Below are 133,763 nucleotides of genomic sequence, written 5' to 3'. Positions count from 1 at the left end.
TTCATACCACAAGCAAGTCAAATTTGAGGAAAAAAAAGCTCACACCAAGTCTAAAAAGTGCTGACTCTGCAGGTGTAGGAACTAGAACAGTAAGAGGCTGGTTTTCTTCTATGGCAAACAAATAAATAAATAAATAAACAAATGAACCCTATAGACTGAGCCAAAACACAGGTTTCTCTGTTTTCTTGCCAAAACTAAATGCAAAAATATTTCAGTTTTTAGAGAAAGTGAGTGTTAAAGATTTCACCAAGTTTGCATATCGTTTAAGTCAATCCACAGCAATTTAGAAGTGGCTCCTACAGCAAGGAAAGTGGCTTTATGTAACCCAAACAAAAGCGGCCAAAAAGAGGAGTTCAGCCCGCCCGACCTGGTGTTTATCTGTGCCACATTAACACCAATTTAATCCCAGTGTCCCTGTACCCATGCTGCTGGTAGGAACTTCTTAGCATCCCAGCTACTTTTGAGAAACTTTGTCGGTGGCAACCATCTGTCATTGGGAAAACACGAGAAGGGGCATTAGTAACAGCCTGGCAGGGAAGACTGGAAAACTGGCAACATATTTTACTGAGGACAGATGTAAACACAATGAGGATATTGTTTGAAATTAAAGGAAGAGGAAAAAATTTCTCAATGTTCTCCTGAGGTTTTGATTTTTTTCTTCCCTTGACCCACTGGTGAAAAAGACAAAAAAAAAAAAAAAAGAAAGCTGACAAGCAAGAAAACTAATTATAGGGCATAAATCTACCATTTGGGGGATCTCCCCTGGGGTCTGCTCCTCCTCTGTTGCTGCTTGTTTGCCACCATCACTGTATGTGAGTTGCGTGTATCTGCTGCTGATAAATGCCACAGACGCATCTCTATTATCCTTGGAACCATAAACTGTGTTTTCTAACAGTCAATTGTCCAGTTCAGAAACAAATCTAATGAGTTCATTCTGTCTTATTTGTTGGAATCTAAAACCATTTCTGCTGGGACTAAGACAAAAAAGAAAGAGTGCAGAAACCTCTTGGAAAAGCTAATTGGGGAATTTAATTCAGTAATTTTGCTTCCCAAATTAAAGGGAAAAATGTTGCACAGATGAGAAGATTTTCAAAGCATCTCAATCCCAATGAGAGTTTTCTGTTTAAAGTGCTGATGGTCAAAATATCTTCAAGGCCACGTTCATCGCAGAAGGGGAAAATATTCAGAAAACTGCCAGAAATGTCATCCAGGGAGGGAACCTCTCCCCAGATCTTGTCTGCACTAATAAGAGTTTGCTGGCACTTTTGAAGGGAAATGTATCTTCTGCTGGCAAAAGCCTTTCCCGTTCCCACATTGAAAGAAGACACACTCTTCAGCTAGTGTAAATCCATATGCTGCTGCTCCTGTTAGCATCAAGATGTCATTAAAATTGCAGCCCAAGAGGCATTCCTGTGGCAAAAGTTTCCAGTGCACAGTAGGCTTTGACTGGGGGCTGCTGCTCAGGAAGGGGTCTGTGCCACTGCCAAGGCAGACATAGGGACCAGCAATTCCTCCAGAGCAGGGGGAAAAGCATGAAGCCTCGTTAACCAGCTGAACTGCAATTAGTAGGATAATGTTAGGCAAAGAATATGATCCACAGAAGAGGTGGCTGGCTCGGATCACTCCTGTCCCTCTCTGCTCTCCTCATTGGGTCTACTGGGGATAAGCCTGAAGATAACTGAAGTGATGGAAACACTTTGGTGGACTTTGGATCTGGCTTTTCACAGCATTTTACCTCTGGTACTCCTCCAAAAGGCCCTACATGGTGACCACGCAACTGAGATTTTCAAGTCTACTCCCATCACTTTTAACAGAGACTTTTCTTCCACCTGCTGAGACAACCCTCAGCCATGCACATTAAAAATTAAATAAGAGCTGAGCACCAGGGGAGGGGAAGTGACAAAGCTGCCAAACTTCTTCCGAGATATTTTGACAATCCACAGCCTGAAAAGATTGTAAATGAGGGTCTGGCCCCTCATTACACTCCCACTCTCTCCTGTGTGTCTTTAAACATCACATGGATTACGCATCATCCATCCCAGAGATGTATTTTGATGTCATAACAATAGTTCCGATGCCTGAGTACACAACACTGAGCTGCAGGCACCATGATTAACAACCACTTTTACCACTGGACCTTCCGGATTCCCATCAAAGTAAAATTTGTCCCAATTAATCAAATCCAAGTGTTCTTTGCTGCAACGCTCGTCTGTATTGAGGAGATCTCAAACGTTCATCTCAGATGCTGTGCGCGGCTGCTAACCTTTCAGGGGAGTCCACTGGGAGCTGCTACTCATTTGTACACAAAGCGTGGTGGATAAAAGAGCAACTAAACATAATTTACCTGGAAATGAGGTTAAAAGTGGTTTACCAGCTTGATGGTGTTTGGCTTGAGAAACAAGACATTAATTAACACCTACTCATTGATTAATATTGACCAGCTTTTTTGCCTTCTGGAAGTTTTAAGCAGGCAATTTTAAAATTTATTTTTAGATAAATTTTCCACTTACCAAGAATATCCTGACAAAACTTTGGCCAAACATAAGCCTGCTTCTAGTCTGGCTGCCTGATACAGAGAAGACCTGAACCTCCGCTGAGGACTGCAAATGCTGCTGCTCTGAGGGGTTCTCCTGCCCTCGGTGGGAAGGTGCCTCAGGACACCCTGATCCAGCACCACTGACATTAATGAGCCTTGTCACTGCCTCCAAAGAGCTTGAGTTCAAACATGGGCAAATCCTGCTGCCCACAAGGCTGGGACTCACTGACATGCTGTTCTTGCCTTGGAAGCCATGTGCCTAATTTTGTGGTAGGCATGTTAGAGAAACCCAGCATAAAGACCTAAATCCTTAATTTCTTTGAAAGACGTTGTATTTCTCTTGCAGTAGAATCCTCCTGGTGTCACTGCAGCTGTGACACAGTGTCTTTGTATGCCCTGAACACCCCAAGTGTCCCACTGATCCCACAGACAAAAGTCAGGCTGTTTCACCCCAAATAAGAGTGAAAACCCATCCCACACTTTGCTGCTGTCCTGGTATGCTTGTGACATGGGTGAAAACGTCCCTATTGCCACAGTGCTCCTTGTGGAACAGGAACACAGTCTCAATTCATCCTCTGAAAGTGCTGCTTTTATCACTTCTTGCTCATCTACGGCACTTTGGATTTGGCAACACTGGTAGATACAAGCAAAGTTAAAGCCAGTTATTCTTCTGTCTGGGACAGGAGGAAGCCTGGGTTCCTGCAGTTAACAGATGCTGTGGGCAGGGAAACTGGTTTTCACATTAATTTTTCAAAAAATGGCAGCACGAGTCCCTAAACTTTTCCTGGGATTTTTTTTTCCTAATGGCTCTTTTACTAGTCTTTATCAAAAAGTGATCACTTTTGAAACTTAAAAGCTCTCTTTCCAAATTGCCATGATTTTTATAATGCTCCTAAAATCTCTGTTTTCTTCTTGAATTGATTTTTCCATAAATAAAAGAACCTCTGCAACCTTAAAAGCTACTTTCATTCAAAGTTTTAATAAACAATATTTGAGGCATCTTATGGTCCTCACCTGGAAGGGAGAATGGTTGGTTGGTTGTTGGCAGAGTGGAAAATGCTGACAGTAATGGTAGCTTCAGAAAAAAAAAAATATTTTTGGGGTAATGAGCTTTTATATTTTGTCCTGGAAATTCCAAAGTCTTGTACAGAGGGATCTATACCTTTAACTATAGAAATAATAAAGCATGAGTTTGTTTAAATTTAAACTATTGAAAGATTTCAGTGCACTGAAGCATCAGCCTCTTCATTTTCTGTTCTCACCTCTCATTTCAAAATGAGATGACTTTGTACTCCGAAGCAACGCTTTTCATTTCAAAGTTGACCTGACTTTTATAAGACAGGTGAAACAATTCCAACTGCAATGTGATTTTAATCAAACCAAACATTCTGAAAACATTTCAAATACTTCAAATCACTAAAAGACAAAAAAGCACATTTCAGTTTGATTGAAGCCAAATTTCCTGTTGGCTTGCTTAACAAACAAGAAAATAAAATTATTTGCCTAAATCTAACTATCAACAGAAGATGCATAGAGGAGCTTGCTGTTGAAAGACCACCATAACATGCCTCAAATCCCAGGGACCCTCCTGGTGTAGCCACTGCTGATGGGCACCATTTTACAAGTTTGGTTTTGTTTCATTCATTGGGTTGCTGGGTTGTTTTTAAGAATAGACCAAAATAATATATCTTGCCCATCACAGAACAGTAACCCAACGTAGTCTTGGCCCACATCCTAGCCTCCTGCCTCCCAACCACTAAACTAGATCAAGCATTCGAGGAGTCTGAAATCAGCCCTGGCCCAAGAAATATGCAGAATACAAAGGTCTTGTTCTGGGCCGCTTTGTAGAAGAGCGTTTTACCCTCTGTACTCAGATTTCCCAGAAAGCATTATTAAAATCATTCCTCCAAGTATTCTGCAGCTTAGCCCTGAATGCTGACCACAAACAAGGCAGCCTCAGCCTTTAGGAGCTGCTTCATGGCTTGAGGTATCCCAGCACCCCCATTATCTGCCAAAGACTTGGAATTTGCTCACTTTTATGGCCATGCCCTAGGAACAGCTAGTCTTCTAGTGCTCAGATGAGAGATGAGGAGCATCCCTAATATCTACAGGTAAATAGAAGGAAGAAAATTGTTTAGATCTGCTGTTAAATGGGAAGAAGTTATTTCCTTGCAATTGAAGCCATCTCCCCAAAAACAAGCGAAGGCTGAATTTGCTGCATCCCTTTCAGACCAGCTCTGTGTGCATCAGGCTGCAGCCACTACTTGACTGACACAGAGATTTGGAAACTCTGTGAGTCACACCCCTACAGCAGCCTCATGAAAAACAAAACAAAACCAAAACCAAACAAGCAAAAAATCATGAACAAATTTTAGCTCTCCAGTGCTCATAATGCAGCCAAATCAGTCCCAGTTTCCACAGGAGCTCCCCAGTTGTGCTCATCAAGGAGACCCATTCCCCTGTCAGGATTCATTTGCCTACTCTCAGGTGCTTCATCTGTGCAGATGTTAAACAAACAAACAAACAAAAATTGCAATGACTGTTTGCTACAGGAAAAATGATAATTTTTGCACTCTTTCATTGCAGAATGAGCCGGCCAGGTCGACTCGCAATCCCTCACAGATTCTCTCCAGCTATCTCAGCCCCACCCACATAAAAAAATTAAATTAAAAAGCCAGAGGTCAGCTAGCCCTTTCGTCTAGAGAGGCCAAAGTTTGAAATCAATGCTCTGAAAGGCAAATACAAAAAGCCTCTTCAATCACCAAGAGACCTGGACACCTCTTTAATTATCCAGGCTGAACCCCCCAGCAGCCTCACCTCATCTGTGCGCACAGCCAGGGCTGGGTGTCCAAATGCCTTCTTGAGCCCCACTCCCAGGTGCCCTTGGAGGACACCTGCCAAGACTGAGCAGCTTCAGCCCCTGCCAAAAATCTCACTTTTCAATCACTTTTTTTTTTCATGTACTTCTACAAGCTGCCAAGAAAGAGATTTTCTTACATAGAGAATCAACTAAGACAGCAGGAAGAAAAATGCCCCTTCTTCCCCCACTTTCTCATTCATCATGAAATTAATGAGAAACACTTGCAAAGGACACAGGCGACCCAGCCCATGCTGCACGCCGGGTTTCCCACTCCCAGAGGCCCCACAGGTGGGCAGCATCACCGAGGACTGGCTTTGTGACAAAAGGTGCCCACCATGGCCAGAGCTACAAGTCTTTAAGAACTGCTCTTCAATTAAATTAAAAACATTTCTTGCAATAGTGTAATTCAGAGCCTGGGGCTTAAGGGAGGATTTCTGAATGCCAAATAATCCATTTATTTAAAATAAAAAAAAAACCACCCTTGCTTTATCACCTGCTATTCTGAGGTGAGAGACTTATACCAAACCTCTGCAGAAGGCAACTATATTGACTACAAATGGGATTACTCACAGGAGCTTTTCATTTGTAAGCTTTTTGTACAGCTTGAAGGTCACACATTAAAAAGGGCTACAACCTCCTTCAAAAAACAGCAAGGGAGAATGCATTACCTTTGCTGCTGCTTATGCAAGGAAACAATAAGTACCTTTCTGAAATGGCATAGATTGAGCTGTGCTGATGTTTCACGAAGCCACAAATTGCTTATCTTATTTAAGTGTCAGGTTGTTTGCTCCTGGATGAGATCTATGCTGCTCTGCCATGACAGAAAAGATGAACTCAACAGCTCTGAAGTGGGAAGGGCCAGCTCAGGGTGCCCAGCACTGCTCACCTAGACAGTTAAAGGACATCCGCAGGGGAAAGTCACTCCATCACACACATGCATTACTTTACCATTTATAGCTCAATATATGAGTCTCTGGAGGTTGAGCTTTGTAGTGATCAAGCCAGGAGAATCACAGAATGGTTGGGGTTGGAAGGGACCTCTGGAGATCATCCAGTCCAAGCCACTTGCTAAAGCAGGAACACCCAGAGCAGATCACACAGGAATGTGTCCAGGCAGGTTTTGAATGTCTCCAGAGAAGGAGACTCTACAACCACTTTGGACAGTCTGTTCCAGGGCTCTGGCACCCTCAAAGCAAAGAAGTTTCTCCTCATGTTTGAATGAAACCTCCTGTGTTTCAGTCTGTGCCCATTGTCCCTCATCCTGCTACTAGTCACCACTGAAAAGAGCCTGGTCCCACCCCCTTGACACCCACCCTTGGGATAATTATAACCCTTGGTCCCTTCAAGGATCCCCCTCAAGACCCTGAGGTCTGGAGAACCCACCACATGCTTGCTGTGCCCAACTGAAGCAAGGCAAGGTGGGCAGACACATCTTCTTGCCAGTCCCAGCCCTCCCAGACCCTGCTCAAGAGCTGCAGGAAGTCTCATGGAGGTGGCATGGATATCAGCTGTCCACCTTGTTCCTGCTGGCAACAGCCCCAAACCTCTCACAGGCATGTGAGTGCTGCAAAGCCGACTGCTTTCCTGGCTTCTTTCCCCAACCTCAGGCAGCACTGGTGATGAGCACCACGTGCCAGTGGTCTCCTTGCTCTCATCAGGGACATGGTGAAGCTCGTTTAGGAGAAAAATGAACTCACCTCGGTCTTGCCTCTGGTCTCTGCAGTAATTAGTTGTAGCTCAGAGGACTCCTGAGCCAAAAATGACACACCTGAAGAGACCCTTTTATTTTGAATTAATTTTCAGATTTTTTAATTGTCTCCTTCAGCACATTTCAGTGACATCTATCTTTCAAAAAATGTCTTAATTAAATGCCAGATTTTCAGAACTTTGAAGGATAGCAGCGGACGTGTCACAGGGCAGATGTATAGACTCTTACTCCACCAGACACCAGGGGGTCTGATGATCTTTTTAAGAAAATGAATTGAAATATCTGGTCCTTAAAATGTCTGCTTATACTAATTTTTGAAACCCATTACTTGTACTCCTCTCTGACCTCAAATCTTCCTCTGCTGGGGCAAACCTGGCCTCCTCCTGGCCCCAGCAGGTTTTATAAGCCTGGACCATTGAATACTGCCATTTGCAATTCCAGTTTTACCTGCATTAAGTACCTGCTAGTGTTATAACTCCCTGTCCCCCTGGCATCCAGTTTGTCTCTCCTGCTCACTTAAACAGAATGCAGAGCAAATTTTTCTTAGGACCAGCTGTAACTAACTCTCGTTTTGTCATGTTCTTTTTTCATTATTTCTGACATTTTGGCACATTAGCATTGTTCTGGACTACAGCATCTCCAGCTCTCAGCTGTGGGAAAGAAAGGCTGGGTGGATGGGAAGTCTTCTTGAGAGATCACAGACAAAACTTAATGGTACAGGGGCAGCAGCATAGCTGGGCTCTTCTACAGCAGTTGGGCTGCTCATCTGGACAGTACCAGAGTCCCAAAATGGATTTGGAACAAGGACATGCAGTTCATGGTGGTGCCCTCTGTGTATTGAAGACCTCAGACAGGCTGTCCAGAATAGCCAGTGATGAGCCTCCCAGACCCAGCCTCTAGAGAAGCACCCAACATTAGGAGAAAACTTGGTCTTGGCTGGCCAAACTAACCCGTGTTAGTCAGGGGAAGGCTGATGACTTCCCAGGACTCCCCCAGACTTGGCACTGGTGTGGTCCTGTAGAGCAGCTGGCTGTCCTTCATGGCTCCAAGGCATGGGTCATCTCTGTTTCTTGGCATCTTCATCGAGTATCACATAGTGACATGGATTCTAGATACTAAATAAATCATGTCTTTCATAAGCATTTATTGCTCATTAGTTTGGACACAAAGCTAATGAATGACTCATTTGTCTTCTAAGTCCCTAATGACCATTAATTACAGAATTTACCCAGCCTGCTTAGAAATGGAAATAAGAAATCAACTGTCAACAGCTTACAGACATATGCAAAAAATCATCACAATTTTTAAGATTCTAGGATGCTTTTTCAGGGAAGTGCAATCACTCACCAAAGTGTTGTGCTTTAATTTCCAGTTGGAAAGCTATGAAGCATTTCTCCTGGCAATTGTTAAGTGGCTGAATGATTGCTCCCCATTGACAAATGAGGGGCTGGCAGGTCACGGGTGGTTATATGAATTCATATAAAGCAGCACAATGCAAGTCAGTGCTGCTTAGACGTGTGTGTCACCTCTTCATATTAGCAATGAAAAATACCATGAAAGGTTTCAAGTGTTTTGCTTATTAAGCAGTTGACTGATTACTCCAGACTGGCAAGTGACACCATGCAAGGTACCAGGTGCTGCTGCTTTCTGGTGTGCTTGAGCTGCTGAACTTCTTCTTGGGCTAACAAATTAGTCAGTGGTAGAGTAAGAATATGGAGTTTTTGGTGGATTAAATTTTTTAAAGTATCCTTTATGTGATGTGTTCTTGTCAACCGAACACTGCTCCTGTTATAGATGAAGCAGCTCTTTCTATTTGCCCTGAAAATAACAAAACAAACAAACAAAAATACTTGGCTGACCACTTGAGACACAAAAGTATCCATGGAGGCAGGTGAGGGCTTGGCATAATTTCATGTCAGGTGAGGAAGCATTTTCTTGTGTTTGCTTTAAACATGCTGCTGAAAAACATCACTGGTGGCCTTTGTACTTGTGTTCAACAGCATGGTGAATAATACTCTGGCCACTCCATCCATCACCTTCAAGACATCACAACTTCTAGCTCATCTTCCTTGCAGTCATTTCTTTCCCAAGAAGAGAAGTCCCAGTCTGTGTAGCATTTGGCATACAGATTGCATGTCCTGGATCATCCCTCTTACTTTTCTCCGTATCTCTCCTGATAGATGGATAATGCTGTTGGTTTCCCTGGAATTAGGACAAGCTTGAAGCTGAGCTTTTAGTTAAGAATTTGATGGTTTTGTGCATGGGTTTTAATTTCTTCAAAGGTCACATGCACTCACATAATTTCAGTGACTCTGGGTTGGATGGGAAAAAGTGTTGGCTGGATCACCATGTGTCCAGTGCACAAGCTACAAAAGCACAGCCTTTGCAAGGACACAGTTATCTGGATCAATCAGCACCTAGCAAGACCTTAGTGTTAGATGATGCAATAGCCAATACATGCCGTTGAACTTCACAACAGTAATTTAATGTATACCCTGTAATTTACATATTCAAGTGTTGGCTGTATACATCTGCTGATAGGTAGAAATGAGACCTCATATTGCCAAAACAAAGCATTAAAATTCACGTTAGACACCATCCTGCCTCCAGAAAACACGTACAGGCAGAATTTTCTTCTGGGAGGGACTTTTTTAAACTGTGATTTCTGAACCTGTGTGGTCTGCTGAGCTCATGTTTCCAGGCTTCCTGGATTAGCCACTCTCTGCACTGATATCTTGGTATCCCATGGTGATTCAATCTATGATAAGGGGTTTGCTGCAGCTTCTTCCCTCCTGTCACTTCCCCTGTGTCCACCTCAGCCTTGCACACACTCTCTCACAGGACGCACAGGCAAACAGCATGGCAGGGCGTGTTTTGTGACGTCCAAGGTGAGATTTTCACCAAAAAAATTTTAAAAAACACCCCACAAATGCAAATGAAACCACTTTTGTAACCTCCCCTGTTTATGCCCCTGCAGAACAGGGCAACGCTCAAGATCGCAGTATCTTTGACAGAGTGGAAAAAAAATTTCCCAACTAGCTCTGCCTAATTATAGCCTCATTAACTGAGTGTACTGAGCCTCTGGTAAAAACTAGGTTGCCACAAGGGAAAAACTCGGAGACACCATGGGTGGATTTCGTGACCTGTACCACTGGAGACAGGCAGCATCTATGGTACGACTCACAAAGAACCAGTCCAGATATTGCAAGTGTGTGTATACAAATACACCTGAACATATATTTCTATTTTTTCACAGGTGTGATAACTGACCGTAGGTGATGTCACTTCTAACCATCCCCATCCAGTGCTCATACTCAGGGCTCCATCCACTCCCCACTTTGCCAGCAAGCGCAGCCCATGGCGCACAGACGCACCTTTTCTGCCTTGGTGCCAGCTCCAGCAGCTCTCAGCTGACAAGCCAGGACAAAGCAATCATCATGAAACTAGCCTCAAATAAAATCACAAGGTTAGGTATTTCAAAACAACACTGCCAACTAGTAAATCCCCTGGTCTCGTTGCTCTGAGTTCGCAGTTTCTTGGCGAGAGGTGCAAAATGAAGCTAGAAAACACAAGCTGGGGTGTATACAAAATACACACCTGATTAAAAGCAGGCTGGGCTCACCTGGCCTGCCACAGCTGCCCGCCAGCCTGGCTGCCTTGGCACCCCACATGGCAGGGGGACTGCTCACTGGGGTGCTGCCATGACCCCCCCTTTTCCCAGGGGGTTTGCTGCACCTCTGCCTACCCTCACATCTTCCATGCTTCAGTGGCCACTGCAGATAGGAGCCCTTTAAATTTTTTTTAAAAATCAGTGGGTAAGTAGGAAGAAAGGTTTGGGGCATGGGTTTGGCTTTTAATTGATTAATTTATTAATTTATTTAATTAATCGCTTTTTTTTGCACAGCCATCTCCCATCCTCCCAGGCATGTACTGGTGCAACTCAGGCTGCCTGCAGAAGCAAGACAAGAGCAAACACCAGCAGCGAAGGTGGGTGGTTGACAGCAGAGCTGGGGGTAGTGGCTGGGAAGAGCTGGGCGCCTGCTCCACCTTCATCACCGCTGGGACGACAGCAAGGAGCCAGAAAGTTTCATCATGTCCGAAAGAAAAGAGCAGGGTAATGAAAGACTGCTCAGACAGTGCTGCAGGGTGCCAAGGGTAATAAATCAACCAGAAGGAAAGTCAAAACAAACAGGAGGGAAAACCCATTTTTGTGCTGAATTTCAAGCTTGCTTTGTTTAAATTTGGAAGCATTTGGTGAGGGCAACTCCTCATTTTTATACAAAACATTCACAATATAATTCCATTTTCTCTCCAGACTTTTTGTTTAAATCAAGAATGATTTTTTTTTTTTTAAACTAAGAATGATCCTTCCACAAAGGATTATGTTAAGTAGTACATCTGCAGAAATAATATTTTAAATAGGATTACTTTTTGTCCAAATTGCTTTTTTAAGGTAAAAACTCATGTTTATTTAAATGTGCAATGTGAAAAAACACTGACTAAAATCCTCTTAGCAGAAACCTTGGCCACAGTGTAATGAAGGGGATTTTTGTTCTTGATTACAATGAAGACCAAGATTAATCATGAGATGATTTTGAGAAACAGCTGGATTTTTGGCTAGAGGGGAGAGAGTTTGAAAATAAAGTTGGCATAGAGATGAAAAAAAAAAAAAGTTAGACTTATATTTAGCTAATTATCTAATTATTCTGTCCTAGCAATTCTTCTGTCTGCACAAATGAAAATAACCTTAAACAAGCGTCAAACTCCTGCAAATTTCCAAAACATATTTTGGAAGCTGGTTTGCCCTTTGATTCCTTCCCTGAATTTCTCTTCTCTCCTCAACCCAGTCAGTGATGGATTAAATCCCCTCCCTTCATGTATGGACCTGCCACAGTGGAGCTTCCTAAGCATCAGAGCAAGCCTGGCGGCTGTCGGGAAGCCCATACTGGTGCACAGTGGTTTCTCTTCTGCACTCACGCAATTTGAATTGAAGCAAGGTTAATAAGGGTTATTTTAGCCCCTTTTCACCTCTTGGGAAACATGCAGACCAACCCTTTGCTTTTAGGGCAGAGGATGGATATTTTTGCATTTGTAATCAAAGCTGTAATTTAATGTGTTAGGTTTTGCTCAAGAAATGAGGAGCATCCCATGCCAGACCCTTAGCAAATACAGACTAAAAAGTCATTTCCAGTTTAAGACCATAGACAGCTACAGACAACCAGGTCAAGGCCAAGGGCTCTCTGTGTGGACTTCAAGGCACCAAAAAGTGACAATTTTGGGGTGGGACTATCTGAAGAAGCAACTGCCAAAGAGCACTAAGGTACAGGAAAAGACAGCCAATGACAATCCAAAGAGGGATCTTCATGGTAGCGCTCCACAAGCCCATCAAGCTGCATTTGTCAGGCGAGAAAGAAAGGTGGGTGCAGGCAAGGCCAGAGGAAAGATGTAGCTGTGAAGGGTGATGAATAAGTGGTAGCTTGGAGCTGTTGTACAGAAATATCATGTAGGACATAGGCATAGCCTGGATGCAAAGGGCTTGAGATAGTGACCAGACATCCACTAGGATATGTCAAAAAGACAAGCTGGGACTGTGATCTGGGAGAGCGACGGTGGTCAGTGAGTCACCAGCATGGGCTGAACTGAAGTTTGCAGATGAGGAAACCTGAAGAGAAATAGAGGGAGAGGAGAAAGGGCCCAAGGATGGGCCAAGAAAGGGCCAAGCCATGTGGAGCTCTGACATAAAGCTGGAATGACAGCAAGGGTGGTCCAGAGGTGATACTCATAGCCTGGTGTGCCACCACTCCTTCACCACCAGTCCTTGGGGAGCAGTGTCCTTCCCTAGCAAAGGGACAGGAGGAGCAGCTGGATCTGCCCCGCTAGTGGGACCCAGGTGGGAGAGGAGCCAGGGCTGCGGGGACACTGGGCACTTGGCCATTGACAAGGCTTGGAGGAGCTCAGCTGACCTCCTTGGACCTAAGCCCACTCATTGCAATATTTCAGAGAAAGGGAAAGATCCTCAGAGAAAGACATAAAAAGACTCTGAACTTGAGGCTTATAGATATTAAATACCAGAGTTAGTCCAATAAGCTCAGGCACACTGTCACGGTTGTGGCGATCATGTTCCCTTCAGAGATCTGCTATGCTCAGGAGCTTTGCAGGGAATCATCCAGCACCGCTGCAGCCCTGCAACAGGGCAGTCAGACCCACACATCAGCTTGGACATGAGTCAGGAGAGACCAAACCATGCCCCCATCTGATGCCCTCAGAACCAAAGAAGCCTCCAGACAAATGCAAAGCAGGGAGCAATACCCTGGGAGCAGCAATTAAGTCAGTTTGATTTGTTTTAATGTCACCAACAACATATTGGCCAGCCCTCCCTTCTTGCCTGTGGTCCCCCAGCAGCTGGGCGCTCTGCTCAACAGTGGGTGCCAGGACACCACTCTGCTGGAATGTGCCTCTAGCTAGCATGGAGGCCAGCAATCTCCTGAGCTAGCAGGACCAAGAGGGGGTGGGATGATGCAGCATGGACCTGCCAGGCAGCCCTCATCCCAGTTGTGTCCTTGCAGAAGACACAGTAATAAAAATTTTTCCTGGTATTGGGAGGCATGGTGCTTCACCAGCCATCCCTAACATAACAATGGGGATAAATGTAGTAACCTGTTACTTCCACCACTGACACAAAAAGCATTCAAGAGAAGGGTGGCAGCTCCCTGGTCTGAAGGCTTTTTGTTTTATTTTTGCCGCCTTCTCCCTCCAGCTGCAAGTCTGTACCAACTCCCACGTCCTCCTCTACCAGGACGGCTGGTTTTGTCTGCTTCTGTACAAAATGTCAGCAGGTATCACTGTGTACTTCCTGCCTATAATTTGGGGATTTCAGAGCTTGCAGCCTGCCTTGGCCAGAAGCACGTCATTTTGACAACACTGTTCCCAGCCTCCTGTACTGAGAGCTGCATGGATTAGCACGTCATGTCAAAATGAATATATCATGCAAACACCTTCATCCCACAGCTCAAGTTTTCCCTGCCTGGTAAAAGTGAGTTTGATGAGTATGATGCCTTGGTTGGTTGTAATAACTACTGGTAAAGTGATCTCAGAAGAGTAAAATTAAGAGGGCAGAGCTAACTGCAGCACAGTAGGATATTATCACCAACAACCATGTGCATCTGCCAAAGGTGTGTCTGAAGCAGGCAGCAAAAAACAGAGTGTGCCCAAGCAGCAGGGTTAGGCTCTTGTGATCATGTTGCCCAATGTGAAGCCGATGAGAAGAGGCATCCCATCACCTGAGCTGTGCTGGCTGAAGCAGGACACATCTCTGCCCATTGCCAGCAGGAAGGAGAGAAGCTGGGGACAATAGTTTCTCCTCCCTGTACTGCTGAGCCTCTGGTCTTTTCATTGACCAGCACGCTTCTGGTCAACCATACCAATAAATGAATACCTACTGATTTTGTGAGGCAAATTCCTCCCACCTAGCCTGCCATACACATACTCAAAGAGTTGTAATAGTTTCCTTAAAACTGTCGTTCACTCAAGTCCAGAATAAAACACATCCTGTCCTTCCCTGCAATGTTTCAGTCCTCAGTGATGTGTACGTAACTTCTTTAAATATATCTTTTCCTGTAATGTTTCTTAGAAATGCTCTTCAAAATGAGTCTTCTTGCTCTGATTTCTCACTGCACTTCTATTTTCAGCATCCCTGTTCAGAGCTTTGGTTTGCGTGTGGTTGCTGAGCCCAGGAGCACTTTAATCTCTGGATGGCCAGCAGACCTGGTAGTACCCCACGCAGTTTCAACATCATTGGCTCAGGTGCAAACAGAATTTTGTAAGAGTTTTACAAGTTTGACAGCACATTGCTGAGGTGGGGAGGAGATAGGCAATTCATTAGCTGCAGAGAGTTTCCAAGCCATAAAATATTGCTATTTCCGTGCCTAGTATGGATTACTATGTTAGTGCTCCATAAAAGAGGCTGAGCAACTTTGTCTTGAGAGGCTTTTCACCCCATATTCATGGCGTGATCTCAGTTATTTGTTGTTGAACTACAGTGTCTTTGCTAAAAAATATCCCTGATGGGTCCCCAAAACGTCCCAAACCTCCACATGCTGCTGTTATATGTAAGCAGATTTTACTGTTATTGTATGAAACAAGACACTTGTAACTAATAGGCAATTTATTTGATTCTGTCGGCTTCCTGATTATCCACCTCAGAGACATTGCCTAAGAACATGTGAATAAAACGTATGGGTCAGATCCTCATCTCTGCAAATCTGTCTCATTAACTCCATTGGTGCAAGGGAGTTTTTTTACAATCTGACACTTAACTCATATGAAGGACCAATGTCAGACACTGGGAAAGAAGCACTTCATCAAAAACAGAAGGTGCGTGTCACGGTTTAACCCGAGCTAGCAATATAACCATGACAACCACTCACTCACCCTCCTCCCCACCCCCCCAAATAGGGGAAAGTATTGAAAGGGAAGGGACAAACTTGGATTGAGATAAGCACAGTTTAATAAAATAACAAAATACTAATACATTACTAGTAAATATCTATAAAAATATAAATAGAATATAAAATAAAATATACTCAAGGCAATTCCTCACAAACTTCATCCACACTGAGCAGTCAGTCCCAGGAAGCAGCACCTGGTCCTGAACAGTCGATCCCAGAGAGAGAAGAGAGAAAGAGGCAGAAAGGCCCAGAGGCATCTGCAAAACAGCTGGATGGCAAAAAGGCCCAACTAAATGCCCTGAACAGAACTCGCCCAAACAGGTCTCTGGGAGCAAAGATAAAAGCCAGAGAGAGAGAGACCTGAAGATCCTCATTCTCCTTAAATATGAAGCATGATGCTAATGGGATGGAATACTCTTATTGACCAGTCTGGACACCATTCAAGCTCTGCCCCATTCATGCCCCCCTTCTCAGCTGACTCACACCTATGGGCAGAGTGCTCAGAGTGTCCTTGGCTCTCAGACCGAGCAATTAAAAACATTAACTCTGTGCTGGGTGTTACCTCTTGTTCTCCAACTAAGTCCAAATAACAACCATGCTAGCTAGGAAAAAAGAAAGGTTTCTAACCGCATGAAGTAAATTAACTCATTTACAGTTAAACCAGCACAGTATGCCATAAAAAACTTAGTGTACAAGGGGGGAGTTAAGCATAGAGACAAAAGAGCCCAGGAACGATAAAGTATTAAGCTCAGTTTCCCACCCATTTTGAAGATGGCTCTCCCTTGAGTAGCGCTTAGTGTAAGAGCATGTCTAGGTTAGAGCTCAGTGCTTGAGTGGCTTTTGACATGTGTCATGTTGGGATCTTATCAAACACAGGTGAGGGAAAAGTTGAGCATTCAGATGACCCATGCTTGCGCAGGTCTTCCCAAACTGATGCCGGCCTGTCATGGAAGCAGGGCAGGGCAGAGTTTTACACCAAGGGTCACAAGATATTTTCAGTCTCTTAGACACCTATGTGCTTGGAGGTCCCTCAGAGCAGGAGATTTGGTAGCCTGCTCTCACCCAAAATCATACAGTGACAAAACACAGTCAACATTAGCAGCCATCCACCACAATAACAAGGTATCTAATGTGTCCAAGAGTAAGATGGATGTTGGAAGGAGCAGCCCCTGGAACCAGGCTCTGACCCTGGCCACCACAAGGGCTGCTTTGCCACCATTTTCCTGCGGCTAGTGTGGGAAGATGACCTTATGGACAAGCTAGGAGTTCACCTCACTTTTTCATACCCATCACCAATGCTTCATTACATCATGCCCCAAAACATTTTGCTTGTAAATCTCTTTGCAGGGGTCCAAGGAACTTTCACGGTACTCCATCAGAGTGCTGGTTTTCAGGGAGATTTTTTTTCTGAGCTTCCCTCATTTGCATTCCTGGTGATAAGGGCTGGCGCATTGCATAAAGACAATTTCATACCTGTTCATTATGAGGAAGGACACATGCATCTGTAGCTGATTTGACAGGAAACAGCATGACAGCTGCTTTACAGGATTCTCCATTGAAATAGCAAATGAGAGGCTTGCTAGCATGTATGGGACATATTTATATGCTAAACAAAAGGGCAATAACATACACAGTGACAAGCCTTGTTTGTACACAGCTTTCAGCAAGTTTGTGCCAAGCGCTGGCTCCCAGCCAGGCTCACGGCTGGTACAATCTGGCACAGCCCCGCCGACTCCGAGGCAGCTGCATCAATTTACACCAAGGAAGAAATGAGGTGTAATTTTCTCAGTTACACACCAGCACACCAGAATTCCGAGAGAAGGGGGAAAGAAAAAACAAAACAAACAAAAAAACCCCACACCAAACTACAATGATTTCCAGGAAGGTTGGGGACAGGCAGCAACTCAGTCCACTGTGTGTTGGAGGGGGATGCTTCTGAGGGTGTTCCCAAGGCTGGGCAGTTGGATTTGTGTGTGTTGTGGGGGCCAGCAGTAAAGATACAACCATTTTACAAGCTATCTACAGCTGCCTGCATCCAGCATGGCAAGCAGCATTTAATACAGCAGCCCACTTGTTTTCAACCTGTTTAAATGGGAGAGAGGTACAGATGGAAAAGCTGAACCTCCGTGGGTGCTTCCACCCTGGAAAATGGGGGTAGGGTTCTCCTGCACCTCAGAGTCTCTGATCAACCTGCAAACAGCAACTTTCTCACCCAGGCAAAAGAGATACGAAAGTAATCTCCAGCCCTCCCTTAGTCCCAGCCACCTGTGTAACACCAAAGGATGCTGCAGAGAAGAAGCTGGTGGCAGCAGTAGGTGGAAGCTGAAGCAGGACATTCCTTATCATACCACCAAGCTGAATTTTGGCTGAAACTATCGAACTTAACAATCTTTGCCATATCATCAGCAGCTTTTTTCACCAGCATGCTGTCAGGAGCACGTAGGGTGTCAATGCCATTTCCAGGCACTAGTTCAACATGCTTTATAGAGGTCTCCTCCTTAAGTCTATTTTAAATCGATTTTTATATTTCAATGCCCAAATTAAAAAACTATGTGGTCACTTAGTCTGGCTGTCTAGAAAAGCCATTTCTTCTTCGTGGGTGTCTGCACAGCACCTCACACCATCAGGCTGTTGTCTTAACTTAGACATTTGCACATTGAATCAGCAGGAAGAGAAAGAAGGAGTCACTGTTATTGTTTATAATGATTAATAACAGCACTAACAAATGTTGCTGTGCCTATACACTTTCTTACAGTATAATTATACTCTGTCACACCCAGCCCTGCCCAGAACTGCTATTGAGTATAAGGGATTTCTTGCATTTCCAGACAAAACCCTTGTATCATTTTCTCACATATAGCCAGCAAGCTGGCAAAAAAAAACCATCATGATAACACAGGAAAACAGGTAGAACATAAATCCCAGCAAGAAGTTCCTGTAGATCTACATTCATGCCTATATTACAAGTTTTATGACGATCATCTTGAAGTTAGCTTGTTAAGTCAAAGGTAGATATGTTAAAAGAAAGGTCTGTTGTTTGGAGGTTTTTTTTTGTTTTAATTTCCATTAATACAGGAGCAGACATCCCATTAGCTTGAATTTTAGCTTTCTAATACTAAAAGCAAGTTTCTTGTCAGAAAATTGAGATAATTTTGCCTCCAAAGCAACAATAATATGGGTATCATATGCTAAAAACCTCAGGAACAAAGGCAAAACAAGAAGCCAGTGTAAGCAAATGGATGAGGCAACAAAAACTGAATGAGACATTTTCAAACATTTAATGATTACACGTCAAAGCACAATTTAAATGTCACACTGCCTTGTGTGTTCATGAAGAGGAAAACAAAATGACTGAGAACTCCTGGCTAAAACAGTCTTGTTCCTGGCACTGATTGATATTCTTGAATGGAGGACTTGATGGATTATGATTTTTGCAAGAGAATCATTACACGCCAGGTGCACAAATAGAGAAGTACAGCTTGTTGACACCTCTGTGCAAAATAAAGCCATTCTAGGAATTTTGATTCATTATATCTCTATTAGGAATCAATGCACCTGACCTAAATTTTGCATCATAAATCAGATTAAGAAACTCGGCTGGGTCTCAGCAAAGGCTTCATGTCCTTGGTTTAAAATCACTCCAGTATATCCAGCACACCACTATTATTCTAAATGCAATAATCTATACTGTATAATTTAGGTCAGCTTGATTTCAGAGTAGACAAGAGCATTTCTGCCCACTCACCTGCATAGGAATTTAATCATTTTAGGGATGTTATTTGTCTTTTTGTATATGGGTTGGTTTTGTTTGTTTGATTATTTTTTATTTTCATAATCACTGTTCAAGATGTAAGAGAAAAAAAATCAACAACAACATGCATAAAATACTGCAGGAAGATCATAAAGCAACTTCGGAGGTCCTTGAAGTAGAGCCATATCATTTTCTTACATGGGTAATTATCGTAAATGGGATTTGCACAGCTAAGTAGGGAGGCATTGATTTTTGCTGGCTGGCCACAGCACTTAGCAGAAGCCAGGTAGTTTTGTGATGCTGCCTAGAAGGCTTTGACAACTGAAAATCTCCCCCCCAAAAAAAGTATATAGGAGCATTCAGGTCTGGCTGAAAGTCAAAGGGATTTGCATCCAAGTCTGAAGTACTTTTGAAACTATCCCCACTGGTATCAACCTGGAATTTAGAGTGAGTTTTAAAAGGAAAGATGGCAGCATTTTCTGCATAAAATTAGACAAGTTCATTAACCATGAGGATTTTTTGTTTAACTTTGAGGAGCTGTGTCGCTCACTCCTCTTTGAGCTGCACAAGCAAACCCAGGGGTACGGCACCAGTCTTTGGCGATGAAAGAGCTACGAGCAGAAACAAAATGGGCTTTTGAAAGCTTCAAGCCCATGACAGCTGCGAGAGAGCAATAATTTAGGAAATGTCTTGGGTAAAATCAACTCGAATGACTTGATGCTTTGTTTTATCATTATGAACATAAAGGAATTTCTTTTAGTTATCAACCGCAAATCTCAGGGGGCTCCCCACAAGATTTGATAATAACATGTCTTGAATAGAAATGGTGGCAAATGGCAGCAGATCAGCTATACAAAAGGGACATTTTATCCACAAGTGTCGGTTCTGTCACTAAAACATGAGACTCTCTCGCCTGACACCTACACCCTGTTCCCAGTGCTGCCTCCAACCGCAGCAGAGCAAGTCTCCACCCTTCAATGTACTCACCCACAAAAGAGGGATGTCAAAGCCAGATATTCTTTCTACAGAAAGCTCCTGGGAAAACTCCAAGTGAGGCAATTGGTTGCTACAGCCCCACATTTTTTTGGTGGTCATTTACACCCATGCACACAGGCTGGGGAATAAAATATGCTGTTAGCGTTGGATAGTTTTCCAGACACTTTGCCAAAGGGTAAGCACCGAGGCAGTGGGGCTCAGCCCTACAGAACATCCCCACGTCTAGGGAAGCCGGTCCCCAACCCCACACCACGCTGCCCTCAGGCAGAGTCAAACCAAAAAGCATTTTTCTAACAGCATTTCCACACTGAGTTTGCACAGACTCATTTCCAGATGAAATGGTCCTTTTCCTGAAGTATTTACACACACCATGTGCTTATTTTGTTTTAACCCATAAGCCTTTTCGTGCCTTTAAAGTTTCCCCATCACAGGCATATCTCTGAGCCTGGGACAGAACCAGCCTCCACGGCCACAGATGGACAATACTCTGCTCTTACCTGTGCAGAATCGCTGGCAGAATCCCCCCAGCCTGGAGACAGCTCAGCACAAGCACAGGAGAGCACAGCACTGGGGAAGATACCAAACATGGTGATTATCAGCTGTGCCAGCTGATGCCATTTACACCTGCAGTGGAAACAGGCTTTTAAGGGAAATTAAAGGTACTTGGCTCCTTCCTCAACCTTTCTTTTACACAGTAAAGTGGTGTGAAGAGACTAAGTAAACACTAAAAATCTTACCCGTTCTGTATTCTGCACAATAAGACCCTGCCAACTTTCTTTTTATCTTTTTTGACAGAAGACAATGAATTCTCTTAAGACTTTTCTGACTTTTTCTAAGTCCTCATATATACTTTCTTAGCAAAAAAGTAAGTTAAGCCTTTCTTCTAGAATATTTGGACAAATAACAAGATCGGATAACAGGTCGTCCATATCCCTTAAGTATACATGTATTTGCTGACTATCTATGAGGAAGATTATAAAGGCTTTAAAAAGTTATAAACAGAAACAATAACATTTTTGCTGTAAGAAGGCTTGTGACAAACATTGTGTGGGGAATGTTACTTATATGTCATCAATTACCCATGCGATTTAGTAGCATTTTTGATCTAAATGGTTAATGCTGGAGAAGCACAACTGCCAGTGTCACATTCCTTAAGAGACTTTGAAACAGCCTGGCCAAAAAGCATGTCTCCTGAGCTCAGTTGCATTGTTGCCACATCCCAGAGCACTGGGTTTAACTTTTTTAATATGTTCCCAAACTACACTGAGTACTGGCAGCATCGACGTGCGATGAGGGGTGGTCTGAAGATGCTCCGGGAGCACTATGTTCTGTTGCTTAATTCCCCTATCAACCCCTGCAAAGTCCCATTGCCCCATGTCCCTATCACTGGCAATAGCAATGTCATTTTCACAGAAAATAAAGACTTTCTGATAGACACAATTTAAATAACACATTCTTGGCTTTTTAAAGGGAAAGAAACAAACCATTCATATGTGGGATGATTTCTTTCTCAGAATATTTCAAAGTCACATCAGTCTATTACCCAAGACAAATTACTTTGACAGCACTATCTACTCTTGACATCTGAGTTGTCTCTCTAGCCTATTACATTTTAGCACAGGCATAAAATATTGTTCAGACAGTATGGTTAGTCTAAAAGAGTAAATCTAACTGCTTTGAAATGGCCTATTAGGAGACGAACTCTCAGTTTAGCTGCAGGCAGAGAATTAATCCAGTGCTTTTCTTAGTTCCTCAATGGCAATCTTTTCTTCCCCGCTAACTAAAGTCTCTTTATTCGGAGGGATGTAAAAAGGGAGTAATCTTCAGAAGGAGAGAGGGCAAATTAAACAGAAATCAGAGGGGAAAACATCATTAAGAAATTCTGACACATGACATCATTAGAGGACATGTGTCTGGGCTATCCTGTCATGGCAGAAATAGAGACAGGGTTAAATTTTCTACTCCAGTGCTGAGAACAATTATATACACAATTTATTCAGGCTCCTGAATGCCTTCAAATGCGACACCTGTCTCTGCTCTCTGCCTTGGTATATTGCGAATATTCAGTTATAAGAAGTGGGGGACCCAGGACAGAGCTGCACTGGGGGATCCCACCCCAATCCCATCCGTGTCGGCTCCAGGGGGTTCAGCAGGGAAACGTGCTGCTGCTCAGCTCACAGGGGCTGCTGACCATCTTACAGCTTAACCTTCAGCCAGGGGAGCGGTGTGAGCTTGTGTTTGGCCACAACACTCTCTCATGTGCATATTTTTCTGGTTTTTTAATTAAAAAATGATCTTAGCTGCTTCAGAGGAAGAAATTTCAATTCCTCCCCAGAGGTGCTCCTCTCTTTAGTATCTGCCTTTTCAGTGCTTGTCTTTACATTGCAAGTTTAACATTTGTCTATTTAATGTCTGCTATTCCAGCAGATACTTCTCTGACCACTGATGCATCATTTGGCAGATTCTGCAGGAGAGGACTTGAAGTTAGAGCCACACACATATTTAGAAGGCCCAATTAAACATTTCCCAGTAGCTTGCTGCCCACCAAGTGTATGACAGGATTTTTGTAGAGGTTATCCTACGTGAGCAGCAGATCTTGACTCTTACTGTAGATACATCACAACAAAGCAGATTTCCCCCCAAGCCTGGCTGATGTACATCAGCGGCCCAGCAGTGGCACCCCAGGGAAGATGAGCATCAGCAGAGTGGGCACTGAGACACAGAAACATGGCTGGGGACATGACCAAGAGCCACCCCAAGGTGCAGCAAGGGGCAGAAACACTCTGTGATGCTGAAAGCGTGCCAAGCTGGAGGGGCCAACCCTAGCCAGCAGCATCTCCTGCCCTTGGTGCCCCATGTCCCTGTCCCCACAGGCTGTACCTGGAGGCCATGTCTGAGCCCCCAGCAGCACTGGGTGCCCAGGGACCCTCTGACCGGGGACTTCAGCTGCTCCCCAGGAGGACGTGTGTTGCAGCAGCAGCAGGACTCGGCTTCTGTAGCTGAAGGCAGGCATTGCCACCCTGTGGAGAGAGAAGGGGAGCAGTGAGCTTGGCTGGCGAAAGCTCTCGACACCATCTGGCACTGCCACCTCCTCAGAACCCCACCCCTGAAGCCCTGAGCCACCTCAAAGTGCCAGCATGGAGGAGGCTTACAGGCCTCCATCACAGGTGGGTCAGGGTCCTGCATGACAGGTCTCTCCCTCCATTGCTGGCCATGCAGGAGAGCACATTTAAACAGCTGGCTGCTCCTACCAAAATGTGCCTCGCATCCAGCTCACTCTTGAGCTCATTGAGCCTCTGCATCCCCTGGTTCAGCTCATGTCCCAGTGGAGATGGGCTCAAAGGGATGCCCACCAAGGTTCCCCAGAGAGCTGAGGAAGAGTGCAGGGTGAAGCATGGGGTCCCAATGACTCCCCAGGACATGAGCATCCCATGTTTCCCTTCGCAGCTGCCCTGGAACAGGTCTATTCAATAACTCCAGAAGCTGCCAGGGCCAGTGATAACTCTGAAAAACCAAACTGCAGATCAAACACCTGTGAATCCACCACCTACAGCAGCCCCAGCACTTGCTGAAGCAGTGTCTAGAGCCTCTATATATCCCATGACAAATCCCTGCACCAATTACCATGTGGCAAATCCACCTTCATCCCCCTCATCCCTGGATGATGGTGAGGCTTAAATTCTTCTGTGCTTCCCACACCACAAGGTCACTTCTTGCTAAAATACATTTATTGCCATGACGGCTTTGCTTTGTGAAATTATCTGTTTATCAGCCACCAGCCTACTCTTACTAACATGCTCACCTCTCTTCTTTTTTATTTGTTGTGCCTGATTAGTCTTGAAGATAGATGATATCAGGTTAAATGACCTTCCTGAGCCAATCAATCAGCTCTGGAGATGGCACCTCGTGTTGCTCAATGAAATTCCCTGTTTTCCCTACCTGTGTGAGGTGATTACCTCTCTCTTCTCCTGGGACCTCAGCAAAAGGATCCAGGAGGCATCTGGCTTGCTTTTTTTAATGTAAAGGTGAAAACTCTTCTAATTAATGATCCAACTACAGGGCCTCATTGTGTCATTAGTCCTTATTGATGGAAAAGGAATAACAGCCATTGGATAAATGAGGGCAGGCATGTTAGAACCACCATGGTGCTCCTAAATTGCATGTATTGTCTTGTGAAGGACCGACCATGAAGGGATTCATTAAGAGTGGCTTGATGATAGAAAGGGACACCCAGGATTACTGTCCTCTGCTATTACATGTGTTTGAGATACGCACTCTGGTGGCAAGCCAGGAGGGCTTTGTGTCCTTCCTCATGTCCTCTCAGGACACATTCCAGAAGCTCTTCTGCTGGTAGGTAGAAAATGTTGACCCCCTCATTCTTCATAGTTATAGTTACATGAAGTTATATTCACTTTTTTTCTTACCCAGCATTGTCCTCTAACTCAGGTGGTTCCTTCTTCACCTCCATGACTTTATCAGAGGGAGCACCCAAAGACAAGCACTCCTGTCCCTGCTCACCAAGCACGCAGCCTCCTCTGTAAGATAAGCTCTCCCCTCCACTCTGTTTCTATCAGTCTTTCTCAGAAGCCACACTGGGATGAATTCATCTTTCTTGAGCATGTGTGACCCAAATATGTAATATTCCAGGTAAGGGCTCATACAGACCTTGTATGTTGTTAATAATATCTCATTTCTCTGTATCTGGGGAAAGCCCATGCCTTTCTAAGGTTACAGTTGACTGTTTAATACCTGGAGCAAACAGCTATCTCCCAGCCCCTAGCATGCACCACAAGCTCCCAGCACTGTCTCCAATGCCCAAATGCAGGACTTTGCACTTCTCACAACATTTCATTCAATTTCTCCTGGTTCTTGAACAAAATCCTGTGATTCCACACTCCACGGACCAGATCTACTGAATGTGTCTCAGTGGTTAAAGCAATAAATACAATTTCGGCTTTTGGGGACATTAAGGAAAAGTCATTAAAAAAAAATCTGTCCCATGACTTGCCATTGAGAAAAGTCTTTGTTAAGCTCCTTGCTTGCCGTTGTTCACCTGTAAGTTAATTCATTATCAAACTTATTTGTTCATCTTTGAGAACCAACTTTTCTAGTTTCACCCAGGACTTCTTGTAAAGTACTTTCTCAAGGGTATGTTTCCAGGGAGGAGGTTTATTGCCTTTGTTTTGAGGGTGTTTGTTAACTTAGCCAAGGAGAGAAAGTCAAGTTAATCTGGCATGAACTTTCTGGCAACACCTCTCAGGATTTTGCCTTGCCAACCTTCCTTCTATACCATTTGGGGCTCTGATCCTTTTTCTACAGAAACCAAATCTTCCGTTCTTACTGTTTCAATAGTCCTTGGATCAAATCTTCCTTTTGTCAGCAGCTTCTGAAGTGTCAAACTAACTTGTCATGTTCAAACCTTTCCCAGATCTCTGCCCTGTATGGTGCTACCTCCCACCTCGTCCTTGTTCTCCCCTAAAGATGGTGAGGACACTCAACCAGTCTGAGGATGAGATGAAGAGACAAGGAAATGACACCTGCCTTTCAAAAGAAAAAGTATTTGAAGGGAAACTTTCTCCAGTTGCATGAAATCCACCTTCATGCAGAAAACTGGAGAGTTTAAAGACTTATGCAGACACTCCCACTGGAATATCTACTCACCCGTCCCTGCTCAGTGCATACACTGGACAAACACCTCTGTAGATGTCATCTACTGTCTGCTTATACTGTACTGGTGGACTGGAGCACAAACAATAATCATGAAGCTGTCTTCAGGGCACATGAGTTGTATGTGCACACACACAGCTATTTAAGTGCATTATAAAATGTCTCGCCTTCTGAACCGCTCCAAACCAGCCACAGGGATTCTGCAAGCCAAGCAATTGTAGGGGAGGAAGATCCAGGAAAGACTGGCATTTTTATATAGGCAATAAATCTTACTTCATGAAGAAACATGTTGAGCTAAAATTGCCAGTGGCTGTTTTAATAAGTATTTATGATACATAAAGGGATTTGATTCATAAACGCAGTAATTATGTCTTTACTACAAAGCAGTACAAATATAAAGCCTCCTACCTATTACACTGAAACTGTAATTGTATCTCATTAAAGAATATAAGCAAATCAAAATTAAAAACTTGAGCAGGAGGGAGCAAAGTGCTACTCAAAATCTTGGTGTTTAAGCATTACGGGCTTTGTGCTGTGCCGTTCAATCAGTCTAAATACCTTGTAAAATGGAGTGAAGCCCTGAAGAGCTGGGTGGTGTTCCTGCAGCCCAGAAGGCTTAGCTCACCTAGGACTGAAGTTTCCAAAGAAAACAGTCCACTTAAAAGGCACAAAATGTACCTTGGCTTTAACCTCAGGTAGGTGGGAATTCCACCACTGCCTCCACACAGCCACGATTGCATCATTCCAGCCATGACAGAGCCACAGAGGAAGGTTAAAAACTTTCCCCTCCAAACACGGCTGAGTGATAGGGAGAAATAAGCATTTTTTAATCCTATGTAGGTATACACACCTGAAGACAGAGTCTTCCGTGCTGTGGCACCAGAGAAGTGTAACATTGCTGTATTCCCCTGCTGCAGGCAACAGGTGGCTAGAGGGTAAATTAACATCACACAGAGAAGTATGAGCGTGGGGGCTCAGGCACTGGTCACAGAGGTGGACGAGCCCAGTGAAGTCCCTGATGGTTTCATCCCTCTCCAGCCTAACCCCATCCCACACAGCCTTTGCCAGGGCTCCTATGGGCTCCTCACTGGGTCTTCCTTCAGCATCTCCAGAGTTTCAACTCTTTTCCCTCTGCTACGTTCACTTAGTTGGTGTGATTTTCGGGTGAGGGGCTCTCCCTCCTCCCAGCTCCACCTCATTCCTGGCCAGTTCAGGTCTCTGAAGGCATCAGGCTCTACACACTGTCTTCAAGACAAGCTCCTTGTGTTCCACTACGTCTCTCGTTGCCCCAGGTCACCTCAGCCCCAAGGCCTGCCCACCCCAGTGGCCAGCCTTGCTACCAGAGCACCTTCATGACATGCTGGAGCAGTGCTGGAGTTATTGATGCAACTTTCCTACCAAATGTTCTTTGGTCTAATCGCCTTCTTAAACTACACAAACACAATCTCTGCACCACAATCAATTATTTAACAGAAAATGATGCATTGAGTTAGAAACTAAATACCATTTAATATGCTCCAGGAATTCTAATTGAGAGGTTTCACTGTATTGCTAATGAAAACCTTAACTTTGCGGTGTTTTTAAATCTTCCTTGAATGTAGATAAGCCAATATCTATATACTTTCTTTTAATGTCTGGAATTATTTTACCATTTTAATGTAATCAGTCTTTCTATTTTGAAGAGGGTGCCCTTGTAGGCTATTTGTTTTCCCTCTGTTTTGCAAATTGTTCCCTTTTCAAGATTGTTTATTTAGTGTCAAGAGGTTATTAAACAAACCAAGCACAGTCCTTAAACTAATCAGCTAGAAGTGACAATAGAGATCAGGAATAATTCAATATTAAAGAGGTTACTTTTAAAATTGATCTGAAAATGTAACGTATTGGGGGGGAAGGGGAAGCACATGGACATCTCCTATTCATGTTGAAAAGATGAGCTGGAGGGACCAGATGCCCGAAGAGCAGAAACCAGGACCCCCCTTGATGGGAGAGTTGAGCTCCAACACACCACAGCTGCGTTCCATTCATACATGTTTTTCCTACCAGAATGACTCAAACAAAACCCCCTGGGGGCCTTGCAAGGAATCAAGGGCTGGTTTCCACCAGTGTTTGCTTTCAATCATTATCAGTCTTTGGGGTTTTTCCCCAAGTACTTCATGTGCTACCACAGCTCAGGGTGGACCCTGACTCATGAGCTCGATGCTACAACTGGCCTTTCTATGCAGTGAAGACTGAGTGGTCTGTAAGTCTGTCTCCCTCCAACAGGCTGCTCAGTTAGCTCATTAACACAAGTCACTGTGAGTATCTGCCTATGTCTTCTAGAGTGCAACTTTTCACATACTTTTCTCAACACCCCCTCTGAAGTACTGGTAGGTGCCTTGCCTTGGGCATGGTGGCATTCCCTGGGGTTCACCCATTTTCTCATCTCTCCTTCCACTTGCTCACAGCTGGTCAAAACACAGAAGGGAAAGAAAACTATCCACTAAGGGACTTTCTGAAACACTTCTAGTCATTTCAGCTGGATGCTAAGCCTTATGTAGCAAAGACCACACCTATGTCAAGGACCCAAAACACTCCTGGCACTATAAGTAGCATTTTCCATCCCAAGGGCTTTACATCCCCTCCACTGACTTCTGCCCAGGGAAGACACTGCTGGCACAGGACCTGCTCTGGCCAAGTGTTCTCCCACAGAAGCGTCTCTCAGACCAGCGGCAGGTCGCTTCAACTGCCAACCTGGTCTACAAAGCCCGGAAAACCCCAGGCAGGAGCTGGGTTTGTCAGCAGTTACAGTTGGAGTCAGGCTGTTGCTGAGCACATTCAAACCCCCAGCTTGTAGGTCATCCTGGACCTTTCCTGCTGGGACATCTCTGTAGTCCTATTTGGCATCTCATCAGAAGGTCACTGCCCTCATGGTGCCAAAGCAGTGTTCCTCATCCCGGCTGTGTCCCCACCATGCTGAGCACAGCCTCTCCTCATGCAAGTGGCCCTCAACACAGACAAGAATTTTGTGAAGCACCTAGGAGCTACCTGTCCAATGCTGCCCAGACCAAGAGCCTTCGTGCCCACCAGCCAGCTACAAACAACCCTTGTGTCACCAGATGTTCAGCTTGATCAGCTTAGTGCTCCTGACCGAGGCAGAGCTTTGGGGCCCTTGGTTTCAAACACAGCTTGTAGAAAATCTGACATGTTGAATTAACATAAAATCACCCTCCCGTCATCGTTTTGGGCAAAAGATCCTCCAGCCAGGCTATTTATACCGGAGATAAGCAACGCAGAACATGGCATGAGTCCTCTGGTGCTGCTCGCTCCTGGTGCTAATTGTTCGGGAAGTGTCACCAGGATCATCACTCTACTCATGTTGTGACTGATTTTGGGGAAATTAATTTAAAGGGAGCAGCTGGTAACAGTCCTGTGCTCTCAGAGGTGGCAGCACCATGCCTTACAGTGCGTAAGAATGCAACAAGCAGAGGCAGAGAGTCCATGTGTGTGGGACTGACTTTTTGCATCTTTAATAAAGAGTAAACACCTAAATTCTCACCTCTGTAGTTCAGAAGATGCCTAGAAATCCTTCCCCGCTCCCTCCATGGGCTGGTCAGCAAGGGGAACAGCAAACAGCCCCCAGCAAAGCTGCTGCTGCAGGAATTGCTGGCTGGGCACTTTCATGATGCTGTAAGTGGGGTTTAGAGATCTGAAGGGTGTTTTTTTGCTTCTTCTTGATGTCACTTGAAATCAGATTTAAGCTGAAGTGAACAAAATAAGCCGTTCATAGGTGGAGATTTAGTAAATGTAATAGTCTCGTAACTTAAAACTTCCCTGTTTATTTAAAGCAACTGAGGGGAAGGAAAGAAGGGTGGAAGAGCAAAATCTGGCAAGAAGGCTGCTGTGGTAAGCCTGGGTGGTGAGTGCTGCTCTGTTTATCACAGAGAGGGGCTCTTAAAAGCAGAAATGATATAACCACTGAGCCAGCCATCAACTAAGTGCCACTTTCCTTTTTTAAGCTATTCTGGTTACACTTGTCTTCAGAAAAAGGAAATAAGATGCATTAGGAAAGGCCCACAATCACAAATGAGGAATAGGACACTGCAAAGAGGATGAACACCACAATCTAAGTCACTTTCTTTGTTACAATCCTGTGATAAACAAAGCTGCTTAATAAATATTGATATTGTTTGTACATCCTGTCTTTGGAAATGAATAGTCAAGTGATGCTCTAGCCCCTTTCCCTCTCTGGAGAGACATTAAGCTCAACACAGGTGTGTGTCTATGCACCCTAAACTATTTTTCAGAGAAAGCTGGTAGACAAGTCCACAGCACCATAAGGGGTTTCGGAAGTGTTTGGCTGGCACCACCCTTTACTCTCCTGTCTGCATAATGCCAAAGCAAATTAAGCTTTCCCAGCACAGAATAATCACAACTACTCTTATGCTGGGACAAAGTGTTTTCCCAAGGAGTTAATGCAAAGTGGCTCCAAGAGTCCCCCTTAGATAATCCCCTCTGGCAGAACAGGGCTGCTCCTGGTCAGGATACCCTTTTGTATCCCCAAAACCTCCTTGGCAGACCTGAAGCCAGTTCGGTTTCTGTCTCAAACTGGTCTTTCCTTTCCTTGGGACATCTCTAAGAAAGCCTCCCAAGCTGGGTCTTGGCTTCATGTTTCAAGCTAGTACCACAGATCATACCTTTTTTTCTGTCTCCTACCTCTGCCCTGTGTAAAAGCTCGTTCATTGCTATAGACCCTGCTTCTTTTCAAACCTCTGTCCTCCCAAAAGAGCTCTGCACCCAAGAGCCAATCCCCCACTTTGTCTCTAATAAAGGACACGATGACATTCCCTAAGCAGTGTTTGGTCTCGCTTGTTCCAGCTGAAGCTTTATAAACATGTATCAATGTTTATGCAAATATTGAAGCAAAGCTCCAAGGCAGGGAAGCCAAGTGCATTCCCTGCAGTCACAGAGCTGGGATGCAATGAGCTCTCGCTGACCAGACCTTCCCACCTGGCATCCTAACACAGTGTTCCTCAATTCACAGCATGACCAGGAGCACACGGAAACAATCCCAGTGAATGGCAAAGGCACAGTTAAATCACCTCCAGGCTCCCCTCCTGCTACCATCAAGAGCTGTCAAACCAGTCCTAACTCCAGCCGGCATCTCCAGCACAGCCCTTGGGAACAGTGGCTTTTTTCCCTCCTGTCTCCACAGGCAAGGACGATGCTCCCCCAGCACCAAGGGTACCACTGCCACGTCAAGTAGCTGACTGCTGGTTGGACTCTGCATTTCCGCCCATCTTGCCTTCTGCAGAACCCCTGCAGTAGAAACCTGCAAAACAAGAAGACAGGAAACATTCTCTGGTGTCCCCTGACATCACCTGGCCTCTTGTTTTGCAGATTTCTACTACAGGGGCTCTGCAGAAGATAGGATGGGGAAAAAAATCCTCATTCCTACAGAGGAACTGCTCATCCTTTAAAGGATTTTAAAATAATGACCATAACCCTGCCAAAGTCTATTGTCTCAAATAGTGAGGAAGTGCTGGGTTTGAGGAGGTCCCAGTAGGTCAGCACCAATACAGCACCCCAGTAGCACACAGGCAATGTTCACCAACAGGACTGGTGTCCTCTTCCTCACTGGAGTGAATGAGGAGGCTTCAGTGGGTTTAGAGTAGGCTGCTATTACCCCCACAAGAGGTTTAGCCATTTTGAGTCTCATCAGGAGCTTAAGGCACCAGAACTGAACTTTACTCACTTTGGTTTTGGCTTGAGGTTGAATTCCAGAGCCTTGTGCACATTGCATCACATACTCTCCTTGGAAATGCTTGGGCAGTTCCCCATGACTGAGCTGGAGCAATTTAACAGCTTGCCAGGCTGGGCATGAGGGCAACTGCTCCTTCAGCTGTAAGTTTCCTCTTCACATCGGATTGGTGGTAACCATGTGCAAATTCTGTTCTTGCTATAAAAACTCAAACAGCCCAGCTTCACCTGGCTTCAGTGGCTCAAGTCTTAAGGAAACCATCTTCCTAGAGGTTCAAGCTAACAGACATTTAACTTTTCAACTAAAATAACACTGGCCATGAAGGAGGATCTCCCAGATGAAGGGGCAGTTGCTTCCTAGATCAGCCTGGTTCAGCTGCTTACAATCACCAAACCATACCCTGACCTCCATCAAGCAGCTAAACCTCAGCCATTATCAAGAGCATCCATGACATGATGGGCTCAGTGACAGCAGCTGTATGTCTGGGGCTTTGGCTGCTCTTTGTTAAGCACTGACCCTCATCAGGGAAAAAACATGGCTGGTGAGTGAAGGGGCTCAGGATCACAACACCAGCTACCTCCAGTCACCCTGCTCTGATGGAGGGAGAGCAGAGGGTGACTTACACCCACCAGGACAGGAAGGAAAGCAGAAAGTATCCCCTCAAAACATGCTGACATCCTTGCACAAACCCCAAACACACAGCCAATGTACCCTCCACGGTCATCATGCAAATGGCAGTGCTGGAAAGTGGAAGCGTTAGACAGGAATTAATTGTTAAGCCATGAATAAATTCAGTGGCACGCACCCACCCCTGCCAAGGGTGCTGCAGACACTGGCAGTCCCTGTCCCCTCCCCACTAGGGTAGGACCAAAGATCAATTTGTGAGGCTACATTGTTCTCCCTCCGTATCATTTTTTAGCGTGTGCCACATCTGTTTGTTTTCTCTGCTAGTCAGATGATGACATGAACCACTAAAAACTATCTTCTAAATGTGCACATCTCATTTAAACTATCTGGGGGTGTTTAATTATGGCTTAACTCTAGCACACCCTGCTGCTATTGCAGCATCTTATTTTATATAAGTGCCTGGGTGAACCCCAAGGCTCTGTGCCCTTCCCTGCTCTACATCATTGCGATTACATAGGAATGTACGTAAAGGTTATTTACAGTGCCCTCTGCCTCCCTCTGCGTTACTTAGCACCATTTATTCTGTATTTTTTTTACCATCACCTTACCAGCTTCTCTGGTGGTGGAGAAGTAATTTGCATTTAGCAGCATCCCTTGAAGATAATGCAATAACTAACATTCAGGTGTAGGTAGTACATAATATAACATAACTACCTGATCTCATGCTGACCATGCATCATCCCTCCCCAAGTTTTTGTCTGCAAAGCCTCGGCAGAGGCAGCGTGCAGATTTCCTCTGAAACCTCATTGAGCCCAGTCAGCGTGTGCACAAACTGCTACCCAAGCAAGCCCAGTGAGCATCTGCATTAGCAGGTAACTCATGATGCACCCTTCTCCCCCGTCGCCATCCATACTCTTCAGCACTCCTTACACACAGAGCATTATTTGCTTTACACGCCAATTTTTTGTTGGTCACAGACCTCACTGCTCTGATCTGTCCAGATCATGCTGGTTTGTCTCCATCTTGATGTGTTTGTTTATCCCTTTAATTTTGAGGTGAGATCAAGGATGAAATTACACCTGTGATACCTACCATGAAGTATAACCACTGTATAAAGGGGTGTGTTTTGTTTTTTGTTGGGTTTTTTTTGTAGTTCAGTTTAGTTGGACAAAAGCCTGTGGGGAATATTTTATAAAAAGCTTAACCTTGAGGTTTGCTATTAGCAGATGTTTACCAACCGTGCACCAAAAGTTGAGAAGTAGACAGTGAAAAGAAGAGTATTGAATCCTTGCTTTTCCTCCCTGCCCCACGCAATGAGGAACAGGCTAACGTTGGTTTGAATTAAAATCATTTTAATCAACAGATTACAGACCCCTTTTGAAGTAGGTGGGAGTTTTGCCAGGGTTTCACCTGCTCTGTTGGAAGCACAGCCTCAACTCCTCACCCTTTGGCTACAGGGACTCCCACTTCCCGCACAAGCTAAAATAAACCCGTCCCATGGAGATCACACCCCTGTGGCTGCTCCCACATGGCCGAGACTGCACCAAAAAAATGCAAATTTGCAGTGTGGTTATTCAGAGCTGAAGATGCTTTGACTTCTCTGTTCCAGATTTGCTCTTTTTATAGGCGTTGTAGTACCTGTAAGGGCAGGGCTCGGCTGCTTGCTCCAAAATGTGGGGTGTAGCAGAGGGATCCCCAAAGACAAAGCAAGGTGACTTGTGTTGTTCTAAACTTACAGAGCCCCTTTCCTCCATGGGAGCTGAAGGGGGAGAGCATGAGAAAGCTGGGGAAACCCAGAGGTTAGGAGGCTGTGTCTCACCATACAGGAGTGGAGCAGCGAATGAAGCAATGGGGGTGGCAGCTCGAATGAAGAGAAAGAGGAATTGTCATGCACAGCAGATATCAAATCTGGGGAACTCATCACTGCAGGACAATGGTGTGGACATCAACACCACATGTGGTTTGGGAAGCAGATGAATTCGTGGAGGAAACTGAATACAAAGTCACCACCTCAGGCTCATGCATGCTGTTATCACTGAAATAAAAGTAGTCCCTGTCAGCCAGGAGCAGGTAGGAGGTGACACCCCAGCAAGAGGCTTCCAGGGGAGGCTGGAGGAGGAAACCCCTGATGGGCAGAAAAGGCAGGAACCACAGGAGATTGCCTCTATACTTGCACCCCACTAGTATATTGCAAGTCAATCAGCCTTGAGCTATTATCCAAGCTACACAGCTAATGCCAGATTTTAATCAGTGTCACTGTTGGGCCATACGAACTGGCTGCCAGTGGGTCAGTACAGCCGGCACCACAAGTGACACCAGACCCAGGATGTGCAGGAGAAGCAGGAAAACCTGATAAGCTATTTTTCTGCACTGAGCCTCGCTCCATCTTTCTGTTGATCGCTTTACTGACACAACTAATAAGTTCACAAATCCAATCAAACACCAGGGAAGAGCCAAATATTGCTAAGCCACCAGATGAGGAACCAAGAAGAGGAAAACAAAACCTTTTTTTTTTTTTAATTTAAGCCCATAGTCAATCTGAGAGAGATATGTAATAAATGTATTAACCAGCTGTATAGTGAGCCCAGCAATGGTCTGCTAGTTCAGCAGTACCTCTGCCAGCTTTATCTGACATGATTCTCTAATGCAATTGAATCCTGATTTCACTTCCCAATGATCTCGTTTCAGTCACTGTCATGCATCCCACCGCCGCCCCATCGCATGAAGCCGATGATGCCAGCTCAGCCGAATGTCAAGCCAGAGGTGGCTGATAAGGCGACATCCTCCTGCGTTGGGCTTAGCCCTGCAGGGCGCTGGGCTCTGCCTGTCTCAGCTGCGGGGACCGCAGGTCCTGGCGGTGGCTGGTGCATCACAGGAGTCACTGTTTGCCACTCTTAATGAAGAGTGAGTCAGCACCACCACTGTAAACTGTGTCCTGCAGAGGCTCAATATGGAAACTCCAGCCCAGGATAGAAACAAGGATTATCAGGCTGTTGTGAACGCAGTAGAAACAAACTCAAGCTGAGACTTGAAAAATGTGAACATTTTTACAGTGGAGTTTTTTTTTCTTTCTAACCAAGTTATCATTTTTTCCCTTTTGTGATCTCAGCTGTTAGAAGGAAAAACCAAAAAAATCCACAAGCAGGATACGCTAACTATGCCATGTTCTCCCCTTTCTTTTTATATTTCAAAGCTTTTCTTTCAATGAACACTATATTTTCCATTCTTAGAATTGGCACATCTGAATAACACTAGGATGTGAAGAGGAGATCTCAGAAAGTCCCCCCAAAACCACAGGTGTGGGGCAAAGGGGCTACAGGAATGGTGAAATTAAGTGACAGGGATCCAGGGAGACGAAGCTTTGAGATAAACTTCTGCATCACTCACACACAACCACTAATGGTGAATTACATGGGAAAAAGTCTTGGGGTTGTGTTGGTTGGGTTTTAACAGATAACCTGCAGATTATATAAATAAAAAGTGCAGTAAAAACTTGTGAGGCATCCTCGCTTTGAGGGGGCACTACAGTGAAAACAGCGAGTGTTCAGCCCCCTCGGGCTCAGCCCCACAGTGCTCTGATGCACCAGGCACACACAGACAGGGCTCCTGGAGCTCAGAGGTGTAGAAGTTTCTCACATCCATGAATTTCAAAGGGATCCAAGTGCTAGATGCCTTTGGAAACCTGAACAGCAGGTCCAGGTTTCCATCTTCTTATGGTAGATGCAAAAATAATGTGCTCAGACAGAATTGTAGAGGTAATGATGGAAGGGCATCCAGTGTGGTGACACCTCTGCATGGTCAGTCCACAGGACTGAAGGGGGGATCCTGGGCAGCACAAGCTACAGCAGCCTGGAGCTATGAACACAGGGATGGTGCAGGGCTCAGCTTCAGGGGATCAATCCTGGCAAGAGCCCTTCCCTCAGCATCCCTCTGCACCCACCCCATCACCCCATGCACATCCACCTCCTCCTCACCCCAAAACCCCTGACCCTCAGAGCCTGGGAGGGATGTGACTTGCTGCTTGTCATTACTGTGACATTGAAGCAGGCAGCCAAGCAGTGTAAAGCACCAGCAGCGTGCTGTCCCATTTGGAGGCAAGCAGGGAAGACCCTCAAAGGAACCTTTAACCCCTGCAAAACAGACTAAACAGAGATGCAGCCACTCTGGTGTATGGAGACAGCATGGCCTGGGGCACGGACACACCAAACTTCATTTTCAGAGGGTTATATCACAGGCAGGCAGATGGGTGTATATATCTCTGCAGATACACAGAGAAAGAAAGGGTGATGGAAAAATCAATAGTATATATGATCTCGATGAGTCATCTGGCTTGGCTCCTCATCCCAACACAGCTGTGCCACAGCCAAATCTGATGGATGACCAATGTACTCTTAGACACCTTCTGTGCTGGAGACCCATAGCCTTCTCATGCAACCTGCTCCCACACCTCACCATCCAAAAGCTTCTCTTTCAGTTCAGCCTTGCTATTGCATATCAAGGCTCTCTTCCTTCATATTTAAAATGAGCACACAGAACATATTTCACTTCCTTTCTTGTTCTTAAGGATGATCCCTTTGTGCCACCTACAGCCACTTCTACTAACTGAGCAGCCAAACCCATCTCTCTTTCCTCTCAGGTTGCACTTTCCAGGTTGCCAGACTGGAAATTCAGTTGTGTCCTGAACCATCCCCACCCATCTCACAGCTTTCTGGTTGCATGGTCCCCACAAGTAGAGACTGCTCCAGGTGAGACCATCCCAGAGCCGGGGACAGTGGGATTACTTTGTATCATTTGGAGGCTTTGCTCCAGCTCCAGCTCCAGCACAGCTCAATATGTGCACATTTCAATATGTACCCTGGCCTTTTCCACACCATACACAGTCACCTCATGTTTAGTCAGTGGTCCTCCATGTCCTCTCTGAGAAGCAGCTCCCTGGCTATTATTCCCAGCCAACCCCTCTGCTCCTCTGGCTTCCCAGCACATGTTCATGCCATGGACTGCCTCTGGGTAGAGGTAACACACACCTTTTTAACTCTCTCCTGGTTTTTTACATCCCTTTCCTCTGCTTTGTCAAGGTCAGTTTGAATTTAATCCTGTTTTCTGCCTTCATGTCATCTGCAGATTCAGCAGACAGGTCTTCTACTTCATCATTCGCAGCACTGATGATGGCACTGAATAGAGCAGAGCACAGGACAGACTCTGGCACCATCCCTGGCAATGCATCATCCATAACTGGTCTCACAGTATGTTACCCAATGGGCTTAGAAATCACTGGATAGGAGAGTCATCTAAGTCACATGACCAGCATTTGTAATATTCACACAGCGGTTTTTAATGTAATTTGCTACAGTTGTGTATCATTTTCTTATTTTTCAGCAACAACAGAGAGAAGGAGAGAAAGGAAGAAGACCGTTTCACATCCGTTAAATCCACGGTTTTCTCCTCATTACCTGATGCCGACTCTGGTGCCTGCCCAAGGAATTGCCACCAATGGAGAAGCCCACGAGCAAGCACATGGGAAATCACCATGTCACTCTGCCCCTAGAAACTTGTGTTCGTACCTTGGAGATAAGGTGAGTTTAAAACTGACCTCAGTTTGCAGATAGGGATGATTGCTCAGCCTTACCCCAAAACCCCCTGTGAACCACGGGGTGAGGAAAAACACCACCAGTCTGTGCTAACTAAGACAAATTTTTAAAAACTCAGCTCTGCCTTTGTCCACACTTCCATTTGACAGCACAGTTCATGAATTTTGCAGGCCAGAGGGGACCATTATAATCACCTTGTTTGACCTTTGTAAACAATCCAGGCTCTCATATTTCACTCGGAGATTTCCAGGAGTGAATCAAGTGATAAACACTTACAGATATCTCAAAATTTCACTATTGCAGTGAATCCCTGCCTACCTGACAAGTTTGCTTTTCTATTCCTTGGAGAAAGTAGTTCAAGAAATATCATATGAGAAGCAAGCTCCATTTTTCAATTTAAATTCTGCTGGAATATGGAGGTTTCCTGTAGCTACAAGGTAGCCTAAATTTATCCTCCAGGCATCATGCTTCCATGGAGCAACCACTTCCCATTTAAGACCCACCTAAGAAAGTAAAACTTGGCAGTCCTATTAGTCCGCTAATAGAAAAGAAAAAGGACAGTTTGTGGTTAGCTGTAGGTAGTGGATGCACTAACTCAAAAGAAAATTGGACAAGCTATCAAGAATTCTGCCTTGACATTGTGCCTGAAATCAAAGATAGGATCTCTGAAATCAGAGATAGCATCTTATATACTGTTCGTTTTCCATTCAGTTTGCTTTTCTCTAAAACCATCATACGGGCTCTGCATACATGAGGATCACACTCATCTACAATTGCTTCAGTTTTACCTTGCTGGCTCTTCTTTTTCTCTTTGGAAGGATGGTAGTGGGAAATGGAAAGGGAAATGTGAATTGTAGTTCTCAGAAAACACCAAACACAAGTTAATTCAACAGCTGTGTATTTGATTTGTGCTATTCTGAAGTAAAAGCACATCCATCCCATGCTGTGCTCCACAGTCTTCAAAGACTGTACATATCAATACAGAGGCTTATTGATTATGCCAAGTCCAAATCAAATAACTTCATGAGAATGGAGAACAGTAACAAAAAGCACAAGCACCACAAAATCCCAGCCAAAGATCAAACCTAACCTCGATTCTGCCCAATTAAAGCCACTAATCACCAGCTTTGATAGGGATCAGACCAAGCTCACAGAGAACATCTAGCCCACCAGCCACATGCCTTTTCTTGAGCCCTTCAACCCAGACACCAGAGCTGTTACAGATCTGGGGAGGCTAACAAGTGCAAATGTAAGGAAAAACAGGCAACACAATCTTATGTAGATGGCCTTGTCAATTAAGCATTTTGAGACTAAGAGCCAATTATTCCTTACAGTGTCCCCCTGGTATTGCTGCCATAGGAAAAGATGCTGGAGAAGATTTGAGCAAAACTTATTTTGATGCTGCAAAAGTCAATTTTAGGCAGAGAGAAATGGCATGGTTCAGTGATCGTGGACACTTGTCCTATCTTAGGTTGCATAAACAATGTCCTCCTGGAAGAGAGAAAACATTGTGTCTCTGAGACACCCTTCCTGTCCCATCTCCCTTCTTTTAGCTTTGAACAAATTTTGTTTGAGGAACAATTATTCAGATCGCCAATCAGATGTGAATTCAAACTCAGAGTGTTTTAAACACCTGCTTTGCTTTGATCCAAATACATATTTCCTTTACAATCAGTTTCTCTTCACATCAGTTTGAGCTCTTTTTTTTAGGAGCAGCTGGAATACCTTTCCTCTCTTCCACCTTAATTCTGAAAGCTATATAAAGTGCAAACAGCCTTTGAGACACAGCATATGCTCAGCAGAGACACATTTCCTTGTGGTCTTCCTACCCCACACCGACAACTGAGGCTTTGGTAGAACCTTATGCAGCACCATGACTCACCCAGCTTGTAATGGTTTAACTGGGATCACAACAGTATTTTTCACTATGCACACCAATGTCTTTTGGAGACTTCAGAGTGTACACCATCAATATATAATAACACTATGCATTGTGAATTATGGAGTTGCTGGAATCAATACAATTTTGCATGTTAGTTGCAAACACACCCAAAAAGACAAAGGAATTTATTGGCTTAATTAATGCTCAGCTCTAATAATGTTCAGGCTTCATTCTCACATGAATTGAGAAATAGCAGCAGTGTTACTCCTTGAGAACACTTTACCTTTTGAGAGAGGATGCTGCAGTTTATGATCCAAGCTCTTTTAGCTGCAGGGGCTTGGAGGAGCTCAGCTTCAAAGAGATTTGCCACCTCTCTTTCCTAAGCAGGTTGCTAAATTGCAGGTTCCAATCCCTAACATTCTGTGATTTTGTGAAAAGAAGCTACTCTATCCTCCCTGCAGATGCTAATAGTGCTTTCCCTGAAAGTTGTTTGCATAGTGACACTTACTGGGCAGGACACAAAAAGGGCCTGGACCATTTCCATCTCTAGGGTACAAAGATTGAGATTCATCCCCAAAGACTACATAACCTGTTGCCACACTGGCAATCTGAGGCGAGCTACAAGTAATGTATTTAAGGCTTGACTGTGACTCCACAGATGCTGGGGAAAACTAAGCTTGAGAAGAATTAGATCTGTATACCTGGAAGCAGACTTCAGCCCTTGGGCTGCCAGCTCCCAGGAAGGACAGCTCCATGAAAAATGAAGTGCCAGGAGAAGGAAAAGCAAACATCAAGAATTCAACAGTATGCCAAAACAAAACAGAGAGAAACCCACCTGGATCTGATCTCCATCACCTCAAGCATTCACGTGCTGCAGCACAGCATGGCAGACGTGAAGTTTTAGGAACAACATTACAATAATGAGGGATGAGCAAGACACTACCTGAAAAGCAGCTACCTCCCCAAGGAGATAAAACATTTTCTGCATTGCCATACCATCAAAATTGCATCTTAAATCTAAGTTCGTATGAAGAAAAAAAGCTTGCGCTCACGTCTTCAAACAAGTCATTCTCCTGGGCATGCTCCCCCTCCATTCTCAGCAGCAGATCTCTCCTCTTTAGGATGGGGATCACATCACAACACTTAAAGAATAAGCAATTTGTTGACAAAGAGAAATGGCATCAAGAAAACATTTCAGCTGCATTCACAATTGAGGTTGGATACTTTTGTTTCATTTTCTAGATATGATCTGGCAGCTGTAAGCAAAAAGAAGAGCCAGGATCATGTGAATGTCCCCTTGCTGGGAGGAGTGCAGCCAAAGGCTGCAGGCAAGCCATGCTCTCCATGTCACCATGCTCACAGCACACTGGAGGAAATAATCCTGCATTAATAGGGCAGCAGATCACAGGGACCAAACAGGCCTTTTCTGTTTCTACCTTAGCTCATGCCAAAGGCAAATAAATAAAAAAAAAAAAAACAAAACAGAAGCAAATGCAACAGAAAGATATGCCATCAGCCCCCTGTGAAGAAAATCTACTCTCATTTATTACAATGTAGAGCTGTGCCACACGGGGTAATGGTTAATTCAGGCTATTTTATATTTGGAAGAACCCAAAGAATATGGGCATTTATGGCTTTCTGTACAAGGAAACAGGGCCATAATTCACAGCTCCTGTAGAATTACACTCTGCAAAAGCTTGAGAGCAAGATCCCACAGAGCACACTGCGGTGGGGGCCAGGATGCTGCAGTGGCTCAGCACCTTTCAAGCTGTGACCTGAAACCACCAGTTCTCAGGGCTTCAGCCTGAAACACAGGGGGAAAGAGGGGGAATTCCGATACATGTTCAAGCCTAAGACATCAAATGATACCGCGGCCTCAGCTTCTTGCCTCCCCGGGAGGTGATGCCTCTTTCCCACAGGCTATTTCCAGGAAACCAGCATTGCCCTCTACTGGCCTCTCATCGATAAGCCCAGTAACAAACTGATCCTAAACCAAGAGGAGTCAGCAGCTCAGCCGCCTGCTTTAATCCCCCACGCAGCCTTCAAAAACGAAGCTCACTCAAGTACAAGTGGGCTGAAGAAATAGTGAAGCGTCTCCCCAACTTCTGTTGTGGCATCTGCTACGTGACCAAGGTATTAACTTCTGATCCTGCACAGGCTTGGCCTAGAGAAATGAGGCCCCATTTGCATGTTAGCCACAGCTTATAATCAAGCTGAACCTCTTTATGCCATTAGATGTGAAACCAGCTGAGAGCAAGCTCTCACTCGTAAGTGCCAGGGTGTCCACATGGTAACAGTTTACCTCTCCTGTCTGTAATTAATCTTCCAAGACTCTGCATGATGCAGACATTCACTGTAAAAAGGACCAAACTCCTTGCAGTCTCAAAGTCAGTGAAGACTCAGTTAGTCTTTATTTTATTCTGACAGGCTCCTTTATCCCAGAGACAATACCAAGATACAGTATCTTTGCAGGAATTTTTCCCAGAGTTCAGTACAATCACAATAAAGGGGGGGGGGGGGGGGGGGGTGAAGGGGGAAAATGCAAAAAAAAATGGTATTAAACACAAACATTTCAATTTAAGATAGAATTATATACCATTTTGCCTCTATCTGCCACAGACCTCTTTAATATAATAAGTCTGTGGCATAAACAGAAAAAGATCACATGAGCATCCACCAAATCCATGCTCTCTACTTTGTGAGTTCACAGATTAAACATGTCCAGGCCTCTGAAGGAGCCAAGCAAGGAGATAAGCAAGCACTAAATCACTGAGAAAGATGCCCAGAGTGAGTTTCAAAAGCAGTAAGCCCAAGACCAAAGCTTGGTTCAATGCACGTGTGTAAAGCCATAAGGCACAAAAAGCAGCACTTCAGTTTTCTAACAGCAACTGGGAAAGAAGAGAAGCCAGACGTGAGGCTGTCCTGCCCTGCTGGGAGCCAGTGTGGCCCCATCAACCCAGGCATCACTCCACAAAAGGATGAGCATGAAGGAGAAAATCTGCAAGCCCAGATCCTAGAAAATACAGAGGCAGTCAATTTTGCATGGGACACCAGACACCTGTTCTTGCAGCACAGGTATCCTCAGAAAACTCCTTCTGTGCACTGGCTGGTGAAAACTTAGCCCCAGTAGCCAACCTGCTTCACTCAAGCCAAAGCAGAATTTCCTCACCCATCTCCCTAGAGACTGGCGAATAGCTCCCCAAACCAACGCAGGTCAAAACAGAAGACAGCAAGTACCCAGCCAAAAACCCACTGGCTTGTGAGAGAGCAGAGTAACCTGAACACCTTTCTCCAGGGAACGGCCGCAGATGAGGGGTGGCTGACATCTCTCTTGGGGGTCTCAGCAGTATCCCCATTTCCCCTTTCATGGTATTTTGTGTGCTTGGATGTCTCCCTGCTCCCGTCTTTTCCAGGGATCCCTTCCACAGCCGGTGCTGCCCAGGCATAGTACAAGAGCCAAGGATTCACATCAGTAGCACAAAGATCAGGGATTTGTTACCACAGTAGCCAAGTTGCTTTGTGAGCATGAACATGTCTATTTTTTGGTCTTAACTTTTTATTATTATTTTATTATTTTACTTATTATATTTACTTATTATATTTACTTTATTTATTATTTATTTTACTCTTCAAGTAAAATAACAGAGGAAGTCAGACATCTAGAACAGACACTGGCTAATGGCTGCTTGAGATGCCGCTATCATTTGGGAAAGCCAGTCTCAGAGAAAGCTGAAGCCGGCCTCTGAAGGCACATTAATTCTCCTTCTCCAATCCAAACCAGAGGACCAGGGTATCCCCATTATAAACAGCCCCTTCTTTTTGTGCAGTGCAAAATATATATAAGCCATGGACTACAACTAAGGAGAGGAGGACCCAGTTGAAGCCCAGAGGGTGAGATGCCACCGCAGGCTGCTTGCTGGGCTGTGCATGACCCTGCAGCCACCCACAGCACAGGGACTGCCATCCCCCTCGCAACCCTGCCTCTGCCTTTCTGCACAGCTGCACCACCCAGCACTGAAGTTTCTCATCTCTCAATTGCCCGTGTTACTTAAAAAAAAAAAACCAAAACACCACCAAACTCGCACACTGAGCTACTACCAGGATGACTGGGCTGCAGGAGCCTGTCCAAGCACCACCACCACATCTGCTGGGTAAGAGCCATCAACCCCCCACAGAGGCAATCTTGGCGGTCCCTGCAATGAGGAGAGGAAACAACAAAGCCTGCGAGCAGCCGAGGGAGACGTTCATTCTATCGATTGTGTAAACTGTCAGTGGAGTGGCAATGAGCATTTTTTTTTTTTGTTTCTATCCTGGGGAATAATCCAGCCTGATAATTAGTACATAAGAGATAAGTGGAAAATGAGACATCTAGTGAGGGTGGTTCAAGCCCCCTCATGACATTGATAATGTGCAGATACATAGATCACTGTCGGGGCAAACCGCCACTGTGAGCCTGTGTCTTCCCATTGCCTCATCAATCCATCATCCGCTTAGCTACTGACACCTTGGCAGGCACACACGGCCAGCCCTGCATTTGAATTGCGAGGAGCAGGCTCCACCAGGGAATACAGATTTAAAAATCTAAGATTCAAATTTGTTTAAGTATTGTGAACAGCAATTCCCTTGCAAGGCATCTTCATTGCCCTTTTGCCAAGGGGGAACAGTTGGGTCTTTGTTAGAAGTACAAATTGCTTCTTAATGCAAAGGATAAAGCAGAGCCCAGGCACCTCCTTAGAATTCCTCCTGGCTCCTGCTAATGCTGCTGCATGTCAATTTTAATTTTTTGAAATTTAAACCGAGAGCTTTGTGTCTAAGCTCCATTTCATCGGAGGGGAGGGGAGGAATAGTCAAAAAGGATTACGGATCCGGGGGGAACTGAGGATCCACAGCAATTATACTTCATTTGGGTCTCAGACACCAGTTTAAATCATATTCTAAATAGTACGAATCGACAAGACATTAGAGATTGATAAGTGTCTAACATATGTACCTGGTTATGAACTCTGCTCCCCTCAGGTGGGGGATGAAGGACAGGATGAAGGGAAGAATTGCTTTCTTTCTCTGGCCCTCCTCTTCTAGCCCACAAGAAGACAATACCCACCAAGGACTAGATAGGAGACAGGAAATACTGTGAGAACTCGATTGTCACTGGGCTATCCCAGAGCGGGGCTGGAACAAGTTCATCCCAGCTGTGGTTCCCTTTCCTTCTGCAATGTCAGGGCAGCAGCAAAGCTCCAGCCTCAGCAGAGCCTTTGCACTGTGGGTCCTGTCTCTCATACCTGGGAAACTGCACTTATGCTACAAAGGGCAGTAAGCTGATAGGAAGGTAAGACCTTCAGGAGGGAAAAATTAAATGACAAGACAATAAAATTAAAGTACGAGCTTTTATAAATCAAGTTAGCTCTTTCAGCTTCAGCAGAGCAACCCCAGTTTACCCAAACTGAGGAGGTTACCTACTGCAGTGATGACGAAAAATGCACCTCGTCCACCAAAGGCTCAGAACCACTCCTGCCCTTTTAAAAAGATCCAGGGTGGCTGGGATTTACTGAGAACCAGCAGGATAAAACCTTTCCAAATGGCCTGAATCTGCCGGTCTTCAGAAAGCTTTCTCTCCCAGCCCATCTCAGGGATCCTGCAGGTCAGGTGTGGTTTCTAACCAATATACACACTGCAGGTGTGGGAGTTTAGACAGACTCCCTCCCATGCTGCCTTCTTACATTTGTTAAGCATGTTACAGAAACATGAGTTTCCCTAATCACTGATTTAACCACTTTTCTTGTACTTCACTAACCTCAGGATCAGGCTCATATCCAGTAAATCCATTTAGGAGATCTGCTTCACATCCCCACTCTCACCTCTTGATGACTGTGTGCTGCCTTTTTACAAAAATGCATTAAGGTGCATTTTCCTCTCCCTCTGCTTCTTCCCAGCCCCCCTGAACAATAATCAAGACCAAGCCAAGGTGCTCCATCCAAACTTTAAATGTTGCTGTGAACCTAAAGGACAGAAGCGACCTCCACTTTTACTTCCCACCCTCCCATGGCACCACCACAGCGCTCCTTTACAGCACTGGAAGAGACAGACACCAAGAAGGTATTGTCTAAAAACATAATTTAATGTGATATTTTGGTGATTGTGGTCAACGACTGAATTCTTTTGCAGACAGAAACAGGTTTGACGTTAATGACATCATCATTCACACGAGCATTGCATTGCACAGAAAAGTTAAGTTTACACTTGACCCCATACAAACAAAGCAGCAGAGGAAAAAACAGTTACGGTTCAATCCCACTTCAAGAACAGTTGATCTGAAAACTCATCACCATAATTAATACCCATTGACAAAAAAACATGACTGGTTCCAATTCCTTGTGTGGCACAGTCCGAACTCAGGGCTCTCTTATGGCCCCCAGGAACCCACTCAAGAGCTTCAAGCTGCCAAGTTCCTCGTGTGACACACAAAACACTGAGACTGACAAAGGGAGGGGAGGGTTCAGAGCAAATGAGGGAGAGTAAGGATCGCTTTGTTTCACTTCTATTTCATTTCCCCTGGGGTAAAAAAAATTAAAAAAATTAAAAAAGCAAACAAACATACAAACTGATAATGAAGCTAAAGTGACCTGCGGAGACAGCGGACACCAGCAGGAACAGTGGCATGATGGGGTACAGAAATGCCAAACAGCCCCACACGCATCGATGGTGGGGTCAGTTGTGTCACGTCGCTCGTTTTGTGTTAATCGGGGTATAAAAGAAAGCCAGAGAAAGTGCTGTACTTATTGTTGTTGCCTCCGTGCGCTTTGCCTCCGTCCAGCTTGACATACACCTCATCGCCGGAGTCCAGGTGCAGCACCACGCTGTTGCTGGCATAGTCGTAGTTCTGGTCCGCGTCTTGTGCGATGGCGCTGGCCCGTACCTGCCAACACAGCCACGGGGCACATCAGCCCCCCCAGCCCCTCTTCCTCAGCCTCTCCACTACTCTCGTGCCCTATCTACCGCCCTCCTCCTCGGTTCTCCTTTCCCCCAGCCTGACAGGAATGTTTGCAAGCCGAGAGTTTAGAGTCTGCCGCGGCTTTAAAGCTGTTCCCCGCTGTGCACCCCCGCCCCGACGGCGCGGAGGATGCTCCGGTTGCTTCTTTCCCCGGGAGCGGCGGCGGCGGCCAGTGCCCGCAGGAGGCACCGGGGTCGGGAAGGGGGACCCGGCGCGGAGAGGACGACTAGGGGAGGGGCGGGGACCCACCTGCCCGTTCTTGCAGAGGTCGGCCCACATGCTGGTGCCGTCGCCGCCGCGCATGAGGATGTGGTAGGTGAAGAAGTAGATGCCGCGCACCTGGCAGGTGAACTTGCCGCTGGCCGGGTCGTAGTGGTTGCCCAGGTTGGTCACCACGTCGTCGAACTTGAGGACCTCGTAGCCCTCGTGAGGGCTCTTCAGCCCCACGTAGAAGGCGATGCGCGGCCCGCTGAAGGCGGCGCTCAGCCCGCCCGCCGCCTCGCCGCCCGCCGCCGCCCCGCCGCCGCTACCGCCGCCGCCCGCGCCCGCCAGCGCCAGCCCGGGCAGCCCCGGCTTCCCCGCGTCCCCCCGCTCCCCCGGTGGGCCCCGCGGACCCGGCGGACCCGGCTCCCCAGGGGGTCCGCGGGGTCCCGGCTTGCCCGGCCGGCCCGGCTCCCCCTTGGGTCCCTGGACGAAAGGCGGCGGGGGGTTGGCGCCCAGGTCCTGCAGAGCCTCCACGGTGGCGGTGCTCCCGGGGCCGGGCGGCCGGCCGCCGCTGTACGGGTCACAGATCATGCGGCAGGTGCCCATCATCTCGTAGTGGGCGCCGCTCTCGGCGGGCGCCTGCAGCAGCAGCAGGGGCACGGCGACGAGCAGGGCGACGGCCATGGCCAGGGCGAGCCCGGCGGCGGCCAGAAGCCGCCTCCTCCGCTGCCACAGCCGGGCGGCGACGGCGAGCAGGTCCTCCTTGCCGTGCGAGGCAATGGTGGCGCGGGGGGCCGGCCGCTCCCTGCGGGGGACGGCAAGAGAAGGCGGTGAGCCCCCCGCCGCCGGCACCTCCCCGCCCGGCCCCCGCCTCAGCCCGCCCGCCGGCCCGCCGCTCGCCCCGCCATGCCGCCGCCGAGAGCAGCCGCCGCCGCCCCGCTCTGCTCCGAGGGGACGCGGCGCCCCGTCCGCCCGGCGGGGCTGGGCCGGCGCGGGGGCGTCGCCGAGCAGAGCGGGCAACCGGCTCTGCCCCTCGCCCCCGCTGGGGGGACGGTCTCGCCCGCCCCTGTCACCGCCCCGACGTGGGGGGCGCGGAGCGGGGCGGGCGCGGGGCAGGTGGACCCACCTGCGGGGCCGGGTGCGGGGCGCGGAGTCCGGGGGGGAGCTGCCTTGGGGGGACTCGGGGCTCCGCCGCCGCCGCGTCCCGCGATGCGCCCGTCTGCCGGCACCGGCCCGCCTGCTGCAGGGATCGCCGGTGGCGGCGCGGCCCCCCGGGCGAGGCGGGCGGTGGGGAGGAGATCAGCGGCGGTGCGTCCCGCACACCCCTGAGCTCTCCGGCCCCACGACGCCCGGCGCTGGTGTGGAGGGCACCCCGCCCGCCATATCGGCGAGTCCGTGAGAGCACCGCCTAAACTGCTCCCCTCTGAAAGCGGGACGGTCGGGCACGCATCACATTTCCCCGTTCACCTGCCGCCCGAAGCTGCTTCCTGCATTCTCCCATCCCTCTAGTTTACCATCCCTATGTGCCTTCTTGCTCTCGGCGGGACGGCCCCTGCGTGACTCCCCGGGGGGCGCACGGACCCCCGGTCCCGCTGGGTGGGCTCCCTGCCGCCGTCGAGCAGCACCGCTTGCTGCGGGAGTGGGTGGGGAAAGCACCGCACAGGCAACAAGTTGCCCTGGCGTGTTCTCCGTGGCTTTCTCAGCCTGGCCCCGTCCGGCCTCGGCGGCACAAAGACGAGTGGGACAATATCGCGGGTGGATCTTGCGCCGCAAGACATCCAAGTGTAATTCAAGTTCGTTACAGCCATTGCGATTTCCCGAACCCAGGCAGGGCTCGCCAAGTGGAAGGGGAGCCCTGGGAAGAAGTACCTTTAGCAGAGTTTATGCTGGGTTACAGCACGGCATTTTGTAGGTTTCTCTGTCTAATGATGGGTCCAAATCAAGGTATTTTTTTCCCCCAATAGAGAAATTGTCATTAATTGATTTTGATTTTCTGAGTACATGGTGGTAGTACAGCGGGAGTTCTTGCATCGTTAACTGCCTAAAGGAATTTCCCCTCTGGAGATAATGTTGTGATGTTACCCACGAATTTCACAGCGGTGGGTTAAGCAGCCGTCCTGAAAAGAAAGAAGAGAGTGGTAGAGTGATTACACAGATTTCCTAAGGGCAACATTTCGGTGTCCCCCGCTTCCTTGGTGCATAAGAAGGGTGAACTTCCAGCGGGTTCACCCGGGTTGCAGGCAGCCTGTTTTGTCTTAAAACAGACAAAGCTGTGGGTCGAAGGCAGCGAGCCGCTCAGCCTGATCCGACGCTTGTTGAAGCTGATGGCCTGGAGGCATCATATGCAAATGTCGACACACGGCTTCTTTCGAGAGCTGTAGAAATGCCCTAAAAGGACTTGGGACTCTTTTGTTAGCTTTCCTTGAAATTTAAGAAGGGGACATAAAGGCTTCCCCACCTGGGATGCACACACTTCAGGACCTGATCTCACTTCAGCTGCATCGCTGTGTGCGTCCAGCATTTTTCCCTGGAGTTATTCAGGCTTTGCTCTGCTGCTGCTGAGATCAGGATTCATCCCTGGCCCTTCAGGTCTCCCTGATTATTTTTTTTTCCCATATCTATGTATTTGAAGCTGGAAGGGAAATTAATCTTGTAAATGAAAACCTTTCCTTGAGAATTGTATAGACAGTCGTATTAGAGTAACGATGTCTGTTACTTAGCAAAATGCAGCTAAATATTTTAAGATACGAGATCGTGAAAGAGATGTAAATCCTTTTCCTCTCCCCTGAATTACCAGATGCATCCCACAGTGGTGTTGTAAGCCCCTACACCAGTCTAAAGCCTTGTAAAATTATTCCTGATTGTTGTTTCTGTTATAGCCCAAGTATAATTTTCCATATATTAACAGTGCTAAATACAAATAAATTCACAAATAAATGACGGTGCTTTGCCGATCATCCCTACTTGAGCTTCTGTTAATTTCCCTTTTGTTCAGGTATTTGTCACTAGCTCAGCTCTCCCTATGTATGTGAATCCTTGCTGTTCTCCCTGAGCTCTGCAAACCCCACTAAAGCTGCTTTTTAATCTCCTGTTTTCCAAAGGCAGCAGCCACACTGTAGTTTTTCTAAACCTTTTCGGAATAATTAAATTCTTGTATCATTTGGGCTCTGTTGCAACTTCCCTATTTGCATTAACTCACTTTTATAATGAGGTGACCGATACTGGGAACTATAGTCCAAATAGAGGCTCATCAGCCCCTTCTGCAAAGCCAGAATAATTTTCTGTGACAGGGTCTGTTATTCCCACGGATCAACAAGGACAGATGAAAACGAAGAAACATATTCTAACTTTCACCAGGACACAGTTCTTAATAAGGACAGTTGAGCACTTGGAACAAGCCAGCAGAGAAGATTACAGAGACATCAACAGCTAGGTTGTGTCAAATTCTTGCAATTTTGTTTGGGAAGAATTTAATTACTCGTCCGTGATACCATGAGATGGACTCACGACCTTCTTAATCCCTCCATCAGATTGCTTTAAGGTAAACACAGTGTGACTTCAACACATATAATAACACACCATCTCCAGTAGGATTTACATTCTATGGTCCTGTAGACCTGGTGTCAAAGGCTGACTGATACAATGTGTCTTGTGTCCCAAAAAGAAGCACTGTGATCAGTGAGGCAGCTGATGCCTCCTACTGATCTTGTGCTAGTAAGTATGTAAGAATATAGTCATAGAAAGGTACATGACAACACTCACCTTACAATTTTGATACAGGCTGTGCACCCTGTTAGGTGCCTGCTTTCTGTACACAATGGGGTGCACCACAGCAGTACAAGGAGCAGAAAATTACCAGATTAGCAATCAGTCGATGTCTGAGGTACCACCTGCCCTGCAAAGAGGTGCCTTTCTTAATTTTAGGTCACAAGTACCAAAGCCTCTCTTAGAGTAAGGCACTTCACATCTTTCAAAAAGTGAGTCAGGTTGGTGCTCCATTGCAGACTACTCAGGGCTGGCAAGACTCGAGTGTCTTGCAGTGTGCCCAGAGAGATAAAGGCATCCACAGAGCATCTCTGGTAAAACACAAAGGGTGTCTGGACCTTGGCATCAGATGGTGGCTGAGCGGAAGCTTTGGTGATTGCTGTTGTTGGCCAAAGCAATAGCTAAGCACCTAAAAGGTTGCATGAATCTAACCTGAAACTCCATTTTCAGATGTGATGTAAGGACTCAGGAACCTGACTGCTCAGGGAAGTGTTTGACAGGTCAGGCACAATTCCCAAATTTAGACAGTCAAGAACCCAGACACTTCACATTGAAGCTTCAAAATTCCAGGGGCGCATGGATTTCCATGAGTTACCTCCTCCTTAATTTCTGCTTCAAGGCACAGACACCTAGCTCGGGATGCTAGTAACTCTTGAAAGATGTTTCTGCTCCACCAAATTCATCAGATCTATCTGCTCCATCAGATCCATCTCCTGCAGGCATTTCCAGTGTGTTTCTGCTGGATCAGGTTTCTCACTCGTATCACATGCATTTGACTTCACATACAAGGTGGTGGTGAGGACACCAACCTGGGATTTTGGGGACTTGTTCCAGTCTTTCACCCCTGACTGGATTTGGAGCAGGTTTTTGAAACTAGCTTTCCAGTCTTCCAGGAGAATTGTTTCAGCCTTCCAGCTGCAGTGTGTTGTGAGTTGGATTTCTTCAGATTGTTCACTAAGATTTATTCTGCTGCAAAAATAGTGACATGTTCACAGGGCAGATGAAAGAAGAATAATTCCATGGGCTGGTTAGGGCTCCCTCCTGAGACACAGGGAAAGTAAGCAGATGACTGAAGGAGCTCACGGCTGAGCTTTCAAACCACACCTGCCCCCAAGGCTGAGCCACCTTACCTGGTATGACCAGAGTCTGCTGGTCCAGGACATTCATTCAGGCTGTGGCTGGTAATCTGTATTTCACAAGGATGTTGTCAGCAGGGTGACAAGGAGATCTGGGTTCAGCTCCATTCACTGCCTGAGAAATCCCAACCTGTGTTTCCTGGGCAGCTGCCACACTCCTCTGGTGTGCAGGATACCTGGGGGAGATGGGAAGAGCAGGGAGGAGCGCACCGTGTGCCCTTATGTTTAATCTGCTCCTCTTTGCATAAAAAGAATTAAAGATTCATTGAGCTAGGAGGAGAGGAAGACTAAAGGTGAGTATAATTTTTACTCTAGTGGTGAGGGCACTTACCTGATCTGGAGTTTCAGTCTTCCTACAAGAGCTGCTTGTGAATTCCAGACAGGAAGGTGAGGTACAGCTGCAATGAGAATGAGAGCAGGTGGCTCTGGCATGCACAATTCCCCTTCCTGAAGCACCATCCTAACTAAAGACTCTTCTTCACTGTCTCACTTTTCTCTCAAGTTTGGTTTTTCTCCCCTTCTCAGCTACACATCCCCAGCACAAACTTAGCTCTTGAACTGAAACCTGTGGTTTCTTCCACAGCCAACAAGAGCTGGACCATCCCCTGACCCAATATGTAACCTTAATAGGACCCAGCAGGACTCAGAGTCACTGAGGTGGTGGGGCTCCTGGGCACATGTAAAAGTTGACCTCTGTATATCTTGAGGTTCTTAGAGACTGGGTTTCTCCCCAGTTAGGTGCCTCTAGGCTTAGACAGGACCTGAAGGAACATTTTTGTTTCAAATGTAGGTGCTTAAGTTCTGCTTTGGATCCTTTTTGGATTTGGCCCTTAACTTAAAAATGTAAGAAGAGACAGGCCAGCTCAAACCTCTTATTTAACAAAAATGTCAAGATTAAAGTAAGTCTATGGTGATACTTTGCTGGTATTTTCTCTCAACCTCCAGCAATCCATGGTTTAAGGAATTCTTGAGCCATAGTAAAATGCTTTTAAGAAGCTGAAATCAAGATTACTGTGAGTAAAAGTGCAGAACTTGGGTCAGTACCCTCACCCATCTCAGTGAGTAGTGGTTTTTTGCTATCTTTTGTTGCGATTGATGGAAGTTATGGATAACATTACCCTTTGAAGTGCTTCATTCTTTGCCTTTCTCATGTCACAAGGCTCACAGATATTTCTCATTGCCAGAATTAACTATCTGGAACTCTGTGTATTCAACATCTAGTAAAACATAATATATATATAGTCCTTATGCTAAAATGTTCACATTTCTTGCTGAAAGCAAATTTGCATCTGTTAATGTTCAGAATGTGTATAATATTATTTCCATTCACAAAATATAAAAGATAATTATACTGATTATTTTTGCTTAATGGAGGCAAAAGTTTAGAAATTGTTAGGCTTATTGTGTTAACTGCCATCATTCTCCTCAAATACTGTGCAGTTCTTTTTGATCTAAGCTGAGATTTCCAACAGGACTTGTCTTAACAGCACAATGCTGAATTTCCTTCCACCACATGGATCCAGTGGGCACATGGGGTCCTGCACAGCAGAAACACCATTTCATTACATAGAACAAGGATGTTCAACAGGAGCTGGCTTTTGCCTCATAGCCAAAGAAGCTTGCCTTGCTGTAGCAACACACAAAATTCGGTCCATATGGGCAGGATCAGCCCCTCTATACTGAAACAGTACCTGTTACAGATTCTGCACAAGCAGAAGTTTGGGTACAACCCAAACAGAAACTGCAGGTGGAGGGGTGTTATTGTAGGTATTGATTACTGTGAACTGCTGCTGTTTGCACTTTACCATATCCACTTGCTGTGCGTGGAAGACAAAATCTGCTGTCTTTCTCTTTGCAAGGGAGTGTTTCAGTAAATATGTTTAGCTCTTTACAAGAGAGCAGTTCACAAACCCCAGACCTGCCTTCAGGGCACTGCTTGGAGAAATACCAAATGGTCTGGAGAGAATCAGTGAAAGCCAAATGCCTTTGCATCCCTCAAACAGCTGCCATTCACCAAACTCAGGAGAACTCAATCTGTATTTTCTGGAAAAGATCAATCAGAGCAACTGATCCCTGCTTCCTGCTTTTGACCCAGTGGGACTTTGCCTTTGCCTTCTGTCAGAGCAAGGTCATGCCCTGAAGTTAATTCATCAAAGCTTAATAAATTCTATGGGAACAGAGAAACCTGGCACAATGACTGAAGCTGGTGCTGAAGGTGCCTGGTCCAAATGCACGTAGCTGCTCATGTTTCCAAGGAACTGTTGGGAACTGTTCGGGAGCAGCAGCTGACACCTGGCCCAAGCAGCCAGGGTGATGGAGGAAAAGTTACAGGAGCTCAAGGCTGGTTGGGAGCTCCCCATTGCCAGAGCAGTCTTCAGCTGGAGCTAAAGTAGATTTGGAGAAAATCAAAACTGTCCTTAACAAAAGGCAGGATCCAAGAAACATCACCCATCAAACTATCAGGTTTGAACGATGTCTTGCTTAAAAACAGTAAATTAAAATGAAGTGAGAGGCCGAGTTTACTTGCCCTTAACCAGCTGAAGTCTGGAATTTGGGTCACAGTGAGAGCAAATTCAACTCTCCTTTCCTAATTCTCTGCTTCTCGGTATGTGTTTACAAACCGCTTGAGGAGAAACAGATTGGCCCCAGATTTGTCTTGTTCAATTTGTCTCCTTAGATAACTAATGCTTTTCCAGTGTGACTGCTGGAATAACTCTGCACTATCTGTACAACAAAGCATCTGCTTTTTTTAATTGAGCTAGGGCCTTCTGTACAAAAAAAAAAAAAAAAGATACTGAAATAATAATTAAGCACATCTATAGTAAACACAAGAGTAAACCAAATTTGGAGGTCTAGTAGAGGAAAGAGATCCTCCCCTTGCTTTCTGAACATAACACATGTGCACTTAGCCAAGCTGCTCAGCAAGGTGTGTGTGTGTGTATAAAACCAAACCCCTGGCAGGTTCCAGCTGAAAGTCACTCATCTACCTTTTGAACCCTCTGAAATGCCCAGCAGGACTCAACTCTCAAGCCTTTGCAACTCTGGAAGAGGGAAGGGGGAGGCTGGAAGGTCCAAGTACTAAAATCAGTCCCTTTATGCAGATTCCTTGTCTTCGCAAAATTTTGACAACCAACTACAGGCTGACTATTTCTATTTTGTGAAGGGAAAAAATGCTGCAGGGAATTGATGTGCATGGGCAGCTGGTTTCACCAGGATAAAAGACACACATTAAAAATGCTTTTGAAGTGCATTTGGGCTTCCCTCTGGGAGTTTACTAAACCTGCAGTCAGGTACCAGAAAGAATTTGTTCCCAGAAGGCAAAGACAAGAATAAAATTAGTAAGAATAGCCAAACCCACAGGTGTGACAGATGGCATTGAATGGACATCTATTGGAATAACATTCAGTTACCATGATAAGCTTTTACTCTGTGACCCCAGAATTAAACCTGTTCCTTTGTTAATCACGTAGCATGAAGAGGAAGATGTGAGGATTGGAGACCTAAAGCTAAGGATGTCAGGAATTGGCTTTGCACCTCTGTTGGGTGTAGGAAACACACAGTGAGGAGGGTGTAAAAGCCGGGGGAAGGCATATGGACGAGGTGGGGCAGATGGTCCAGCTCCATGATGCTTTGCTGTGGTTTACTGGTGTCCAGTGGAGACAAGTTGTTCTGCTGAGCAGAGGCAGCTGTAAGGTTTGTGCAGAGACAAGTTGCTTGTTATGTTCAGACAAACAGCTACAGATGAAGAGGCTTGACAGACGCTTCTGGAGTAAGGGCAGTTCAGGGTGGTGCTGGAGAGGAGACAGAGAACTGGAGACAAAGGTCAAGGAGAATCGGTCCCAGCGCAGTGGCATGGATCAGCCAGACAAGGTCACGTACCTCTGGGGTACTCAGGTACTAACAGTGACAAATGGTTTTGAAAAATCCTGGTTAAGATGAGAGAAAGAGTAACTGCTAATAAACCCCACAGATTTCTGCAAAAATAAAGCTTTAAATAAGCACCAAACCAAAGTTGGCAATATGGCTTTGTGAGGTTAAAAAAAAAAAAAAAAAAGTTTGATTAAATTATGGTGAAATTATCCCAAAATACGTAGCCATCTATGATGAAACTTCAATATAAACTCAAATTAAAAGCATGACAATGGGTTTTATTTAGAAACATCCCGACCTTTCTCGTATGACTCTTGTCCTGCATTCTCGTTACTTGTCATTCTCAGTCACTGTAACTTGCTTAGATGAAAAGTGTAAGCTCTGCAGGGCATAGGACTGCATCTCTTTTTTGTTGTTTATATCTGCTCTGTACAACAATGCACGCAGCAGGGAGACTTTAAAAACTGTTAAACAAAACAAATAGAACATTTAGTTTTGGATTTTGCAACTTTACTGAATTTATTTGTGAAGAAGAAAAAAGAACACCACCTTGAGTGTGGATATTAGTCAGAAGTTATTTGCTCACATAAGTAAAAGTTAGGCTAAATAATAATCACAGAAAAGCAGTACTCCCTTGGTGAGGAGGTTTATTAAATGGCAGAACGGTTCCTGGGTGGGAGCAGCGGAAACCAATTGCTTGGGATTTTGAGAGCAAGGTTGGGCAAAGCCAGAGCCCGCACTGCAGGGCTCGGTACCCCGCTGGCAGGAAGACGAATGAGAAGCCCAACCAGTCTTCTCTATTTTGTTCTTCTATGATCCCTATAAGAGAGATTGATGCTGACAGCATCCAGGTGGCGCGTCCGTGACTCAGCTGTCACGTCACTGCTTACGGCTTAAAGCCAGTGAGTCAAGGAAAAGAAAACAGGTGGAAGGAGGAGGAGAGCCCTCCTGAAGTGCTCACCTCCAGCCATCTCTTGCTAAGCGAGCGGGGCCAAGTGCAGACTACAGGGACACAGAAGAAGGAGAGGCGATGACAGAAGGAGCGGCGGGTCTCTTTCCTCCAAGGGCAGCAGGGTTGCAAGCCATTCTCCACGCCATACTTGGTGTGGAAGAAAAGCCTGGTGTGAGTTAATGGACTTCTGTGAGCCAGAAGTGTCCACCCTATGTGGCAGGTCTGAGGCCCGCTGACTCTGGTAACTATGCTCCATAGGCAAAGCTGTAGACAAAACAGATATTAAATCCATCTAGTTTAGTTCATGCTAAGCAGAAAAGGTAACATCACAGATGTCTGGCCACGTATTTTCACCAACACAAAGTTTACTATTATGGCTCTTATTTCAAGCAACACCCTACATCCTGTTCCGGGAATGAGTCCTCAACATGCCAGTGACTGAGACAACAGAGACTTTCTCTGAAAAGCCAAAAGTTCTATAAGATAGAAACAAGACTCCTTGAAGGCAGACGCCCAGGTTCAGGTGGCTTCTGAGACACTGCTCTCTGTCTGGGAAGGTTCACGAAATGCATCTGTTGTACCTGAAATCTAAACTTGAATCTAATTTTTTTGACACTGCCTTGATTGCAAGGTCAGCCTCTTGTAATTCACAGTAGCAGAAGGTCAATGGCGTCTGTAGAAAACAGGTACTCCACTGCTGTCTCTGCCTTTGGGCATGATCAGTGTCTAACACATGGAAATCTCTACAGGGATGGAAACTTCATAACCTCCCCAAGAAACCTGCTGCAATGCTTCATAATCTCTACCATTCACAAAAACATTTTCCAGCATCTGATCTCAATTTCTCTCCTGCAATTTAAACCTTTAATGCCTCACCTTATTCATCACAGACAGAGACAGGAGGTGATTCCCTCCATTTTGGTGGGTGCCTTTCACATACTTGACAACTGCTACCTTGCATCCCTGGGCAGTCTGTTCTTTGGAAGTTTAGTCCATTTCACCTTTCTCCATCACTATTTTTTTCTAGAGCTCTGGCCATTCCCACGGTGACCCCTGGACTTTCTCCCATGGTCTGCATGTTGTCTTTACTAGTGATATAAATAGTACCAGACCCCTAAGAGAGTCCCATCTTCCCTTTTGGCAATGACCAGCTGATACCTTCTCTGTTCAGCTCAGTTTTGTAGCCATCCTACAATGTTTTGGATGTTTCTTCAATTTTAGCAACAATTTTCCCTACTTCTCTCACAAGAATACCACACTCAACAGTGTTAAAAGCTTTTTAAAAGCCAAGATATACAGTACTTACTGCTTTGCTACACAGACAAAGACGAAAATTATGTTGGTGTGACACAACAAATTCTTGCCAAAAAGAAAAGTGTGCTGGCTATTGTTTATCCCTTTATTATACAAGTATCACACATTTTGGTAGCTGCCAGGAAGCTTGTTGTGCTTTGGCACCCTCTTGTGCAAAGTGCTATGCAAACTCAGAACCAAAAGATGGATCCTGTATCAAGAAATTCACAATGTAATTAATCTTAATTTTTTCCTAAAAAGAAAATACCATCTTTTTTTCTTATCAGATGTCACATTGAAATGTTAAGGAAAAGGAGAGTATTCATTCTGCAAAGCTATTTTATCACTTCTTTCTGAGGAGTCCCAAACAAGTAGTTATTACTGGCATCATCAAGAGCCATGTCAAAGTCTTGATTTTAACTGCATTAAGCCTTGCTTAAGGCTAAAAGACATCATCTGTCTGCATCCCCCTCACTGTCTGCTCACTCACTGTCTGCTCCACCTAGGATGCAAGTCAGGCAGTTCTTCGGTTTTCAAACCTGACTGCCTCCAGTATGAGTGACACATCTTATGGTGACACAACTGCTGCAGGGTCTGCAGGAATTGTCTGAAAGCCAAGAGCTCTCTTCAAAGGAAGGAAAAATGGCAAGGATGTAGTTATGTGAAGTGAATGAGTAAAACGCATTAACCCAAAGACTGCAAGGCACAGTAGCTGAAAACGTGGCATTTTGCACTGTTCCTGCCATGCAAAGTAAACCCATTTTAAGAAGTGCTAAATCATTGGCTGTGGTGAGCAATGAAACTTTATCTTATTTTATGGAGTTTTGATCTTCACAGACACAAGGAAGACTGTTATCAGTTTGAAGTATTCCAGCTAGACAATCTCTGTATGTTTGCAGAGCACCTGTGGCAGCAAAGTGTGGGCTGTGCTTTTGCTTCTGGAACCAAAGAGTTAGTAACAACTAATATTGTTTATACATCCAAAGCATTTGGATTTAATCACAGTTTTGTGCTCTATTTAAGTGTATTCTTAATTACTTTTGATTAGGATAAAGAAGACCATTTTCTTTTACCACTTCTCAGGATATTCAGAACAGCAGGACACTAAAAGAATTGTTTGCAGGTCAGTTTATTAATATAAACTTCAACATTTCCACAGAAAATGCTCCATGAGTGCAGAACAGCTGAGGCATCTGGCATGACATGGGTGATCTGGGACCTTGGTGCCATGGACATGCAAACCTTTCACTGCAGTAGATAGACATGACCTCTTGCTCATCTATGTATGTTTGCTCAGTTTCTAGGTGTTTAGAGGCCAGAGTGCCAAAAAGCCCAAATTGGAAATACTTATTCTACCCATCCATCTTGCCTTCTCCCATGCAGCATCTTTCTGAGATGAAGAGCTCACGAGCCTGCCGCCAGCCCTGACTGGTACCAGGAGGGAATGGGGTCTGTACTGGCTCAGCGTAGCAGGTGTCTGTACGATGCAGCTTGCTCTCCATCTGCCTCACAAATCTATTAAATTGTGTCTTTAAAGGCTGCCATTCAGGGCCCTCTGCTTGTTTTGGTGGGGATTTTGCTGAGGTGAACCCCAGCCTGCCTGAAGATGGAGCTCACTGTTTTAGCAGCTGCCAAAGCCCAGCTCCAGAAGAGGCAGAGTTATCAGCCCAAAAAGTGGTCAGTGTGGGTGACCTCACAGCACCTCACCCCACTTTGTGACATCCACAGCTCTAAAACCTCTCCTATAGCCGGACCATCGTGGCTCATGAAGCACACACTTCCATAAATAGCATTAAAACAATTCCAAAAGGAGAGGAGAGGAAGAGGAGAGGAAGAGGAGAGGAAGAGGGAAGGGGAGGGGACAGGCGGGGAGGGAAGGGGGAAGGGGGAAGGGGGAAGGGGGAAGGGGGAAGGGGGAAGGGGGAAGGGGGAAGGGAGAAGGGGGAAGGGGGAAGGGGGAAGGGGGAAGGGGGAAGAGGAGAGGAGAGGAGAGGAGAGGAGAGGAGAGGAGAGGAGAGGAGAGGAGAGGAGAGGAGAGGAGAGGAGAGGAGAGGAGAGGAGAGGAGAGGAGAGGAGAGGAGAGGAGAGGAGAGGAGAGGAGAGGAGAGGAGAGGAGAGGAGAGGAGAGGAGAGGAGAGGAGAGGAGAGGAGAGGAGAGGAGAGGAGAGGAGAGGGAGAGAAGAGAAGAGAAGAGAAGAGAAGAGAAGAGAAGAGAAGAGAAGAGAAGAGAAGAGAAGAGAAGAGAAGAGAAGAGAAGAAGCCAATGCAATGAGTCCAGCACTTTCAATGTGGGATCACAGCAAGTATATCAGCTTTCATCACAGAAGGATCATACACCCAGGGATGAAGTCCAGACAGGCTGTTTTTGCAGCTGAATGCAGCCCTGAGGCTCCACATGGGACCTCTCACCACCACGCTGCCCAGTGGGTCCATGTCAATGGAATCAGGAAGCAAGCATGGAGGCCAGTGATTTACTGGGAGTGCAGGAGGCTGCTCTCTTTAATATACGGCAGATATGGCATGAGAGTGTTAATGGAAATTATATCGCAAAAAAAAATTATGTCTGCACAAAGTATGGAATTACTTGGGAGGATTTATGCAACAGACATAAAATCCAGTGGAAATAGTCTAACCTTTCTGAGGCTTATTAAGTTTTCTCCTTATTTATGGGAATATCTTAATTTATGCAAGGTGAATGCCAGAAAAAAATGCTATAGATTTAGTCAGAACCTAGCTCTTGCCACTTATAGACTTTCACAGCTATATTCTACTCTTGTTTACATCAGGAGTAAAATTATTTGAAGCCACTGGGCCCAATCCAAAATCATCTACACGAGTCGGTTGAATGGGTACCAGGACTGTGGTATCACTTGACCCCAAAATGATGCTAATAACGAGCAAAACAATGTGAAGAAAAAATTTTCAATAACAAAGAACATTAGAAAATTTACTTCATATCCTGCTTACCTTTGTTGTATATGTTACATTAAATATATGTTAACACTTGTCCATCCTTGCCTGTGTTCAAGTGGTAAGATGCAGGACTCAGTGAGGACAATGGGCTTTCCCTGGGACCTCCAGAATGGGATGGTGCTTTCTCCTCGGTGGCAAGAAGGATGTTTAGCTAGGTTACTAAGAAAAGATGTCACTTCAGTAACCACACTGTCTCTCCACCAGTGCTTACCCCACGTGTACAGTTTCATTCAAATTGTGACAATATCCTTCAAAAAATTATGTTCCTACAACTATCATGACTATCAGAGACGAATAAATCAGTGCTCTGGTGAGAGGAGACAGAGTCTCCCCAAGGGTTACACCATCTCTGGCAGGTCTGGCCAGCCAGAGAGGACACGTTCAGCCAGCACCAGGGGTGTCACACACAGGGTGATGTTTGTTATATGGAAGAAGGAGGTTGATGGGGGGAAAAAATCTGCACAAATCCATTGGAAAACAGGTTTCTGTTCTTCATCAGTCAGTGCATCTTAGTGCATCTAAATCCTGCACAAATTTCATCCTTTACTTTTCTATATCTGTATCACTGAAGCATCTTAATTTCTTACAGATACTAATGAAGGCAACCTTAAAATACCCCTCTGAGGTCAGCTGGGGTTATTAACTGGAGGTGACAATAAACAAGCTCCAGCAAATCTTATTCTGGTGGCTTCTGACACCATCACCACACTCATTTTCTTCAACCTGTCCCTGAAGTCACTGCTGTATAGCTGGCAGAACTGGGGCTCAGTCCCCAACACCACATCCCAGTCCACATCCCAAAACCAGGCGAAACAGCACCAATAGAGGTTGATGTCTTGGAAAATAAACCTGCAAGTTAGCATTCCCAAAGCCCAGGGCATAATGTGAATGCAGGAAGAAACCAAATGACATTGAGCTGAGAGTCTCTGGCCTGGCCTTTGGAGACCTTCCCCCTGGAAATGAGTTTGAAGTGAAACAGTGTGTCTTTTCCTCTGATTTTTAAAAGCAAAGGATTTTTAAAGCTCCCTGATGAGCAGCTGTCCTTGCTCCATGGGGCAGGGGAGAGCCCAGGGTGGGGGCAGCCAGCAGGAGGAGGAATTTGAGCCTCAGAGCCCAGATTTTGCCACTCTGGGTGATGGTGGGCAGAACATGGCACGATGTGGACCCAGACTTTCCCAGCGGGTTTCCCTGCTCTCTCCAGCCAATGCAAATTAGGGTTTGAAGTGGCATTCTCTACCAGGCTTTTGGACCATCTCCTCCACCCTCACCAGTACGACTTCTGCTTTCTTTGTTGTTGCCCCTCATCTGGTGCCATTTTCCCTCCCTGACCTGTGTCTCACTCCTGTCCTCCCTTCTCCAGCCTCTGCTCCACCTCCACCTCGGTTCTCTCATATCCCAGTTCCCATCCCAGCTCTTCAGGCTCCAAACCTCTCCCCACTGTGTCCAAATCCACTGACATCTGTCCCCTACACCCAACCTGACCCCCAACTCTCATTGAACACTTCCATCCCTCCATTCCATACACCTCCCTACAGCAGCACCCCATTGTGGTCTATCCCTCCTTCATCCACTGGCAGAATCCCTCAGGAAAAGAGCTGCTGGGCCCCCCTGTCTCTCTGCTATCCACAGGTGAACTGAGACTTTTCAGGCTTGCCAGTTCACCCAGTCTGAGGTTTTAAATAGGGCTGATACAGCCTGGAAATCTCTGCCATCAAACTTGGAGCTTCCACTGCAAAGCATGGAGCTTCTTCTAGGCAAAACATCTGTAGTAATTTCTATAATACATATAAATCACTGGCTTTTCTCTAAATTAATTCCAAAGAATAACTGCATTCTATTAGCTGAAAATTTGCATTGCTACATACAAGCAAATATAATATGACCATATGTATGTATGAGCCACAAGCTGAAAAACATCCATGCAAAGACCTAATGTCTGACAAATTTATAATCAAATGAAAACCAGAGACTTATAATGAAAAATGTTTATAAATCTTAACTGTAGACATCGCAGTCTGTATTATTACAACAGGGTAAGGACCAATTTCCACATCATTCTGTAACACAGAGAACTCTGAAAACAATGTTCATATTTCATTTATTCTTCACTCCACCAAAACTCCCCATCATGTCAAATCAATGTTAGATGAAATTAATGTTTTCCCACAAAAAAAAAGATATTCAGATTTGTTCTGATTCCATCTTTTCAGTTATACTTTTCACAATTATTTCAAATTATGCTCTGCAAATCCTATCTTGCGCTACAAAACCACATCAACATCTGACATCTCCCATCTCTCTGAACTTGTCTGTTTTCCCCTTGCCGTTATCTCATCAAACTGTGCAACATAGTCATCTCTGCCTCTTCTATAATGCACATTGACCCAGAATAAATAGAAGGAAAATATTAGTAAATGTGATTCTTTTAACCAAGATCTTACGCATGCTCTCTAAATTGTATCTGATGTGGCATGTATGTAGATCTGCCTTTGAAAGTGTCATTTAGGGGAGATGCCTGGAGGATTCCCATCCTCCAAGTTTGCCAACATGCCAGCATTTCACTACAAACACATTTAGACAGATGGGTGGGCAGGATGGCTTTTACAGACTCCCAGCCAAGACTTCTGCAAAAGCTGCATTTGCCTGCTTAACAGTTATAAAAATGGAAAATAAGAGTGGAAAATGTGATAAGCAATCCATCTGTGTTACTGAGCAGTTTTAATTGCTGGCACGGTGGTACAGCCCTGTGCAGGGATGGAGGGGGCTCATTGCTGCAGAAGCACCATTGCTGAGCCTTCAGAGCCACCACGAAATCCCACCTCAACTCCTGTTCCCATTAACGACAAAATGTGTAGAACAAAGGTGCTGGAAGGAAGGATATAGTGGGCTTTTCTTGTTTACCCATCAGAGGGGTTGTGTACTACATGGTGTAAAAATACACTTCAGCTGTTCTGAGGATGTGGGATCAGATCCTCACATCAAGTCCATCTCATCCCAGCTGCTCTGCTCCCAAGTTCGTTTGATGTCTTGCTTGTTTGCTGACAGCCCAGTGGGGTCCATGGAGACCTCTTGGCTGGTTTCAGTACCATCCTTTTTACTCATTATACACAGTTCTAGACTTAGGCAGTGTTTTCCAGGATGTGTAAAGCCAAGGCAGGGCGCCTGCCCCATTTGAGGCAGAGGCTATGACACCAAATCCCATCACTCAGTGACTCCAGTGAGGGGACAGGCAGGTGACACTTTTCATAAAAGCTCTACAGCACAAGGACTTGACTCTTACCCCTCCTCACATTCCTATTGTATATTCATATATATTGTATGATTATATATATATTGCTCATTCATTTTATCTTCTTCACCCGTGCATGAATTATCTAGCCCACTTCAGCCTTCACAGCAAGGCATGTTTCTTGCTTCCACCTGCCACGGCTCCAGGTGTCGATGTAGCTGTCTCCCAAAAATAACAAGCCAAATCACTCTCCTGACTTAGTGTGGAGTTTCCCAAGAAACTCAAGGGGAAAACGTATCAACACAAAACCTAGCACGGCAGCAGGGCTTGCACCAGGAGCCATAATCACACTGGAGGGCACAAATGAGGAGCAATTCAGCACAGTAAAGTGCAGGATGTCTTTGCACTGTCAAGAGCAGCTCACAGAGGGGATTTAACCGGTGCCTTTGGCTCCTTCCAGACTCCAGGGTCTGCTCTGTGCCCCACTGCAGTTTGCTCTGTTGGGTTATCTGGCTCCCTCCCCGTGAGCATCCCAGGCACCGGGCTGCATTGTGGTCCTGCTGCAGCTGCTGGCTTGTAGGTGCTGCAGCACAGAAGGGCAAAACCTCAGCATTTAGTTCTTCTGTGTATATTGCTTGTGGGTTTGGAGCAGCAAAATTATGATGGGTGAAATTGCCCTTGTCCTCAGAGCAAATAAAGATCCAACTACAGTTACAGTTCTCCAGAAAGGTGATGTATGTGCTTGACAAATCTTGGTTTTGGCTCTTGAGCATCAAAGTGAGAAACAGCTTTAATCAATCACCCTAACTAATGATGGAGAATTGGAAAAAATTAAAAAGACCCCCCAAATTTGAGAGTATTTATTTCCAAGGTAGTATTTTAACATAAAGATCTGAAGGTTTAAGTGCTGGATCATTTAGATAGTCACTCTCTTTGCAAATCTCTTGCAACAATTAAAAAAATAGGAGGTTGAAATAAAATAATTAAAAAACCAAACGAACAAACAAATAAATACTGCTGTGGTCACCAGACATTTCATAGGCCACTTTAATTTCATGAGCTCACGCTCAGCCCCACAGATAGACAGACATGGGAGGCAGAGCTGGAACTCAGCTGACAGGATGACCCTGAGGAGGAAAGGAAAGGAGGTTTTATGGTCCAGCCTTCCCATATTTCAGCCTCTTGGCCCACTGGCTGTCAATGAGGTGACCAAGGGGCACAGGGCACACAAAAGGCTGCTGCAGGTGGGAGGGAGCTGGGCACATGTGAGCACAATTCATCAGCCATGTTTGCAAGGTGCCACAGAAAGACAAAATCCTGTTGTCGAGCTGGCACTGGAGAACTTCTCCTGGACTTGAATGTTGTTTTAAGAAAACAAAACCCCTGTATCGCTGCTCAGGAGACTGTGACACGTCCGAAGGCACAGGTTGCATGTCACTCAGCCTGTACACAGAGCCGCACAAGGCTCCTTTTGAGCGACAGCTCTGCGGTGTGAGCCGAGCTGCACAACTCGTCCTCGACATAGATATAAAAAGAGAAAAAAAATGCTTCGAATTTGTCACTGCCTGTTCTTCATCTATACAATCTGCCTTACACTTTGCTTCAGAACAGCAACACACCCCAGTGCCTCCTGCACTGCAGCCACTGCAGGGACCCTGACCCCAGATCCTCCTTTCCTTTTCCCGTTTCCCATAAGAGATGTTGGCCTTAAATCAATGCCAACTTAAACATTTTACTCACTGATACGGAGTTTCTCCTGCTCGTTTTACTAATTCATCAACAATTTGTGAAGCTTGGCATATTAGCATCAGCACTACCTTATGCAGTGGCCATCAGAGGTTGAACTTGTCACAGCTATATCCCAGCATCACACCAGTAATCCTTTTCCAAGTTAATTGGCCTGGGCTTGCTGCACTCACCGTTGCATAAAGCTCTGGTTTTACCTCTCTGGCAGCATGAACTGGAAGCCAGCTTTGCTTCTGGGCTGATGTCCTTATGCTGGCAGTGTGGAGCCTCCCAGGCTCATGTCATAGAATCATAGAATAGTTTGGGTTGGAAGGGACTCGTCTAGTCCAACCCTCTGCAATGAGCAGGGGCATCTTCACCCAGATCAGGTTGCTCAGAGCCCCGTCCAGCCTGGCCTTGAAAGTTTACAGGGATGGGGCATTGACCACCTCTCTGGGCAACCTGGGCCAGTATGTCACCACCCTCATTGTAAAAAATTTCTTCCTCATGTCAGATGTTCCACCACACTCGCATCAGCCAAGCCCAACACAGTGCGGGCAGCCTGGAGTGCTGGGCATCAGGGTGCATGCAAACAGCTAGAAATAGTTCAGAAGCTGCAAAACTAGGGCATCCACCTGGACACGAAGCAAGCGACTTCCTTCCAGGGATCACACACAACTGGTGTCTCTGTGGAGTCAGGGGTAGAAGGAGGATAACTCGGAGCACCTGGAGCACTGCTGTGCTCTAGGGGAACATCTCTCTCCATGACCTGTAGAGACACTCATAAACAAAGCCTTTAAATCAGGAGTCTGAAATCAGACAGCATGAATAGCCACTGGGTTTTTATTTACTGTGACCGTCACTTTGTTATTTAGTAAATAATTTTATTTAGTAGTTCATATTAGAGAAAAAGTTTTATATAAAAGTAGAGCCAGAACACCACTTCATACATCTCAGGCTATGTTGCATGATAAATTTGGCTGGCCAAGCCTTTGCCTCCAGCTACACAGAATCGTAGAATGTCCAGAGTTGGAAGGGACCCACAAGGATCATCAAGCCCAACTCCTGTGCCTGAGTAGGTCAATCCCAAAATTCACACCATGTGTCTGAAAGCTATACAGAGAGACCCCAGCCCAGACACAACCCTGCTGCTGGGCCTCTTGGCATTTGCCCAGGGGATGTACACCCCTCCTGGGGGTGGCTGCCAGGGTCCTCTCTGCCCAAGGAGACCCCCCTGGCATCACACATGCTGGGGGCTGTACTTGGACATCACAGCTCTCACCAAATCACACTCAATTTCCTCAGCATCTCCAAATCTGTATGGTGTCAAGCAAACTAATTTAAGGTTTTAAGTCTCTGCCAGAAATGGTTTCCTTCTCCCTGCTCTCAGCTTTGCTCCCCATATAAAGGCACAAAATTATACCTTTTGAACAAACTGATGGACATCTATAGGTCAACTGTAGATTATCCTATAAACTGGCAATTACAGATCTCTCGCTCTAACCCAATAGCACCAAGAAAACAAATCCATAAAGCAATGCAACCTCTTTTCTGTGTCTCAGTACGTTGTGCTTGCTTAAATCCCTGAAATCCCTGCTAATCACTCCAGCTATGTTTCCAGTGGTACCAGCATGTACAATGTCATCACACAAACCCACAAAGCTGAGTTCCCCGGAACTCCATATAATTGCAGAAGGACTAACTGACCCCTGTGCAGCTTGGACAAGCAGCAACATGACCCGGTAGACTCTGCCAGGGCCATGGTGGGAAGGAGGGAGCTGCACTACAGAGCTGGAAATGGGCTGCATTGCATTCCAGCCCTTCCAAACCCATCAGGACCTTGAGCAAAATCCCTGATCCCCATCAGTGCTGTGAGATACAGTGCAGGCAGCCAAAAGCCATAAGAGCTGTTTCAGCCCCTCCATGCTCATGATGCTCAGCCATGGGGATCCTGGTCAGCACAGGTCAACAGGCTGCCCACATTTCCTAATCCCAAGAGCAAACTTTGCCAGGAATGATTACTAAACCCCAATGAATGTTGTGCTCTGCCACGGCTCCCCGCTCATTGTACTCAGATGCTGCTCTGATCTTGCCATGCATTTTATTTCTGACAAAGCATTTCTGTTGGTAAGTATGCACTGCTTGGTGCTGAGCACAGCTTTCAACCACCTTCCCTGCAGCTGTGGGAGAGGAGAGGAAAAGAGAAGAGGGAGAGGGAGAGGGAGAGGGAGAGGGAGAGGGAGAGGGAGAGGGAGAGGGAGAGGGAGAGGGAGAGGGAGAGGGAGAGGGAGAGGGGACCCCCTGGACCTTGGAGGAAAGGATCCATGGGAGACCAGCCCATTCTCAGGAGCAGCATCTGCTCAGCAATATAGGGGACACACACACTTGACTCTGCCACCCCCACTGCTTGCTCTAGCACTGGGAATTCATCAGTGTGTTGAATGGTTTCAGTTCTGAGCAGGTGAGGCTTAATACAATTGTGAGGAGAAACAGTCCTTTAAAATGGAAAGCAAAGATGAAGAAATTAGTGGTTTTAGGATGCAGCCTGGAAAGGCCAGAGCTGGGGTATCAGGGCACCCCAGGGACCAGGATGCAGCTCCAGGAGTAAGCAGGGCAGGTCACACCTTACCTGCCACTAACCTCACGGGCTCTGCACTAATTTTTCCGCAAATCTCCATTTCCTCCCTTATTATCTCCCCATCAAGTCTCTTCCCTGTCCTTTGATCCTCTTTTTCCCTCTCCCAGCTGCAGGGTGTGATGCTCTCCCTCTTCTTTGCAACAGGGTCCCTGTTCTCTGGCAGTAGAAGCTGCTTCTGTGGAGTGCTGGTGACATATTGTGGCTAGGCTGGTTAATCACACATATTCCCAAGAGCTATCGAAGCTGGTTGGATGTGAGATCTGATCTAACAAAAAATACTCATACTGCCCCCCAAAATCTACACAAGGCAGCAGGGGCTGTGGTTATCCATGTGCTAGAGGCTTAGCCTTTCTCTCCAGTATACTTTAAAGTTGAAGTCTGAAGGGTTCTACACTATTGACGTGTAATTATATACATGCATGGAGTATTATTTAACACACTATCTTGACTTCAAAAATACCCTGATTTAAGCTTGAACCTGATAATATTTACATATAAAATTCTCAATTTATCACTGCTGGCAGTCCCTACAGTTCAGTAACACTCTTAATGAATGCCCTGATGGGGCTTGGTGTTTAAGGCTATGCTTAAATCTGTTGACTCAATAAAATTAAATGTGTGTAATTACTTATGCTGACTAGAGCAGCCACATGTGTGTGACCTACTCCATTCACAGTCGCCCTATGCACTTTTGGGGGCAGACCTTGGCTATGTGTTTAACTTGTGTATCCTCTAACAGAATGGTGAGGCCATGCACTACAAGAAAGATAAGCATTTAACTGACATAATTATACTGATTTAAGGCAAAAGGACTTCTTACTTGCTAAAGCATGTGCATAAGTTGTTATCAATTTATTAATTGCTATCAATTGTTCAAGGCTGTGTTTATGAACTTTACCAACCCATAGCCTAAATATGAGCAGGTCAAGGGCTGCTACAGCACCTGCAAGTGATTCCAGCAGAACATGTTCAAGCAACAGCATAGCTACACAGTGGTACTCAGAAAATATTCAAAGTCCTTCCTTGTCCCCTCATGCCAAACTGACATTTCAGAACTGTGATATCAAGTCATTTAAATAATGCCAGTTTATGCAGCATCTCAGTTATCCTTTAACGGTATACTTACTTTTTTTTTTTCTAAGGGAGAGTGGTGTCTAATCATGTCAGGATTTTCTTAAGTAATTCTGCCTCAGGGTAAAGAGTATTTTTTTATACAACAGCAATGGATCTATATGGCTTTAAGAGGCAGATTCTCCTAACACTCAGGGCCTGGCTTAGAGGAGGCTCCTGAACTGATTCTGTCAAAAAGTGTTTGCATTTTCTTCAAGGCAAGTTAGAAAAGGGAAAAAACCTAAATGTGTTTTGACATTTGTATTTCGAGTGTTCTCTGTCAAATTTGCCAGGTCCAGATCACAAATTTCCTAAAGATTGTCGTGGCTATCCAGCCTATCAATAGCAATCTGGAGTTCATATACAATCCAGGCAGAAAGGCATATTGATAGAGTGCAATGACAGACATCGCATTAGGATGGAGGAGGAATAGGGGGCAGCTAACAGCATCTTTAAAATTGCACATGGGTCTTTTTGGTAAGTGAGATCTGACAGGCCAGTTTGCAAAAACCAGAGAGGAAAGAGAAACCAGAAGGTTGCCTGAGGCCATGGCTGTGCTACCTGGAGCTGATCAGTGGCTTCATGACACGAGCCTTTTGTCCATTACGTTTTCTGCTGCTGTGGGCAAAATTACTCCATAGGGAGCCTTGACCTTTCACTTCCAATTTATATGTTATTTTGGAGAAACAGATCTCTTCCAGTCTGCATTTCCCTGAAACCAGCTGGGGGCAGGGTGACTATACAGAGAAAGGCAAGCAATGCCACCAAGGGATGCCGAGGAGCAGAGCCGTCCCAGGACAGGCATCCCCACCTCCTGTAGAGCCCCATCTTGGGACCAGCTGCAGCATCGGCCTGGTTACCTGCTCCAGCAGGACAAACAGTACTTACGGACGACATCCAAGAGCAGCCTTGCACATGCCCGTTCAAAATCAGTGCCAGCAGAGGACAGAGGCTGCTTGGATCTTACATTGCTTCATCTATTTAGTCCTCCAGGTTCATTATTGATTCCACCTGTGACATTATGCAAAAGTCCCCATCGACTATAGCACCATTTAGGACGATTTCTGATACTTCAGCAGCAACAAATTAGATCTGCTTCAAGGTGATCTGTGAGCTCCACCTCCCCATCACACAGAGTGGCTATTGCCACAGCACCCTATTCTAATACTCTGCTTTAATACCACGTGGAGAGGAGATCTGCAGGTCCCATTATTATATGAAATTAAACTTCTTTGTACTGGTTATATTCCTAGGTTTAATGTATTGGTACTGCCAGCAAAACAGAGAGAACTCACCAAATACAAGATGCTGCGTGTTGGGTTAGCTACATTGATTCGTAGATGAGAAATGCACAAGTTGATGGCACACTGTACTCTAACATTACAGTTAAAATGCCCATGAAAGGTAATGCTCTGTAGAAAGACATGAGCTGTTCACAGGTGTATTAATAGGCTGAACTTGGAGGAAAAGGCGTTGGTGGGTTTGTTGCTGAATGTTCTTGAGATCCCATGTGACAAAACAATGCTGGTCTGTTTGACCACAGGTGACATTATCCTTAACGAGAGCGTGCTTGTCCCAAGGTTTTCCAGGGATCGTCAATACCCTGAGTCCTGCTACAGATGCTGTCAACCATTTAATTATGGATGCTTAATCACTGGTGGTGGATTAGTCTCTGGTCTCCAAACACAAGCATGTACGTGCAGAAAAACCTGAGTTTCAGAGCATTGTGCTCCCAGGCAACTTCAGTTTCCCATAAGGTTGTCCCTGCATGATGAATACCTTTCAGTCACATCCAGGTAGATGGGAATGGGCTTCAGAAGGTGTTTGCTTCTCACACAGTGAATCCTTCTTCAGAGCCAGGGCAGGGACTGCAGGAGATATTTTGCAGTGGAGTGCATTTTTACAGGGTTTGAGAGTATCCGATGAACAGAAGGAACAGTTCAACATGTGATATTTCAGGAGGCACCAGGATTCCCCTATGCCATGTGACATTGAGCATATGTGTCATATGCATCTCACCTCCCCCAAGCTTTCTGTGAAAGATGCTCTGCAAAGCACTGAATCTTAAACCAGTTGACACTGAGCAACAGCCCCGCTTTTCCCTGCCAGTTTAATTCCAGCCTGGTCCTGGTAGCTCCTGCCCTCGCAACCTGTAACTTACACTGCACACAAACACTAAGCTTTCGTAATCCTTCCTCTCCAGTGGGTCAAGATATTTATCACTGACACCACGAATGGGAATCATTGGCCACCACAAGATTGATGGAGTCCCCAAAGGATGTGGGATGGCAAGGTGGTACACCGAATGACTCTTAAAATATAGCTATCATCTATTTCATAGTATTGATAAATTGGGGTATCAACTGTGTACCTGTTATGAATAGTTTACTAAATTTAAGGGACTTTTAGTACCCATGTTTTAGCTGTAATTCCATTTTCCTACCAAAATTAAATGTCCTTTGTGTCATTGCTGACAAAAACCGTTCCTGTTTCAACATTCAAAAGATGCAAAAAAAGCCCATCAATAACAAGGAAATATAAATGGTAGATTCATTTTTTAGCATCAGGATGCTGGAGTCAGGATATAGAAACAGATGCAAGTGCAATGGCACAGCCCCATTGCCTCTGCTCCTGGGAGGCATTGCCACAGAGCAGAATAGGAACATTTCTCTAGTTTTTAATGGGGTTCGTTTGTTTGGTGGGTTTTGTTATTGTTGTGGTTGTTTTGCTTTGTTTGTTTGGGGGGTTGTTTTGTTTTGTTTGATTGGTTTGGGTTTGTTTTGGTTTGGGGGTTGTTTTGGTTTGAGGTTTTGTTTTGGTTTGGTTTTGGTTGGTTTGTTTGTTTGTTTTCACTTTGGAATCAGGCACCATAACCACTGGGAATAAACTCTGCAGGGCAGCAAGGGACAGTCTGGTGGCTCGGCCGGAGCAGCCCCGGAGAGCAGCAGGGATGCTTGCTGGAGAGTAAGCCAGACTGCCCTGGGCTGGGGCAGCCTGAGCACTCAGCCCTGGAACAAAACTCAGCACTCCTGCTCCAAAAAAGCTCCTAACACATCCCAACACATCCTGAAACCTGCAGCTCCCAGGGCTGGCCTGACATCAGCCCAGCACCAGCCTCCAGGCTCACCCAAACAGACCTGTAAGATGTGTGCTGACCTCCAGAGAGATGCGTCAGTGATGAGGAGTGCATCCATAGCCTAAAGGGAAAATCAGGGCCAGGGCTGGGCGTTTTGGGACATCTCACTGTCACCAGACACAAATACCATATTCTCCCAGCTGCAGAAATGGCACCTCACCCAAGATCCTGGGGTGCAACCCCTGAGGAGCAGGACTGATCCCAAAACTTCAGGAATTCCCTTCTGTCAGAGCATCAACCAGGCTGAAAACAATGTTGACTACCATCAATGCTCTGGGTGTCCTTCAGTCCAGATGCAAAAACACACAACACGGGTTCCCTCTAGAGATGAAATCACACAAATAAGACTACTCCAAAATCCTCAGCAAGGTCATCCCAGGACATCCCATAACCACCTCTAGTCCCTTGCTAATGGGTTGGATAAATATTTCAATCACATATTAGCTCTCTCACCTGCTGCTTGCAAAGCCCCCAGATCAGCAGGAAACTTGGGCTTTGCAGCCCACCATGGAGATAATAACCCGCTGGGCAGCACAGAGCTCGTTCCTGACGGTGAAAAGGGGGAACAGGCACCACAGGGGATGAAGGGCTGTCCAGCAGTGTGCCAAGAGCTGGGTGCTCAGCACCCTGTGCTGGTGCAGGACCAGCCTCGTGGGCTGGGACATGGTCCCTGTCTCCTCTGCCACTGCCGGGCTGAGCCAGGGACTCACAGAGGTACTTTAGTGTCTGCTTGAAAATACATTAAAGTCTTTCCTCTTGATGGACACATTTGCAGTACAAATAGTTATGTCCTCTTTATTTCACTCTGAGGTTTAATTAATATATAAATCAAACGCTTATAAAACTCACAAATGCTTGGGAAGATGTAAAATTTAATTAGTTTGCCCACACAACTCCATATGTCAACTGTTAGCTCAATTACTCTTTGCCATGAAATACTGACTGCACTTTCCCATATTAGTAATTTCCCTCTATCTTGGAGTCATGGTTAATCAACACCCTGAACTCAACACACACATTTGTGCTAAATTAAATATTGAGCACAAGGAGTGAGAGCCTCCTTAATGAAATCACAGCTGGATTTTGCTCATAGATGAGATCCTCATGCAACAGTGGGGCAGATTATAATCTCTGGGGTGCAGAGCAGGTTATCACCCTGCTCTGGGATGTGCTACCAGACCAGCTCGCAGGAGCTCATGCTCTCGCATGGAGCACTGGAGGAAATACATCCTTGTCCGGGTTTTCTCAGGATGGGAGGTGGGTGGAGCAGATGTCAGTCGGGCGGGGACCAGAGGAGACAAGGGAAGGCCAGGGATGAAGGATGTTGCAGGGATGGGTGAAAAGGGGCGGTGAACAGATGCACTGTGATCAGCTCATGCACGTGCAAAGTGCAGCTGTGCAGCAGTTAAAGAGGGTGACAAGCTCCTACTGTATACATTGAATAAGCATTAAAAGCACGTTTAGGTCAGCCCCCAGTCTGGCAGCGAGAGTCACTACAAATGAGCACTGCCGCTGCATTTATTCCTATTTCAAAATTTTCAAGTGGCAACAAAATGTCAAAATTATCATCTGGAAAAGGGCCAACAAACTCACCACCCCACACCCCACCAAGGTCCCCCTCCTTCTCACCCCCATCCCTGGCACGAGGGCTCCCAAAGCGCCCTCCCCTCTCGGGCTTTACCCCCAGCCACAGGGTGACATGGGAACGACCTTTGCTGGCTCGGCCGCAGCACCCAGCACTTTTGGCTGCTCCCTACACAACAGCCGACTGATGGCACCGCATGGGCTCCTGCCAGGTCTGTCCCACCAAGGCTGGGCCCTGTCCGCCCATGGGAAGTGGGAGGACATGGCCACGACTGTGACATTGTGGTCGAAGGGACCGTTCGGTGGGGAGGAGGCTGCAGGTGGCTGGATGTGCTGCAGCACCAGTGGAAATTGAGAAAGCTGGGGGGGGATGCACTAAACCACTTTCCTGCCATCAGGAGAACTTCCTTGGAATAAACATGTCTCTAACTCTAAAAATACTTCAAATTAAGCTCTTATTCTTCCCATTTGTACCACTTGCCTGTATATAATTTTCCGATTTGTGCTGTGAATATAGACTATTCATTTTCCCTGAACTATTTTCTTAGCCATTTTGCTTTCAAACGCTGGTGCAGGAGCCCGGCCACAACTGCCATACATGAGCCCCAGTGCTGCCGGCCCCCGTGGTTTCTGCTAAGAGCCATTTCCACTGGGCTTTTATGGTCCTGGAAACTTTCTCACCCACTTTCTTTCCCAAGTCAAGGGCCTGCTTGCCACTGACCCCCTGGTTTGTCCTCTGCAGTTTGGGCTTTTCTCCCCTCCCTGTAAGGGGGTAGCTGCAGACCTTGCTGGGGCGATGCTGGGAAGCCATAAGCCTTGGATTAAGCCTACATAGTTTACCATATGTAGTTAAATCTCCCCTTATCCCATGAGATCAGGTGAGAGTCCTATCTCCCTGTGCGTGGTGACCATCTCCAAAAAAATCATAATTTCAAGTGTAAAACTAATTTGGAGGGGTGGTTTTTGGTTTGATATGGTTTGATTTTGTCTTTTTTAAGCTGTCCTGATATAAACAGAACTGGAACCCAGATGCAGAATAAAATCATTTTCATCCTCTAACTTCTTTCTTCAGGCAACCAGCTTGTTTCTTTAATTCAAATTAGCTCTTCGTACTCAACTCTCATTTTATTTAATCTTCTTTTTCAATTAAATTCAATTGTCTATGATCTTCTTAACTTCCTATGCTTTCCTGCATGCCTAATACAGAAAAATTTTGCATTTGTTCCTTTCACTTTCCTTTTTTTTTTTCAAGCTGGTGACGTTTTGCATAATGAAACCATCTTTCGGCAGAGACAACCCAGTAAGAGCCACAGCTCTGGTCCTGAAGCGCATCTGTGTTGCCCACATGCAAGCAGTGGATGCTACACTGGTGCTGCTGGCAGGGGGAAGGTATTTTCCACTATCCAACTGCCTCTGCTTGATGTCAGGGTGTTCATGTTCCCCATGGGGAGGGAAGAGCCCCAGAGCTGTGGGGTGGTGCCACTGGGGCAGGCTTCCCCCCTGCATCAGCCAGAACTGTGTTAGAGGAAATAAAGGACATCCATCCCTCTGCTTTTTGAAGTGTCCCTTCAAAACACAGCCTTTATTTCTTTAGCCTTTCTAGAAAGATAAAAGTATTTCATGCAAAGCATGGTGTTAAACATGGGTTACAAGTACCCAGGGAGTTCAGACCAGGTCAGACTCTTGGTTTCAGGTGTCTAATATTCAATACAACACTTGCAATGGAGCCGCGGGATAGCTCCAAGCTACATATAAAACATTTTTTTCTTAAGAAACCCTTTCACAGAGCCTTCCCCAGCACTCCAGACACAGGAACACAGCCCACTGTCCTGCAGTGGGTCCAAACTCTTCCCTCCTGCAAGCTGTGCACCAGCAGTGAAGTCCCACATGGGTCTCCACAGCCAGATCCCACTCCTGGTCAGGTTGTGGGGATGTGGGGAAAACTGGGGCCACCTGCCAGAGAGGGAAAGCGACTGGCAGCAGGAAGCAGAACTTTTGGGATAGTTTTGTCCAAGGCTGTGAAGCATCCAGGGAGCAGAGTGAGAAAGCGATGCTGGGAGGCCCTTACCTTTGCAGGTGGTGAAGAAAATGGTTGGCAGCGGGCAGACTTTAGACAACACTTAGAAATGGATAAACTCGATAAACTTGCAGGAAACCAAAGGATAAACCTCAACATATAAGGAGGTGAAGTATATTGTCAGCCACATCTTTACCCAGCACTTCTCCAATGCAAGAGTGTAAAAGGCAGCTGGGAGCTTCCAGCCCTGCCCTGGGGCCACCAGACACTGCATTGGCAGAGAAGATGCTCCTGTGGGATTTGCCTGATTATTGCATTAGGGGTGTTTTGCTGCTTTTAGGCTGTAGCAAAGCCTGGCTGTTTCCCCATCGGTGTCGTCACGATGCTTTCAGCTCTTCTGGAAAGGTTACGGGAACCAGAGGACCAGTGAGCAGGTGAGAAGCTCAGTTTCCACCATCTTTTTTAAACACTAATAAATGTTTAGTCTCTCTGGTTGTGATAAAAAGCTAGAAGCAGCCCCTAAGTGTATTTCAAAGATGGAAAGACCAGAAGGCAAAGAAAAAAGGCCCCAAATTTTATTATTTTATATAATTGGAGAGCAGACGCTGTCTGTAGCACACTGCCACTGGGGACTCTGTATTTCTAATGAGAAATCCATGGGGGAATTAGATGCTGTTTCAGTGGTGTTGTGACTGATTTACAAGGATGTACCTGGAGCCAGAATCCATGTCCCAAGTTCCTGTACTTCACTGAAAGAAAAAAATTTAAGTGCCATTTGTAAATCCCTGCAAAAACTGGGTCTGCAGTGGAAACAGCAATAGTCTCAATTATAGCAGTGCTTGCAGGCACTGTGATAATTAGGAGTTTCTGGTGTTCTGGAAATCAAAGTGGTTTCTATTCTCTTCTTTAATTAATTCAGGGCTTTTATCTATGAAAGTGGAGATGAATTAAGGTTCTGCTCTGGGCAAAGTGCAACAATTCTCGTGCAATCTCTGGCAGGGTGAAGTCACCGGACCCCAGGACTTGGGCAATATCCCTTGTGCTACAGCATCCCCAGCCTTCGGTTCTCAGTATTTCAGGAAAATTAAGGAGAAAAGCCATAGGGAGACGTGCCCCAAGCACAACTTGCCACATCACGCACATATCACAAGGGCCTGCTGCATGGGAACGTGTGTCCATGTATCCACAGCAGAGGACAGACTGCCTGCCAGCAGGAATTCATGCACGGCAGATAAGAGACACCTTGCGTTATCACCTCCCTACACTGGAAAGGGTGAGTCAAGCTGGGTAAAAATCATAGGATTGGTATGAAATCATGTCTTTTTTTTTTGTTTGAAGCAAAATAACATCATGGGCCCCTTTAATTTCACCCTGGGAGGGGCTGATTGTGGGACCGAGGGCTGGGAAATCACATTGAAAATCCATGTTAGATGAAAATCACTGTTAGATGATGACAGCAGTGCAGGATTTGTGGTAAAATCATGATGTATGACTCAAGTGTATGCCTTCATGACTTAAAATCACACCTGCATGGATGACAGAGAGAGGTTTTCAGCTGTAAGTAAAGCCTCCAGCCGATGGGATGACTTTGGTGCTGGAAACAGGAGCACATGCCATTCACTGGAGCTGAAGGCGGCATCCCAAGACAGTGTATTGCAATTAACACACACAGCTAATTAACCAAATCCAACCCTGACAATGTTACCAGGCAGCTGCCTGGAAATTATCCTTTTTGTGAAAGTCTGGTTTTAGATCCAATAAATCAGGATACATCCAGTGCAAGCCGTGCTCCAGTTCAGGATATCTCCATACCTCATCATTTCCCATACAGTGAATTCTGCTGCAGGTTCCCAAACCACAGACTCAGCACCAGAGCCATGCCTCAGAGCAGCTTTGTGTTGGATTAAACTGTTTCAATACCCACTCTCCTTTTCACTTTTGGTCTTTTTCTCCTTTTCCTACTAGATGGCGCTTGCATGACAGGCGGGGATGCGTCCGGCAGCACCAGCGCGAAGCATCTCTACCAGGTCTCCTCCATGAAGTGCTGATAAATGACATTTTTCTCTGAAAAAACAGGCAGTTGCGAAAGTGATAACCTGCCGGGAGCTGATTACCAGCAGGAAGCCGTTTTCTGGCAGCGCTGCATTAACTGTTCTTTCTGAGTGACTTCGCCGGGGGATGCTGCCAGACCCCCGGGGTGGGAGGGGCACGGGGCCCAGCCAGAAGCTGGATCTGTGGTACTCTGGGTGTACATAAGCTCTGTACAGATACTTCCAGCCTGAGCATCCTCCTGAGCACCCTGGCAGCAGAGCTGAGCACAGGTACTCAGGAGAGTGCTCAGGAGGATGCTCAGGCTGAAGTGTCCAGCAGGGCTCTGCAGCCACCCACACTTGGCCACATCTCACCTCAATACCCTGGTCCAAAACCCAGGCATTTCACTAGCATTTCTGGATCATCAACATCAACTCCAGTACTTCCAAATAACCCCAGCAGAATCAAGGGACAACACAAGCTACTACTTCTTCACCCAACCCAATTGCAGCTCCCCCCACGCCTGTTTTTGCAGCCCCCGGCTCATTCCCTCTGCACGTGCTTTCCGTTTCACAGCTGGGGTGAATTGATTTCTGCCCTGCACTCACTGGCAATAATTAACCACATGCTATCAGTTCCACCTCACCTGCATCATACACTCACCTTTCCCGCCTCTCAGTTTTGGCACCACTAGGCCACGTGCCAGTCCACAGTGCCATGCTGGCAAACCCACCTGATGCTCCTGTTGTGCTTATAACCAAATTTCCCAACCCAAACAGAATCACTGGGCCCCAAGAAAGCAGTTTCTAGCCTAAAACACAGCTCTGGAAAGGCCAGAAGAGGAGCTATGTTTACTGAGAGCCCTGCCAGATAAGTTTGGTTTGCAAACAGTAAGTTTGCCACTTACTACCCCTGGATTTCAGGGGAAAGCAGAGTCATTCTCTTGCTGTGACATTGTGGGTGACAGGGTGAGATGGAGCCCCAAGACACAGTATAGGGGTGGGGGCTCCCCACAGCTCCCTGGCTGACCAGCCAGGAGCTGCTGAGGTTCATCTGCTTGTCCATGCCATGCTGTGCCGGCACATGAGCACCAGCAGAGCCTGCCAGCCATGTCCATGAGCAGATCCAGAGCACTGCCTGGCCCCACAGTGGGGGAAGGATGGGGAGGAGGTGGCACAGGTGGCACCACAGCCAAGAGGATAGCAGGGGCATGGCCAGCTGGGCACAGGAACACAGATGGTGCTACCAGAGAGCTGTGGCTCTGGCCACCAAGTGACGAGCAGGAAAAGCAAGTACTGGGAGAAGAAGGGTCCAGCTGACACAGGGAAAACCCTTGCTCAGGACCAGCAATGAGAAAGGGTAAAAAAAAATCAGATAAATGCACAGAAACACTGGCCAAGTCCAGCATGAGCCTGGCACATTGGGTATCTCTGGGTAAAAATGAAATGAAGCCACCTCACAAGCCCACATCAAGTCACCTCAGCAGGCAGTTCCAAAGGGTGTTTCTTGAGCAACAAATAAAGCCAGTAAAGGACCAGGAGCTGGGGAGGTTTTAGCTCCCTATTGATATACCTGCAGGACTCAAACCATCCAGGAAACTCGTGGTCTGGACAGGACTGGCCATGTGTTTGAGAAGAGTGGGACAGGTATAAAATGGATGTTCATTTTGAGGTGCTTCTTTGTGACAGAAAGGTGAAAAAGTAGAGGATATTTTGGTGAAAATGATGGGGAAAAACTCCAAAGTTTGTTATTCTATGAAAAGGAAGTGAAATCTTTCTCAGAAAACAAAAACAACTGGTCATTATCCAAGGAAATGATCACAAACCCATAACAGTAGTCTTGCCTCATGCAAGGGAAAGGTACAGAGGGAGACACACACTGTGTAACCACAGTTTTATAGAGACCCGAAAGATCAAAGAGGAGTCACACCAAATGAATCGCAATGACCAAGGTAAACAAGGCAATGACTATGGGTTCTATAAATAAATTAAAAGGCAAATTTTTTTCCTTTTACATAATGCAGGAGTGCAGGTAACAAGATACAGAAACCACAGGAGAGTTCAACAATTTCTTTCCTTCTGACTCCACAGAGGGCTGATCGTGGTATATAAATTAAGTATGATTAAAATATGCATAAGGAGGCAGGGGCCACAACAGGGAAGAAGGGGGTAAGCAATAATCTGGGTCTCTCCTGGGTTTCTCAGCTGCATTCAGTCACAGATGGACTTCATGGAGGCATGATGAAATATCCCAGCGATCTGCCTTCTCCTAATCATGCCAATACATTTTCTCACCTCTCTAGTATTCCCCAATACACAGGGAACTCATGGCATCTCGAAGTTTGCAGCTTGAACCTCTGTAGCTTCTGAAGCTTTCTATTATCCAAGGTCCAGCCACTGGGAGCCACCAACACAAGCTTTCCCCAGCAATCCCACACCTTTGCTTCAGCCTCCCCATGTCAGCAGGTTTCTGTATCTCTCACCCACGGATGTAATAGTGGATGTGAGAAGCGGTAGGTACCCTCCCCTGAGCCAGGACAGCCCCAGCTGGCAGCTGTGCCTGTTTGCAGGCAGCACAGAGGCAGCAGAGGGGGAACATCGCTGGAGGACAGCAGTGAGAATGGGCAGGGACGGTTAAAATCACGGTCAGCCCAGGAGAGGGTCAAGAAGTGGGGCTGTTTTCATCCTAAGAACACACATCCCATGTACAATGGGGACACAGAGGAGATGGCAGTCAGCAAATATCAGATCAGGAAAACCCTCCTAACTGCAGAGGCGGTGAAGCATATAAGGCTCGTTCAGAGGGGCTCCACATCCCTCCGTGCGGGCTTCAAAAAGAGGTTGCACCAGCATCTCCCCAGCTATGCCTTGTTTCGGGGATGGATGAAACAATCCCTTCAGGTCCCTCCCCTTCGTGCTCCTCTCCTCTACTGAGTGAGCGAATCAAAGCTCCAGAGGGAGTTGGTTTTTTGGTTGTTTTTTTTCTCAGTCCTTGTGGGTTTGACCCAGTGTTTCTGCCTGAAGACACCACTTTTATTGCCTGAGAGTAAACTACTGCTGGTCTACTGGAGCGGGGCCGCGCAGCTGTGTTAGAGCTGGATGCAACACGACAACTCTTTCCCGGTTTGGGAGTAAGAAGCATTATCTGCTCCATGCCCCATGGCACAGCTTTTAAGAGCAGGTGCGCAGCCCCTGATAGCACAGGGAGAGGAACACCAAGCCACACCCTCCTATTAAAATGAAACACTGGCTGGCTCTGAAATACACTTATAAATAGAAAATTAAGATCGGCCTTTGCCTCCTGCCTGCAATGGATACCGTGTCTGCTGCAGCCTCAGCAGCGATGCGCTCCTGCCCGTGTGTGTTTAACCTCGGCATGTCAGTGACACCCGGGCGGGAGCAGCGGGGAACTGGGCTGGTGGTGGAGCCAGGGCTGGAGGACTCCCCGTGGTCACATTTTCACACCCATGCCCACATCTTCACCCCCGGGCAGGGGTGTGCCGGGCCATGAAGAGCCATGCTGGGCAGTACTGAGCCGGGCAAGGTTGTGCCAAGACGTGCTGTGCCATGAGGTGAGCCTGGCTGTGCAGAGCCGTGCTGCGCCAGGCCTGGACATGCCGTGCCGAGCCGGGCTTTGCTGTGCCATACCGTGCTGTGCCGTTCCGCCCCGTGCCGAGCGGCGCGGATGTCTGGCGGCCGCCGGCGGGCACATGGGCAGGAGGGCGGAGCCCGCGGCCTGACATCACTGCACTGCCTCACCGCTACCGGACGGCTCCGCTCGCCCTCCCGCCGCCCGCCGCCGCCGCGCAGAGGTGAGCACCGCGGGGGGACGGGCGCAGCGGGGTTCGCCTTGCCCGGGAAGGCGCAGCGGTGCCCGGCGCCGGCGCTCGAACCGGCAGCCGCGGGGCCGCGCTGGGCACGCAGTGCAAAGCGGGGGCGGCTCGGCTTGGCACGCCGCGGTTACCCCTGCCTGGGGTGACTGTTCGAGGTCTACCGGGACTCCCTCGCTGCGGAGCTCTCGGCCCCGGAGCCCCGTCCCGCTGGCACCGCCAGGACCGGGGGCCAGTTCCACCCCGCGGGCCGCTCGGCCCCTGGGCTCGGGCAGAGGGGTCCGGGCAAGCAACGGGAGCGGCTCCCGGCGCGGTCTCGGCCGTGGCCGCCGCGGTGCCAGTCTGGGGTTTGAGGCTGGGGCCAGGTCCCGGTGAGAAATTTCCGAGGGGGCCAGTGTGTCCCAAATCCGGGCGGGCAGCAGCAAGAAGCCGGTGGGACGCTCGTCCCCGGCAGGTCCGCGGGGCTGCGGTGACGGGTGGTGCTGGAAGCGCTTGCCCGTGGCTGGCGGCCACGGCCGTGCAGGTACAATACATTTCCTGGTACCGGGCACAAACCCTCCCGAAGCGAGGCGGTTTTTGCTGTTCAAAGTAGGTTCGTGATGTGCTCTGCTCTAGCGCGGTGGGGTGGTGAGGTACAGACCAGGGCACAAGTCAGATTGTGTCCCTGAGAGAGCAGTTTGCGCTTAGGTTTCACTTTTTCATTCTCAGCTCTCCAAATGCTTTGGGAAGATGAGTGGCTTCTTCCAGCGGAGGAGAAAACAGCACTGAGATATAAGAAATCTTGGGGAAAATCTTGGCCAGGGCCCACAGTCTTGCAGAGGCGAGTGGGGAGCAGCCATGTGGTTCCTGTACCGATGTAGGGGCTTGTAAAAGGCACAAGGGTAGGATGCTCTATGGGGGGACTTGAGCACTTAATTTCATGTCGTAGTAATGAAGGGTGAAAGCTGTGAAGGAATTGCAGAGGTGAGTTTGTGGTACGACCATCCCGCAGGTGATGTGACCTGGGGTGGGACTGTCCTTGTCCTGTGACCCTGCCCAGGGTGTAACCTCTGCTCGGGGGTTTGTGGGGCCTGCACCCTACTCAGCCAAGCAGAGGATGGACGGGTACCGAGGACCTCAGATCATTTCCCTCAGTATATTCTAAATAAAACCAATGCACAGAAAAATGCCTCCCATGGCAAGAAACCAAAATTGAGAGAGAGCCAGAGAGGAAGGCCATTGCCTACAGCATCAATAATCCTGTGGGCTGAGGAGATAGAGGGCTAACAAGATTTAAATACTGCATCAAGCTTAAGTTTTCCCCTTTTCTAAAATCACATTTGCTATGAAACAAATGTACAGTAATACAAGATCCCATAGTCACTGCACATATTTGATTTCCTCCATAACTGTAAAGAAGTAAATGTTGATGACTCAACAAGTCTTTGTTTAAAAGAAATACACCGAGCCTCAGGAAAACATGCTTTTTGAAAGCATTTTTGTTTGTTTCTTTGCTTTTCATTTTTGGTTTTGGTTTGGTTTACTTTTTATTGTGAGGAAGTACGCTTTGGCTGTGACCTTGTAACATCACACCCATAAATAGAAGCCGGTTTAGATTCAGGGGAAACACATTTTTTCCGATGGCGGAAGAAGCAGGCCGGCGTTCTCAAGAGGTGGGAAAGGCGCTGGCAGCTGTGGTAAGAGATGTCACATACCAAGAATTAAAACCCACTAATTTGTTATCTCAAAGTTTACCATCACTGATTAGAATTAGCTTTTTGTCAAACCCATGATGGAAGCAAATGCTAATTATTTCCAAATTTTAAGTTACTGCTTCTTTGGAGGGTAGTTTTCCCCATAGCTTTAGAGTGGATTAAGTAGCTTCCCATCTTCATCTAAGTGTAAGTGAAATGTAGCTTAACTGAAAGAATAAAACATTTTGAAAGCATGTTGGTGATGTGGGAGCTTATGTCCCATTTCCAAAAGCCCTTAGGTACTTTGGGGCCTAAATCATTTGAACATTTTGAAAATTTCTCCCAGGGTCTAAGGAGCTGAGGCAGAAATTCCTCCCATCCTTTTTTCAGGTTCTCATATTTTCCGTAACTCTCTCTAAGGCCTTGATTGTAGTAATTCTTGAGTATGTATTTCCATTTAGTCTGTATGAATACACCACTGTAGTCTGTGGGAAAAATAATCCTAAGAGCTCTCCATGGGCTGTAGGCTTCAAGAATTAGGGTCTGTCAATAGCATGTCCCCCACAAAAGTATGCTGATACCAACTACTGATCATGTGTAAGCACTAATAGATACCAATGTGCATCACTTCAGGTGCTTAGAATAAATTAACTTCTCACCGTGAGGGCGTGCTTGCCACAGGTGTGTGCGGGAGGCAGCGCTCCAGCAGAGCTGGCTTTAAAAAACACATTAAAGGCCATCAAAGGAGGATCCCAGATGGACAGAACTGACCAGGCAGGCAGCATCAGCTCCCTCTGCAGCAGCCAGCATAGCTTGGCACAGGATGGCTCTCCTGAGCGGTGGTGAAATACGTGGTATTTGTACTCCTCCAGGACACATGGGTCTCGCTAAGTCGTTGGTGACCTTGGGGGCAGGCGTGCCGTGCACACACACGCACCAGACTTCCCTCATCCTGGAGAACGTGCCGCTGAGTTGGTACCTTCTGCCGCTGCTTTATATCAAAGTGTTCTCCTTCCCAGACTCACCTCCTGCCCATGACAGCTGCTCAGCAGAGCAGGAAAATGCCCCCAGGAATATAGTGTGCTCAGGCAAAGCAAGTGCTATATTCACAAGGAAAAATGATCATCGTAGTCATTGTCCTTCCGTGGTCCTTTCCTGCTGAAGCCACCTGCTGCCTTCTCTTGCTTTTATTCCAGTACTTCCCGGGTCAGTAATACTCCCTCTGCTTCCTTTCCTGTTGGCCTCATCACCTGCTTGAAGCAGTGCAGAAAAATAGAAATGTAAAACAGATGGCCAGAAAGGCACACACACAGCAAGGGGTTAGCAGCTCGGTGTCCTTCAACAGAAGGGACTGGGTGAATTCTCCTCCCTGGGCTGACCAGCAAGAGCCCTAAGCTCTGGGGACAGGCAGGGTAAGGCAGAATGCTGTGGGGTCCCAACATCTCAGGGCAGCAAGTGGCCTTTTGGTGGAGAGCATCTCTCCCACTCATCTGGATCCCTGAACGGGGACACCTGTTCAGACAGTCACATTTGCCCATCTCTCTGGGTAGCTTCCCAGGAGCTGCTGGGAAAGGCACGCGAGGCAGAGTGTGGCCCTACACTTGCTCTCTTGCCTTTTCTGGACAGAACACCCTGTTTTTATGGCTGTGTGTATTCAGGACTGGCTCAGAGCTTCCTCTGGGCACTGTGTGCTATGCCTGGGCTCACAGGGAGGAAAGCAAGAGATCAGGAGGAGCCGGGCTGACCCTATGCCGTCAGTTGTGTCTTCTCCCCCCGCTGTGGTCCTGCGCATCCTCTGAGTCACTGGGAGAGGCAAAGTCAGAAAAGCAATAGAGTGCTGATCTTGGAGACCCTTCTAACAAGCACCGCATAGCATGAATAGCCAATGCAAATATTTTCATGCACACACAGCACAATTCCTCTGTGTCTTTCCTGGAAAGAAATAAAGAAGTTTTAAAGAGAGGAAGCCTGCCAGCTCCCTGCGGTGACTGCTGAAGTCAGGTCTCACCGTCTCTGAAGTGCTCAAGCTCCCAGCAGAATAGCACATGCTGCCTGGAGAAGAGGTGAAGAGAGTTTCCCCAGCTCATTTCAGGCAAGAGAACCTCCAGTCATGTCTGGCCAGAGGGTATTATTAGATCTGCCTGAGAAGCTTCCACCACCGGGGGTTTTGGCTGCTTCCTGCACTTCCAGGAGGGGAAGGCTCAGACATGGATGAGTCATTGTGAGATAGTCGTTAACTTGGTAAGAGCAGCAAGTGAATTAAGACCCCCCGAAAAAGCCAGATAAACCACCTAAGACTTAAGTACAGCAGCTAAAGTTGTTGTTGTAAACCACTTCTTTATGTTACTTAAGAACTGTGAGATGATAAACAGCAAAAATAACCTTCTTATTCAGGGTCACATCATGTCAGCATCAGCACTGCTCTCATCAGCATCTGCACCCCATCTTGCTTCAGGTCTGCGTTCTCTTCAGTCTTACCATAAAAAGCCTCTGGGCTTCCCACACTTTCAGATTCCCATTTTATGAAGTTTTACTACCGGGCAGGTCCTTCTCAGGCCTCTGATTATCAACACAGCAGGCACAAGAAGCAAGATCTTTTTGCAGAAGAGCACAGGAAGCTCTTCAGACAAGGACTATGCTGCAGAGAAGGGGTAGCTGCAAAGCCGCTTGCCATCAGAGACGAATTTGGGAGAGTTTGGGGTTATCTATGGCAGAACCTGTTAGTAACTGTGCTTAGAAGTACATAGTTTTGATGAAGAAAGGAGGCAAAGAGTTTTGTTTTCCGGTTCCATATCGCAGGCGAGTGATTTTTCTGCTCGGCGTTAATGTCGCCTGCTTAACCTTGGGAAGGGAAATTGTCCCTGTAAAGTGACCACAGGCTGATGTATTTCTATAGGAAAACTGTAGCCAGAATGTCTGAGTTTGCCTGGGAAAAAGAGACTGTTTTGCCCTGTTGGGAAACTCTGGTAGCCCTTTCTCCTCCTCTTTCCCATTTTGAAAGATGTTTTTGAATTTGGGTCATGGTGAAGAACATCCCATGGTCAGGGACATGCCTTTGGCTTCACCACTGGCTTCCAAAAAAACATCCTCAGTATTTGTTAATGTTTAAACCACAGTGTGTAGAGAGTGAGGAGGGTCAGTGCCTGTCAGCCCGTGTTTTCATTAGCGGGTGATGGAGTCGGGAAGCACGTACTGAGTTTGTAGGGGACACCAAAGTGGGAGGAACTGGAAATGTTTTAGAGGAGAGACTAAGAATTAAAGATTGTGACAAATTGGAGAGGTGGTCTGAAAAAAACAGAGCATGTGTTGTGTTCTGTGTGGTAGGACTAACTGACCATGTGGACACTGGGTGAGTGACCAGCCAGGCAGAGGCCATGTGGAGCCAGAGAACAGGGTGATGGGCACTGTGGCCCATGAGTCAACAATATCACGCAGTTGTGCAAAAGCAAACAGCATGCTGGGATGAAGAAAGAGAAGTGGCATATTGGGGAAGTGGCGTCTCTGATCTGGGTAGTGCATTGGAAAATGCAGTTCTGAGCATCCTCCAAAAATGAGAGCAAGGAAGAGAGGCTGAGTTGTTGGACACTCAGTAAATAGCAGCTCTGAGGAAAGAGTTGTGTTTCACTCATGCAGGAAAAACTCAAGGAAGATGTGAAACTTGTTCTCAAAATACAGAATGTATCTGCAAAAAAAAGAGGGGGCAAATTGTTTTCCATGACCTTTCAGGGTAAGAGAGGAAAGTGGTGAGGTTATTTGGATTGAGAGATAGGAGAAAGGTGGGATTTGCAGGGCGTTGTGGAGGTGGTTTTCACAGATAAACACCTGATAAATGGGATAGTCAGATAAACACCTGCCCTGGGGCAGGGAAGAGGACCTCTGAATGCAAAGTGCAGTGGGGTGGAGAGGTGGCAGAGGGACATGCAGCAGCTCCACGGGTCCCACAGTAGGTCTGGGGTCACAGCAGCCACCGGTGCCCACAGCAGGTCTGTCCCCACCATGTCGCAGGGGCAGCCCCAGCACCCAATGATGCCTGCTTGGTGCAAGACCATCTCCCCTGGGGCAGGTCCCTGTCCCACCTGCCCATCCCGGTAGTATGGGCACAGGGCAAACAGCCCCCGTTCCCCACCAGTGCTCCTTGCCTCATGTGCCACATGGGCGAAGGGGCTGAAGGATGGCAGAGCGGGGAGACTGGTTCCCCGCATTTCCTCATTCTCATGAGTTGGCTGGCCTCCCGGGTAGGTTTGCAGCATGGCTTTTCTGGCTGAAGTAATACAGATGATTGATTTATTCCCCTTGCCAGTTCCTGGTTTGCACCGAGGAGAGTTAACTCTGCTTTGGAAGGAGAAAGAAGGGAAAAAGGCAGCAAACCTGCTTCTTCCCCTGCTCTTTCCCTTGCCTGCAGAGCAGAGGGGTTATTTCCAGTCAGCCTGGGAAGGACTGAAAGGTCTGCTGGGGTTAAAGCAGCTTTGGATAAGCCCTTTTCTTAAATCTGTTCCAGTCCCAGCAGGTACATGGTGCTTGCTGTGCTCCTCTGTGGGACACTCTGGGTGTGGGAAAGAGACTTTAATGTTTTATTTTCCCTGGAAACAAAATGTCTGTAGCCAAAAAGTGAGTATTTCTGCTCACAGCAAGTGCAGAATGGAGACTTCATGCACTGAATACTCCTCTCCAGCTGGGGCTTCTCGATGGTTAAGGCAGCAGGAGGTGCCGGCAGGCACAGTGCTGAGCAGAGAGCTCTGCAAACAGAAGCTGGAGGGCTTCAGCTTCATGGTTCAAAGTTCTCTCCATGCAGATGGAAAGTCCCCTGGGGGCAGAGATCACCCCGTCCCTCCAGTATGTGTGTTTGTGGGACCATGCTCTTCAGGCAGCAGAGCCCAAAGGGACCATCCTGGTGCAGAAAACAGGACGTTCCTCTGCAATGACTTGACCAAGGGCTCTGCTACATCATTTGATTCCTCATGTGGCTCACTGGTCTTTCAACCCATGTGCTCATTAGGAGATGTAGATAATATCATGTGCTTTATCTCAAATAACTCTCAACGCAGAAGCTGAAGCACAGAGGAGGCTTTGTGATGACCTGCACCAGCTTGAATCCACAGTTGCTGGAGACTCAGTTGTGGTCGGTCTGAACAAAGCCTGACCTCAGGGGAAGACACAAAAGCAGTTGGTTTAGCCAAGGTGCTGCTGGCTCCGGCTCTGTATGTGGGGCTGAGCTCAGAGGTGAGCTTTTGTGCCAACAGGAACCAGTGCAGTTACATTGGACAGGACCATTACTTGGAGCTCCTTAGGAGATTGCTGCCATGTTCTTAGGCACAGTTTGCCTCAGAAATAATTTTATTAGAGGGATTTTTATTAGAGTTATTGTAAAACTAAGTTATATTTTATCTGATAAATCTGAATACCAAGGTAGTGAAACGAGTCTTGATTTTTTTGGCCAGAACTGAAGCCCATGCCTTCCCACCCCAGTTCCATCCTCCTTCAGGGTTTGCAACTCAAACACAGCCAGACTGCGAGTCACAGGAACCAGCCAGTCTGTCCTGTACCCGAGGAAGTGAAAGGGGCCCCAAAAGATGGTCTCATTGTTAAAGAGTCGGCCAAGGATATCTGGGCCTTCCCAGGCAAACTTGCTGGGGTCTTGTTATCGCTGATATCTGGGTTCCTCACGTCTGTGGAAAGAGGATAACAACGGAGCCGGGTCCCCGTTAGCGGTGGGGGATGATCTGCTGGGCAGATTGGCTCTGCTGTGAGCCCAGAGACACCTGAGCAGGCTCCTGTACCCCAGCTCCGTCCAGCACGGCTGTCGGGCTGCCAAACCCCAGCGAGGCTGTTCATCGTGGGCAGAGAGACAGAAAAACCTTGTTTGCCTGGCGCTGAGCCTAAGCTAACAGGCTCTGCCAAGCCTCAGGTGCAAAATATGTCGAATTATCCATGTTTTTCTTCTGTGAGAGACCCTCCCACCCCTCTGTCTGGGCAACAGAAATTTGACTGCCTTGTTTCACCCAGCTTTTGTCTGTCTGATCCCATTCTTTGGGCAGGAGTGGCCTTCTGGCCAGTTTTGGTAGGGTGCCTGGCAGAGGTGAGCTCCCTGTCTTGCTCATTGCCCATCACTGCTGTTGTCCTCCAAATAATAGCAGTAATTGCAATGCAGTCAGTGAACTGCACAAAGGAATGAGCATGCTAGAACTGGACATAGCATCCCCATGCAGTGATATAAAAGTGCCATTAACAGACTAGCTGAAGGGCAGCTTTACATTGTGTTAGATATTTTAATTAGGGAACTGCTTCCCAGCCAGGATTGAAACTAGTCTTCTTTCATTGGACTGTGCTTTAAATCATCTCGTAGCTTCCTTGATAAGAAACCGATTTCCTTGAATTGCACTTGCCATAACTCATCAGAGGTGCAGTTTCCTTATTAAGAAAGATCAATAAGTGAGGTCTATCTGAGGCTACAGCACACTAAAGATGTGTCCGAGCGCCGTGTTATTTGCTCTTGGCCTCCTCTGTCTCCAGGTGACTCCATGGCATCCCGGCCACAGCACTTTGCACTGGTGGTTTGACCTTGCCGTGAAGAATTAGCTTTCGGGGGGAGAATTTTAAGCAGGTAGCACATTGTCCATAGGTGTAGAAAAAGCAGAGTGGACATGGAAAGCTGGGGTGGCAGCAGGAGCTGTGGGTGGGTTTGTGTGCTCAGCAGAGATACAGGAGTGAAAAAACCTGTTGCCTAATCAGGCGCTCCATTTCCAGGCATCTATTAGGCAGACACCACAGCGTTTGTCTCGGTGAATTGCATTTACAGTGACAGTGGGATTTTTCTCCTCGTTTCTTGGGAGGATTTCAGTGTGTGGCAGTGACAGCAACATGACAGGGACCAAGCTGCCATTCCACCGAGGGCTGTGCAGCAGGTTGGGTCCTGCTCCAAAGCCCCACCAGTGAGAACACGACTGAAATAATCACACCAAAATCCACAGAAAACATTTTGAGGCTTCTTACTTTTCAACTATCCTGCTGACTTCAAAGGCCATTTAATTCTGTCATCCTTTTAATCAAAATAACTGGAGACAGCAAAGCTGTTTATCTGCAAACATTGCCAACAACTCTCTACATGTTCAGTGGCAGTTACAGGACAGAGAAAACACACTACAAGAAAATCTGCTTGCAGCAAAATTCACATCCCAGTAGGAGCACGGAGAGAGCTTTTGAGGTGCTTTAGATCGATTATGAAATGACTCTGCAGGTAACAACCACTTTGTCACCCTGAATGTTGATTTCTCTCCTTGGCTGAGAGCCAGAGATGCGTCTCTATTTTGGGAGAACATTTTCTGTGTGCAGGTAGCGGAAAAGGTGCAGGGGGGGGTGTAGGAAAGAAAGCTCATTAGGCTGAACAATAGTGTTGGTCCTAGAACAAATAGTTCCGGCCATGAATAAATTTAGGTGGAGCAAGAAGGTTTCTGAAGAGTAAAGCAGTGAGCTTTCGATAAAGTGTCTGATAAGGAGGAGCTATGAAAAAGAAATCTTTTCAGATAAAGCTGCTTTACTTTACACTAGGGGTTTGGCAGCATGACTGGTTGTGGGAGTAGAGGATAGGATGGTCTGTCCGTATTGCTCTCCAGCATTCCCTGAGCTCCATTTGTGAGGTTGCTCTTCACCCTAGGTGGTCTCTTCTCCCTCCTCACCGATGTGTTTCTTTTCCAAACTGACAGCCCCTGTCATCTCTCTCTCTATGAGGTTTATTCCCTTTTTTTTTTGCAGTGAATTAAGCAGAACTGCATCATACTGTTCACTATATGGATTTATACCATGGTCTAGTAGTGTTTTCTGTGTTGTTTTGTACCTTTCCCACCAATTCCTGGATGAAGCGCCCCAGTGACTGTGATATACATGGAATATACCTAGCTGACACAGCCAGCATTACCACATCAGCCTTGCGGCACAGATCTGGAACAGAAGCAGAAAATTTCAGAGTGAAATATGAGTAATTCTGAGTTTAACAGGAATCTCTTGCTCATCTAGAGCGTGAAAGAAACTCTATTTGGTATTTGGGGAGTACAAGAAAGGTGTTATTAAAGGGGAGCAGGCAGCTTGCCTGCTTTTGGCACTTGTTTTCTCCTGAGAAATCTTCATCCATGAGCACACATCTTTGGTCTCTGGGACAAGGGGCTGCTTGGTGAGAGGCAAGGAAATCAGACAGACCTCCGCCACAGAAACAGTATTGTCACTGAAGACGTGATTTTCTTGTATCCAGGACAGTGAATTACAGTTTCGAGGTCCGTCTGCTGAAGATGTTGTCCTCTTTCCATGCAGAGCAGGAGTGAGAGATGGTGGTTGCTGTGTGAGAGAGCTCCCCCAGCAACTCAGGCTCTGTTTGGTGTGTCTGCCAGGGAGCAACAAGCTGATATTTTCAGAAAAATGGGATCCCCAGATCTTTTTTTTATGAGTGGTTTTAACAAATTTACAGCTCATTGAAGTATATGTATAGTTAGGGGAGATTATGGCCATAGGTAGCACTTGGCATGTGTCAGTAGTGAATTTTGGTGCTCAGGCACTGTGAACGAGGAGACCCTTCTGCAGATTCTTCTCAATAAAGATTGACTGTCCTAAACAACCATCACCCACAAGCTCCATCTTCTCAGTGTTCACTCCCTTTCCCAGATCACTTACAATACAGATCTTCAGGGAAATCCCTTGGTAACCTATTCCCGTTATGAAGATTATTTATTCCTTCTGAGCGTTTGCTTCCCATTGGCAACTATTGATGAAGAAGTGCCCTTCCCTTTGCACCACTACTGCTCCAATCCCAGAAAAGCCTTGGGTGAAGGACATTTCCAAAAGCCTGTGGAAAACACAGCCTGCATCAAGGACCAGGTCACCCCATCAGAGTGGTCACCTTCACTTTGAAAGACCTTGACTAGCTATAAGGCAAACTGTATTCTGCTGAAAACAAGTTGTTTTCATTGCCAATATATCACGAGTCTGCTAATTTATGGTGTTTACTACAATCTCTACCAGTCTACCCAATAGAGAAGCCTGATGTCCTGGTATGTACATCCCTGGGACACCTCCGGAGCCCTTAAAAAATTCACCCTTAAGAAATTTGCCATTCCTTTGGAGCAAATTTGCCTGAGCTACCGGTGGCACAGCCCATGAGCAGCCTGGCAGTTCCCTGCATGAGTTTCTTCTGACCTCTGGGACCAGCTGGCGTGCTGCCCCTGCATTTATCGATCTTCTCAAAACCTCTCCACGGCCTCAATATCCAATCTGGTACGGAGAGCAGAGTGTTACAGGGCAAAATTCATTAACGTTTGTAAAGCTCATCAAGATCTTTCATGAGCAAATCCCATCATGTTTAAATATATTTTTAAAATGTCATGAGTAAGTTCTCATTACTTGTTGAAGAGCTGAAGCAAACAGCACTTGCCAGACCCAAATATTGGAACAGGCAAAGGCTGCAACTCTCATCATTTACCATTTTTAGGACACTTTCATTTCAGCTTAAACTCCCGGCATTGATTCTGCTCTTGCAAATCAGAAGTACCCCTTTGGCTTTCCCAAATGTGGGCTCAGGGATCCCCACAGACCCCTGGCCCTGGGCTTTTCAGAAGATGCCATGGGTGGTGTGAGAGTTGCTGGTCCTGGTCACTGTTAGGGTTGCCCTGGCAGTGCGAGGTGCCCACATAGGATCCAGGGGAGGCCACAAAAATGATCAGAGGGCTGGAACAGCCCTGCTAATGAGCATAGGCTGAGAGAGTTCAGGTTGTTCAGCCTGGAGAAGAGAAGGCTCTGGGGAGACCTTATTGCAGTATTTCAGTACTTAAAAGGAGCCTATACGAAAGATGGGGGCAAACTTTTTAGCAGGGCCTGTTGTGACAGGACAAGAGATAATGGTTTTAAACTAAAGGAGGGGAGATTTGGGCTAGGCATGAGGAAGAAATTTTTTACAATGAGGGTGATGAGAGCCTGGCCCAGGTTGCCCAGAGAGGTGGTTGATGCCCCATCCCTGGAGACATTCAAGGCCAGGCTGGACAGGGCTCTGAGCAACCTGATCTGGGTGAAGATGGCCCTGCTTGTTGCAGGGCGTTGGACTAGATGAGCTTTGAAGGTCCCTTCCAACCCAAACTGTTCTATGAGGAACAGTAAAGCATGGATGAGTGCAGCCAGGAGGTGTTAGAGCTCACAAACCTTCCTAAAACCCCCTCACCTCTGGCCCAGCGTGGTGTTTTGTCCCCCTCCAATGGTGCTTGTACGTTACTGCACACTCGCAGGTGGGTTTGGCAGATGCGTCCTGGGCTAGTGGGACCCAATGCTGTATGTCTGTCTGTAGGTGTCAGGGAATTCCCTTCTCACCCAAAAACACGTGCACTTCTGTTCAAGTGGCCTAAATGGCATTTTTCCCCATGTGGTCTGGGTCTCTGCGAGAGCTTCCCAATGAACCTGCATTTCCCTTTGTTTTTTCCTGCCAGGATGTCTGGAGGAGACATGGCAAAACCCCTCCTGGGCCACCAGAGCGTGGAGGGTGACCCCAGCATCAAGCCTGCAGCTGGCCGCACCATCGGGGTGCTGGGGAGCGGGGACTTCGCCCGGTCATTGGCCATCCGCCTGGTGTGCTCCGGGTTCAAGGTGGTGGTCGGCAGCCGCAACCCGAAGCGCAAAGCCGGCCTCTTCCCTTCTGCAGCAGAAGTCACGTTCCAGGCTGAGGCAGTGAAGAAGACAGATGTCATTTTTGTGGCGGTTTTCAGGGAGCACTACTCCACCCTCTGTGACCTGGCTGATCTGCTGGCGGGCAAGATCCTGGTGGACGTTAGTAACAACTCCGAGTTCAACCATCACAAAGAATCCAACGCTGAGTACTTGGCTTCCCTGTTCCCAGCTTGCACTGTGGTCAAGGGGTTTAATGTGGTTTCTGCGTGGACACTGCAGTCAGGTGCCAGGGATGGAAATAAGCAGGTATTGTTTTCTTCTGACAAGAGCCAAATCCCAAGCATTTCAGCAGCTGAGGTCTGGCAGCATCAACAAAACAGCCTGATGCCCCAGGAGAAGGGGTCTGAGTGCTGGCTGGGTATCCAGAGACCACCCCATAGCTTCTGCATTTTTTTTTGCTCAGAAATGAAATGCCCTCACTTACTTCATGCTTTATAGTCTTTCAAACCTCTGCCTAAGTGAGAAGTATTATTTGTCTGTTTATCTATCTAAATATAGCCAGCAAAACAAACTGGTGGTGCACACATGAAAGGAAACCTGTCCAGAGAGAAAGGTCTTTGGCAGCCATGGTAAATCCCCATCAGAAAGCCTGCCAGGAGGCATGATGCTCAGTGAAATAATGTAGGCTCCTTTTAGCACAGCATCCCTCCTGACACACTCCTTCCCAGCAGCATGGTTTCTCTTTGCCCCACGTGTATCTTTCTGTTCCTTGCAGGTTCTGATTTGCTCAAATAACCAAGAAGCCAAGCGCACTGTAGCAGAAATTGCTCAAGCCATGGGATTCACCCCTGTGGACATGGGCTGCATATCATCAGCTCGTGAGATCGAGAACATTCCCCTGCGCCTCTTGCCAGCCTGGAAAATCCCCATCTTTTTAGCTTTGGGGCTCTTTCTTTGCTTCTTCACTTACAACCTGATCCGGCAGGTCATCCACCCTTACATCAGGGAGCAGAAGAACAAGTTATACAAGATCCCAATCGAGGTGGTCAACACAACGCTGCCTTGTGTGGCCTATGTCATGCTGTCTCTCGTCTACCTGCCCGGGGTGCTGGCAGCCTGCTCGCAGCTCTACTACGGCACCAAATACAGGCGTTTTCCAGATTGGCTCGACCAGTGGCTCCAGCACCGAAAGCAGATTGGGCTCCTCAGCTTCTTCTGTGCGGCTTTGCACGCCGTGTACAGCCTCTGTCTGCCCATGCGCCGCTCCCACCGCTACCAGCTAATCGAGACGGCCGTCAAGCAGGTAATGGGGATGTTCTTCAGGTCAGCACCTGTAGTAATCTACACACATCCAGGTGTTGGGTAGAGGGCTTAACAGCTTGGCTTTTGTGGTCACTTTTCAAAGCATGTGTGGGACAGTGGGAATAAGCCATTATCTATACAGGCACTTCTTCCATAAGGGAACGGCCTTCCAGTGCTTAAAATGTGCATATAAGAAAGATAGGGACAGATTTTTAAGCAAGTCTTGTTACGACAGGAAAAGGGATAATGGTTTTAAACTAAAGGAGGAGAGATTCAGGCTAGATGTGAGAAAGAAATTTTTTACAGTGAAGGCCCAGGTTGCCCATAGAGGTGGTCGATGCCCCATCCCTGGAGACATTCAAGGCCAGGCTGGACGGGGCTCTGAGCAACCTGATCTGGGTGAAGATGGCCCTGCTTGTTGCAGGGGGTTGGACTGGATGAACTTTGAATGTTCCTTCCAACCCAAACTGTTCTATGACTCTGTGAACTGCACACCACATACCGCACTGAGGAGTGCACTGCACGCCCATCCGCACAGAGGACCAGCCGTCTCGCAGGGTGCTGCCTGTGCATTTACAGCCAGGGCTGGGGTCAAACTGCCCCACGCCATCGCTCCCCAGAAGCACAGACAAGCCTTTGAAGCCAACCTTGCCCACACCTGCTGTGTCTGAGACTAGGGCAGAGGCAGGAAAAATGCCGGGAGGGGAGAAATCCAGTGCTGGAGGGAGCAGAGTTCCCCTCAATTTTTCTCCTTAGATTTTGGGACATCCCTGTTTGCCCGTACTGATGTTCACAGTAGGTGCCCACTGAAGTAACCACGTCATAATCCAGGGGGTTTGTTTTGTAGGAGATGTGTTCTCATCACAGTGTGCTTCCAGGAGTTAAATAAAGTGATGGTGAAGAACCGGTCATAGTCTAGGAGAACAAGGAAATGGAAAAGGACTTTTGCCTTGTTGAGACTGTCGGCAGTGTTTATGCAGTGTGAGATTGCTACTTACAGGCAATTCAACCAGCTCCATAACTTGGCAATGCCATGGGAAATGTGATTCTGCCCTTCTCCTGCCCCCAGCTTCTCACTGCTCCACCCCGCTCCCTCCTGGGATGGCACAAGCCTTGTACAGCTGAACAGGGAACCTGATCAAGGAATTGTCCTGTAATCAGTCTGTTTTCTGCACTGGGATATTTCCCGACTGTTCCCAAATGCTTGTCTCCACACAGAGGAGGGAAGGGGCCGTGGGGGCAGTGGGGAGTGGGACAGCTGCTTTCGGTGATGGTGCCTGTTCAAAGCATCCATCAAACGACATGCCCAGCCTCTCGGCTCCAGCCTTGAGCAGGTCCTTCTCAATTGCCACAGTTGCACATTAATCTCGGGCGAGCATCCTGTGTTCATTTCCCCTCTACCTCCTGTTTTCTAGCAACATCTTTGTTTAGTAAATTAAGGCCATTTAATGGGCTAAAGAGGAGGGTTTTAAATGTTGTTCTTTGCCATGCAGCATAAAACCCATCTCCCCTTCCATTAGCATGAACAATTTCCCCCTTAAATGCACTTAAAATGGAGGTTATTAGGAGACTACTGCATATTCAAGCATCTGTATTTGTTTTCATGGCTTTAAACCGACTTCTAATTCTAATTACCTTTCCAAATGCAACTTTGGGGCTTGCTGCTGTGGTTATGGGCTGTGGGAGCTGAAAACATTCATCAGTTCTTCCCAGCAGGCTTGAGAGCTTGGCCAAACAGCAGTGGGATAAAATAGCATTTCCACACCTTCCAAAATGCAGGGGCAAATAACACTGGAGGTGTGAAGAGGACCCAGTGTTCATCCAGGAAAGCTGCTTCCAAATCCAAAACGAATACAGATAAAATTCAGTTCCTCTATTCCTAAGCACTCAGTTTTAACAAACCTTCGTTGTCATACCAGGCTGTGGAGAAGAAGATGAATATCTGGGTAGAGGAGGAAGTCTGGAGGATGGAGATTTATATCTCTGTTGGAATAATTGCCCTGGGCTTGCTGTCGTTACTTGCCATCACTTCACTTCCATCCATCGCAAACTCTCTCAACTGGAGGGAATTCAGTTTCATTCAGGTAAAGTTGACATTTGCCGATGCCAGAGAGTGATTTTGCAGACTCAGGCCCTCACACAGACCACGGGAGGTAGAGGCTGACCTGCTGTCCCAACGTGTCCCTGCTCCGGCACAGCCACCACAAGCCGTGCCCTGGTGTCAGGGGAACCTCTGCCAGTCCCCCCATCCCTATGCACCCCAGAGCCACGGACCCCCTGCCCAGGAGGTGACATGGAGAGCAGCGGTGGGGATGTGGTATGTCCTGGGGGTCAGATGGCTCTCAGACAGGGCTTGTCCGGGCTGCTGAGGGTGCTGCTGTCTCGAGGGGAAGGGAAGATGTGATGTGTCATGGGCATCTGCTCAAGGATTAGCAGGAGGCTTTGCAGGAGGGAGTCTTTAATGTGTTGGCTGGAGTTCTTTCTCACCCAGCATTTAGGAGCATTAGTTAGACATGCTGAAAAAAAACCAGCCTGGGCTTTGCTCATGTGACACCCCCCTGTAGAATCCTTTTCCCCATCAGCTAAAAACCTCCTGAAGTCATACAAGGTGGAAAGGCAGAAAGCCTTGGGGTCATTGGGAGAGGGCAGGGTTGTTCCCTTGCATGGGCAAGATCCCCCTTGGAGCGAGCCATGTGTCAGTCACGCATGACACATGTGGGCTGCTGGGGGGAGTTTGCAGCAGGCTGTGGAGGGCAGGTGGGCAACCCGCCGTGGAGAGGGCTGGCTGGGGAATGCAGGTCTGCCCTTGCATTTCAGGGAGAGTGAGATTCTGGAAAGTTAGCACTTAGGAAAGCACCTGGGAGGACTGTGCAGGGGAGGGTCAGGTTTGACAGAGCTTGCATGCACCCAAATACTGAATAGAGACTGGTTTGAAAAGCCATAGACTGGTCTATAAATATACCCAAGCTCAAGAAGCACAGAGAACTGGGTGGGATTTCAAAGAAAAGTCCATGTCTGATCCTAAAAAGTGAATTAGGAGTGTTAATTTTTCTTTCTCCAAGGTCATTCAGTGGCTTAGGAGCCTTCTTTCCACTTGCAGCGATATCCAAGCTTCCAAAGGCCAAATGCCTGTCATGATCTGCGTCCACAACATGGGACATTCACAAACCTCAAGCTCACGGGGTGCAGCACTCTCAGGGATGCGCTTGGAGCCAGGCTTAGGGCTAATTAACAGGGATAGCAGGGAATTAACCTTCAAGTATTCCCTGCACATTAGTGCTTACCTTGAGGCCAAATTCCCCAAATTCCACTCACCATGTCAGCGTTGTATCCATAGCCCTGAAACCTCGTGTTCCTGTGTTTCCTACATTGCTGCTGCATAGCATGTGCCAGGCTTCAAGCCAGGCTGCAGTGACCAGTGTGGCACCCCAACATGTGTAACCCCCCTTGGGACCCTGTCCCCCCATAGTCTCCACTGCGGAGCCTCCCCTGTTCATTACGTCCAGCCCTTCAAAAGGGGAGGGCAGGGTTCAGGGATGCAGAGGTGAATATCTATCATCCAGCCTCTCCTGGTGAAGCTCTTCAGCAGCATATAAATAATTCAATATTCATTAGAGCAGGAGCTTGAAGCCTGTTCCCCTGCTTCCCCCACAAGTGCCCCCGATCACCAGCCAAGCAAGTCAGTTTGTCTTTTTTTTCTCTCTCTTGCTGTGGGCTAGTGAGTAATTATTTACACTGAGTAGAAGAGCCTCACCAGGAGAGCCTTACCCCAAGAGATTGTCCCTCAGGGAGAAGGGAGACCTGGCTTTAAACCTCTCTTTCGGATCGGACAGCTGAAGCTTATTAATTCTTGCCATCACATCTCAGGGGAGGGCTGCAGCTGCTGGGACGTTGGATAAATCGATCCTGGCTTAGGCATCTCATAGCAGGCATCCCAAATGAAGGGAACTATTCCCTTGCAGCCTGGAAGGAGGCTTTGAAACTCTCTACATTTCCCCTTGGCTCCCCAGGCAGCCTGGCAGCTGTCCTGGAGGGTGCTGGCGTTATGTCATGTAATATATATGTTATCATGGCAGGTACTGCCTTGTGCTTGTAACACGACTGTCGCATCTGCCCTTTGGGAGCCCTTCCCGCGTTTTTCTAAGGGTATGTCAACGCTGGGACCAGGCAAATATGTGATGGTCAGCTCCAAAATAGCTCTTGGCTGCCCCACATGGGAACTGGCTGGCTTAGTTCCTGGAAAAATACACCTATTTCTGTCTGTGTGGGATAAGGCACGATGGTGTGACACGAGCTGATCACATGCAGGAGAGGCACGGCTGGTATTGTTGCCCTACTGTGGAAATACCATGTAAAAAGAGCAGGTTACAGATCTCTTAGAACATTAGCTTCCATTTATTTTTTTTAAGGAGGACTCTCTTAAATTATGTACTCTTCAGTAAGTTGGTGATGCCTTTCTTGAGAAAATTAAGAGCAAATACAGCTACCCAGGCTCCAGCTGTTAACATGCACATAGCATGATGTGATCTTCCCTAAATTAATGCACAGCAGCACAATGTAAATACAAGGGGTGAAGCGCGAGGCTGCTTCCTCAAATATTTGGGATGCCTAGCACTTGGCCATTTACAGTGCACCAGAGGCATCGTGGCTTCCTGTGCCTGGCAGAAGTGAAAAGACGGGGAAAATGGGGAGTGCTGCCACCCCAGCCCGATGTCTCCAAGAAAATGCAGCAATTCATTGCCATCTCAGTTGGACTGGCTGGTGTGTTTGAGAGACGTTGCACCAAATGCCATGTTTGAGAGAGGGCTGAGCCTTGGTACAAATCCAGGAGCCACTTTAGTCCCATCCTTACCTGGAGCTGCCCAGGTCTGACATTTTCTAGCAGCAGCAAGGTGGGCACCTGTATCAGTGTCATGGGATACTGCCATGCTCTTAAAATACACTTCTGTTGCCCCAAAAGGCTGAAAATCCCATTTGGATCGTTGCTAAGGCTTTAGGAAAAAAAAAACAAACCAAACAAAAAAACGCACACACACAAAAACAAAAAAACAAACAAAAAAAAAATTAAAAACCTCACAGTTAATTTTTTATAGTAGTTCCTGCACATATACAAAATTCAATTAAACAGAGTTGAACTGGATACACAGTTCCCTTATATGTCTAGTTTCGATTAACAGAAAATGTATGGGATCTTGACACTGGCTAACAGGAATGATTCATATGTAACTCAACTGACGTACAAATCAACTCTAATTGGCTGAGAAGTAAAAATGTGTATGATTGCCTTTACCTTCCCACCCTGAGAAGTCCTCCTGGAGTTTGAAGGTTGAATTGACCTGGTTTCTTCCTTAGCTCATGTATTGCAAGGTACAAAGAATCTGTCATCAGACCTTTTCTAACCCTCCTGTCGACGAAGTGCGAGCCAGAGCCGCTTCCATGGAGCTAATGACTTCATGGGATGACAGCAGCAGAAGTCAGAAACATATTTGGGTCAGGAAGGGGCTGTCGGCTTTGGGCACTGCTCAGATTTTTCTAAATGAGCCACAAGCAACCGAACCACCTTTGCTGATGCATTACAGGGAACCTCGCAGACACCAAGGTGATGAGGGAGATGTAAGAGTTACTACAAAACAGAAAACAGATGCAAAGCCTGCTTTAGGAAGATAACAGCATCTTCATACAGCCGTCTTTCAGAGGGCTTTAACACCTTACGGGGGTGGTGGTCTTACATTCCCCATGCTGTGATTGTGAAGAAAAAAATGCAACCAAACAAAAAAAAACCCCATCAAAATAAAACAAACCCTGCCACTGTGTAAAAGAAAACAAATAAGAAAAAAAACAGTTTCATAGCCAGAAACTGCACTGAGAGGATAAATGAGAACAGAGCTTCAGAACTTAGTGTGGTATCAGGGATCAGCACGTTGGCAAAGCAGCCCCTGAGGGTGCTCAGCAGGCTCTGCATTGTAATACACCGAGCAGATGTTGAGCTGTATATACTGAGCCAAGCTGCGATTTGGTTTTGGTGCACTTACAGAGCAACCTGTGCCCAGGTGACAGCTTGTCTGGCGGGTGCAGCCACGGGGCCCTGCTGTCCACAGGTCCTTCAGCCAGCATTGGGACCCCATCAGACACCCTCTGCTCTCCCCAGACAGCCCCTTGTTTGTGCTGGGAGCGGATCAGCCTGTTGCCATGGTCTGAGGAGCTGCCAGCACTGTTTCCCACCACTGACGGCTTATCTATGTGTTCTTTTGCCAATTAGCTTTTTTATTTCATGGCCCCCACTGTCTGCACATAGAGATGGGTCACAGAGCACCTGTGATGGTTCATCACCTTTTGTCCTACTAATTTGCACTGCTGCTCTCCCCTGGTGCCAACAGCAGTTGAAAGAAGAACAAACTAATTATCTCCAGCTCTGGCATCGCTGCCGCGCACAGAGCTCGGCTCGGGCTGAGTCTGGAAGCCCCCTCTGCCCAGGGCAGAAAGCGTCTGCTGCCCTTGGACATCATCCTGTCCCCTTTGCCCCTGCCCTGCTTTACTTCTCTCCTCTGCCAGATGAGTCTCAAGCTGGTACTCCCAACCTTTTGCCACCCAGGGGTTTTATTGCCTGCTGGAGAGAAGTTCAGCATCGATAAATGATGGAGGAGCGACAGGTAGGGTCCCGCTGTTAAGTTCAGTTGTGATCCTGGCATATTCCAGCAAACTCATCCTTAATTTTCCAAGTGAAACTTATTATCTCTTTGGCTTAGGAATCAGACATGCCTTATTGTAAGAAGGACAGCCGTCCCCAGAAGAAAGGATGGATGTGGGGATGCAGGCAGGACTGAGGTTCAGCTCACAGGTCTGGTCCCAACTCCTGGCTCAGCTGTAACACAGAGAAGAGTTCCCCAGCCTGACTGGGTGTTATACGGGTGAAATCTTGGCAGGACCCAGTGACACCCGCATGACTGCCAGACAGTGCTGTAAAAGGAAAGTACTTGGATCTGGTAGCATGTTTTGGAGCATTCCTTCCCTCCCCTGCCAAATCCCCTCATCTGCCTTAATGATCTGCTGTGAAGGTTAGAGGAGCTTTGGTCTAGTGAGTTGGTAACAACGTGGTACATTTTAAAAAGTTGTCTGGGTTTTTAAATAGTTTCCCAGCAATCAAAACCAGGAAGGGATGCTTTGAATTGAGTAGTTTTCCAGCTACAATTATTTTTTCAAGAGAAAATGATGAGTCCTTTCTCCTGTCTTGCCCTGGTCCCTTATTTCCCTGCTGTGTCCTCTTTCCTGGATGTATCTTCAGGAAGACCATGTTTCTTGCCAGTCTCTGACTAGCTGCACCAAGCCAGATATTTTGGCTTGCAAAAGCTTCCTTCCCTATGTTAGGGACATCAGCAGCAAAATTTTCCCTGTCTTGGCACCCTGAAATGTGTCTGTTATCACAGGCTTACACCAAGCATTTGAAGAAGGGCAGCACAGCAATATGCTGCACCCATGCTTTTCTTTGAAAATACAGCAGCAAAGGCTTGTACTTGAGATGCCTTCAGGAGTGAGGGCTTATGGGCAGCGGGAGCTGCAAGCTTGGGAGCCACCACCTCTGATCCAGGCAGGAGACCACCAGTGAGGGGACCACAGAGTAAAACTCCTCTTAAGAGCAGCCCTCAGAGTAAGCTGGAAATATTCAAGGAACACGTTGTCTCTGTGGGTGCCCGGGAGCCATGATATCAGCTGAAAATGGGAGTTCTGCCCTGCAGAACAGGGGCTGGGTTCTTGCTGCCTCCATGAGTGGATAAAGGGCTCTTGACTTCCCATTTCAGGGACTTAGTCCACCATGCAGGTCTGGCTCACAAACCAACAGAGAGACCAGAGCACTTCTCTCTCCACAATCTCATTTTTCCTATAGATGAGGGCAGTTACCCGAAGGTGTCTTTGCTCTGTGTGAAGCTGCAGCTTCACCAGCTTGTGTCAGTGCCAACTGCTGGTCCAGGGCCACCATGCCAATGCTTCACCCCACACCAGCAGCCTCTCGGCATCCAGGGAGCAGCAGGTGGTGGAGCCGGCAGCTGCGGCTGGGGAGGAGGGTTTGGGAGCTGCCGGCAGTGAGATGCACAACAGGGGCCAGGGGCAGGAGCCCACCCCTTGTCTGAGCTGGCAGCATCTTCTGGGAAACTCCTGCTGGGTTTCTAATATCACACTTAACCTCTGATTAGAAAAAGAAAAAAAGCAGTCTGGCATGCTACCCAGGAAAGGTTTCCAGTCGTGTTTTGTTCTGGTCAAGAAACGCAAGAATACTCATTGCTTTCTCTGTGCCGTGTACACTCACAAACCAGTGTAAAAAAATATAGCAAAATAGCCAGGCACGAGGTCCTCTGCTAACTGGCGTGTGTTTCTCTTCCTTTCAGTCCACCCTTGGATTTATTGCTTTGGTAATCAGCACACTGCACACGCTGACGTACGGATGGTCGCGGGCTTTCGATGAGAACCAGTACAAATTCTACCTGCCCCCGACCTACACCCTCACGCTGCTCGTCCCATGTACTGTCATCCTCGCCAAAGTCATCTTCAGCTTGCCCTGCATCCAGCACAGACTGCTGCGAATCAGGAGGGGCTGGGAGAAGGGGCGATACGTGAAGTTTGTTCTGCCCAGCACAACGGAGGAATATTCAAGTGGGGAGACCTCTAGCAATGTCTAACAGAGCCCCAGCTGTGACAGAGGATTTCAGAGCACTATCAATATTTCTATAAAGGTGTTTCTTTTTCTTAAATATATGTATGTTTTGGTATAATTGTATTGTGGGTAAATAATAAAATCTGGCGACTTTAGAAAATGGATGATCATGAAACTAGTTTAGACAGCAGTAGTTAAATTATATTGCTGATTTGCTAGGATAATTATTGCCTTAAAAATGACTGTGAAAGCCAAGCTAGCAGCACTGATATACATGGGAAAACAATGGACTCTGTTAGTCAGAGCAGTCACTTGAGGTCCTGGCTGGCAGCTCCCCAGACCACTGTTTCTTGTTTGCTTCCCTAGCTGCTCTCATAATTTTTTCATTTGAAGTAGCACAGGTTTTCTGGGTTTTTTTTGTGACAGCAAAGATATCCTGCCTCTTCAGTGTCTGGATCAATCACGGCAGTGAGGTTTAGAAAGACGAAGTGTCACTGGTTTTGGTCTCCTCATTGAACTCTATGGACAAGTAAGAACAGTAATATCCATGTTATGCAGCATCTGCAGGTTCTTCTAAAAGCATCCAAACCTGACAGCAAGTCCAAGTATCCCTGTTCTCTCAAATACAGACAGCACTTCTGGTCCCGTAAGCCGTGCCTGGTGTGCATTTATAAACTATGGAAATAAAGCACATTTTCCAGCAACATAAGAGCATTTGAAGAGAGAGATGTCCCTGTCATCACACGTCTGGTCTGCACTGTTGGCTCTGAGATGACAGCCGCTGCTGCTGCATGTTCTCTGTTTTACTAAGCCAAAGTTTCAACCAGGATTTGATGGAAATAGAGCGAAGATAATTATCGGAAAGACCCACTGCTTCACAAAATTGCATGGAGAAAACCAAGGCCTTCCAGCTGGTGTTACATCAAATAGCAGGGTGAAGTTTGTAGAAATCACTGTCACCTGAACATGCCCAGTTACGCAGACAAAACAGCAGCTCTAAACCCATTGGTTTCACTCACAGCAATATGAACGGTCTTACAAAGGGAATAGCAAGTCTTGACCACAACATGAAAATACAGCAGTCATAAATGTTGGGCACAGCCCTTCATTGCTTTGCACCTCAAAAAGTCACAAAAGATCACAAAGCAGGTTATCAAATGCTCTTCTGAATTCACAGCCACTTTGGACAAGGTACAGGGCAATGATGATTTCTGTCCTAATTTAATTTTCCACGTGTCATTTTCTATCCCTTCAAGCCCTTGATCAGAATAATTCTTTAGGTTTCGGACATCCAAATGACCAGAGAATGGACAGCCATTCACAAAAGCTCAGTTGGGATGACACAAGAAGACTACCTCAGTAAGGTGAGGTACAAGGCCATGGCTAGAATAGCCTCGTTTTCCTACAGTTAGGTAAAAGACACCACTCAGTGTTGCTTTGAGAAACAACACCTGTCAGCATCAAATGAGGTACAGTTTGTGGGACAAGAAAGTACTTGCTATTAGACCAATTAATATAAGGGGGGGGTGGGGAGGCCGGAATGATCAACTTTGGGGTGCATAAGCCCTTCTAAAAGCCACTATTGCTTCTGTAACCTGGATGATTTCTACAGAGAGAATCTAAAGAATTCCCTGTTTAGCCTCAAGTAACTACAGTGAGTAATGTTCTCCAAATATTGCTCACAGTGCCAGTAATGCTATTGAGGGATTTCAGTTCTTGCCTAAGGCTTACAGGAAAGTCTCCAAACTCCACTTCTTTTGACTGAATGGAAAGAAGTCAGCATGAGGGAAATGCCTAGATTTCATCAGCAGCTGATTTTTTTGTTCTGTATTTTTTTGGGAACACAGGGAAGGTACCATTCTTTCCCACTGTCCCTCTCAGAAAGCTGTGGTTACTCAGGTTTCCCCATCCACCTCCACAACTCAGCCCACACTGGCACCTGATCACATCACTCACCCAGCACTACTTATTTGTGGTTGAATGGTAGGTTAAGATACCACCTGCACTTGAGGCAGTTTCACTTGAGTATAATTCCACCCGCTCCAGTTTAACTCATCCTTGAGGGAAAACTGGATTCAGCAAGTTTGTTCTTTTAGCCTTCTCTTCCGTTTCATCATCAAGCAAAGTCATTATAAAAGCACCAGTTTACACAATTTCTGGTTACAATAGTGTATTCCAATGCCACCTTTTCCCACCTAAGCTTCTTTTAATGTCTTTAGGTCAGGCAAGACTTCTGCCTGGTGGTAAAAAAGAAGAAAAAAAAATTATGAGGCAGGGAAAGAACATTACACACGTTTACAGGCTTTGTCTTCAAGGGGAGAGGTGCAGTTTTACTGTGACTCGCTTTTCTGCCCAGCAGAAGCAAGGTTTGCACCATGGCTTTGTTCACAACTTTTACGGCCACATACCCTTTCCCACTCATGGCAAAGGGACAGTTTTCACGAGCAGAATCAGGCACCTGGACCTACCCGAGGAGCTGGCTCCGTTACTGAGTCAGCATGGTGCTTTTCAGATGGACACAAGCCCAGATGGACAGACGAGCCAGTTCGAAACCCCAGCAGCTACCGCAGCTCCACAGCACCTCAAAAAAGGCTGGTCAAGTGTCTCCCGGTTAGTGCCTGTGCCAACATCCTGACCAGCCAGGCACCATCCCTTTTAAAGACTGAAAACAATTCCTAGAAATGCAAAACAGTGTTTCAAAAGGTGCCCTCTAGAGGCATCTGGTCCTTTAGCCTTTGACACAACTGTTCGTGTAATTTCTTCTGATTCTGGAATGCTGAAAAGTGATTTGAGGAATTTTTCAATTATCTTTTTGCTATGATTTTTTCTTTTAATGTGGATGGGGGGTTTAGTGAGGTTAAAATTTACCAGTTACCTGGTTTTGTACTTGAAGTTTCTCTCTCTGTATATATGTACACACACACACACATATATAATTGCAGAATATATAGCTGGAATGTAAATTCTCTATATTTTTATTTTCTGTATTGCCTACTATGTGCCTCTGGGATACGTAAGAACCAACTGAAAAGCTGTAAGATAAGGCCAGTTTTAATCACTGGCATGTGTAGTTACAGAAAATATATTCTTAACAGGTCTATATATTTACATCAGAACTTGTTTGGGTCTTTTTTCTCTCCTCCCCTTAAACAATACCATTACTTTAATGCCAATAGTAGTGTGATTATCTAGAATTTAACCACTAGGAAATAAACCCCACTGCAGCGAACAGCTGTTAGAGTCTCCTTAGCAAGGTAATGTCTGAAAATTATCATCGCTGGGACCTACAGTGCCAACTCTGTGCGTGTGGGAGGGCACAAGTGTGTACATACATTTCATTGCAAGAGGGCAGTGATATTACACAGCAGTTGTAGTACAGAATCACACAGAATCACAAAATGTCAGGGATTGGAAGGGACCTCGAAAGATCATCCAGTCCAATCCCCTCACCGGAGCAGGAGCACCCAGATGAGGTTACACAGGAAGGTGTCCAGGCGGGTTTTGAATGTCTGCAGAGAAGGAGACTCCACAACTCCCCTGGGCAGCCTGGGCCAGGCTCTGACACCCTCACTGAGAAGAAGTTTCTTCTCGTATTTAAGTGGAACTTCTTGTGTTCCAGTTTGTACCCATTACCCCTTGTCCTATCATTGTTTGTCACCGAGAAGAGCCTGGCTCCATCCTCCTGACACTCACCCTTCACATATTTGTAAACATTAATGAGGTCACCCCTCAGTCTCCTCTTCTCCAAACTAAAGAGACCCAGCTCCCTCAGTCTTTCCTTGTAAGGGAGATGCACCACTCCTTTCATCATCTTCATTGCCCTGCGCTTGACTCTCTCCAGCAGTTTCCTGTCCTTCTTGAACTGAGGGGCCCAGAACTGGACACAATATTCTAGATGGGCTCTCACCAGGGCAGAGTAGAGGGGCAGGAGAACCTCTCTCGACCTACTGACCACCCCCCTTCTAATACACCTCAGGTACCATTGGCCTTCCTGGCCACAAGGGCACAGTGCTGGCTCATGGTCATCCTGCTGTCCACCAGAACCCCCAGGATCAAACAACCTCAGTTCAGTAAACAAAAGGTGCTGTTGATACAGAGTTCAAGAAAAGGGAGTTACAGATGTGAGTTGATGAGACTGGAAAGAAAAAGTTTTAATACTATCAGTTTGTTCTCCATTTCTTAAGTTACTTCTTCATGAAAGTGGCATGCCAGATCAACCAACTTCTGGATCTGTGGCGTTGCATTTTAATGAGCTAATTTGTAAGTTGATTTTAATTAGTTCATTTAAATTCCTGTGCTGAAGATTAACCTCTGCAGGTACAGTTCTCTCACTTCTTCTGTTTTATAATACAAGGCTTTTAACAGTGCTGTTGGTTTCTTGCTCTTCAGGGATTTACTTACAAAGTGAAATGTCAAACTACAGTTGAACCTTTAGGGACATGCACTTGCTTCAGCACCTCTATGCAATGTATTTCCTCCAGTCTCTGCACAATGGCCAACGCAGCTGCATGGCTTGCTACAAACAGCAACACAAGTCCGGTGTTACCCTTGACCTCAAAATTTCAGGCACTGAGCTAGTGGGATTCACAGACTGTGCCTCAGGTTTGAGGAATGAGATTTGTTACACTAGGACGGTTTTATTTTATCTGTTTATCCTGGCTTAATAAGCAGCATCAGCTTTGCAGAATTTCTGCACAAGTTTTTTTTAGTGCAAATCAAACCCATTCTTATCTTAAAGCTGAGCATACAATAGGAAGCAGGAAGATACCGCCTGTGATTAGGGCCAGCTCTTGTTAGCAGAGCGTGCACGAGACTTCCATAATCAAAGACTAAAAATAACTGTTGTGTGTGGCCAGTCAGGAGGATCGTGTATTACAAGCCACAGTATTACTGGAATCTTTCGAAGACTTCAAGTAGCACTACTACACTCCTCCTAGAAAGATAATCTGCTTTAGATTTAGAAACCTCAGCACTGGAGGATCCACTACAGCTGCGGTTCAGCTGGTTAGTTACTCTTGTTATTTGTTTCCCATATCTGTTCTGCAATGAGCTACCTTCAGCTGCTGCTTCAAGAGCCAGCTCCCATCAGAGGTTTGCCTTTCAGTGCCTGCCTCATTCAGCGCTCCAGAAAACAAAGCTGCTGTGCAAGATTCACATCTGCTTTCTGCAAAACCAGGTTTATTTGCTTTGCGGGGGGCAGATGCGGCAGGGGAGTAATGTGAAGAAATAGCCATGATACTAACTGCTGGGATATAAGCTTTTGTTTCTAGATTGCTGCTTTGAGTCTAAAACCAACTGATGTTCTCCAGTTGGATGGACACATAGCACGCGTAGAGCCAATGTTGTCACCTCAAAGTAGTGTGAAAAACAGACTGATATAATACCTTCTATATTTAAAATCTCCATTTACTGAAAGAAAGGGGCTTCCCAAACTGGTCTTAAAGAATACATTCCCTTAGTCTCTAGCTAAAAAGCAGAATTAAACCTTCTCAATATGTGAAATGAGAGCAAACAGCAGCAGTTCTTATAGTACTTGCTGGCATTCCTGGTATGTAACAACATAAGTCACCTGCCAGAGATTAGAAATGGACATACCAAGGTCAATTCTTGTATTAATCTGCCATACTGAACTCTTGAATGTACTCACTGCCAACTGAAACACTCTTCTGGCTCGTTGCTTTTGGCCCACTACAAAGAATCTATGGGCATCAGAGAGAGAGGATGCTAGCAAACAAAAGGTACAATCTATATCTGATAAAAAATAAAGTATCTACAGGAAGATGGAAGCTCTATGCCCCATCCTCTCCCACTGTATCACCAGCCCAAACACCTACCTGTCCTCTCAATGCTCTGCCAGACACACTGTGCTGCAAGAGGAGGTCCTGGGGCTCGGTGAAGCAGAACTGGGTGCTGTGCAGGAGGAAGAGAAGTGAGAATAAAAGCTCCCAAACAACCTGCAGCACCATGCCGGCTGCACCCACGTAAGCAGCATGAGACCGCACAGCTGCCAGCTCCTGTTCCATTCACCTCTGGAGTGCGAACGGTGCTTGAGGCTTATAGCTATAGTTTGGAATTAATAAGCAATTCTCATACCCAGCAAGCTGTTGTAAACCCCTGGCATGACACCAGGACTACAAGACCAGAAGCAGCAGCTGAAAACAGAGAGAAGGAGGAATTTAGGTCACTCGGGCTCTACTCATCATTTAACTTCCCCCTCTTCAATAGTCACCCCAGCGTCTGCAAGCTGCTGCAAGAAAAGCAACAGGGATCTCAGCAGAAAGCTTCGTCACACCCTGTCCCTGTGCAGCAATTCCAATTTACCCTTTCAACCAGGAAGCATCTATGCACACTTCAATCATTCACAGCATAAAGGTGTGCGCAGTGCCTGGGTTTGGGCTCCCAGACTCATGACATCCCATCTCATCGCAGCTCAGAAAGCATGGCCCGGAAAGCAGCGCCAGGTGCTCCTCAGCCTTCGCACTACAAGCAAGAAATAGTAGGAGCTTAGGGCCAGAGCCATGGAGAACACAATTGTTGTGTGTTTAAGCTGTGTTGCTGAAGATGTTTTGCTCTGCTTTGCATGTGTGTCTGTTCTGGGTGGTTTTCCTTGCGTTTAAAAAAAAAATAGGCATGCTTAAAGTCTACTTTACAAAACCTCAGCAAATTAACACTGATCTTTTCCAGACAATTCTTCAAATGAATGTTCTGCAAATGCCTCCTCGCAGCATGCAAAGATTTAGATACACTGGAACTGATTCTGCAAAGGATGCTCTCTAAGAACAGGAATTTAAGCACTGATACCAGTTCAATTTGCCGCTTTTTGATTTTAATGTAAAAAGAAATACTTTCTGCAAGGGAAGATTCAGCTTTCATCACCACAACCCTAGTACAGACTTTGCAGGCTAAACCAATTCCCAGATAAGCACTTTTCATAAACATTACATATTTCTTGGCTTACAGAGGATCTGGAGAATGAAAGAACAGGCTGTGCTGACATCTGGTGGCTTTCTCTGCAGACAGTTCATGGCAATAGGTCTTGGCTTTTCACTGCATTTTTGTTTACATTCTCGATGTCACTTCTCCCATTTCATTCCAATATAGAAAGTATTAGGATAAAAACATTTTTGTTTCCACTGTCCAGTGGACAGTGCTGTCCTGTGCAAGTCCTCCTGTAAAGCAACAAAGGATCCTTTTGTTGTGCACTATTAGCAATAGTGTAGAAAAGGTCTCCTCTTTATTTCGAAGTATATTTCTTCATGAGTACATTACACAGGAAATGCTGCTGGTACATATCAGATGAGGTGTAGACCTGACCATCCCAGCACTGCAAAGCGGCAGAGGTGGCAGCAAGAAGCAAAGGGAAGCAGCTGGGGAAGCACGCAAAACCACGTCTGTTTCTCTAATTCAATCGCAAAGTAGGCAGTAGGAAAAAGTCATTGTCCTGAGAAGATGAAAACTAGTAAAATTCTCTTCTGGGCATCATTACTTGATTAATTAATCATTTGCAAACCTGTGCCAAGTAGCACTTTGAAAAGGAAATCAGGGGAGGATTGGTGCCAACCAGCAAGACTGAGCTCAGCCCAAACTGTTCGATAAGCAAAAGTGTGCCCTTGCCATAAGCATTTGTAACGCCTCCAGCCCGATGAAGTTCCTCTGAAGCCAGGATCCCATCGGTCATATGAGATCAAGAATGAGTATCGCATCTTCCGTTTTCTCACTCTTGATCTCTGGACACTCTGGGGTTCTGCGGCTATCAGCTTGCACAGGCAGGACCCACGGATGTCCTGTCACAGCTGGGCTCTTACTTGCAGCTCATTTTTAAGTAAATGATGTCAGCAGATGTGCTGAATAGTCCCAGGGAGCAAAAACAAAACACCACAGCTTATAATTTATCTCTGGATCACCTTCTAAGACAGAATGTTTACATCTGATAAAGCAGTTCCCCAACTTTAACAGTGGTGCGTATCAGATCTTTGAGGACTCCTTTAGGCCATTGGTAACTGTCAACATTTAACTCGGCTGTCCATGTCAGCAGTTTTCTTAGCTCTTGCTTCTTCAAGAGGCAATATAACTCCCTCTGGACAGAAAAATACACAAAAAACAGCTGCATGCAGAAAATATGACATGACAGAGCCAGGGAGAAAAAAAAAAAGACTATTCCAGCAGTTTATAATTCTAAAAGTTATTAAAATGCACCATTTTCATACCTAGATTGTTTTAAAAAGCAGCATTACTTCATTATTTCTGTGCCAAGAGTCTGTACAGTCAGGATTTTGTGTGCTTGCTCAGTTACACTGTTACCTCTTCATGTTAATTCCTTTCCTAATTTCATCTCTTCTCCTTTAGTAGCTATTCTTTCACACTTCCTAACGAGAACTCCAGTCTCTCTGAAGTTATTTTCTTTTCCCAAGAAACATTCAAGCCTCGCACACCCTCCAGGCTTCCAGTTTAACTGCCCTGCCCCTGCTACAGTGCAATAACCCAGGAGAAGCTGCATCTTATTTCAGCATCCACTCTGCATGCTGTTCTTTTTGTTGGAAAAGAAGGGTATTGAAAGGCTCCAAGGACATCACATGTTAAGATGAATCCTTATTAACCCCCACAATGTCTAAGAATGCTAGCAAAGCTATATGATTTACCCCACTACACATTATGCAGAAGCCACCTTTAAGTAACAGTAAACTGATGTAGTTCATGATCTCTGCCAGGATAACAAACCATGGTACCGACTCTGCAGGTGGTTTGCTTAAATAGAGGATTTCAGAACAACATGGGCAAAGACATCTCAGTCTTTAGTAATTTATTAGTCAGTATTCACAGATTTCATTCAGTACTTGACAACCCTGGAATCAAACCTACTTTGATACAAGGGTATACCATATCCCACTGAAAAATGTTGGAACAGCATCTATCTTAACAATTTCTCAGTTATTATCTATAGTTCTGGGGGGTTTATTCAAAAGAAGCGTTATTAGAGGTCCAATAAAAAAAATTTAAAACAAAACACACACAGCAGAAAAACACTTCAGGAAGAATCCAGTTTACAAGTGTGGTCATTGAGAGCATTACAAATGGCTCTATTGTGCTGCTGCAGAAAGGAGCCCATGAAGTGCCATTGCCAGAGCAACCAGAGCTCACAAAGCAGTCGTTTAACTCTTCCCTTGGAAAGAGAAGCTAATCTGGAGTGCCAGACACATCATTCTGGGATACTGGCATTAAAACATTTATCATTTTCTTGTTGATGCCGTAAAATTGCTCTTTCACTGTGCCACACTTGATGTGGCACCGAACATTTGTAACTGTGCTAGCCCAGAAAAGACAATTGTTAAAATTTGGTGGGAAAACAGATCACAAAACCAATCCAAATCTGTCTGAAAGGGTATATTCAAATGCCCAGCACAGGAGGAAGAGAAAGACAGTGTTTGCTCAGCCTGAGAGCCTGAGTGTGCTGATGGACATCATCTCGATGCCTTGGTAGGACAGTCTGAGACACTGTGCTCTCCGGTGTGCCATCTCCTTCTTACAAAGTTACCTTCGTGATTGTAAATTTGGCTGAACAAAGCTGGTGGACTCTGGAGTGTAATGCATCAGCTTAAACTGTCTGCGGAGAAAGGTACAAACTCGTACTAGCCAGATTAATCTGGCAAACCTGACAGACTGCGTAAGAAGGTGGCTGAGACATGGGCCCATGTTTGAGGAGCAGGTACCAGCAACAGAAAGGTGGCCTGGGCAGAAAGAAGAGGCAAGTGGTAAATTCTCACAAATCCATCAGAGCATGTGTAACAGCATCTAAATCCCAAGAACACAGGTGGCTTCAGTGACACAGGACTCCTCCTTACAAGATAAAATATAACCACCCTTTTAATAGTGGATGAGAAAGTGATGCAGTTTTGCAAGAAAATAAAACTCTATTGGAAGTGAAGCTGTTGGTGAGTAACACCAGCTACCGAAACCAGCCTAAAGCAGAGCGTTGTCAGGAAGGATAAAGAAAATGAGGTGGCAACAATACATAGAGGCTTGGTCCTACATCTAAAGCAAGGAGAACCTTTATTTAGATACTCACACATCTGTTTTCACTATCATATGTCAATTTAAAAAAAAAAAAAAAAGATCAAAGCTCTAGTAAATGGTAACCTTATTTCTGTGGAAAGTCTCTAGTGGAAATGGTGTTGTCAGCTCTCACCCAGAGCTGAGGGTATATGTGTAGGTCTAAAGCAATTCCACATGAAATTTCATTTGATTTAACAGAGCCTATGCCCCAAAAGCCTGCTAAGGCAGAAAGCCAGCATCATTTCTGTTTCAGTGAAGAGAGGCTTAAAGGCACAGTGTTGTATCTCTCTAACTCCTAAAAGGCAGTTTCATCAGCAGTGTCTACGCAAAGGTACTTTATTGCACACATGACTATTTTTTCATTTTCTTGATTTGGTTACTGTAGTAGGAAAGCCTGGAATTACCAAGAACTAACATATAGCAACAGAATATTTGGCTCTTGAAAACAGGAAAGAATCAACTCCAGTCTTGAAGACATGTGGCTTGCAGATTGGGTCTCTCCTTGCAAAAATGCAGTCATTCAGGTTTTATTCTTAAAAGCGAAACCACAAGCTTCGCTCCACTTGGAAAAATCCACAACTCCTCCTTACGCACACTAATGTCCTGGCACAACTCAGGTTCCTCATACATGAAGGCATCTCAAAGTAAAGCTAGAAAGAGGCGAGCTGGTTCTTGAAGACAAAAGCCTCCCAACAGTCACTTGTCCCCATCAGCATGCTAAAGAGGGCTAGAAGAGAGTATAAAGGAAAGCATTCACCAGTGGAGAGCATGAAACTCTTGCCAGTCCGCATCATTTGAACAAAAGAGACCAAACATAAAATGAGAGGAGTAAAGCTATGACTTGAAACAGAGAGATTCTCTTCTCAAGCTCTCTAAAATACCCAGTGATTTGGTCATAAAATGTTTCCATTTTCATTAGAAGTTAGTACTCTGGTGGGATCTTACTGTGCATTGTATAATCTCAATATGTAGCTAATGTCTGCTGTAGGATCATGCCAAGAACGTGTGTCACAGGTCAGAGACTGCGCTGCCTGCATCGCCAAAGGCAAGCGAAGGAAAAAAAAGTCATTTATGTCCCCCAGTTTTCCTTCTCTCAGTCTTAGCATATTGACAGAAATTAATTTCTATAGGAAGGGAATTGCACTGTTTGCAAAGCAATCCTCTAGGATTTATTGATCTTTAAGAAAAATCTCATTAAGCGGAATAAGGAAAATTTACAACAGGTATGGGAAAACAAAACAATCTCTTGGGATCTTCACCAGGCTGAAACAGGATTAGCTTTGTAGTTTCTGTAATCTTCCTCACAGAAGAATGCTAATTCGGTCTCATTTGCTAGAACAAATGAAAAATTAAATATTTAGCACATCAGTAAATGAACCACCCAACAGCCAGCTATTCAGAATTTTAGAAGACAATTGGCAATTTTTTGGTCAAAGACAATTACAAATCATCACACTCCTTTCTTCCTCCCCCTCATATTTTTTTCCAAAAATAAATAAATTCAGCATTAAAGATGTTGTTTAACATTTATCCTTGTTGGTGGGGGGTGGAGGGGAAGTAACCTGAATATATAGAAGGAAATATGTACACAAGACCCCTCAAGATTTGTTTAACACAGCCTTCAGAATTGTTTGTATAAGCATTCAGCAAATTAAGCGATTTTATTCTAATGTCTTCAAATGCTAGAAAAATAACAAAGCATGCTTTTCTCTTTTTTTTTCTTTGTGCATTTTTTTGTTAGGAAAGGCAAAAAAGAAACTATTTTTTCCCATTAAATTAGCCTGTAGGTATAATAATTTAATACTTAGAGGATCAGTAGAATATTTTACAGATCACTTTACATTCTCCCTCATGACCCATCAAAATATGTGTCTGAAGAAGTTAATTTTTTGCCCTGCTGATGATTAATTCATGAGGCTTCAACAATATGCAAAGTGAAAGACACAAATTGGCTTCTCCAGCAATACCTTCAAATGCCTCTAATTATTCACAGGGGATATGGCACAGCTAAAGGACCCACAAAGGTTCAGAGCAGTCACAATTCTTTCAACCCAGTAGGTCAAGGACTTCCTCTTCTAAAACAATAAGTCAGCAACATTACTAATTCAGAACAGAGACAAATCTGATGGAAAGCCTTCACAATTATTAAACATGGAATTCTTTAAGTTGCTGAGCCAATAAGTTCCACATTCTTTTTTATATTAAACCTGAAGTTAATGAAGTCTGCCTGTCTCATAAAAAAGAAAAAAAAAGGCAAAAAAGCATTTTAGAATCTCAACTAGAAAACAGACAAGACTGCAATGAATACTGAACGCTTTATTAACATACACCCTGCTCTTGAAAAAAACAAACAAGCATTAACTTTGCTGACTAGATAATGGCTGCAATAATAATCACTACCACAGAGGCTTTCCTGAGGATACTTACCTAATGTCCTCATAATTTATAACTCTCTAGTCCAACCCTGTAAAGTGCCAAGGGCAATCAACTGCACCTTAGGAAAAATGTTCTGCGTGTCTCAGAATTTCCCAGATCTCCTAACAGCAATTCTCTGTTTTATTCTAGCAAATCTTGTCCAGACTGGATATTGGAAAAAGGTAATATGTCAACAGGAGGTTTCAAATCTTCTTACTGATTTAAACCATACAAAATGAGGACTAGTGACATACGCTATCATACTTCCTTTGTTTACTCTTGTCCACTTCTTGTTGAAGAAGGAGGACTTCTCCAAGATTTTACTACAAAGACTCCACTCATAACTTACATAATTTTCATCTCACGATAGCCTGGAACACATCAAAACGTAAAATGGTATAACAGCACACTGCATTCTACAAAGCAAGAGTTTTTCTTTTCTATTACAAATACTACATACTAATGACTAACTGCTGTTATTCTGAAAAAAAAAATAAAATAAAAGCAGCTTTAAATTGTTTTCTGTCCTGAATAAGCCACCTCTCTCTTTGTACAGAGGACAGGCTCGTCTATTCTGATGTCCCTTCAGTATAACATTTACTCTGATGTTTTGATACCTTTTTCAAGATCACATCCAGCTGTTTCACTGCTGTAGCTACAAACCTGGTTTCAAAGATGGATAATATATACAAATATTTACCAATACCTTTTTGAAAGAAGGCAGCTCTGGACAATGCAATTTCTAATTCAACATTTGGCACTGTCATCAGTCCCTCTCCTGAACTGCATTACCTCTATGCCTATGTAGATAAAATCACACTTATATGAATCTTATGCTAACTAAATTACAAATCTATAAGACTTGAGTGCCAGTAATCCTCCTTCCTAAGGAACCCTTTTTTTTTTTCTCCAGATAAAAAGATGTGGTTTAGTTCAAACAGCCAGAGACTAAGTATAATTCTTATTATAGGAGCACCCAAAGACCTTTAGGAAAGTATACTGAGGCCAGTTGCAGTGCACCCCAGAGAAAAACATTGAAGAGACAGCTCAAGTCACTTAAAACCAGAAAGTAAATGTCAGGAAACAAAAAGCCAAGAAATCCCATTCACTAGCTGGGGAGCAATCAGAGGGCATGGGGAACAGGAGGGAGTTCTCTCTGTGACACCCCTGCACTTAGAGTGCAGGCAGTTATGGTTCCAGTCAGGCAAATCAGATTCAAACGAGCAAATGTCCATATCAAGGTGGAATAGAACTACATCCCTTAAGTACCCTGCTGCCACAAAGTCATTCAGCCACATTTATGAGAAGCCCAAAGGACAGCCAGGGACCATCAATTTTATCATGACAGACATTTCTTTACATTATTACCAAAAGACATGCCCTATATGTAATCCCCTGCCAAAATGTGAGAAATCAGGTCAAGTTTCAACTCTTTGCAATGTTCAGCACATTCTCTAAATGATACTGCTTGAGCTTTCCTGAGCAATCTGGCTATCAAGCACTGTATGCTGCACATTAAACAAATCTAATCTTATTTCATTATTCCATGCTGGTTCCACTACTTATATTTCTAACCAAAACATCAGTTTAAATGTTACTGATAAGACTAAGCAGACACGGTACTAATAACCTATCTGTCAATCATTTAAAATTACTCTCAGCAGAATTATAAGCATACCCTCTAAAAATCGCAATTTGCATTCTGAACATTTGGAGTGCAGATACCTGCTGCCCTCAGTCTAATGATTTGAATGTACATTATCCCCCCTTCTTCCCTGAATAATTATCAAGTAGTGTAAAGAGCATCAGGAATAGCATTTACTTTTCAGCAGGCTATCCAAACATAATCAGCCAGTTATCAGTTTAATGACAACCACAATGAACAGCACCTTCAGTCAATACAAATGTACTCCTACCTACTCCAGCTGCTTTCAGCGTACTGTCTTCTTTCAAAATCAGTTTGTCATCATCTTCCAAGCTCACTACAAGTTCACCAGTCTGCAAATCAGGGAACCAGAATACAAAGATAAGAACAAGAATTTACTGACTGTCTCTGCCCCAGTCTTATTTGACAGGGCAAAGATCTGCCTGCATTAAAGCAAGTAAAGGGGGAAGAATACAGCTAAAAATTATACCTTAGATTTGTGTGCTTGGTGAATAATCTTCATTGTGTCTGAAAGAAAACAGAATGTTTTCCTAAAAATAAGGCTTAATAGGCAGGTAACACTGAAAGCTGTACTTAGGGAAGGAGACACAAACAAAGGGGTAAGGTTCAAAATCTTTTATTAACAACAAGTTTGTGTATTCAGTCTAAAAGAGGAGAAAACGTTAATTTCACAGTCCTGCAGCCACAGTCTTAAACCAGTCAATCCAGCATTAAGGTACCACATCCTATTGGGCTTCTGTCTGCTGGCTGAACTACATTAACTAATGACCATCCCAATTGCCAGTCAAAACGCATCAATTTAAATGCCAGTTAGGGTGTTTTAACCTAACAGGTTTTACACATGCAATTGGGGCAGGACAAACAGCATTTCTGCACTGTCAACTACTGAAGTTAAGTTGATAGGCAGGAAGTGATTAAGACACAGTAACCTGACCACTTCAGATCATTCCTTGAAATTTTCCTTCTCATGAAAAACCACCCATGTAGAAATTTTATTAAGCAAGTCCATTTTCCATTAGCATGTACAGCATCTCCTCTTTTTAATGCCAGATCCTCTTCAGTAATATTTATCTCAATATGTTTGTGCAGTGTAGGTCTTTAAGAAATTATGCTACACAAAAAAAGAAATATTGCTTTCCTCTGGCAATGTGGGCAGGGCTTTGTTAAGAGAATGGAAAAAACAGGGAAAATAATGTGGTCACTAAAGCAATCAATGAGTGCAAAGATCCAAAGGGAATGGAAGTCAGAAGATGCTCATGCAGCACTAAAAAAACCCCAAACAAAACAAAAAACAAGCAAACAAAAAACCTCCAAAGCCTCTGTGTTTGAACAAATGCAGAATAAAGTATCAATGCCTTCCCAGCAAAGAAGCACAAAACAATTCTGTTTGCCTGCTCATTTTCTGTTCCAGTTTGGTTTTATGCATGCACTGAGCACTATGTGTTGAAACAGTCTGGTAAGAGAAGTATGCAATAAATTAAATATAGGCTAAAACTACTTTCAAACTATCGAGAGCAAGTATTCAGATGTTCAGAATAACAGAGATCACAATCCCATTCAGAAATTTGTTTCCATACCACTCTGGCCCATTTTGAACATTTTATTTAAACATTACAGAAGGTCAAAACTACTCTGCATTTCCACTGCAGAGGTCACTGAAAAGGCAGACTTAGCACTCTGTACTAACTGCAGTATTAGGAACAAGACATGCATTCAGTTCCAGCTCCCAGATCCATCTTGCACAGAAGCATTGCAAAAAGACCAAACAATCACAGCAAAAATATACTGCAATCATGAAACCTTTCTACCACAGCAAATCCAATCCTGTTAGTTTTAAGCTTCTCCATCTACTTGGCCGCATCCCCTTTTCTCTAGTCTTTGCCCGTTCATTTTCTGAACTATTGTCTCAATTTTACGTCTTCACAACTCCACCACAGGCATCCATCCAGCAGTTTACCGTGTCTTTCAGCTATTAAATGGCTTCTCTAGCTCTGTTACAGAGAGGAAACTACAGTCCCTTCGCATCCCAGCTAAAAAGCCTTATATCCTCTCAGTTGCCTTTGCAATTTCATCCCGATTTAGTTCCACTCATCATATTGCCAGATTCTTACCTTTCTTTTTCTGGTAATAGACCTTCCATGACAACAGCTAAGAAATAACTTTCTAAGTCTGATTCTGTGAAGTATCTACCACATCGTTCCACATTCACAGAAAAAAAAAGTTTAAAAAAAAAAATGAGAAGCAGCTTATGAGACAAATTGGCACCCAGGCTGCCATCATCAGTGAAAAGATGGCAATGACAGGGTAGGAAGATGAGAAGACTGACTGAGAAGAGTTCTAGGCCAAGAATGAGAATGATATGTACAAAGAAAGGAAGAGAAAATGAAAGTCTCAAGCTTTGAGATGTGAGTTAGAGCACCAAGCCAAGAGGAAAAACGTGATGGCATTATATATGATGTTGAGAGAATAAAGTGATGCTGAATTCCAGAGAGAAAGAAGCCAAAGCAGGCAAGGTGAGAGCCAGCCAGGTCCAACTGAGATTTCTGGTGCTGCCAACCAAAGCAGAAGGAAAACTCTGACTAGCACTATTCATGCAGAAGTCTCACTGCCCTTTCATCATCAAAATACAAGACAGAGAACACAAGAGATGCCAAAACCATGAACCTGGATGATTCACAGCCTGAGGGGAAGGTGAGGAACTTGGCTTTGATATTTGTGTGAAAATTTCCATGCAGCTAACACCATCCCACTAGAAGCAGGCCCTCACTAACTGGTGTAACAGGTTTTAAAGTTCTGCAGTGTTTTGCACCCACATTATGCTCAGTCCTACGCAGCACCATCAGGTGCTGAGCCACAACATCTGCCTTAGGAAAATCTAAACTCATGCTCTAAATGATGAAAAGGGATGGGCAGCACCAGGAATGTAAGTGACAGCAGCAGTCCCAGACAGGTCTCCCTCACCTGGCCAAAGCCAGAGATCAGAGGGAGAAAGGGCACCTCCAAATTCAAGCTTACAGTTACTTAGATTTTAAGATTTTAATCATATATTTAAAATAATAATAACATTCAAATCTTTGCCACTGATGTATCATGGCTCTTCTTCTGCTTTCATTTTGCACTATCTTTTCTACCATCAGCAAGAATATAGAATTAAATGCTTGGCTTTTTTCTTTTTTTAAATAGGCAAATAGAGTTTATTACCATTCACATGCATTAAGTTGGTTCCTGATTCAATTCTTTGAATCACTGAAGAGGAGTTTGTCAATTCCAGGAACAAGGGAGACAGAGGATGACTTGCAGCAAAACTCCAAGGGAACTTTCAGAATTACTAAATTTAGGAAAAAATGCTGCTGACATTTGAGTTAACAAACTCAAAAAAAGCAAGTAATTTAGTCTATTTTCAAAGTATATTCTGTCCCAAACAGATTAATTACATATGTTCATGACAATCTTTACAAAAAGGAAATATACACATAGCTTTACATTAGAGAATAAAGTCAGCCTAGATTTCACACCACGCTATTTCATTCCGTCAGCTTGTGTTTAAGAGGTTTCATATCTACGATGAGCCAAGTACCCCTGTTTCTCTTATATCATGTAAATTATTTAAGTGTTAAGCATTTTCCATTTACTGCCTTCAGCTCCCCCTTCACCATCCTTTCTGACTTCACAATTAGTAAATAGATACTGAAATACATAAACACATAGAGAACTACAGTTTCAAAGCATTTAAGATCACAAGCTGCTCACTAGAGTAAAAACAGTTAAAAGGCTTTTATAAAAGTAGTAAAAAATGAATACCAAAAACCATCAGTACCAATTAGCAAATAATGTATCACATACAGTCTAATTCAAAGAGTAATACAGAACTTCAAAATAACAGTGGAGTTCTGTAGATGTGATCCCAGTGGCATAACCCCAGCTACAGAAGCTGGACAGATTTGCAAACATAGGGAGGCACTGCCACCAGCATGACTATTCTACAGCAGTTGTCTTCTAAATTGTATAGAAACTGGTATAAAACATTATGTCTGCATTTTACAGGAACTAAAACAAGGAAAAAAAATTACATACCATACTTGTAATTTTTGAAAGGAGGAGGAAGTCCTGTTCTTGAAGGCACATCTATTAAAATAAAAGCACCACGTTAAAACAAAGTTGTCTTTTCAAAATTATTTCCACTACTTTATTTTCCATTATTTTATGCATGCACCCTGGACATCCTTTACATCAAAATAAATCTATAACACAGGAGACTTGTTTGAGCATCAAATACTAAAACACAGCCTTTGGCTCAGTTTCTATAGTTACTCCATATCTGATTAACTTCACTTGAGCATCAAGTCCCTCCGAACAAAACGACCCATGAGGACGGTGAGTCAATGCAACCACGATATGATCGCAGGAGTCTGATCCTTCAGAAATCTGCCAGGAACATCCTGTTAAACAGTTGCACAGCACTTTTCCCTACCTTATACAAACAGCTGACATCTGTCATTCATCACTGAATTGTTCACTAAATATAGCCATGCAAACCAGCCACAAAAAGGAAGCCAAACTTTAGAAAATTAGCTCTTTAGCCACATGCAGGACACAGCCCATAAACATCTGCAAGAACACTAACACCTTCCCTGGTGCCAGTGCTCCCAGTGATTTAACCAGGGCCTTGGAAAGCCCAGCCACCTGCAGGGTCAGTAGTTTAACAATTTCTCTCAAATTCCCCCTTCAAAACAGATCACAGTAAGGGAAGGAACATGGCTCCTTTTGGACCAGGAATAGCACTACCCATCCATCTGTGGAATGAAGTTCCAAAAAGTCTTGTTCAAGACACTAGCTTTGTCTCAAATAACAACAAGTGGCAGCACTGTTCACATCAAAAGTAAGTTTCTTAGCATTCTTTTTTATTTTATTCTTCATAACAGCAGCTGTACCATATGTTCTGAAAGTGCTTGTAGTTTTCTAAAAGCATCCTAAGATTTTGCCACGTCTCTCATTGCCAGAAGCAGGGAAGGTGGTGAAAACATAATACAGCTGTGAGGCCCAGGGCAACATCGTAGGAGTTGCTCAAATGCTATCAGCTATAACAGTTCGAGACTTGTTTAAGCTGATTTCATGCAAAAAAATCACATGATGTTATTTGCACCCTTTGAATGTCTCCATTTAGGTGTGTAGAAATACACCTGCAAAATCAGGGCTAACACCCTAACTACTCAGTTGCTGCGTGGGCTGGTCTATTTGAATTAACTTTTAGATAGACTGTCACTTTCAACCAGGCTTCTAAAACATAGATGAGTAAATCTGCACCACTAAACTCAAGATGGAGACAGAAACTCATAAGCAAACAGGCACAGTGAGACCTCAGTGTCAAAAACAATACTTCTCTTCTCACAAATAGCAAATAGACTTGTACTCCCACATTCCACATATTGAGATAGTTCCTAAGGATCAAAGGCTCTCTAAATTCTATTAATTTAGTCCTGTTAATTTATGAATAGCTGCCTGACAGCACCACTCAAGGAGCCTGAGGCACTGAGCCAAATGCAGAAACGCCCTCCTCTCTTTTTGACTGAACATGGGGATTTGGGCAGGGGGAGCAGTTTTCCCAAATTTTGGCATGGTACACTGACAATGGAAGCTCTTACTAACTCCAGACCGCTCATTCAATGGAGGAGAGGACACAGAGGATGTAAAGACAAATCTGGCATCTTTACCAGCACCGTAGAATTCCCATTCATTTGCTCGCCTCCACTCTCCCCTGCAGAGACAGCAACACATGGGTCTAAAACGAATTAATAAGACAACTGCACCTTACCCTTCCGCACAAAATTAATGAACTGCTTTACTGTCTGATCCAAGTTAACCCCATGATACACCACAGGTCTGAAGTTCCGGTGTTCAAAAGAGCGAACAAGACGGACTGTGATGGTTGAGCTTTCTGCTGACATGAGAATTAATTCTGAATAACCTGGAAAACATTAAAGAGAGGAATTATTGCTTTTTCTCTATGTACAAGCACAGCTTGAAAATAAGGTGCAGGTGGGCCTCATGCAAAGATTAAAACACAGTGAGAAATTCAATAGCATTTTGTCTTCTGGGACTTCACTTTTAGTATTTCTATAGAAGCAGTAACAGGATCTCAAAACAAACAGGGTTACCTAGGATATTATTGACTCCGCACACCAAACAGTCCACCATTTGTATCTGTGCTGTGTACTACAGCACCAGACCCCTTATTAAACTCACAAAAACCTTACAGATAAATGCAAGGATGTCATTTCAGTTTTAAGTGACTGAAGGTTTTACCTGCTGGGTGAGTAACATTGTGCTCTAAAAGAATGTATTAACAGGACCAAAACCAAACTGCTTTTAATATACTTATGTTGCAGAGAGCATAATACCCTGAAAAATGCCTGAGCTCTTACACAATGCTCATTTTCACCTACCTACAGAAAGTGGAGAAACCTCCCCCACATCCACATGCATATAATTCTCCTAGTATACTATGACATAATTAAGGGGGATAATTTAATTTATAATAGCAGATCTCTAGAATTGCTCTATAGGGGTTACTCTACTGTAATACAATGGACTCGCCTTATCAACCCAATCCACTCTTCAAACAAGCCCACGCATTATTCCATTGGGTTCTTTCCACAGGAAAACGAGCTATCTCCTACCTCAGCAAACTCCTCTATTTTTGGTGGAGGGCACTCCTCAGCACGTGCTAAACTGATGTGGCTGCTGCAGCAATGAGCAAAGACTGCAGTGGAAGTGCTGCAACATCAGTCAGGGGCACAACACAATCTCTGCACCTCCCATCTCTTAGCAGCCATTTCAGTCACCACTTCCAGTCCTGCAAGAGTTTCTCTTACCTATTCATCCCTTTCTGTTCTTTTTTTTGGGTGATTGTTCTGGTTTTCTCTGGGGGAAATTATTAAGACACCCCACCATCATGCCAGTACCTCCCAGTCTTTTCTATATTTGTCCTAGCAAATCCTGGCAAAATAAACCAACAATATTTTCTTCAAATACTTTCTGCAGAATGGGGACACAGGCCTTCCACATCACAATTGCAAAGATGGGTGTTTTCTTGATGTTATTCCACATGGGCTTGAGAACTGAATGGCAGAGAGCAGAGGTAAGAGAAAGATGCACCATCGCCTGAGCACCATCAAAGAACCACAGAATGTCAGGGATTGGAAGGGACCTCAAAAGATCATTCAGTCCAATCCCCCTGCCAGAGCAGGAACACCCAGATGAGGTTACACAGGAAGGTGTCCAGGCGGGTTTTGAATGTCTCTAGTGAAGAAGACTCCACAACCTCCCTGGGCAGCCTGGTTCAATGCTCTGTCACCCTCACTGTGAAGAAATTTCTTCTCGTATTTAAGTGGAACCTCTTGTGTTCCAGTTTGTACCCCAAAGAACGCCATAGGAGTACAGACTGGGGAAGCACAGTTAGAAACGGCCAGTTTTCACATTTTTAATACAGACCTAACAGACTGATCCCACCCAGGGCTGGGACCAACGCAGCAGATTCTCCTCAGAGCGCTGCCCAGGTCAGAGGCGCTGATGATCAACACCCCTTGCAAAGAAGAACCTTCCCGGGGCCTAGCCGGCCGCAGCACCAGGGCCCGCGGCGGAGCGCCCCTCACTCCACAACATCTTCCCAGGACCGAGCGGCTTCTCCCCAGCCCTCACCCCGCCCCACCCAACAGGGACCGTTAACGGCCTCTGGCTTACTAACCGACTAACCGACTCCCCGCCGACACTTCCGGGTGTCACCTCGCCCCGCCTCACGCAGCCGCACCAATCACGTCCTTTCGCTGCCACCTACCGCACCGAAGGATTGGCTGCCAGGCGCTCTGTCACCGCCCCCTTCCTCTCGCCTCCGAGACGCAGCGAGGCCCCGCCTTCCGAGTCCCTCCCGTTGAGCAATGCCCTCATGCTGGCGCGCCTCCCCATCCCGGGCCGCCCCCGCATTGGCTCTTTGCCTGGCCTCTCCCAGTCCCTGGCAAGCGCCGATTGGCTCCGTGTCGGCCGCGGCGCTGCGATTGGCCAGCTGACCCTCTGGTGAGGAGTGAAGCGGACGAGCGGTGGAGGGGGCGCGGCAGACGCCAAGGGGGCCGGGATCTTGTAGGGGTCGTCGCCATGTCTGAGGTACGGGCTGTGCCGGTGGGGCTGCGAGGGGTTTGGGGCGGTGGAGTATCTCCCTCCCTTTCTCTCCGCCGTCTTTGGCGGCAGCAGCCCGCGGGTGCTCACCTCCCTCCCACCCTGAGGCCTTTGTCCCTTTGCCCCTCTAGGCTGCGTTCCAGAAGGCCGCTGAGGAGGTGAAGCAGCTCAAGTCGCAGCCTACGGACCAAGAGATGCTGGACGTTTACAGCCACTATAAACAGGCCACAGTGGGCGACGTGAACACGGGTGGGTACCGCCTGTGCCCCGCGCTGGGTGGAGGGGTGGGGGCGATGCCGCTTTGGCCTGAGCCAAAGTGCCTGGAGGCACTTAAGGAGGCAAAGCCTCTCCCCTATTGCCTGCATCGTTTTGTGCAATCCAGCGGCTTAGCAGAAATTACTCAATACCGAGTTGGCATAGATTTGTATGCAGGCAGGCAGAAGCTGACCTGATAAGGGTTTTTGCAACTTGTGATTTTTAGATTAACTCAGCTGCTGTCTCCTAAATCGTATGGTAATGGTCAGAGGATCCTTTGTGTTTGCTTTTGTGTGAGTACTGGGTTTGGAATTTTTGGAGACCTCTGTCAATAAGGAGCTGCCTAGATCACAGGGTGCTGCTTTAATGCAAACACTTCTCAGTTGAACAGGCTTTAGTAGCAAGGCAAACTATATGGGTGTGGAATTGCAACGCTTGGGGGGGTGAAGGGGAGAGTGTGGTTAGTTAAACTCAGTTGGCTGCTAAAAATAGCATTGGAAAGCCAAAACAGGACAAAATGACACAGATGTGTGTAACAGGTGAACCTTTTATAGGAGCCGCAATTAAGTATCACATTTTGGATGCACTGTAGCAGAAACATCTCTGCACATATGCTGTTTAAAGTCTCTCCTGCTACTTCTGTTACTGGTGGCTCAGCCTAGGAGTAACATTTAGAATGAAGCTTGTCTCTATTGACCTTCTGTAACTCTTGAATAACTAGAATTAGGAAGGGAAAAGGTCATTTTTTTTTGAGCACTGGCCTCCTGACCCAGTTGCTGTTGAACTTTATTGGGTGTTGGCTGAATTCAAAGCTGGCAGTGAAGTGTTCAGGAAACCATGTGGGTGCTTGCAGTCTTTTTTTTTTTTTTCTTCTTAGAATGGGCAGCCTGGATGGAGGAAAGAACTGACTTTGGTTTTAAGATACAATCCTTTTGGTGTGGCTGGACATTAATAATACTAATGTTTGCCAAGATGCAGTGGTGCTATAGAGCTGTTAATATAATGACGTTTTTGTAAGTTGCTGTGTTCTTGTGAAGCAGTAGCTAACAAGAGATGGCTAGAAAAGCAATCTGTATAAAAGTGAGCTATTAGGTTTTTTGTCAAAGAGAAGCTGCCAACTGGCTCTGCAGGTCACATTACCATGTGAGCAACACCAGGGTATTTTTCTGGCTAATGCACAGGCTACTGTCTGGTTCTGTTTGTTTATCCTAAGAGTTGTCTAAGGAGACAGGGAAGAAGTAAAATAGGGAGGGGACTTTATGTGAAGAATAACCATATACATATCTCATTAATTTCTTCTCTGTTTGGCCACAACATAGCCTGCAATGAAGTGAGTTAGAATTCAGAGCTTATACCCCTGGAGGACAGAACAAATGAAGAGCCACAGGTTAGAAACATACCATTAACTTGACGATAATAAGTTCTAAGCTATATGCCACTAGCTTTTGTTTTTATGTCTCTGCATGTAATGGACCTTAGGATGCTTCTACTTTGCTTTAGAGCTGATGTTCTTTAACCACATAGCTGTTGTGTGACAGCAGTCTCTTCAGAAAGTATGATAAAACCAAATCATGCTATTTGGTGCTCTTCTGCTCAAATGCTGCTGTCTTGAGGGAACTCAACAGACAATCTCTGCCACTAGTAGTGTTCCAACATGCTCCCTTGAGCTGACTTCATGACTACAGGTTAATAAGTAATAGCTGCAAAGATGAACCATTCTATTTTATCATAGTTAAGAGCTAAGTAGCCTTCAGGAAAGGAGTAGGTATTACCTACACCCAGAGCACACAAACTAATTCTGCTGCTCATCCTGCCTCTCTCAGACCGCCCTGGTATGCTGGACTTCAAAGGCAAAGCAAAGTGGGATGCCTGGAATGCATTGAAAGGTAAGTGTCCGCTTAAAAAATGAAAATAAATAAAACTCATAACAAATAAAATAAATAAATAAATAACCACATGCAAACTAGTCAGCAAGTCATAGAATAGTTTGTGTTGGAAAAGAGCTTCAAAGCTCATCTAGTCCAACCCCCTGCCATGAGCAGGGACACCTTCACCCAGATCAGGTTGCTCAGAGCCCCGTCCAGCCTGGCCTTGAATGTTTCCAGGGATGGGGCATCGACCACCTCTCTGGGCAACCTGGGCCAGTGTTTCACCACTCTCAGTATAAAAAAAATTCTGTGTGGTTCAGCAAGAGGTAAAATAGTTCTAGGAGTTCGGAATGCCATGATAATAAACTCTTACTTTTGATTATCTCTGCAAGGCAGAAATAATCCTTAAAAATGTAGCCTGTCTCAAAGGGAAATAAGGTGCAAAATGCCCAGCTGGCCCAAGGTGTTACACAAAGGAGAACTGCAGCAGCAGAACCCAAGTCTCTGTTTTCCAGGTCCTAGTACCCCGAAGACTGAGCACTCCCTCCAGTTATTGTGTTTCTTCTAAAGCTTTCCTAACTGGAAGATACAACTGGGCTCTCTGCTCTAAATGTGGAGCCAAACAAGTGGTCTAACCTGTGAAAATGAGCTTTTTCTGGTATTTTAAGGAGTCAGCACTACATCTAAATGCAGTCTAAGTTGCTTGAAGTTTTCCTATAATAATTGTTAATGGCCTTAATAGAACATTGTATAGTTGCTGTTTATACAAGTGTAGCTTTGCTTCGAAACACTGTTTTCTTATGACTGCTGAATACATTTGTTTGAAACTTTAATACTAGATTCAGAGCCAAGTGACCTCGGCTTCTTTGCTCTCTAGGAGCGTGCTGCTGTGTGCAAGGAGTTGTGACTTGCGTGCAAAAGCTGTCTTAATCTGTGAAAGGTGGCTGACTGCTTCCTGTATGTCTTTCAGGAATGTCCAAAGAAGACGCGATGAAAGCTTACATAGCAAAAGTGGAAGAACTAAAGGGCAAATATGGTATCTGAGTAGTGGATGTAGTAGCCACTTGCATACCTGAATCATGCCTTATTTCTAATAATGTGGAAAACTGTTTTCTAATAATGGTTTTAAATACCTAGATTATTGTAATCACTTCTCATGCCTGTAGCCCAGGGGAAGCTGTGTACCTGCCTAATATACTGACACATTATAAATTCCTTCTGGGAATAAAATCTGGAACTCATTAAAGTGCATTTGGTACTTAGCAGTTGTGATGGTCATCTCTTAAAGCTACTCTGAGCTCATCCTTTCATTGCAGACTTGCAGCTGTCACTCACGCTGTAAGGCCTGAGCCAGGCTCTCCAGTCGTGGTGCCACTAGAGGGGCTCAGTGATCCATGTTTTGTGCAGCACGGACTTGTGTTCAAACCCAACCGCTCATGTCTGATACTATTTTTCTCATGTAGATAAATTTCAACCCACAAAAGCAAGTGCATGACGAAGATTATCGTGATGAGGCTAGGTCTAGTGCTGTGTATATGAAGAACAAGATGCTTGATGTTTGTCGTCTGGAGCTTTCAGAGACTTAGTTAACAATTGTTAAATCAACTTTCATAAAACACTTCTTGGAGATATTATTCCCCAACAACTATGTGAGGGTTCTGGAGAGAAGGTAAATACTCAGCAACTGAACACAAAACCTCCCCTGTGAAAGAAAATGTTCTGCAGACACCAAGTTGTTGATGGCCTTGATACTGTACTGCTGTAAATACAGAGCGCTGGGGCTGCCAGGTACCAAAGCTGCTGTGAGGGGTCAATCAAGCATAGACCAGCTTAACACTTACAAAGCTGCTCAAACAGCAAGATTTACAGTGAAAATCAGCAAAATTTTATACAAAACATGCAGTTGTGACCATCTCTAGTGGGCCTTTAGATATTTCAGTCTGCCTTGCATAGCCTGTTAGTTGCTGAGGCCAGAAAGGGAGGCTGCTTTTAACTTCTGGCACTGAACTATTCCAGCACAGAACATCTGATAATGAAATCCCAACCCTATATGGGAATAAGGCATTTGAATTCCTGCTATACCAGTTAACATCTGAACAGGTGAGGATATCAAACCAAACAGTCTTCAGATAAACAATTGATTTACAGAAATACATAGGGATGAGACATGTCATTACATATCTGTCCAGGTAAATGCATAGTTCAGTACTAACTTACACAGGCTTTATTGTGTGTGGTACCTAGCTTGTCTGTTCTTATGCCACTGGTGAGAGATGGACATAACTTTACCTTATGTGTTTTCAAAAATTAGAACGTCTCACTTTGCTGCTTTTAATGGGAAATGCTCCTAGAGCTACCTGTTGACTCTTTAAAATGTATTAGGATAAAGAAGGATTTGTTCCCTAGTCTCATAAGGAAAAAGGTGGTTTCTTCTTGTTTTTCTGTGTAATATTAGCATGTGAGGGGTTTCACCTCCTTTTGTACCCTGTTAGTTATTGGAAATTGTGTTAATTACATTCACCTTGCTGAAGAGGGGTGAGAGCAGATGTTCAGCCTAAGAGATTATTTTAGCTCTTTGCCAGCCCTAAACTCCACAGCTGTACTTTGTGAAGCTTGTTATTCTTGGAGGATTCTGTCAACCTTTAGCAGAATGTAACTCATACTGGGAAATGCTTCCATTTCTGCCCTTGTTTGCTGGGAGCTGATGTACTGTGAGCATGCTGTGCTTTGCTAACATGCTTTCTATCGAAACAGGTGTTTTCAGAATTTTTGACTACTAAAGCAGTGGAATTGGATTCTGTCTAGAGAGTGGGATGGGAGTAACAAGTTCTATGTCCTAGTCCTCATTTGGCTTTAATTTCCCCTGTGAGACTTAACCTATTTTTACAGTGCTGCTCTTCTTTCTCATACCTGGCTGGCATTAGGGAAACATTGCTAAGTACACAGTGTTTATCCCAGAGAGGAGTTGATCTTGGCCAGGCTTTTCTATGCTGCCTTCTACTTACAAATAATTCTGTTTGCCATTCTCTACAAGTGACAGAGAACTCCACCTTTAATATCTTTACCTGAGCACTTTCACTGTAGTAACACTTTCTTCTTGTTTGCAGCTCCACCTTCCTTAGGACAGTAACATTAGTCTTACTATTTGGAGTAAGCTGAAAAACTCAAGTTGTGGAAGAGACTCCAAAACAGGCAGAAACAAAGGTACTGGTGTCTGTGCACAGTGTTTGCGACAAAGCAGCAACACAAAAATTGGCTGTGTAGCCATTAACTGTGGGTAGAGGTAATTGCTTTTATTATACCAACACAGTGGTAAAAATAGACAACCATTAAGGTATACAGCCTTGAGATTTGAAACAGAAGCAGCAAGCCTCAAACCAAAACATAACTTCAGAACTGTTACTATGTCTGCAATAAGGTACTCTGGATGGAGGAACAGATGGTTTTGCTGGCTGGGCAGTGCTGCAAAATGGGATTGTTCTGACACCCACTCAGGGAGTTGCTGCCATTTCCTCAGTGTTAGATCAAAGAAAGGCCAACAACATCCTGATCCTTGCAGTGTTTGTGACGGGGAAGAGACGTGCACTGAAACAAGCCCAGCACACAGGAGGTCAGAGGCCAGCTGGCGCACACACACTCAGGTCTGGTTTGCTGAGTTTGCAGAGCGTGCAGGATGGAATCTGGACTTTGGATGTGGCAATAATAAATGTTAACTTGCATCTGTGATAAGACAGTGTTCCTTCTATCATGCTGCTGCTATTAGTTTTTGCACAGATAAACTAGTTGATTGGTACCCAGTGTGATTAGAGGTAAGCTGTAATGGGGATGTTGTTTTCCTTTATTTTTTTTCTTGTGGCTTTCACTTGCTTTTACCAAACATATGAGAAGGTGCAACACCCCTAGCATAGATTTAACAAATCAGTACTGATGTGGTGCTTAAGGCACACAGGAGTTTTCAACCCTGCAAAGTTCATCTTCTGTTCAACTAAAAAGCGCTCTGAGGTTTACTGCAGTGTGCAACTTCTCTTTCTGTCAAAATTATTCAGTCCTCATCTGGAATGATCTTGTGAAACAGTGCAAGTATTTTAACCTTTGAACTTATTTGACCCTGATGATACTGCTAAAATAAATGACAATTCTATTTGCTGTTGCTTAAAATATTTGTTCTGCCCCAAGTGTTCGGGGCAAACAATATTGGGCAATAACACTTCGGAGTTGAGGGGGCATTTGAGCTGTCTTGTGGGATTGATTATAAACTGGAGGAGACAAAAAAAGACAATGCATTTTGGCTTGGATAGGTTTCTAAATACCACAGCTGTTACCCAAAGTGTCTTCCAAGTTGTCAAAGCTGCTTAGAGGCAAGATAAGTTGATAATACATAGATGTAACACATTTGAGTGAGAGTTACAGTATTAAACTTGCAAGTGTAAAAGTTCATAGAACAAAAGATAGAATCAATTTTTTTTTCCTATACACAGGTGTATGAGATCTTCAGACTCAGATAACTGGTCTATAAATTAGCCAGTCTTCAGCTGCTCATTTAAAGTGCAAATAACATAGATCCATTCTAAGCATGAATCTGTCTTCATGGTTTATAAGATGAGCTTGTATTGCCTCTAGAACCAGCGTATCTCTGAAAGCTAAACACACCTTGGCTGGGTTATTCTAGAATAGAATTCATGTGGAGTTTGGCTGCAGTGGTCTTTTAATGTTCATTCCCATTTTCACCTGTGGCTACTGGATTTTTGGTTAGTCCCTGTACACATGCTTTTATTTGTCAAAGTCTGATACAATGCTCGTTAGA

The 133,763-nt window shown here is 45.7% G+C and overlaps 4 protein-coding genes across 6 annotated transcripts; 2 read left to right on the top strand and 2 right to left on the bottom strand.

The window, feature by feature from the left end:
• Positions 1-46,070: 46,070 nt before the first annotated feature.
• C1QL2 (complement C1q like 2) lies at positions 46,071-47,690 on the bottom strand. The gene is made up of 2 exons (XM_080347209.1): positions 47,037-47,690; positions 46,071-46,712 (listed from the first exon to the last, which is right to left on the bottom strand). Exons 1-2 carry the CDS (start codon positions 47,673-47,675, stop codon positions 46,533-46,535), a joined length of 819 nt encoding a protein of 272 aa, XP_080203335.1. The 5' UTR covers positions 47,676-47,690; the 3' UTR covers positions 46,071-46,532.
• Positions 47,691-82,180: 34,490 nt separating this feature from the next.
• Positions 82,181-104,635, top strand: STEAP3 (STEAP3 metalloreductase). The gene is made up of 5 exons (XM_080346937.1): positions 82,181-82,261; positions 94,410-94,893; positions 95,363-95,890; positions 97,809-97,973; positions 104,271-104,635. The coding sequence occupies exons 2-5, from the start codon at positions 94,411-94,413 to the stop codon at positions 104,559-104,561; spliced, it is 1,467 nt and encodes a 488-aa protein (XP_080203063.1). The 5' UTR covers positions 82,181-82,261; position 94,410; the 3' UTR covers positions 104,562-104,635.
• LOC308041946 (UPF0538 protein C2orf76 homolog) lies at positions 100,773-126,331 on the bottom strand. Of its 3 annotated transcripts, XR_013922289.1 has the most exons (7): positions 126,159-126,331; positions 124,480-124,632; positions 122,742-122,792; positions 119,137-119,174; positions 118,918-118,999; positions 116,554-116,661; positions 115,733-115,918 (listed from the first exon to the last, which is right to left on the bottom strand). XR_013922289.1 is itself a non-coding variant. In XM_080346939.1 (6 exons), exons 2-6 carry the CDS (start codon positions 124,610-124,612, stop codon positions 100,822-100,824), a joined length of 363 nt encoding a protein of 120 aa, XP_080203065.1. In that variant the 5' UTR covers positions 124,613-124,632; positions 126,159-126,331; the 3' UTR covers positions 100,773-100,821. The 3 variants fall into 3 exon arrangements, 2 of the variants coding, with proteins under 2 accessions (XP_080203065.1, XP_080203064.1); XM_080346939.1 differs by lacking the exons at positions 115,733-115,918; positions 116,554-116,661 and adding an exon at positions 100,773-100,880; XM_080346938.1 differs by lacking the exon at positions 116,554-116,661.
• Positions 126,332-126,644: 313 nt separating this feature from the next.
• Positions 126,645-130,215, top strand: DBI (diazepam binding inhibitor, acyl-CoA binding protein). Its single transcript, XM_080346940.1, has 4 exons — positions 126,645-126,824; positions 126,968-127,085; positions 128,915-128,977; positions 129,930-130,215. Exons 1-4 carry the CDS (start codon positions 126,816-126,818, stop codon positions 130,001-130,003), a joined length of 264 nt encoding a protein of 87 aa, XP_080203066.1. The 5' UTR covers positions 126,645-126,815; the 3' UTR covers positions 130,004-130,215.
• The last annotated feature ends 3,548 nt before the right edge of the window (positions 130,216-133,763 follow it).

The sequence above is a fragment of the Nesoenas mayeri genome (genome assembly GCF_963082525.1).
Source record: "Nesoenas mayeri genome assembly, chromosome: 6".
NCBI lineage: Eukaryota > Metazoa > Chordata > Aves > Columbiformes > Columbidae > Nesoenas > Nesoenas mayeri.
Note: the sequence above shows the minus strand (reverse complement) of the source record. Positions and strands in the feature narration are given on the sequence as shown.

Bases quoted from the DNA above. Each gene is read 5' to 3' on its own strand.
- C1QL2 (XM_080347209.1), bottom strand. From the start codon at position 47,675: ATGGCCGTCGCCCTGCTCGTCGCCGTGCCCCTGCTGCTGCTGCAGGCG. The intron at 46,713-47,036 runs GTGGGTCCCCGC...CTGTGTTGGCAG, and splicing joins ACCTCTGCAAGAACGGGCAG to GTACGGGCCAGCGCCATCGC.
- STEAP3 (XM_080346937.1), top strand. From the start codon at position 94,411: ATGTCTGGAGGAGACATGGCAAAACCCCTCCTGGGCCACCAGAGCGTG. The intron at 94,894-95,362 runs GTATTGTTTTCT...TGTTCCTTGCAG, and splicing joins CCAGGGATGGAAATAAGCAG to GTTCTGATTTGCTCAAATAA. The intron at 97,974-104,270 runs GTAAAGTTGACA...TCTTCCTTTCAG, and splicing joins GGGAATTCAGTTTCATTCAG to TCCACCCTTGGATTTATTGC.
- LOC308041946 (XM_080346938.1), bottom strand. From the start codon at position 124,612: ATGTCAGCAGAAAGCTCAACCATCACAGTCCGTCTTGTTCGCTCTTTT. The intron at 119,175-122,741 runs GTATGTAATTTT...GTTTTCTTTCAG, and splicing joins TTTCAAAAATTACAAGTATG to ACACAATGAAGATTATTCAC. The intron at 115,919-118,917 runs GTAGGAGTACAT...CATTTGTTCTAG, and splicing joins GCTGAAAGCAGCTGGAGTAG to CAAATGAGACCGAATTAGCA.
- DBI (XM_080346940.1), top strand. The intron at 127,086-128,914 runs GTGGGTACCGCC...TGCCTCTCTCAG, and splicing joins AGTGGGCGACGTGAACACGG to ACCGCCCTGGTATGCTGGAC. The intron at 128,978-129,929 runs GTAAGTGTCCGC...TATGTCTTTCAG, and splicing joins TGCCTGGAATGCATTGAAAG to GAATGTCCAAAGAAGACGCG.